The sequence below is a fragment of the Ostrea edulis genome, chromosome 7 (assembly GCF_947568905.1).
Source record: "Ostrea edulis chromosome 7, xbOstEdul1.1, whole genome shotgun sequence".
In the NCBI taxonomy this organism is placed as follows: domain Eukaryota; kingdom Metazoa; phylum Mollusca; class Bivalvia; order Ostreida; family Ostreidae; genus Ostrea; species Ostrea edulis.
This window is the reverse complement of record NC_079170.1, coordinates 51165790-51268289: the sequence shown is the minus strand read 5'-3', so window position 1 is coordinate 51268289 and position 102500 is coordinate 51165790. Positions and strand designations below refer to the sequence as shown.

At 34.6% G+C, this 102500-nt stretch overlaps 3 protein-coding genes across 4 annotated transcripts in view; 1 reads left to right on the top strand and 2 right to left on the bottom strand.

Annotated features, from left to right (window-relative positions):
- Positions 1–5663: 5663 nt before the first annotated feature.
- LOC125656439 (uncharacterized) lies at positions 5664–26869 on the bottom strand. Its single transcript, XM_056145747.1, has 13 exons — positions 26757–26869; positions 26403–26537; positions 25162–26258; positions 24742–24934; positions 24236–24558; positions 23842–24105; positions 21756–23722; positions 12581–13920; positions 12268–12431; positions 11743–11965; positions 8646–8965; positions 8140–8496; positions 5664–7933 (listed from the first exon to the last, which is right to left on the bottom strand). Exons 2-13 carry the CDS (start codon positions 26480–26482, stop codon positions 5991–5993), a joined length of 8271 nt encoding a protein of 2756 aa, XP_056001722.1. The 5' UTR covers positions 26483–26537; positions 26757–26869; the 3' UTR covers positions 5664–5990.
- A 5633-nt stretch (positions 26870–32502) lies between these two features.
- LOC125654680 (uncharacterized) lies at positions 32503–57586 on the top strand. 2 transcript variants are annotated; one of them, XM_048884698.2, is made up of 16 exons: positions 32503–33445; positions 39325–39404; positions 41067–41181; positions 41881–41955; positions 42089–42177; positions 42313–42386; positions 43752–43828; positions 46284–46438; positions 49961–50038; positions 55129–55189; positions 55339–55399; positions 55552–56004; positions 56490–56587; positions 56678–56755; positions 56868–57002; positions 57183–57586. In XM_048884698.2, the coding sequence occupies exons 1-16, from the start codon at positions 32957–32959 to the stop codon at positions 57324–57326; spliced, it is 2262 nt and encodes a 753-aa protein (XP_048740655.2). In that variant the 5' UTR covers positions 32503–32956; the 3' UTR covers positions 57327–57586. The 2 variants fall into 2 exon arrangements, with proteins under 2 accessions (XP_048740655.2, XP_048740656.1); XM_048884699.2 differs by lacking the exons at positions 32503–33445; positions 39325–39404 and adding an exon at positions 38491–39277.
- A 39405-nt stretch (positions 57587–96991) lies between these two features.
- Positions 96992–102500, bottom strand: part of LOC125654685 (centrosomal protein of 41 kDa-like) — a 21754-nt gene continuing 16245 nt past the window's right edge. Inside the window, exons 7-10 of the mRNA XM_056145746.1 lie at positions 102465–102496; positions 101895–102080; positions 98911–99044; positions 96992–97741 (exon numbers count right to left, since the gene is read on the bottom strand). Of these exons, the coding sequence (XP_056001721.1) occupies positions 98932–99044; positions 101895–102080; positions 102465–102496 (331 nt within the window). The 3' untranslated portion in view covers positions 96992–97741; positions 98911–98931. The remainder of the gene's footprint in view (positions 97742–98910; positions 99045–101894; positions 102081–102464; positions 102497–102500) is intronic.

The following is a 102500-nucleotide window of genomic DNA, read 5'->3' as shown; positions in this document are numbered from 1 at the left end:
CTCTTTGGTTGCAAATGTATATCATTTTGGCAATATTTCAGCCATTTACGACAAACAAAAACCTAGCACTCAGTGCATTGTATCATTTGCAAAAAGAAAATGTTTGTTGTGATAGTGGAGACTTTTTAAAAAACAAAAATCTTCCTTCCACAACTCTTTTCCAAACATAATTCATTATTTATTAAGTTATGAATTTATTCTCCACCAAGTTAGGAATTAATTATATGAAATGTTAACATAAGAAGTTAAGTTGCATTAAATTACATCTATATTTTTAAAATTACCGCCACATGTTCATTACCATGACTAAATACATTTGTACCGTATACGTTTTGCATGTAGTATACATTATTGCTACCACTGGCCAGCGCTTTATGCATGTCAATGTTGTCATATAGTAATTTTTGTATTAACATCCACCCAGTAAATTAAAGAATTACAATAGAACACATGTACATGTATAAAGTACAATATCTGAAAATGAAATGAAAAATGTAATTTCTGGCAGTGTAGCGATATTGTATTCCTCCCCGAGGTCATATTTTCACTTCAACATTTTAAGCTGAATTTGATCAATAATAACTATTGTGGCTTTTATTTGCATACATTTTCCATAAGTTATAGTTTCACTATACAAAACTAAATTTTTATTGCAGGATTCAGTAACGTCGACATAGATATAAATATCATGATGACGCATCATTTTTTGAATAAGACTACTCTCTGAATATTTACTTTTTTTTTATCAACATCCACAGATTACAATAAAAACGACTGTGCAGCCCAGATTTCGTGGATAATTGCATGGAAAAACTGTCCTGAGCTTTACGAAAAAGGTGGTGATGACGAACATTGATCAATTTAATAAATCCTATATATAAGAATACAATATTGAGAGCAGGACAAGCAATGATCCCTGGCAACACTAGAAGTGAGATCAGGTGCCTCGGAGAAGTAATCATCCCCATTGACCGGTCCCGTTATCTTGATCAAGTAAACGAAGTAATCAGTAGTAAAAATCAATATAAATCCACTGTAGGTAAATAGTGATGATAATAATAATGATGATGATCACGACGATAATAAAATGACAATTATCAGAAATATACTAAAACTCCTCTCGGACTCTGTTGAAACGTGACTGAGGCATTTTAAAAGCCCTAAATAACTCAAGGACAGCCTCCTTTGATATTTGAAATATCGTGTTTGAAACGAGGAAGTATGTTACGGAAAATTTAAATAGTTCCTGTTTTTTCTATATCTAAATTGTGGTTTAGTTTATGGTGCACAATTGTTTATTCTAGAGGTTTCAAAAAAACTTTCACTCCAAACTGAGGATGTTGTTTTGATAGGAAAGTCCCAAAATAAACTTGCATCATGAATGTCTAACAGTTGTTCCCTTTATAAGGAGTTATGAGATTGATAATTGTTCGTTATCTTCACCTTTCATGAAACTGTTCGCTTATTCCTAGCAAGAATGAAAATAAGAGTTTAACATCCAGTGTGAGGATGCACACATCATGAAATGGTTATTTAAAACGAGACAGGTGTTTACCACCGACAACTTATATATACAGTAAAACATGGTTACAGCGAACACGCTTATAAAGAATTCACACTTACAGTGATTTTATTCCCTGTAGTCTTAACAAGTATTATGGACTTATAGAATATAACGAATTACGTTTATAACTAGCCAAAATTGTTCTTTGTCAGAACTTTGTTATAAGTGTGTTTTACTGTATTCTTCAGTCCATACCATAGCTATATGTTTACTCACTGACTCTTAAGAAAAAAACATGGAAAAAAAATGAAAGTCTGTCTTCAACCTGTACCTAAATGTACACCGATAGTTAAACATACATTGTACATACATTTGAAATTATGTAAATTATGTCTGATTTCATGTGGAAATGTGCAAAATATTGTAAATCTTCAACAGCAAGCATTATGATAATGCACTTTAGTTATAAATTATCTAAGAAACCTTAATTAAATTAAGACGTAAGGATTTGATGAATGACCAAATGCGATCTGATGTAGGTAGAAACATAGATGTTTTGTCTAGAGGTTTAGCTAATCTATTAGTTAAGAAATAAAGATCACGTTTTCGTGTATGTTGCAGGATAACCTCCGAGGTCGAGAACTGTTAAATTGCAATACAGAAACCGAGACTTTTATATTTCAAACAACATTTCGAGATGTAAATATAAAAAAAATATCGGTCTATCCATACAATGAGAATACCCTGGACTGTTAAAGCCAGTTAACGGTCGATGTCAAGGCAATAAGTTTTATCACAATATAAACATCCCCCCAAATGCTTAAACACTTAAGTTGAACTTCACTTATTCTATTTCTATTGAAGGCGATCGTTGCATGGTTGACTATTTTGAGCTTTATTTGGATCATTGGGGAATTAGAGACGACAACTACAGTACCCGCAACGTTATTCTTGACATTCCTATCGTGCTCTATCGTGCGTGTATCCTATCGTATCGTGCGTGTATCCTATCGTATCGTGCGTGTATCCTATCCTATCGTGTATCAGGTTTTCCGTTTTCTATCGTGTTTTGCGTTTATCAGGTCTATCGTGTATCGTGTTTTGCGTGTATCAGGTTTTCCGTTTATCGTGAAAATCGTTTATCGTGTAGCTTCGGAAACTATCGGGATCGTATATAAAATCTAATGAAAAAGTACGATACTTTCCGAAACCTTTATTCGTTTTGTTAAAGAAGCTATTTTTAGGAATCGAGGAAAGACGGTATATTTGAAGGAGAACATAAAGTTGTCGATTTTAAGGCAGAAGAAGAGCTATTTGTCTGTCCAGAGAGAGAGTGAAAATTTATCACAATTTAATTCTAAGTAGTCTGGAAAGTAGGACAGTAAACCGAGCACAGTAAATCTGAAAGCTCCTTCTGAAGTTCATAAACATTTGTTTGTCTAGAAACAGTTATTTGTAATTAACACTAACAGAAAAATAGGGAGTTCCGATTTGAAAGGAAAAATCAGTAAATTACATTGTTTATCACATACATGTATATTTTAATAATGGTTCTTTTTCTTCCGATTTTTTTTTCACGTGTATGCTACTTATATAGCAACTGCTGAACTTGTGCGCGTCCTTATATCTGATTTTGTGTATCACCCGTGTTTTGACAGCTAACATTCTCAGGGACATTGTATTTCACACATTTAGAAGATTAAGTTTTAAAAGGGTGCAAGGGTGTTGCATCCCCCAAAATTCTGCTCAACTGGGCACGATTCCGCTGTCATCGTTGTTTTTTTTTTTTTTTTATATACCTTGTACATGTACACATGTACCAATACTCGTACGTGTAGATACTGGAAATTTATGTTGGTTTTGATGATTATTTGAAGTTTTTTACACACTAAGCGTTTCAAAATTGCGAATTTAAAACAAGCCGGGTTTTGTTTATGTTTTTTAAACAGTATATTTATGTTTTGTTAACAAAATATCAATTCAAATAAATATGTTCCAATTACTTATGACTATCAATTATCAACCATAGTGTAAAAATATCTAACAGGTGTAGTGCGGTTGATTTTTTTTAAAGCGGTCGTTATGAAAATAACTTGAGATGTTGAATGAGCCGTGAACTTAGAGCTTGATGCAAAATAACCCCCTCCTCGCTACACGCACAATATTACTTGGTTTTATTTCATACTCAAGGTAATATACATTAGCATAAGAGAGCTACTGAAGCATGATATCACTACATTATATTACATTTAGTTAATTCCCTGTATAATCTATATATTAAACATTAGGTGACAATATAAGTTTTAGAATCATTGGCTGATAAAATTCATATAGATATCAAATAATGAATTCAATGCCGTATATATTTTATTTTTTTTTTTTTAATTTTGGCTGTGATGGCATTAAAAACAAAAAAAAACAACAACAAAAACGTACGACCGTGGATTAAAGAAATTATATGGTACAAAACCGATCAATGTTTTAAACAAATGTTACCGCGACGGGGACAGGTAGCTGATAGTCATCCCGCGATGAGAACGCGGTTTTCCTGAGTTACCTATAGATTACCGCGTTACAATGTAGATTTTTTCCCATCGCGAGAACGCGGGAAACAAGAAATCCGCTTTGTCCGTAATGTAGGTATATAATGAACATTGAAATCCTTCAATATTATTATCAACATAATGTAAACATAATGTAATTATGTTGTAGGTATCAAAATTTCGTTCCGTCTAAACCGTTTCTAAATTTACAACATTTCTATCAGGTTTTCCGTTTATCGTGAAGATCGTTTATCGTGTTTTGCGTTTATCAGGTCTATCGTGAAGATCGTTTATCAGGTTTTGCGTTTATCAGGTTTATCGTGTATCCTATCGTATCGTGCGTGTATCCTATCCTATCGTGCGTGTATCCTATCCTATCGTGCGTGTATCGTGTTCTATCGTTTATCATGTCAAGAATAACGTTGCGGGTACTGTACCTCACACTGATGAAATTGAGATGCGCTTCAGTCAACAGTTGGTTGTAGTAAACAGGCCGAAGTCCTTTAGGTGACTGATGCCGAGAAGGGTTGTTTAAAAGGACATTTTACTAAACATTGTAGTAAACATACATAAAAGGTGAAGATAACGAACAGCGATCAATCTTACAACTCCCACAAGCAATACAAAACAGACAGTTGGGCAAACACGGACCCCCGGACACACCAGAGGTGGGACCAGGTGCTCAGGAGGAGCAAGCATCCCCCGCCGACCGGCCACACCCGCCGCGAGCCCCACATCCCGATCAGGCAAACGGAGTTATCCGCAGTCAAACTCAGTGTGCCAAGAACGGCTTAACATGTGTCATGTGATTGTACACGAGTAGGAAATCATGCGACGCACGGGGGAAAATTTAAGACGCAGTATTAAGTCTTCCCCGGAAGACATGTGTCGCCTGCTAGTTCATTCTATATGTAATATATCACGTATAATGTTGAAAAAGTAAATTATTGAAATGGTTTTTGTCACTAAACAGGAAGTTGATAAGCGACAGATTCGAAAATGTCTTACACAATACAGTTGGCCACACTGATGCTCTGTGCCAAATATCAGGGAGTTGCCCCATGTGGTTCTTGAGAAAACTGTGACAGAAATTTTTTGTGACGACGACGACGCCAGACGACGACGCAGGACGACGGATAGTGATCCCTATATGTCGCCACTGCGTAACGCAGGCGACACAAAAATACAGGTAAAATGAGCATCTGATGAAAAGGACTTTGGGGAATTTCGTATTCTGTTAGACCTGACCGATTCAAACAAGGCAGTTTTTCATCATTGCAACTGTAATTTTTGTGATAGAAATTAAGCCTATTTTTGTATTATTATTATTATTTCTGTTACAGTTCATGGCAAATAGCTGCATTAAAGTTATTCTTAATTCATGCATGTTTTTCTTTGATCATTCCTTCAATTATTAAAGGTTGGCAGTAATCCAAGGAGATCTGTGCTGTATTTTAGTTATTTTTCAAATACAGAACACCGTTGTCCTCATTTGTAGATGACACGCCCCTCAAAAATATTCAGAATCGCGATTACAGGAAAGTAATCCGCACTAAATGCACCCAAGCCGTGTCACTATATGAGTGAAAAATTCTCGAAGGAAATTAAAACAAATCAACATTTCTGAAAACTAATATTCTAACCACGAACTGCGATATCTTGACGAACTTGTAAAGCGTTTCCTGAGACAAAGATGTATTAGTAACACACGTGGTCTCTTATCATGGAACTTATACATCTTATGAGCAAATGATACGTCTGTAAAATCTTTCATGACATTTGAAAGTTCCTATGATTATCTCATGGTTTTATTGGAAATAGTTTTTGCATCAAGAGAGGCTCATGTGAACCTGAAAGGTATCTTCTGAAAAAACGCCATTAAACTGTTATTTCTTAAGTATTTGTCGTTCTTCATCAATTATATACGGTGAGTAGTGTGTGTTTTAATCTATGTCATCATTGTATTCGTTTTGACCCCAATCGTTTCTCTGAAACCCTTCGTGCTTTTTTCTGAATTCTTTTCCTTTTACTGTCTGTCCAAGTTGGATCCACATCTTCTCTACAAAAGACACCATTTTTGGCAATCTTTGAGCCAACGCCTCTATTTCAGGCATATATTGAAACATCAGGTCCTTTTGGTGTGACGACATACAACACGTGCTTAGTTTTTCGTAACAGCATGAAAGCTGCGAGTTCCAGGATGTAGTAAGTTGCAAGTTTTTCCTGCCTATTTCCATTTTCAATTTAGCATCTTCAACTTCACTTACATCGAAAATGTCCTCTTGCAATGCTTTCTTCAAAAGGGAAATGGCTACTTTAATAAACACTAACGACTCCTCATTTTTCTTCACAAAGTTGCAGGTTGTGGCAATGTCCTCCAGTAACTTAGCTTCGAAACCTTTGTTCCCCAACGTACATTGTGGAATTGGCATATCAGCGAACTCGGATTCAATTTCCTCGTCAAGAAGACTCTTCACTAGGACTGTTTCACTTGTTTTGTCCTTGTCACACAAATTCGTATTATGCAAATCATCAAACATTCTAAGCATTTTGTACCTGTTTACACATGACCAATTGACTAAAGATTTGAAGACAAACTCTTCCAAGGTGAGAACATTGGCGGTCGTATTGGTAATCTGAATCATTTGCTGATAAACCATATATGCATCAAGAACTGCATCGTGTGCCTTATGGAATTGATAACAATCGCCGTAGTACTCCGCTTTTGTCTCTAGTATGGGAATGAAAACCTTTTCAACTGTCGAAAATATATTTCGACTTACTTTATATCCCGCTATATCGGCAGTGATACGGGAGACTTCTGGTTCCAAAATCCCATATCTCTCGATACAAAATTCCAAAACTTCGATTGGAAAGTGTTTAATGGCGTCCACATGAAGTTTGAGATCACGTATGGATTCCGAAGGAACGTGATCTATCATGTTATTTTCGGAAATGAAATAATGAGGAATGTTTCCTTTCTCTAAGAAATCAGATAAGAGATTCAATAGATAAAGAAAGCAACCCCCAATGTTGTTTTCCCAGTCAATAGGGGGAACAAGTTCCATTGCACGCAAAAACACGGCCTTGAGGTGTTCCGGTGCAAGATTCGCTCTGCAGTGTTTTGTCTGGTAATCTACAATGACCTTAAAGATATTGTAACTGTTTTTCTGATTTGCAGATAATATGTTTAGGAATATTTCCTTCTCGGCTTTTGAGAAAATCATTTCCCACTCCACGATTTTTAGTTGGCTTGATGCATGTGGACGTCGTACAAAGAGCACGCCCGCTTTGTAGAATTTCTCCATTAGTTCTTCTGAAGGCCACTGAGATGGACGCAAACGAGTTTTCCAGTCGGTTTTGGAAGGAACCCATTCGTGGCTCTGAAACCCCTGATATTCAGGCCACGTATTAGAATCAGATGAATCATTTTCTTTAATGAAACAATCGTTCTCGACGTAGAAAATCTTACTACCCCATAGTACCTCACTGGCGACACTTGGACGAAGTCTGCAATAGCCAGGGTGTGTTTGGCTTTCATCTACAAACACTTCATTTTCTTCTTTATTTTCATTTCTCTCAAACTTCACAACAATGTCTTTGCGACAAAATATTTTCATTGGGATGTCCGATTTTCTTTCGGTATTTGAATAACCATTTCCTTTTTGATCCACAAGGTATGCATTGCTCTCATCACAAGAACTCCCAGCATACTCAGTGACGAAGTCATCATTTAACTGCTTTGATGTAGTGGGAGAAAACATGATAACTGGAAGCTGAATATATTTCTGAATACAAAATCGAAGAATAAATGATATATGTGGCGAGGGCACTCCACACTCTGGATCTATGTATAGTGGATCCGCCGTCAGGAGGTGGCGAGAATCTGAAATAGAAGAGTGGCTGTTAGAGTCGAATTTCAAAACCAAGAAAAGATTACTCGTCTACTTTTGACGTGCTTGGGTTACATTACTATTACATGTCCTAGTAAAATAGTATGCTTCATGAGTTTCGTTACGAAAGTTAGCTTGACATACACTTTATCAAGAATCATATTGAAAGAGATATTCTCAAATCTAGTAAGATTAAAACCTTCTGATTCTTTTTCAAACCATCCTCTGTAATTAAAGCAATTTGGAATCTCGTCTACAAGTTTCTGTACTCTCAACAGTTGATCGTGTAGCTGTTTTTCTTCCGCCTCCTCCCCTGAGCCTTCAACATCGTTATATCTGTACGGGAGACAGACTGCTGGTAAAGCGCGAAATGGGATTGTCTCTGTGTCATTTAATTCGTCCTGCAAACTTAAAATAGACATCATTTTCCTGCTCTGTGTTATCGCCTTCTCGTACTTTGCTATCTTTTTTTTCAACTCCACATTATCCAGCCTTGCCTCAATATAAGTGCTCAGAATCAGATGGTAAATCCACTTTTCACGGTACGAATGTGCCTCTAAAACATTTAAAAAGGAATAAATTTTTCGTCATAAATCGATACATAGCACATTATGAATGATAGTATACCTTTTAGGGGGCTTTATAAACAATCTTCCTAAAAAATGAAAAATATCTAGTCGAAACTTTAAAAGGCAAGATACTCACTCAGAGGCCAAGTTCTCTCCCACGTCTTTGGTCTCAGGCTGACGTAATGATATTCACCTAGATGACCAAGGAAGAACTGTGTATCATCTGATTTATCATTGACTTTCGGTACAAGTTCAGTTCGACGAATATCATCATTGGAAATATTGAAAACTACGATGGTTATCCCGACAGCATCACACAGAGCTTTCAGTATTAAGTGGTCGCCCCAGGATGAATTTCTTTCCATTCTGACCAGATACCTCTCCCATGTTTCTTTACCCGAGAGAAATTCCTTCAAATGACTTCCATCTTCATGTATTGGATTGTGTCGCAAGTATCTGAATAATATTTTCATAACTTATGTTTTAAAGTTTAATTGTTTAGAAGCTAGCAAAGAATTCCTATTTGAAAAAGACAATACTTTGTAATACTGATGTGTTTTGTTATAATAATAATACCATATTTATATAGCACCCTTTTCACACACTATGTACACTATGTATGGGATCACCATTTGGTAAACATGTGATTTTATGCAGTTTCATTATCTTTTGAAAATATTACCTCATATAAACAAATCTAAATTACATGAATATGAAAACCATTCAATCAATGTCAAATTTTCCTTTTACATAATCTAACAAGAGTACCGCAAACCGTACATAATACGCCTGTGAAATGCTTTCATAGGGTGTTTTTCTTGTGCTATAATTTGTATAACTTTGTTTCAGGTATTATCAGCCATCCTGAGACTGTGACAAACTTTCATAAGCTTAAAAATCTAGATTTCCTCAAAATGGACCAAGTTCAACAACCTGTAATTTTTTCAAAAATGGAAGAAAATCAAAATCCTTCCCCAGATGCACATCTTCAATACCCATACAAACACTCCACAAAATAAGAAGATCCTCAATTGAAAACTGTGGGAGGAGTTGGGCGGACAAATTATGTACCCTCCATAGAATATTAATTTCCAAATAGACTAAGTTCAACAACCTGTAATTTTCTCACAAATTGCACAAAATCAAAATCCATCCCACATGCACATTTTCAATATCCATACAAACACTCCACAAAATAAGAAGGTCCTTACTTGAAAATTGTGGGAGGAGTGGGGCGGACAAATTATGTACCCTCCATAGAATATTAATTTCCAAATAGACTAAGTTCAACAATCTGTAATTTTCTCACAAATTGTAGAAAATCAAAATCCATCCCAAATGCACATCTTCAATACCCATACAAACACTCCACAAAACAAGAGATGTTGGTAAAACACATATGCCCCCCATGGCGGAAAATTGAAAAGGGTTATACACACATCATTTAATTGATAGTAGTATCATAAATTCAAAATACTGAGCAGACAATATCTTCCTATGTCAAGAGTGAATTGACCATGTGACCTAAAAATCAATACGGGTCATCTACTCCTTATGCTGTACCAGTGTACCAAGTTTGGTGTCAATCAAGCAAATAATTTTCAAAATATAAGAGACAATATATTACTATGTCCAGTTCAGCAATTGACTTTTGACCTCAAAATCAATATGGGTCATCTTCTCCTGAAGATGTACCAGTGTACTAAGTTTGATGTCTGTCAAGCAAAACGCTTATTAAGATATCGAGTGGACAGTATATTATTATGTTCAGTTTGACCTTGGATCATGTGACCTCAAAATCAATAGGAGTCATCTCCTCCTGGATATACACCACTGTACTAAGTTTGATGTCTGTCACGCAAAGGGTTCTCAAGATATTGAGTGGACAGTATATTCCAGTGTCCAGGTTGACCCTTGACCTTTAAACATGTGACCTCAAAATCAATAGGGGTCATCTTCTCCTGAAGACGTACCAGTGTACCAAGTCTGATGTTTGTCAAGCAAAGGGTTCTCAAGATACTGAGCAGACAGTACTATATTCCAATGTTCAGTTTGACTCTTGACCTTTGATCATGTGACCTCAAAATAAATAGGAGTCATCTTCTTCTGAAGATATACCAGTGTACTAAGTTTGATGTCTGTCAAGCAAAGGGTTCTCAAGATATTGAGCGGACATTATATTCTTATGGCCAGTTTGACCCTTGATCATGTGACCTCAAAATCAATAGGAGTCATCTTCTCATGAAGATATACCAGTGTACTAAGTTTGATGTCTGTCAAGCAAAGGGTTCTCAAGATATTGAGCGGACATTATATTCTTATGTTCAGTTTGACTCTTGACCTTTGATCATGTGACCTCAAAATAAATAGGAGTCATCTTCTTCTGAAGATATACCAGTGTACTAAGTTTGATGTCTGTCAAGCAAAGGACTCTCAAGATATTGAGCGGACAGTATATTTTTATGTCCTGTTTTACCCTTGACCATGTGATCTCAAAATCAATAGGGGTCATCTTCTCCTGAAGTTATACCAGTGTACCAAGTTTGATGTCTGTCAAGCAAAGGGTTCTCTAGACATTGAATGGTCGGTATATTCCTATGCCCAGTTTGACCCTTGACCATGTGACTTTAAAATCAAAAGGGGTCATTTACTTCTTAGGATGTACCAGTGTGCTAAGTTTGATGTTTTTCAAGCAAAGGGTTCTCAAGATATTGAGCGGACATTACATTCCTATGTCCAGTGTAGATTGACCCTTGACCTTTGACCTTTTGACCTGAAAAACAATAGGGGTCCTCTTCTACTCATAACCAACCCACATATGAAATATCATCATCAAGTGAATAGTTCTCAAGATATTGAGCGGACAACATGTGGTCTACCGACCAACCGACCGACCGACAGGTGCAAACCAATATGCGCCTCTTCTTTGAAGGGGGGCATAATAAGAAGGCTCTCACTTGAAAACTGTGGGAGGAGTAGGGCGGCAAATTATGTATCCTCCATATAATAATTATTTCCAAATAAAGGGTCAAAACTCCTGGAAAAAAGGTCGAAATAGATCAAAATTGCAGTATGATCTAGACTAGAGTGACCCACAAAGAAACTACACAGCAAGTTTCAGCATGATATGTGAAAGGGAAATGAAATTATAAAGAGAAAACACCGAACGGACGGACGGACGGACATCGCTGTACCATAATACGTCTAAAGACGGGCGTATAAAAATGGCATACTGTACAGCACGTCGACGAAGAGATTTCGCAGTTTGTCCAAACTGGGCGTTAATTCGCATCTGGTCTTCCAGGGATCGAAACATGCAGTTCCCGTCCGCCGCTACGTCAAACAGCTCCAGGCCGTTGTCTGCGGCGAAGTCCTCTAGGGCCCGCATTTCGTCCTTGAAGTAATAGGGGGAGAAACTGTGCACTCCATAGCCATCATAGTTGTACAAATAATTCCCTGTGATACATTTGAAAATATTTTAAGGTTCAAGAAATATAATACACTGTACTTCCATGCTGTATTAGATGGAAAGTAATATAAAAAAAAACACGTTGCTATTCTGTAGAAATAGTATATAAGCTGACAAACTGGCAACAAATCAGAACAACAGTTCACCATGGTCGTTAACCACTTTCAATAGACATCTATAGATAATTACACTTGCGTTAATAAAAAAAAATGTTTCATTCTCCAAAATATTGAAACATGTCAGCTCTTCCAGAGGCTAAGAATGACAGAAGAAATACAGCGTTACGTACATCCCTGGTATCCAGTTTTCTTCGACAACGGCTTTCCATAATTTTTACCATAGTGTGCTCTATTTGTTGTAGTGTTCTCAGGAAAGTCCCATCCCTCATCATTGTCCTGTGTTCCTTTGTTACGATCTATGCTGCTAATATTGGTACTTTGCATTGGCTGCTGCCTAATTTCAATCATGAATTCATGAAAATCTTTAAACGTCTATTCTTGCATGAAATAATTACATCATTTGCTGTGCACCTTTACATGTATTATGTCATATTTTTCGAACTCTACAAATGTTGTGAGATGATCATTACAGTGATTACCAACCTTTTTCTGTCTTCTGTGCGCCTATCTGGGCTATTGACAGTGTTATGGCTGTCTTCAGCGCGCCTGTCTGGACTTTTAACAGTGCTTTGTCTGTCTTCTGCTCGCCCGTCTGGGATATTAACAGTGTTATGGCTGTCTTCTGCGCGCCTGTCTGGACTTTTAACAGTGCTTTGTCTGTCTTCTGCGCGCCCGTCTGGGATATTAACAGTGTTTTGGCTGTCTTCTGCGCGCCCGTCTGGGATATTAACAGTGTTTTGGCTGTCTTCTGCGCGCCTGTCTGGGATTTTAACCGTGCTTTGTCTGTCTTCTGCGCGCCCGTCTGGGATATTAACAGTGTTTTGGCTGTCTTCTGCGCGCCTGTCTGGGCTTTTAACATTGGTACTCGAAGGAGTTCCATTTACTGATGATTTTTGATGCGCTTCATTTGGTGGTGTTTTCGATGTTAAGTCATCGACAATTTCTTCTGGTGGTTCCCCCTTCATAGTTCCATATATCTGACGATCAAATGACGTGCCGTCAATCTCTGTCGCTTCAGAATTATTAACAGATGTTCCGTTGACTATTTGTAAAGTTTCCGAGTTCAGTTCCCTTCGGTCATTTAAATCCATTTCTTTCCCCGTTTGATTGGTCTTGTTCTGAGAATCCAATAAATTATTTGATTCTACAACAGTGCCATCTATATTTGGAACAACAGCATCTACTTTTGAACAAACACATGCGGAAGACTTTTTAGATTCCATACTGTTTTGAACACTAAATCCAAAATCGTGATTTTCATATCCGACAGGATAATGTGTATAAACTTCCGTGATATGAAGTGTGTCGTCCGTAACTTGGGTGTCTGAATTATTTCCTGGTTTTGAATAAGGAACATGAAAATTATTCTGACACTCTACATTACTCAGTGTATGTGGAAGAGGTTCCCCTTCCTTCGATAATGTACTTTTGAAACCCTTACTATCCATGTCTTCTGTCTTCCAAATCGTGGAATGTGATCTCATAATTTCACTGTCAAAACCAAGGTCGAATTCTTCTACACAGCGCGAAAAATCATTTTGAATTTCTTCATCCTCGCTAATGACGTCATCGTCATTTTGTTCGGATTTCCATATTCCAATCAATGTACAATGAGACTGGTTTCGTCTTTTTTCTATCATTTGAACTACTGAGTTTGAGGTACTTGTTTCCATACTACTGAAAGAAGCGGAATGAGAAATGTCACTCCCCAGAGAGAATTGTTCGTCATCTTCTGAGTCTAAGATTCTAGGTATCACATGATGTGCACTTTTTGGCAATCCAAATAATTCGTCATATGCCATTTTTGTATTTAAATGTGACACTTAATGATATATTTCCGTGTCCTGAAATCACAAATGGTATTCAGATTAAAGCTGATATGAAATTATAAATAAACTATAATTCTCAGTGTCCGCCTTATTCCTCTGTTAACCCGCCATATTTGTTAAACATTCCATTGTTATACGTACGTATAGGGGCGGCGCAACACGTTTCCGTAAATTGATATTACGTTTCCGCGATAAAAGTGTTACGATTCCGCACTATTTTTTTCACTATTCCGCAAAAAATAAGGCATTACGATTCCGCACATATCTTACCTGGATTACAAATACAAAGCATTCTTACGTGGATTACATGTGAAAACATAGCATTTCTATGACATATTTATTTTAAAATTCTGACAATACAACATACAGCACTGCATAGAATGCATTCATTCTTAATTCTAAGCAGTAGCACTACATAAAAGGTTCTAAACTGCATACATGTATAAATTTGGTGTCAGAACATCATTCATGTCTGTTTGGGCACCAAGTTTGTATCCGACAGCCCTTGAAAAATCAATTCGGGAAACTTCGTGCTTCAAATATTTTGCATATTCTATACATAAAGTCAAGTTTTTCTTGGTCACTTTTGCGTACTGTTGTTGGTGCTGTCAGAGACATGATTTTGATGTAAGTTTGTTGTTTGGAGGTTTTGCAACACGTCCGTGAATACAAATAAATTTGAGTGTGGGGGATAGAATTGATAATTGAGATGGGCATGAGCAGACTCTGGCCCATTTGTAGTGTGCTATTCTCCAATATCTGGAGTCACTTGTGGTGGAAACCTACAATATGTAGTCTTAGATTCTGCAGACACACAAGATATTAGAACTTATCACCACAGCTAAATTGCGGAAAAGTAATGCTTGGGTACACTAATAGCTGTATATTTTTGGGCGGAAACGCAACAGCACTTTTTTGCGGAAAGGTAAAAATAACATTTTTCAAAATTTGAGGAAAAGCAGTATGTCCTATAGGGGTTTGCATGGTATATAAGGGGTGTGTGGTTTGCTACCGACTTTAATACATTTTTGTTTTCATAGATTTATTATATTATTGTATTTAAACACATCTATGTTCATGGTCCATCGGATAGGACGTAAAGTGATGTTCTGAGTCAGGGATATCACCCCCCCCCCTCCCCACACACGCACGCACGCAAATGGTCGTCATCGTGGTATTCGATAAGAAGATTAGGCTTATCACAAGCCGCCATAACGACAACAACAAACAAACTCCAAAAATTCGAATCCGAAATATTGCCACTTCCGCTGAAAATCCTTAAGAACCATACAAAACATGTGTGGATAGATTTGACAGGTGTAATTCTCCGATAGCAAGAAAACATAAGAAATCACAATTTAAAAACATGCAGTGCTCAAAACTACAATTCAAATATCAAAAAATTGTGGGGAAATTGCTAAAGGCTTTGGATGATTTAGAAGGAAAAGCATCTACGTGTATGCAATTAATTGAAATATACATGTCAAAATTACAATATAGGTGGAGATATTGTTTATGGAATCAACAAAGGGCATACTATTTATACAATTCATATTTACATCCACTTCATGCAAAATGCAGATGCATAAATGCTGGTATAAGTATTGCATATAATTATACATATGGTGTGCAATGCAAGCGATGAAAATGCATTGAATGTGGACATTTATTCTACTCGTGGCACTGCAGCATACCGAAGATGTACTGTTATATATATTTGTCGAAAACTCTGATAAATCCATAAATACTAAACTCCATTTGTATTCCTACAGTAAACATGCAAGTTGTTACTTCATTATACAGACCACGATACACTTAGTCCGTACCAATCAACTGTCTTCAGCCAAGGAGAATAATTACCCTGCATTGTGCATTAATGTTTATTGCATCCTCAGATGATGTGCTCATGCGAGTGCAGAATGAGAAAAGAGAAAATGAGATTTGACTTTTTTGTTCTTATTGACTAATGTTAGGTTACTCATTTCTTCAATAAAGAATTTTTGAGGGAAGGGGATTCCTCTGCTCACGGATGTTGCGATGTGTAAGTAGAATATAGCATAGAATTTAAACAGTGGATTATCACCATAGATAACGTACAGTAGTTATCTCCCTTTCCTTTCTAAGAATATATCATGCTGCACGCGCAAAATGCATGAGTTTACATTTATATAAGTTGGTACTGCGATTTAAAAAATAAATCGACAGTAACTTTTTAATCTTTTAATCCATATTTTACCACTTCAAATAAAAAGAAAATATCTATTGATAAAATCTATATAAAATTGATTATCGTGATACCATTTTTAAGATGGGTATTAGTACATAAAAATTGTATGGTGTAGAATTGCATCCTATTATATATACTGCAAGTGTTCCCATATTTAAATAGTTTAAGTATTAATACATCATTTCACAAAACAAAATTCATAAACACCAAATATTATCTGAATTTAGCTCAAAATTATAAGCATTCAGAAAACTCGCGTGAATTTCAGTCCTGTCACATGCATGTGTTGTAATGTTTCTGTAAATGGTTATATACTTCTAGACTTGCATGTAATTAATCTACAATTATCTAAAACTGAAATAAATATATTGGATAATTGGGGGGGGGGGGGGGGGTTGGTGGTGGTGAGCATGTCGTGTGCATCAAATGTGAATAATATATATTCTATGCTCTTTGTTTATTCCATTCTATCAGTAGATATTTGGTACATGAATTCTTCGCTTATAACATGTTTTGTATGCAAATATGCAACAACCAAAAAAAATCCAAGCTTTTTCTTCGCATTTTGTTCTAAATCAACCAAAAACTTCAGAAGGATTGACTAATTTACAATATGTTCGTCGTGATTTTGAGCACTGAATGCTGTTTTAAACGTGATTTCATTTGTTTCTCATTCCCTATATACATGTGCATAATTATCAGAGGTCTAGCTATAGATATTACTCGGGTGTAACAATCACTTTTGGTGTATAAAACATGAACTGAGAAATGTACGAGTGCATATCTAAGAGTTGATGTTAGCTTTTGGTGTATAAAACATACACAGAGAAATGTAGAGTACATATATCTAAGAATTTATGTTACCTTTTTAAAACTAATGTATATCGTTATCTATAAGTTTGTACAGGTATGTTTGTCTTGATAAGAACACATCATACATGAACATTTATGTATAACATTACCACAATAAACTTAATTCCTAAAAAAAAAGTTTTATAATTAACAAAAAATGAATGATATATCTTTAATTTGTTAACAGAAACCGACCAGTTTCAAGATAAGACTGACATCGAATGAACTGAAATTGTGTGTTTTAACGACCCCAAAGTAACGTGCACGTGTTAAACTGCATTTGAAGTACATATGTATTCTCACTGGGAAAAAAGAAATTGCACAGACGGTCAGACACAGAATCCTGTGTGACCTTGAGTAAATATTAACAGCATAACAAGTACTTGATTTTGGTAATTGTCATTACTTTAATGATTTAATTTAGATACACAAAATTTGTGCTGATCTATCCATAAACATTTGTCTGCACATCGTCAAAGTTAAAAATGTTCAATAGTTATATACCAGGCCTGACACACACCCCTCCCCCCTTAACGATATACGACGTGGCGGCCTGCTATTGTGTGAAGGGGGGGGGGGGGTTGACGACATCGCAGTGAAACAATGTGAATGGAGATGGTATATTCCCCTTGCATCTATCATGCGTATATTTATTTCATACAAGTACTCGCATTTCTATTGAAGTGTTGCATGTGCATTAATTTCCATTCTTTTGAAATGGTCTTCTTTGTACAATGTTCAAATTGGAATCTGAATATAAGTCTGTTAATAAATGCATGATTCATTACCTCCAACAAGGAAATTTATACAGGATTACTCTTACAGCAAATCCCCATCTTGCCATGTATCATCTAAATAATAGAGAGCATATCATGCCATTTTACTATGTATCATCTAAATAATAGAGAGCATATCATGCCATTTTACTATGTATATTGAAAATCATACTTCCATTTTAAGCTGTAAACGTTCGTATTTTCCTTATACATGTAGATACATCCCAATATGTATGAATGATACTGTTATATACAAACATGTAAGCGTAGACATATTTGTTTTTTAATTTGTGTAAACAATTTTGTTATCTTTCTCCTACTTCGATGTGATAGAAAAATTGACAAAATATAACTGATTAAGTAGTAGTAATGCTTTATGATTTCATACTTACATTTTGTACATCTATTCCTGGTTGTTGTTTTTTCATTTTACTTTCGTTTTGCCATGTATTTTTCTGACGTGGGGATTTTCTGGCTATTTATAGAATAAAGCTTGCTAGAACGTGGAATAGAAAACACAGAACGGAAAACAGAACCGACTGTAAGATGTCAGCTAAGATAATCCCGAATATGCTTTATTTTCATTAAAATTAAAGTTTTAGGAATTTGTTAACAAGCGGTAAAACAATTATGCACCATAAAATTGATTAAGGTACATTAAATATCTATTTAAGAGTTTACAAAGAGCATTACAAGGTTGGCAGCGAGTGGCGACACCTATAAGTAGAGAATGGAAAGAACACAGTGTTTATACACCCCCCCCCCTTCCGTGGCAAACGTCTTTAACGCACATGTTTTTACACATAACACAGTAGGCCTGTATGTGTGTACTTACTAAAGGGAATGTGGTATGGAAACCAATTTGGGGCCCTTGAGGGCATACAAGAGCAACATTAAAATAAGTCAAAATTGATAGCAGCAACATGTCGACATAAAAAAGGGGGAGGGAGTCCTGACTACAAAAGATTATGGCAGATGAGGATTATCTTTAATAAATGCTTATAAGACATATATGTAATTGATATACGTACAAAAAAGAACCTGTATTGAACATGTACACTTGTACTACAGTATCAACATTACTACTCTTTTTCATTTATTTGGTTCTTTTACAGATTATGTATTGCACTACCTCTTATTTATAAAAACATTGATTAAAATTGCCTAGCATGATAAAGCAACATATTATTCTCATTAGACATAATCCACAGAAATATTTATTTGTTAAACTACTTTTTTTTTTTTAAATCATATATTTAGCAATATTCTCAAAAAGTCCATGTCTATCGTGTTTATGTAAGGGACATTTAAGAAATGAAGTATAGTTCCTTTCTTGATGCAGGTATCAAAGGTAAAATTGGACGAAAAACTTCATCAATGCGCGTAGCTACCAATGCGTCCAAAATATGAGGTGTACTGTCAGCATCAGTGCAAGGCAAAGATATGTTATCATTTTGTAGATTGTACCAGATGATGATTCAATTCGCCGGTTTCGAGATACGTCCGAGTTATTTCCCTTTGGAGAACTCTCGTACATAGTGAGACGCGAAACAATTTGTTTGCACTGCGTAAATCGTCAAATGTCACAATCTCTACCCAGAGTTGTTGTTCCTTGATCTCACTTGCACTGGGTAGAGATTGCACATGTCAGTCTGCGGAAACCGTAGTTTGCGATGAATGGTTTTTGCAATTCTGACACTAACTTGAAACTTAAAGAAAATTAATTGAATTTTGTTTAAAATGATAATAACAAGGGCTGTTTGTAAAACATGTATGCTCTCACCCCCAATGGTGCAAAATTGAAAAGGGTTATACACGTGCATCATTTAATTGGTAGTAATATCACCAATTCAAAATATTGAGCAGACAATATCTTCCTATGTTAGCAGTGGATTGAAAATGTGACCTCAAAATCAAAAGGTGTCATCTTCTCCTGAAGATGTACCAGTGTACCAAGTCTGATGTCTGTCAAGCAAAGAGGTTTTTACATTGAGCGGACAGTATATTCCTATGTTCAGTTTGACCCTTGACCATGTGACCTCAAAATCAATAGGGATCATCTTCTCATTAAAATGCATCAGTGTACCAAGTTTGATGTCTGTCAAGCAAAGGTTTCAATATACTTTGTTGTAATCAAGTTACCAGGTGCACTTTGCCGGTGGGAAACACTATAAGTACGTTCAACTGATAAAGCGTTAAAAAAAATCCACAGTTCCTATAAGGCTCGGGATGTTATGGACAGACGGACAGAGAATTATCCTTCGCAGTTGACACAGAGACTTTCTAAAAATGATTTTAAGGGTGAAGGGAGCTGAATGATTCATCAAATAATATAATACCTTTATGCATCATCATCAAGAATAAATCATATGTGAACTACATCAGACGTTATTGAATGCTAAGTTGAACAATTAGTGAGGTTTTTTTATTTATTTATTTCATTTCTGATTATTTATTACGCAGTCATTCTACAATTATATCTCAAACTGAAACTATCCTGTGTCTGAAAAGGGTAGGAAAATATTTCAAGATTAGAGTAAATACTTGTAATCAACTCCACTATGTATTCCCCGGTTCTTTTTCCATTTTTTTTTTCAACTTTCATTTGTATATGCTGAAAAAGTGGGATAATTTTTCTTGGCAAAAAGTCTAGGTAGTGACTGTACATAAACTTATGAGTAAAAAGCAATGTCTAAGAGAAACAACAAAGTTTTCATGTAATCGTATCCCTGAGGAAAGACGAATAATAACTGACAGAAAGTTACTAGTGATTACATTGGACTCATTTGCAGTAGAAACAATTAGTACTCTAGTTATAAAACACTTGAAATTAAGCCAGTTTAGCTCTATAGAGGTATTAATCGCTTTATAATGCTTTGTTTTCAGTGATAAAGTAGACAGCAAGCTTCGCGTATATACGTTTTCGATTTTGTCTCAAGTAATTTTAGATGAATCTTCTTACCAACTTTACACAGAAGCAGCCATGCATCTAGTTAGACCCCCCCCCCCTCCCTCTGCAGTTTGCGATGATAATACATGTATATTATGCACCAATAGGGAGTTTGAATCTGAAACTAAACTCCACTGTATTACGCATTGCAAGCACATACAAAATGAAATTTAGTCAAACATTAATGTGAATATTGGAAAATGTTACTTTAGATATACATACATGTACGTATTTCATTAGCAAATACAGTTGCTTAAAGCTGTATGATCAGGTGTTCGTTTATTTTTTTATTTTTTTTCACAGTATACATAATTACTTATTTAAGATGTAGATATAGTCGGACCCCATAAATACAAGTCTATTAGGCGTATATAAATAGTCCCAAGTGCATGGGGGAATCCCAACGTATTTAACACAGGCACTTGTTTCTGTAAATGATTTACAGAGGTCATAAGTCATTTACAGAAACAAGTGCTGTGGTATTTAACTATGACACAACTGTTTAAAAGAACGTAAAACAGGTATTTGATAGTTTTATTATGACATGGTTCTGTAGTAACAAAATACACATCTTTACACAGATAAGAACACCGATCTGGAATTCTGAACTGCACACGTCATTGTCACTTGAATATATGCATATCGCACAGTTTCACAAATACGTATGTGCAGTGATTTAATAGTGTTTATACACAGTGGACAAAATTTGTGGATTTTCGGACCATTTATAATCCAAGTGCAATTTCCTTTTAGAATTATACATGTACTCTACACCAATATGTGAACTGCCGGGTAAATACGTCTGTAGGTTTAGAGTCATTTTAGTGCTAGCGTATTTGTATATCTTTAGCAATACCTTTTTTTGTCCCGAGGAAGGGACATGTCGTCCCGAAAATTTAAAAATATTTTTTTTTAAATTGGAATATCTGCTAGAGTAGCGTACAAAAGTATTGATACTTTCTAAATACATATCATATAAGTCAGAATACTATATATGGACGGGATGAATCTAAGTGTCATCTTAATAGTAATACAATTGAAAGCCATTTTCATCAGGAATTGTGAAACTTGACGACGTAGGTTTACTTCGAAACGACCGCACTTGCGCTAAAAATTTATCCATTCCCTCTACAGAATACTGAAAGTCTTCCAAGTCTTCCATATGTTCATCAAACGGACTACCAGTTTGTAATGCAGAACATACGAATAATAAATGGTGATAACATTTAGATAGTATTCCAATCAGACTTGATGTGGTTGCTGATCGTTCCCTACCAATTTCTGTTTTGAGATGCGTGTCTTTAATTTCGCTAATATCAAACTCGCTCTGCTGTTTCAGCATATGTTTGGCAAACTTGATGGCTGTTTGAAGGAATATTTCTGCCATTTCAAATTTCGATTTTAAAAAATACGAATATGCCATTGAATCAAACCATGATAAGACTGAAAGGTCATATTTTGCAAACCTGTTAGGAATTTCGATGTATCTGATTCGTTCATCAACACCGAACGGCACAGCGTCACCAATGCGTTTGTGTTGGTGACCTATGGTCTTCTGGTAGCTGTTCATGCTATTTGTTCCGAAATTTTCGTCGTACAGTTTCGCTAGAGCTTGACGGGCAGAACTAGTTTCAACGCGCTTCATCGCGTCCTGGAAAATATTCTCAAATGTCGGTACCTCTTTCACTGGCGATCGTTTTAAATCATCATATAAGATGCATATTAACTCATATGCAATTTTATGGAATCCCCTGTCAGCGAGTTTCAATATTTTCTTTAATGATACTGGATGAAAAACATTCAGCCATGAATGATTTATATCTCGAGTTTGCGAATACTGTTGGCAATCTCTTAAGACTCCTTCTAACTGTTTTACTAGGGATTTCCAGCCATGTCTGCAATACATATTTTCTAAACATTGAACTGGCAAGACTCGGAAAGCTTCAATGTACGTTGAAATTGTTTGAATTTCTTTTTCTGAATAATAATCAATTAGATTATTTTCAGAAATGAAATAGTGTGGAATGTTTTTGTTTTTCAAACAGTCTAGTAGATACCCAAAAACAAACAGCAGACAACCCCCAACATTGTCATCCCAGGACTCTTGAGTGACGTTCTCACTGGCATAGAAGAAAACATTTTTCAAATGTTTGTGCTTCAGCGTTTTATCAAGATGACGTGTCAGATACTCCACCACAACTTTGTAGATTTTAAATACTTTCAGTTGATTGGGAGACAATGCTTTCTTCATAAGAATTTGCTCCGCATGTGAAAAGACGAATTTCCATTCAACTTCCGGGAGGGCGCTTTTTGGATGAGCTCTCTGCACTAGTAAACAACCCCCTGACATGATTTCACGAACTATGTCATCTGGCGGCCATTGACATCTTCTTTGCCTTGACTGCCATTTACGAGCGGGAAAAGGTAGCCTTGAACACTGGTAGCCACATCCTAGTTTCATATTCTCAAATCTAGGAAATGATTCTCTTACGACAGATGGTATAGGTATACTTTTCAGATACACCTCAGAATTGCTACAAAACAGTTCATTTTTCGAATACAGGTGTTTGGGAAAGCCAGGAATAAGCCGACAGTAACCAGCATGCGAGTTTGTGGTATCAGCAAACACGGGCAATCGTGATGCATTTGTATTTGTCTCACCAGAAAAAAGAACTTCTCCACTCGTGTCGCATATCAAAACAGAACAGAAATTGAATCTCTTAATTTCTTCGAAATACTGCATTTTCTTCTCCTTAGTACGATCAATCATAAAAACGTTCACTCCTTCAACCCATGATCCATACCTTTCAAAAGTGAACATCGAACCTTCTACTGTTGATTCGACGGGAATGTTTTCATAGGATTCAAACTTTGAAAATGTAAGAACTTCACAATCTAGTAAACCCTTGATGATGTAGGAAAAATGTGGAAGAGGCAGTCCAGTTAAAGAATCAACACCCATAGGATCATCAAGAAGACCATTCAGGGATTCTAAAAGAAAATGAAAATAATGCAAAAATAATTCTCATTTCAAGTGACCTGCAGTAAAGAAAGTTGAAAATGAATCCGATTAATTATAAAACATGTCATCAATAGTCCTCCATCGGTACCTTTAGTTTCGTCTACTTGAAGGGTTGATAATCCATATCGAACAAACGTTTTGCTTTGTTCTGGTTGTAAATCAACAATCTGAACTTTTTCAGATTCCATATTTGCCGTCTGTGTTGTATTTTCCCCAGGACTTTGTATCTTTAAACAAGCACCTTTCAAGTACTTGGAATTCCCCATATTCTTGATTTTCTCAAGAAAGTCGTGTCTAGTTGAGGAAGGCTTTGATGATCTCATGAAGACTTGAAATCTTCTTATCAAGGATTCTGTTATGAAATATCAATACATTTAATACATGCAATAAACTATAGTAAAATGAATATCATCTGTTGTTTTATTTTTAAAAAAGCAACAACAACAAAAAAGCCAACAACTACACTGTAACAGAATACGTACTGAAGGGCCAAAGGATTTCCCAATCCATTTGCCGTAGGCTCAAATAGTGAAATTCTCCTACATGACCAAGGTATATTGTAAGCTTCTGGCGCTTTGTAATATGATCACCTTCTGGTAGAATTTCCGTCCGTCTAATGTCGTCCTCATACACATTGAAAACAACAACTACCAAGTTGAATGCGTCAGCTATAGCTTTCAAAATCATGTGATCACCCCACTGAGAATTCTGTTCCATTCTAAAAAGGTACTCCTCCCAGGTCTCAGTTGGCAGAAAATCTTCTAATCTACTTCCATCACTCTGGCATGGGTGCTGACGTAAATACCTAGAGAGAAACAATATACAAGGCGTTGTCACAAAACTCCATGATATCCTGAATTTTGTTGATACCAAATGTTTGATATATTAAAATGGTACAGCATATATATATATATATATATATATATATATATATATATATATTACATATATAAATTGGATGTATGCCTCTAAGAAATAATATGCTTACTTTACTGCTTTCAAACGCAGAGATTGTGGCGTGTATCCCAGGTCTCCGTTTATGTTGAGCTGATCCACAACTGCTCTAAACATGCAGTTACCATCAGGAATGACGTCTTCAAGCTCGAAGTGGTTGTCAAAAGCAAACTTTCTGATAGACTGCATGAAAGTTGGCATGTTCACAAATTGGTGAATTCCTCTGCCTATAAAAGTAGTATTGTAAAGCTAATATTGAAACAAAACAGAACTATCGTGAAACTCCAGATGATTTAATGGATTCCATCGTGCATATGTATCAATTTCGTTTATTTTGAATACTAGAAAATAAACAAACATCTTTGTCACTATAATATTACTGACACCATCTACTACATTCTGATAACCGAAATATCCCAATGCAAGAAGAATTCTGAAGAAATATTGCACTTACTGTATCGCCCCGCATTTTCACCTAGCCCTTTTGTATCATGCGCTTTCTTGACCGACTCTGGTATAGTAGGTAACATATCGGTAATAGTGTAATCTCCATAGTCCGTGTATATATCATCTTCGTCGTATACCATTTCATCAATATCATCAACATAACCTGCAGATGCATTTTCGCTTTCATTTGCTCCATCCGTATCTTGCGAGCTTAAACTATTGCATGTTTTACGAGAACTATTGCTGCCTGTAGAGTCTTGCCCAACAGACTCTCCGTTAGATTCGTCTTTAGCAAGTTCTATGACTGGATCGGGATCAGTTTTCTCCTGGTTTTGTCCTTTTGACTCCAAGTTGCTGTTTAGCATGGAATCTTGGGTTTCATTCATATATTTGTCCAATGTTCTTTCTTTGCGATGATAGTCATTTGGATTTGATGAAATCTGACATTGTGTTTTAGCTGGATTCGGATTTGATGAAATCTGACTTTGTGTTCTAGCTGGATTCGGATTTGATGAAATCTGACTTAGTGTTCTAGCTGGACTTGACGGTTCTGACGGGAGGTTGTTTACAGTGTTGTTAACGGGTTCTAATATTGGTTCCTCTTTGTCACATTTGATATCTTTCTTTCTTTCATTTGTTATTGTAGCTTTTGAGTTATTTTGTTGTCCTGTTAGATATTTTAATAGCCTTTCAGTTGTATCTATACATACTGGACAGTCTTTCTTCGTACAGATACCATCTGCGTACCCGTACTCGCCGTCAACTTCAAGTTCCGCATCATCTTCCTCTTCATCTTGAAATATGTTTCGTATTTCTTCCTCTTCATCGTTTATATTTTCTTCTTGTTTGCACCATATACCATCAAGTGGCTTCTTAGAGTGTTTAGAGGTTTTTTCCATAAGCTGTGAAATTGGCTGGGTTCTCTCGCAGCTCTCCTCCTCTGTGATTTCCCTGAACTTTGCTGAATATCCATTGTCATATTCATCTTTGTCGCCTGTGTCCTCTTGTTGCTGTTGTCGTTTTCGCCGTGGATATAAACTGGAGGTAGCAAAGTTCAGTAGAACGAATAAAGGATTACTACTTCCAAAACTCCGATTTCGTGTCCTGTTAAATATAATGCTATTTTGAATTCAACCCATGTATTGATAGACGGACGTTATAATGAAACACATATAAAATCACGTCTGTGTGCTTCTTGTAAATAGTTTAGAATGCTGATTATCTTGTACATGATTTATTTAATCTTACCCTGGGTATGGTGTTTGATACGGTGGAAATGGCGACGACTGACCAGTGTCCTCATCTCTTTCCCCGCTATATCCGCTCATACTGAACCTTTGTCAGCAGGCAAATTCAACCATATAACTCATTACTTTATTGATACTGAAAACACGAATCAAACTATGATATACAATGCCAGTTCAGTTTCAATTATACTGACCTTTTATTAGTTATAGAAAAATCTAGATAAACACATATAAGGAAGTAAGTCGATTTGGAAGTAAATTGTTAAACAGACGACATTTTGAACACTTATTTTTATCACGGCTGAATTACAAATAAATAGTATTTTCATCAAGGATATAAATAATATTGCTTTACCTCTCTGGTTGTCCCTTTTAATTCTCTAAAGATGATCAAATCGAAACAAGAACTTTCCATATGTGATTGAAAATTTACAAGTCTAAAAATAGAACAGAAAATCCTTAACTCGAGTTAACGGCCTTCAAACAACATTTGTTTATCATCTACTAAAAGGCAGGAATCAGGTCGAAAAAAGTATTTTTATCCAAATATCTAATAGGAAACACTAGTAAAGACTAATAAAATGGCTTCTTTAGTAGCATGTAAAAATAAAACGTTATCGATCGCACTACACACGCTAATATACTGAGGTATCTTTTAATTTCTGTACCGAATGCCCCAGCTCGTAATTTAAAGAGAGTAATTTTCATGTTTAACGTACTAATGCCTGGCGAAATGATATATGCCCAGTTGACTGCGCTTTCATATTCATGTAATGTTTACTAAAGTTTGAATGACAATGATTATTTCAAGTTTAATCGACATATTCTATAGTCATTGAATTTTTTTCACAAATATGCCCTGTAGATTTTTCATTTGCAAATCGCAAATCTGATAGTACATGAGAATGACCACCGACAATAATGATAGGTAATAAAAATATTATGCTATATAGATAGATCTAAACATTGTGGAAACCAATATTCAGGGTTCAAATTACCGGTATATTCGAAATCTCTTGAAAAAGTTCATCATTATATTCATAAGTAATTTTAATTCATGCAGTTGAGTAAATTTGGGGAAGCTCTCAATTTTACTTTATTATTACGTTTTGTTATTTTGTCCAATATTTGAGAGGAAAATTCGATGTTCAAACAAAGCTATAAAATTATTTCAATATGGGCGTGGTTTTTTTTTTCTTCGGTTTTTTTAATTACAGTTTCAACCTTTTAGCTTAAGCTTAATACCTCTCAGTTAGATACATTGTTGCTTCCTATTTCATATGAACTCCATGATAATCCTCAAAACACTGAATAAAACCGAATTTCGCATTAAGATGTCGACTTTACGGAGTCTCATTTAGAGCATTTCTGTTACCGAGGTATTGATAAAAAGGGACATAAAAATACCTCTTTTAACGGTCTCTGGACCATTTTATGCTCCCGACGCTGTGGCAAATTCCCTTTTTATGTTTGGAGAACAATTTTGATAACAGAGAATGAATGGACAATTCATGCAATGCAATGATTCACTGCGAGTGTCCCGACATTGAGGACTAGGGTTAGATCACTTTATCAGGGGGGAAAACCAGACAAAATTATTCATTACTGTTCTGAAACTGTTGGATGTTCTGACAAGTGTTGGTCATTGTGTTCAATGATATTGGATGAGTTGTATCAGCGATATGTTGAAATAATATTTCACTTCTTGCAACCCGCAGGGAACGTTGAGATAATAGAAAATATATTATGAACTGAAACTGCTTCATATATGAGAAATTATTGATATATGAAATCTGATCAGTTTGAAGTTGGAATATATTCTGGGTGGGTGTTTTTTCCTTTTCTCTGGGGCTTGATGGTTACATGTAAAGTATCTGTGAAGCTGAATCAGGAAGATTCTAAACTTTTGGGATTTCCGTTATGTAAATCCGACAGTCAATCAAATTTACCCCGCCTCCACCTCACTTCGTGAATTTTAAATTTGATTTCATCTTTCGATTTTCAACATCTAGAGACGAATTTAATTTTAAAAGAAATATATTTCATTTATGAAAATACATGAGTGCATGAACTACAACCTTAAAATCTGATAGAATCCAATGGCTTTATATAAGGTATCATTCTTGAAAATCTTATACATTTTGAAGAAATATATATATGCATTCTCTTCTGTGTTGTTCATCGCAATTTGCTATTTTCTGCAGCAGATGACTAGATATGCAAGACATTTTGTGATTTACCTTTGCTGAGAATCGAGTGCGCGACCTTTAGCCCGTCTTGCTAGTGCCCTACTGAGATAAATGGTTACTCCAGTAGCCAGCATTAATAGGATAAATGGTTACTCCAGTAGCCAGCATTAGTAGGGTAAATGGTCACTCCAGTAGCCAGCATTAGTAGGATAAATGGTTACTCCAGTAGTCAGTATTAGTAGGATAAATGGTTACTCCAGTAGTCAGTATTAGTAGGATAAATGGTTACTCCAGTAGTCAGTATTAATAGGATAAATGGTTACTCCAGTAGCCAGCATTAGTAGGATAAATGGTTACTCCAGTAGTCAGTATTAATAGGATAGATGGTTACTCCAGTAGCCAGCATTAGTAGGATAAATGGTTACTCCAGTAGCCAGCATTAATAGGATAGATGGTTACTCCAGTAGCCAGCATTAGTAGGATAAATGGTCACTCCAGTAGTCAGTATTAATAGGATAAATTGTTACTCCAGTAGCCAGCTTTAATAGGATAGATGGTTACTCCAGTAGCCAGCATTAGTAGGATAAATGGTCACTCCAGTAGCCAGCATTAGTAGGATAAATGGTTACTCCAGTAGTCAGTATTAGTAGAATAAATGGTTACTCCAGTAGTCAGTATTAATAGGATAGATGGTTACTAAAGTAGCCAGCATTAGTAGGATAAATGGTTACTCCAGTAGCCAGCATTAATAGGATAGATGGTTACTCCAGTAGTCAGTATTAATAGGATAAATGGTTACTCCAGTAGTCAGTATTAATAGGATAAATGGTTACTCCAGTAGTCAGTATTAATAGGATAAATGGTCACTCCAGTAGTCAGTATTAATAGGATAAATGGTTACTTCAGTAGCCAGCATTAGTAGGATAAATGGTCACTCCAGTAGCCAGCATTAGTAGGATAAATGGTTACTCCAGTAGTCAGTATTAGTAGAATAAATGGTTACTCCAGTAGTCAGTATTAATAGGATAAATGGTTACTCCAGTAGTCAGTATTAATAGGATAAATGGTTACTCCAGTAGTCAGTATTAATAGGATAAATGGTCACTCCAGTAGTCAGTATTAATAGGATAAATGGTTACTTCAGTAGCCAGCATTAGTAGGATAAATGGTCAATCCAGTAGCCAGCATTAGTAGGATAAATAGTTATTCCAGTAGCAAGTATTAATAGGATAAATGGTTACTCCAGTAGTCAGTATTAATAGGATAGATGGTTACTCCAGTAGCCAGCATTAATAGGATAAATGGTTACTCCAGTAGCCAGCATTAGTAGGATAAATGGTTACTCCAGTAGTCAGTATTAATAGGATAGATGGTTACTCCAGTAGCCAGCATTAGTAGGATAAATGGTTACTCCAGTAGCCAGCATTAATAGGATAGATGGTTACTCCAGTAGCCAGCATTAGTAGGATAAATGGTCACTCCAGTAGTCAGTATTAATAGGATAAATTGTTACTCCAGTAGCCAGCTTTAATAGGATAGATGGTTACTCCAGTAGCCAGCATTAGTAGGATAAATGGTCACTCCAGTAGCCAGCATTAGTAGGATAAATGGTTACTCCAGTAGTCAGTATTAGTAGAATAAATGGTTACTCCAGTAGTCAGTATTAATAGGATAGATGGTTACTAAAGTAGCCAGCATTAGTAGGATAAATGGTTACTCCAGTAGCCAGCATTAATAGGATAGATGGTTACTCCAGTAGCTAGCATTAGTAGGATAAATGGTCACTCCAGTAGTCAGTATTAATAGGATAAATTGTTACTCCAGTAGCCAGCTTTAATAGGATAGATGGTTACTCCAGTAGCCAGCATTAGTAGGATAAATGGTCACTCCAGTAGCCAGCATTAGTAGGATAAATGGTTACTCCAGTAGTCAGTATTAGTAGGATAAATAGTTACTCCAGTAGCCAGCATTAATAGGATAAATGGTTACTCCAGTAGCCAGCATTATTAGAATAAATAGTTACTCCAGTAGCCAGCATTAGTAGAATAAATAGTTACTCCAGTAGTCAGTATTAGTAGGATAAATGGTTACTCCAGTAGTCAGTATTAATAGGATAAATGGTTACTCCAGTAGCCAGTATTAATAGGATAAATGGTCACTCCAGTAGTCAGTATTAATAGGATAAATGGTCACTCCAGTAGCCAGCATTAGTAGGATAAATGGTCACCCAGTAGCCAGCATTAGTAGGATAAATGGTTACTCCAGTAGCAAGTATTAATAGGATAAATGGTTACTCCAGTAGTCAGTATTAATAGGATAGATGGTTACTTCAGTAGCCAGCATTATTAGGATAAATGGTTACTCCAGTAGCCAGCATTAATAGGATAGATGGTTACTCCAGTAGCCAGCATTAGTAGGATAAATGGTCACTCCAGTAGTCAGTATTAATAGGATAAATTGTTACTCCAGTAGCCAGCTTTAATAGGATAGATGGTTACTCCAGTAGCCAGCATTAGTAGGATAAATGGTCACTCCAGTAGCCAGCATTAGTAGGATAAATGGTTACTCCAGTAGTCAGTATTAGTAGGATAAATAGTTACTCCAGTAGCCAGCATTAATATGATAAATGGTTACTCCAGTAGCCAGCATTAGTAGAATAAATAGTTACTCCAGTAGCCAGCATTAGTAGGATAAATAGTTACTCCAGTAGTCAGTATTAGTAGGATAAATGGTTACTCCAGTAGTCAGTATTAATAGGATAAATGGTTACTCCAGTAGCCAGTATTAATAGGATAAATGGTCACTCCAGTACTCAGTATTAATAGGATAAATGGTTACTCCAGTAGCCAGCATTAGTAGGATAAATGGTCACTCCAGTAGCCAGCATTAGTAGGATAAATGGTTACTCCAGTAGCAAGTATTAATAGGATAAATGGTTACTCCAGTAGTCAGTATTAATAGGATAGATGGTTACTCCAGTAGTCAGTATTAGTAGGATAAATGGTCACTCCAGTAGTCAGTATTAATAGGATAAATGGTTACTCCAGTAGCAAGTATTAATAGGATAAATGGTTACTCCAGTAGTCAGTATTAGTAGGTAGGTTATATATCTAATTTTTAAGCAAGGATTTCAATATATGATGGTAACTTTTACGCTTTTTGCATGTACAGAATGTGTGGATATTGACCAGCCATCGAAAGTTTTTTGACAATCCTCGTAATATATATCTTTAAAGAATAAAAAAGAAGACACATGAACAGAGAGTTAACAGAAGAACATAGCTATTCTACTGAACAAAGAAACGATCAACCGTATTCAAACACTTCAATCGGGTATCACGAAAGACTGTGTCACTCTTCCAAATGATCTTGTAATACTGTATATGAATTATGACAAAAATATTGAATGTGAATAATTATGGTACGTGTTTCATTATGAATCTCGATTCATTATTTGTTTTGGTTTGTGCCATTTTTTGTTTTTTGTTGTTGTTTTTTTTGTTGTTGAAAAAAATTGCTTTTCGTTGACTAACTTAATATCTTGACCAGATCTCTTATTCTAGTTAATTGAAAGTCACAACGGGCACATTTCAATCCTTGGAGTAACGTCATATTCTGTTATTTTATCGATATTTGCGTTTACTGTTACTGATAAGACTTAATATATGACCAGATAGGACAATGTTAGCCGTGTTTCCAAAACGGACAGATTTTGTCTGCATATAGAGGAGTCTTGAATTGAACAACAATCCCTTGCTTTAATAATGACAAGGGTTTACGGAAAATCTCCTTTAAGCCAGGCTTATTTCAATTTTTCTTATAGAAAATGTAAACTGATAGTGTCATGAATACTTCAAGCACCTGCTACTTGATTCGTAAAAAAAGGCGTAAAACTTGATGCAGACGTTAGGTTGAGAGCTGTTACAGACGACAACGACCTGGTATTCTAGGCCAAAACCCGATGCAATTTGGGCTACTTCGAAACTTCCAAGCACTGTGTTTAAACACACGATTGAAAACCCGTTGCATTTAAGTAAAGTCTCCAAGTGTTTAAACAAACGAGAGAGGATTAGCTACAAAGTTGCGGATACACAATTCTGTGATTTTTTAAAGAAATGTAATTATTGACATGAACTGAGTGGGGGAAGGATTCGGAAGGCCGTGTATATTTTCATATGGCTTCATGCTATAATTGGCAAATAGGAATAATTTCGGAAAGGCAACTTAATCAAATTTAATGGATTCAATCTATAAGTCGTGGCCTACGGGCGTTGTTTGTCTAAATGTATTAAAAGGGAAAAATCTTCACAAACCCCTTTTAACCTCATAAGGGAAACATATTAATGCAAGTTTTGATTTGATCACAATGGTGCACACAAACAAGATCGGAGATAAGGACGGGAGAACAAAATATAAAGAGGTATTGAGCAGCACAAGCCTTAATCACAATACATACCGATGTCAGGGTCAAAAGAAAGACAGGAGAAGCAAAAGTCACCCGAATGTTAAAGTAAAGAACCAGCTTCGTTACCCATCCGATGGAGATATCGGATATTTTCTACAGGCTTCCTCGGATGAGAATCTTCCTCCTGTTCCTCTCGCAAGACCAGACAGCGAAGATGCTGTAGCTAGGAGACACCGAATTCTGCGGAAGTACAGTACGTCGTATAGTATAACGAAGAGGTTCTGGAGCAAACTTGGGAACGACGACGAAGAAGACGACAGTAAGATGGAACAGTGGTCAAAGATCAAATCAAGCGTTTCTTTGGGAACCGTTATTTCTCGCGTGTTTATCGAAAACAAGGAAAAGAAGAAGCTAATCAACCCCTTTAAAGTTAGACAGGAACTTAGAAAGGTAAGCCAGAATTTCCATTTACCGAATTTTTAGTCTCTAAAAGAAATGATAGTAAATTGTACGTAATTTGTTTCATTATGTAAGTGAAAGAGATGGTCATGAACTATATATTGTAATGCGAACAACACAAAATGAAGACTTCGGGCGTATGCTATAGTAAACTCTTTAACCCATCACCCTATGTTGCAATGCGTCTTATTAATCTATATACGCGATTTTCGTATTTTACTATATCATATAAATGTATATATGTATTATTCAATACCTGAGAAGTTTGGAATTCTGATGATTGAACCATTACCTTGTCATTCAATCTGTATTCAATTATAGCTGTCACATTTTACGGGAAATAACCCCGAGGTTGAAATTTTAAAAATACGAAAACGATGCTTCATCTTGTAATTTATTTCAATGAAATTTCGATACAAAATGCAATGACATAGCAATAATTCTTTCTATCTTTTTTTGGTCAATGACGATTCGTATATATGCATTAAATTGCCCTGTAAGGCGAAACAAACTAAGGCTTTGAGCGACTGTTTCAAGCAGTACCCCTGAAAGTTTTTGCAAAATTGACCAAAAGTCAAGGAATTTTTGAAAACTTTACCTCTGTTTTGAAGGTTTGGATCGAAAATAAATATCGAATGCGTCATCAAAATTAATAATCTAACACTTTAAGTAATTGATGATGTTGATCAACCGTGCTGACGTTTATAGTTTATAATAGAATAAGTTGACACGAATTTCTTTTATTACAATGACATAGTAGGAGGTAAAACATCGGTCATTATGTCATATCATTAAATGGATTCGTGACTATTGTGTGTCGATTATATATGTCTGCAAATGTACGTCCTTCATACTCCCCGGTCATTTGAAATTTTCAGCAACCTGCGTAAAACATTTTTTTTTATTGATTCATCTCAATTTTGCTCTGAAACGAAGGAAAAGGTACTACTTGCTATGAGAAGTGCACCGAATTATCTTAAGATAATTCTAAAAATTGTTATCTTTTCACTGAATCTAGATGGAATTTTTTTTTTTGAACTTCAAAGTTATATCTAATTGGCTACAATTTCATCTGCTTAATAGAATATTTACTCCAAATCAACCAGTATATTATCTATCATGAGAGGCGACTAAATGGAGCGGTCTTTCGGATGAGACCACAAAAACCGAGGTTCCGTGTCACAGCAGGTGTGAAAGATCCTTCCCTGCTTAAAGGCCGTAAGCGCCGAACATATATGCCTAAATTTTGCAGCCCTTCATCGGCAATGGGGACGTCTCCATAATTATGAGTGAAAAATTCTCGAGAGGGACGTTCAACAATATAAAATCAATCAATCAATGAATATCCAAATTCATTTTGACGGATTTTCAGTTCTATTTCGTAAATATCAGAATGGATACATGTTTGCAATGGTAACAGTAAAACAATACATGATCTCCTGTAAATATTAAAATAGTTCTCAATATCTGCACTAACAAGCATATTTACTGACAGAATCATGGTGGAGAAATACTTATTACTAAAATAATGTAAATATGAATATTGAATTCACAAAGATATGGGACAAACTAATTTTCTGATGTACATGGTTTGTCTGTAAACTACTGATTGTTTGACTCCTCTGTTGTAGACACTTCTTTTTTCTTTAAAAGAACCAAAATCGTGATTTCCGTTTTCAAGTTTTTATAGGGTATACTTTCTCTCCATCTACCTCTCAAAAAAAAATTCACAGCACACATGGACGATAACAGATATGTATTTAAATGCGCATAGTGAAAAGGTGAAGATAACGAACAGTGATCAATCTCATAACTCCTATGAAAATACAAAACTGAGAATGGGGCAAACATGAACCCCTGAACATATCAGAGGTGGAGATCAGGTACCTAGGAGGAGTAAGCATCCCCTGTTGATTATTCATACCCGCCGTGAGTTCTATAACGTGATCAGGTAAATGAAGTAATCTGTAGTCAAAATCAGTATGTAAAGAACAGCCAAACAATTACACGTCAGATAGCATTCGACCTAATGTCGTTTGTATATGAATTGTAAATTAGATCGCTATAACGACTATATAGTTTGCGAAATCCTGACTTTAAATGAGACTGCTGAATCTCCTGTAACATCAACGCATTTGTCAGTAGTCTTCCATGATTTAAAACTGTTCATATGCAGAACATGTTCTTGCGTATCGAATCAGTTTAGAGACATAAACATGATATGCATGTGATAATGAAATATTGGAAGTTGACGATGGAGAAGCTGAAGTCATCCCGCTTGTCATAAAGTTGAGATGTTAGTTTGCTGTTAACATCTATGTTCAATAATATATCAAAATGTGAAACATTTGGCTTTTACTTCCAGTTCACTGGGACATATGAATAAACATTAGTATTGTTAATAGATAAAAACATACATATCAATATATAGAATGTACAACTATTGACATACTGTAGTATCTAGGTGTTGGATAGATTCCACCAGCAAAACAAAAAACCCGACATTTTCTGCTGATTTTATTGGTTTATTGCTTCAGATCCACTCTGACTCAACGAGATTATACATAATTAACCCAATTATGGTATTCTATTTTGTATTTTCTTTTTAATTTTCCAATCTATTTACCGTCGGTTACAGCCTGCATTGCTCTAAAACTGCCGTTAAACCTAACCAATATGCACCTTTCGAAAAACCGGGCCCTGATCAACGAACTTCTCTCAGCTAATACTTTGCAGATGCGTCTCATTACTGAACAAGAAAAACTCTGCAAAATTTTGCATCGTGTTGAAACAAATTTCAAAATTTGATGCCGTAAACTCTTTATTTCTAATTCAAACAAAGTTGTTAAAAATCACCCACAAGGTAAAATAACAGATTAAAGCATGTACATACTATTAAACCGCTAAGCCATATGAAAATAGTGATAATGAAGATGGTGATATGATTTTATGTCACTTTATTCTATATATCATTGATAATGATAACAGTACTTCTTCGCGCCTAACATAATTTGAGGTGCACACACTATGTCCTACAAATAATTGATAAATCCTTTGATCAATGGACAGGAGCGATCGATCTGTCGGATTATTCTATTTCACTGACCTGAAATGTAGCAAAATCTTCTCTGATCCTCTGCAAACAATAATCTGAAGACAATGGCCGACGAGGTCGTGTCCACAATAATTCGTTATTTGTCTAGGACTAGAATTGGGTTTAAATAAGCATTTTTAAATCCGTGTCTAGGTACGAGTAAGCGGGCATCTATCATTACTTTTATCACTGAATATTACAATGATGTAAATAATTATTTTGAGTTTAATATTTAAAAATGTTCTTCTCGGAAGAAGTTATTAATGAACGTAATTAAGCTCAGCATTGAAATATTTATGTAGTGTGTAGATGTAAACGTGAACACCATGAACCCCTAGATCGTTATCATAGTGAAAAAAATATTCTCATTAAATTTGTAAATCAGTGCATAAAAGAATATGTATTCAATATTCCTTGCATCAGAAATCTGTCACCAGGTTATCTATCATGAACTTTTACATCTTATAAAAATACCTAATGGAAATAAATCAGACATATAAAAGATCATTTATACTTAGTTCGAAATAGAAAACACATGTACATATATTGACAACTGACTTTAAACCCATTATATGCGTGAAAGTAAACCAGAGCTGGTAACTTATTGCACATAGATAGGGATAAAATTACACAAATGTGAAGAGATTGAAATATCATTAAGCAGTTCCTTCTGTATTTGCATTTTCTTGTTTGCCAAACGTGAGAAACTGTCAGTTCGGAACCAGCTATATTGACTGAATACCTTATTCTAACTTGTTGACAACGCCAGATAACACCAATTAAAGCCTGCTCGTCTTTACATTTCTCTAGTTATCGCCTAACTCTGAAATTCTAATTGACCAGCGGAGTATATTTTGTGTACGCTCACCTTTTATTGTACCAATCTATTATGTCAAGGTTTTGCTTTGATAGTATAAAAGCAATTGGTGGTTCAATTTTGAATTACATGTATCTATATGAAGAATACTCCAAGAATAGTCCATATTCACGGGTAATATAAGAAATACTAGTATACTACATGTAATGTGATGGTTAATAGAAATCTTCTCTTTGACATGGAATCCAATTAACAACTTTTCCGTCCTCTTGTAGGGGAGTAAGGGTATTATATACATGTAAACGTGTACGAGTCGTATTCAGGTATTTTTAGGACAAATTTCATTCTATTATTCCAAAAGTTTCTAAATTTGGGAAACTAATACATCATTTTATATTGTGTACTCTGTAATCAAATCAACGTAATACATGATAAACATGCTTACAGTGAGAAATATATATTTCTGACAGTTTTCCATGTTTGGAAATCTTAGTTATTCTATTTCAACCCAGGATTGATTCTGTAATCTGGATGGCAATCAAATATACATAATTAATGGTGAACGGCTAGAATTTCTATACGATTTGGTCGTTAAACTCTTATTTTCTCCTCACAGCAAGAGAAAACTATATTGATATTGATAACATTTTAATTTGTTAATATTGCAAATTTCTATAATTACTCGCAATTTTCTGTTGTACGGGGGTCATTTAAACTCTTTCATTGACGTACACGTAATGACATTTCCTTTCCTGTAATGTATAAGTGACCTACAGACAAAACAAGTGTATCCACACACACAATCAGCCAATTCATCGTCAGGAGCGAAGGCTCATTAGCTAAGAATTTAAACCCATTTTTCCAATACACATGTCAGAATATTTCATTACGAATGTATCGTCTGACAATTTCGTCGTTGTCTTGTACCGATTTTCCCTTTAATGCTTTTGTGAAGATCTCTTTTAAAATTTGAAAATAGACAAAAGTGCATGTCAGATTAGAACAATACATGACATTGATCTCTATAACATCGACACAAGCCAGTGTGGTTTGTCCAAAGTATCGTCTTCAGTAAACAAGAAAGGAGAGGGTATTTCTTTTAGTATAAGACTCGAGTAAATAAATGAGTGGTTTTATGTTTTCACCTGCTAGCGATTACAGCCGGTATGTTGTGTTTTACCGTTGTACAATGCAAAAAGGTGCTTTGATGAACGGATTATATACTGCAACACAGTTTTAAATTGTCAAATGAGAAAGGGATATTTGAACGCTTCCTTATGTTGATAAAGATACTAAACATTCTAGTGTTTAGATGTATGTATAATCGATTATTTAAAAAGTAACAAGATTGTCGTGACAAAATGGAAAATAGGAAAAGCTTTTACTTTGAGGACTTGTCAAGAAATACCAAAAGGCGACATTCATACCATGACGATTATGAAAAACTCAGACAAAACTTATATTTGGATAGCTCTGCAGAAAGAAAAGTGAAGGAAAAATATGATACTTATAAAAGGGAATTAATTGAAAAGCATAAACGAGAATTACTGACTGGAAAAAGTAAATTATCCAGAATTTCAAACGGCAATTATCTTCACCCTTTGGAGAGTGTTGCAGAAGAGCACGAAATGTCGCGAACTCAGTCATCTGCTGCAACAGTATCACGTGGAGTTTCCCCGGATAGGAAACATATACCACCAGTAACAACGACGAAACTTGCTGCATCGCAGTTTAAGCGACTGCTCTCAAGGAAATCTAAAACTGAGAAAATAGAAAAAAGACATTCGTTCCCAAAACTCTACCATAGTCACCATTACTGGGAAAGAGATTGTCGCAAAAGGGAAATCTCATTTAAGAAAATTGCTCGAACTGTATTGCTGTCCCTAAGATGGTATCGACTCCATAACTTCAGGTATGACTAATGCTGCTTTAATTTGTCAATTTAAATTATGATTTCAGAGAAGACTTTACTCATTGTTTCGATTCGCTGGCAGACTAACCATTCTCTGTGCACGCTTGGCCAAATCCCATAGTCTTAGGTAAGTAATGAAAAGGCAATGGAAGACGCACTGTGCAGACAATCGACCAAAACATGCACTGATACATGTAATTCATTTATGAATAGTGCCTACATACAATTGATCTATTCGTTAATAGCAGTCATTTTTTATTTTTCATTTTTAAAATGGAAATGACTTACAAGAATGTGTGTCTTCATCATATAAAATTACAAATTGCGCTTATATTCGAATAAATGGTGCCACTGAGAAGTTGAATTAGTTTATTAAGCAAACTCGCGATTCGAATAGGAAATATCACTCAATGCAAGCATCGTGATTGTCGTCTTAGAAGGAAAACTATTTCTAAAAACACTTGCTTTAAAAGTTTGTTGGGGTTTTTTTTGTCTCCAATTATTTTCTTTGACTTGCAATTAATAGCATGTTGTCATGGCAGCCTCCTGAAACAATGTATATATATGATATGTTAGTACGATAAAAAGTTTCGATCTGCACACCTTTAATGTACCTTAAATGGATATTTCCTTTCCCACCAAGAACAAAAAAAGTGCTCAATAAAAATCCACGTAGACAGGAAGCAGTTCTAATTTCATAGTGAACTGATGGCATTAACTTCACTATTTCGGCAGCGAGGTTTAATTTGCATTTCCTTCAGCCAATTTCCTCCAGCAAAAGTTTCATTCAATAGGCATTGATGGCTTAAATATCAAGATTTGTTAATGAATGGACTGTAAATTTGACAACCACTTATAAAAAGGTATAGTGCACTATAAATACTGATAAAAACAAACATAATATATTTTGATATGCGGGATAGAACACAAGATTGAGTGTACATCACATTGAACTTTAGAATTAGTTACTGATTACAGAACAGGTGAAATTCGATTTTTTTCAGTATCCTGCCTGAAATTTAAATACAATTGGTGTAGAGATGTGTTTAATACTTAATGTACATACATTTAAGTCAATAATACTGTACTAGTATTCTATTATTTAGAAGTCCATAGATTAAATGATAGTGTTTACGCAATAATTTTTTAAATACATGCATGATTTTTAAAGCAGAAAGTTATGAAATATTTAAGTTGGGATGTTTGCAACATTGATATACATGTATTTCATTACTGGGTGTACAAAACGCATTGGTGGGCCGTTATGTAAATTTTGACTGAGAGCGAATCCTGTTGTAGACAGATTGACAAATTAAGCCCCTTTACATTTATTCTATTACCGAATCAACATTCTGTATTGGTATTCTGCTTCTCTACACTTTTATAATGAAATCTGTCTTTGGAAAGGTATATTGATAGGTGTACTAATTCTATATGATGTATCCGGTGATACGATGAGCGAAAGAGCGATTAAAATTTCGAATTATAATGCTGAGTAGGTATGACTGTCCTCAAGGTACAGACCATTGTATGTTTCTGTTTCTAAAAAGGAGTGTTAAATTTCTAGAACTTTTCCCTTCAAATGTGTATCAAATGTCTCCAAATACCTGCAGAAGTTCACACAGAGAGAGAAAGAGAGAAAAAAGAGTTAATAGTTTTCAGGGCGTACAATCCGATAATTTTATTTAAGCTTGTGATCTTTATACTACTCCGAATTTTCAAAAGAAGTGCATGTATTATTTCAATTATTTTGTGATATAAAGCAAATGTATCGATTTAAAATTGTAAGGTTTCGTGAGGATGACGACGACATATCACCATACATCAAAGGACTTACCTTCCACGACTACGATAACCAGCCCGACCTCATGTTTGACAAGTCCCAGTTCAAGGCCAAAAAGTCGGTAGGTTAAAGTTCATGATAACGTGACAATTTTAGATCAAATGACTTTGATAAGACTATAGTTCATGGTCAATTTATAGTCTACGGCTGGTATGTTTCTAAGTAAGTTGTTACTAATTTTCAAGTTACAGTTCAGGCTAAAATAAATATGTAATAAATTCTAGTGAAAAGGTGAAGGTAACGAACAGTGATCAATCTCATTACTTCTATAAAAAATACAAAATAGATAGTTGGGCAAACACGAACCCCTGAACACACCAGAGGTGGGATCAGGTGCCTAGGAGGAGTAAGCATCCCTTGTTGACCGGTCACACACGCCCTGAGCCCTGTATCTTGATCAGGGGAACGGAGTAATCCGTAGTCAGAATCAGTAAGACCAGAACAGCCTAATAATTAATTGTCAAATTAGGGTTCAATGCCAAAACTTCTTTGATTAAGTCATCAACGATACCTTTGATGGCGAACAAATCAATTAAGTAGTTCATGTGTCTATGTCTTAACTCAAGATCATTAAAGCGAGTAAGTAGATTGTAGCTTAAGAAATAAAAGAACGAGACTGATGACACAAGTTTTAAAGGAAACAAACCGTACTGTCCTGAATTTAGGACCTCTTATAATTCAAACTATTGGTGTAAGTAGGTTCTTGTATAATTTTCTATGAGAGTTTATATTCCATGCCTGGTTAACGATTTCATTGTAGATTCGAGTACCAGAGGAGACCAAGAGAATATTATGCAAGCCACCGTCGCAACGAACTGAACAAGAACTTTACTCGGTAAAGAAAGGAATTTTATTCAACCAAAAATTTGTATATTTATTTGCCTATACTTTAATTTTTTGTAAAAACCGTAGTATCCCAAAGATAGTGCAAAATAATTTAGAAATTATAATGTGGTAGTAATTTGTAGGTACTTCTGACCCTTCGTAACATTGAGGCCTTCGCTGCTTATCCCAACAGAATGCAGAAAATGATAGTGGCCGTCGGACAGTATGAAAGGTCAGCTCATTTGTTGAATTTTGCGGAAACTTAATAACTCGTACACAAACCGTCTCACATACAAACTTGTGTACAAAGAGTCAACTAGCAAACATGTTCTATGTATAGTCTAAATGCCATTTTCTCCCACTTCAGATTTGAAGCCAAACGAATCGTCGTTAGACAAGGTCATCCGGGTTCCTCGTATTATTTCATGCTTTCTGGCGCAGGTGAGCAGATCAATATACCTCTTCATCCGAATAAAATATTTCTAAAAATAAAATATGTATATCTGATTTTTAAAAGTTGGATTTCTCTACACTAATTCAGATTTGAAATATTGGCAAGTATTTTAATCATCAAACTATCCTCGTGAGAACCCCGTAAGTTGAAAGAACTTGTATTCAAACCGTTTGTATAATATGTACTTATACAATAAAATATGTTTAAATCAATCAAATCAAGCATTCGCCTCTGTACTTGTACTGAACTGGTTTTAAACATTGTTGTTACAATTATCACTCACTGTAGGAACTTCAGAACACGGAGAAAGGTACATTATGAATGTTCATGTTCTTAACTGTGTACTTTTTTCCGTTTAGTCAATCACTGACGAAAGACAGAAACAAATTTTATTCTATAGGACTTAACAAAATTATTACAATATATATGACAACGTACAATTATTGACTTTTGATTCTGCCTACTCATGACTATATGGACATGGTCAGGTATTACTGACCAAGGCCGTAGACCAACAACAACCAATATCTGACCAGTTCCATATCGTCATGAGTGGAATCAAAAAGTAAATAACTGCTTCATCAAAGTATTACGTAAACAAATAAACATATGTGTATCGTAACACATTAAACAATCCCTTTGCTGTCAACCTTAAAACAGTAATGGATTGATTTGATTGCTTGTCTGCTTCACGTCCCGTCGAGAATACTTGACTCACGATGAGACGTTACCAGTACCACACTTATCGCTAAGGTCTGTAGCAGTGAGGGTTCTTTATCGTGCCAACGCTTTTCGTGACACGGGACCTCCGTTTTAAATGTCATATCCGAAAGACTCGTGATTCTCACTTCTAAATGCCGAGCGTTTGGCAGCGGAGCAATCACCACTTATGTTTACGTCTTAGGTTTGATGCGCTCAAGCTCACGACCTCCCGGTTACGAAATTAACGCTTTACAACTGAGCTACCGTGACCGGTTAAAAAAAACAACGTTTAAAAAAACGTCAGTAACGGTATTAAAAAGTATTCACAAATCCTTACATTATAATTGATAGCGATTTGACCATCGTTAGTTATGTTTGATAAAGCTATTAATGGCATTGAATTTGACTTACCGATACATGCTGTAAAACGTGCAATTTGATCGGTCAGCAAACCTATGTTTGTTCAATAGGGAAATCCGGAAAAAAACCTTCCAAAGTTAATTTCGAGGTGAACTCATTCAGAAAAGACCATATGGATCTATCAGGGGGCATCTAAAAATCTCATCATTTAATAACATATAAGACTGAGTTAGAATTTGATCTTTATCATTTATCACATAATAAGGACATGAAATTCTATGTATTTTTAGCTGTTGTTATGGTGATGGAAAATCCAAATTCGTATGCTCGCCCAATAAAACATTTAGAGAAGGGAATGGACTTTGGTGTAAGTATAGCATTGATGAACTTTGATTTTTTTTTCTTCAGAAAGACTCTAACTGGTAATTAAGGAGATAAATCGCAATAATTCATGAAATATTCTCTTTTACATGCTAACACATGTACATATATATGTAGTACATGTACATTGAATATGAAATATTCTTTTATGTAAACAATATATATGCATCTGCTTATGTTCTTTATTCGATACACGAGAGCATGTTCTGTGTATGATCCATTATCAGACCAATGCATACTACTGACAATAAGGGGTATCAGCAGTATACAATTGTTAACTGAAATTGAGGGCAACAGTTGATATGTCGGAACGGAGTTGATTAAATGATTTCACTTCGGTCGACGGATTAACGGTTGCCCGAAACCCTGTCAACAACTGTTTTGTTATACCCATTTAGCACAAATCTTAGATAATTATGGTATACAGTAATGTATTTCAAATATGAATAAATTGATATGAGTTTATTTATTCAGTGAATTTTAGTGAATATTTCATTACAAAATTTAACAAGACGTTCAAGTATATTAAAAAAAAGTTTATTTCTATAGAAATAGATAAATATGCAAACACAATTTATACGAATATCTTCCAATGCAGCTGAGAAGCGTACTTCAACTAAGCAACAGAAAATATAACCAGTTTTGAAACTACATATATACATTTACTGAATCTTTTCTCCTACATGTCGTATTGCTTTCATCATGCAATAAATACATATTTGTTGCAAACTAGTTCGATCCGATTTTCAAGTATCACCTGTCTGCAAACTCATTACCAAATTTGGAGTGTCATCAAGGTCAAAGGGTGCATTGGATGTTCTATTTAACGTAACAAATCGGTCAACCATATGATATTTTAGATCTTAATTCTAGTTTATATTTTTAGATAAACATAAAAATATAAATATAAACAATAAAATGTATTTCTTTGTTGTTTCATCGGGTGATGAAGGTAGCAATCATTGCAGAAAACATTTGCATAACCCGCTTACGTTTTTTCTGCAGTGCTAGCTACCTTCATCACCCGATAAAACAACAGTCTTTTACAACAGTTTATTTCAACCAGTTCGACAGTTGCCAAAACAGTCCAAATGGTAGACTCGTTTTCGTATAGATTTATATAAGAACTATTATATAGGAGTATAAAAATCTAATTTTCAAATCAATCTGTCATAAGGTATAATGCTGCCAGATGTGTTTCATACCAATTATTAGGCCGTGTTTTACACATTGGTTTTTCCTACGGATTACTCTGTTTACCTGATCAAGATATAGGGCTCACGGCGGATGTGACCGGTCAACAGGAAATGCGTATTCCTTCAAGGCACCTGATCCCACCTCTGGTGTGCTTAAGGGACCGTATTTGCCTACTCTATTTTGTATTCTTTATAGGATTTATAAGATTGGTTATTATTATTGTACTTTTATATAGCGCCTTATTTAATCAACACAATTACCCTAAAACGCTTTACATGTAAAAGAAAAAAGATTAAAACGGAGAACAATGGATACATAAAAAGGACATGGAATAATACTAAACCAAGATTACCGTAGTAACCAAGAGTAGGCAAAACTATGAAAGATTATTTAAGACATATCAAAGTTTCTAAGAATGGGGTATATTTTTTTTATTTTTGCTTTCTCGGAAATAGGTTGAGTTACAGTTCCTTCATTATTCAACCGGCAGCATGTACTCTGTATTTATTAAGACTTAAGACGTTAGTTACTCCAATGGATATCAATATCATAATCGATGTAGAACTCAATTTTAAGAATCAGTGTGAATGGTTTGATTGTGTTCACCTACAACGATTTGTCAGGCTTCAATCCAATCTTTTCTGTACCACATGATGAAGAATCCAGTTCAGAGGACGGCATTTAGGGATAAAGCAATATTTGCTATATTGCGTGAAGTCAGTTTCTTCTTTCTCCAATTAACATTGAATATTTGCTTTTGTTTTAAAATCATTTAGACAGACTACCCATATACGATATTTTCACTGTTTTGCATCGCTCTACTTGGATTCTAGATATGGTATGTACGTAAATCTAAAACTGATATTGACTATTCATCGTTGTCAAATCAAAGACTAAGAACGTTAGAATTAGATGTTTAGATTTTACATTGTATATGCAGTGCAGTACCGTTCATTAGGTACAAAGGTTTCTTTCATGTACTCGAAATGTACACTGTTGTTGTTTGAATTATACAATATAGGAGACTATTCAAACAAAGCCGACAGTGTTGTTTCAATGTCTCTGTGTGAAAAGGGTATTCTGAAATTGATTTCACAAACAATTGTTCAACACGAACACTTTCACATTTGTCAAAAAGTACCGTGCAAACCTGTGGGTGGTATTCTATTTTTTTATGTAGTACGTTACAAGTATCAACATTATAAGAGATTCTGTATTTTTATTATATCTGTCGTTTATTATAGGAAATTGCTTTGACTCTCAACATTAAACGACAAGGTACCATTATTACCAAAGAACCTTGTGAATTGATGAGCATTGGGAGACGAGATTACCAACGGATATTCATGGCTGGGGGTGTTCGTAGTATTAATGATCCCGACCAGGAGAAATTCCTCAGGTAGAAAATTGACACTTGGGATTAAATTTGGCCACATTAACTGACCTCAAGGAGATCTAAAAATACAGGGGATATTTAAATAACAGAATACCTATTGACAATGTTTCCTTTGAATATCAAGGGTATCAAAATACTTATCTTGATAAGTGGTGTTGTTTGAGTACATTTGCCTAGCGTACTGCAGTCTGAAATATATTGGGATTTATTTATATATATATATCAAATTGAATAGAAGTAATACTTCAATAAGTTTGCAATCCATTTTACCTGATTGGATGAGTTAGGAAGGAAATTAATACGGGTGAAACGTGTGTCACTTCAAATGTTCAGATTTACACACAATATCCCAATCAATGGGATGAAAGACTTTGTGTTGCTGCACCTTTACTGGATTCGAAAACTTCACAAAAATCCTTAGACACAAAAATACATAGCCAAATCCAGTAAATGTTCTACCAAGCTTCTATCTTTTTCCCTCATTAAAAGACCAACTGCTCTGAAGGAGAAACATCAGATGCATTACGTCACAACAGAAGGAGAAACATCAGATGCATTACGTCACAACAGAAGGAGAAACATCAGATGCATTACGTCACAACATCTACGAGAAGTGATGTAAATGCAATGTGGATTCTCAAACAAAGAACTTTTAGTAGATTTGAAATTACATATTTTCCCCCGAAATCAACAGCATCAAAAACTTTTTACCACTTTATAACACCATTCCTCGCAATAGAATATAGACTAGGATTTTTTACAATATAGCTGCTTCATCCCTAAAAATAGAATTCGGAAAAAATTTCATATTTTGTGATCGGTCAAACAAAGATAATCCTTTCTTTTAATTAAAGATAATTGTGATTCTACGCACTAGTACTCTGAAGTTGATATTAAATTGATGCCGGAGTTCCTATTTGACATCATCGATGTAGTGTTTAGAGATCAGGGGCCAGTTTCACAAAGCTAGCTTACGACTAAGATCTAACTTAAGACATAACTTTTTCCTAAGTTCATTCCTTATGTAAAACTTGTGTACAGTACCAATTTTGATGCACCAGATGCGCATTTCGACAAATAATGTCTCTTCAGTGATGCTCAACCGAAATGTTTAAAATCCGAGATAACAATGAAGTTTTAGAGCTATTATAGGGGAAAACAGTGTACCAAAAAAGTGGAGTCAAATTCGTCTAAGGATAAGAGCTATGCGTGAAGGAGATAATCCTTAATTATCCGTCTCACAAAGAGTGTCGTATCTTAGAATTTTTATAAGTTCTTTCGTACGACAGGTAAGTAGGTGTCTTAAGTTGAAACTAAATATGGTGGCAGCCCATATTTTGCTGTGTTGTCGTCAACTTAGACAAGAAAGACAGTTCAGAGATAGAAACAATTCTTCAGATTATATAAACAGCATGGAGATTGTTTCAAAATTTAGACAGTATGCTATATTTGTGTAGGTACTGCTTCATTCATTTTATTGCTCCGAATGTATTATAAATCTATTACTTAAACATGTCCAGTTTCAAGTTTTATTCAAAAATTCAAATTTTGAAAGGATTTGGAAAGGACTGTATTTTGTGGCGCAAGAATTTAATAAAAAATATGTTCTAAATCTGCGGGATTTTATCATTCGCGTTTCATGCAATATATTGTCAATATTTCTACCCTTAAACGTATATTACAATTTTGAAACTTATGATAATAGAGACTTTAATCTAGTTTGAATGTTGTAAATTCGGTAATATTATTGATGTATTTTTCAAAAGAGAACATTGATTTTTAAAATTTTCTATCTTGATATATACAAAATTTTAAAATCAAACGTTTGATGTATATTTGCCACTTGATTAAGTTTCATCTTAAATTCTGTGGAAAGACAGTTTGTTACTTATGTGCAGTCAATTCTTTTAGTATGTTTGAAAATACTTTATTTGAATAAATCAAAGGTGAATTCTAATAATAAACTCTATGAACCCTGATTTTTATTTCATATTAAAGTTCCCTTTCGATATAGAAATTTAAAAAAAAATGACAATCCTATAAAACTTTCACTTGACGTTTAGAAACGTCGACGGCATTTTATCTAATAAGGAAGTTCTACTTCCATGTGACGTCATAAGGTTTCGTAAAATCTTTAATGATAGAAATGTATGTTTTGAGGGAATTTTATTCACTGGGTATGATAAACAAGATGAGCACTATTATATTATTATTTTGGATCTGCCCTTGTCAAAACTCTGAAGTTAAAGAGCTACCTACTCCTTCGAAATATCTATTTAGTTTCAGTCAGTTTCAATAGCATTATTGAAGATGTTATTCAATTTTTTTTACACACAAATACTATAAATATGCCAAGTTCCTTAACTTACTTGAGTTAGTCCATTATCACCTGCATTTGGTGTTTATGTCTCCTAATGATTTGATACCAGAGAACATATTCTGGGTGTGTTCATTTTTTAAACTGAAGCAGGAGACTAACTATAAGTTGATGTTAACAATAAGTTGATCTTAAAGGAATTTCAAAAGCCTCGTTTAAAGTCAGCTTATTTTGCGAAACTTCTATGGTAATGAGAATGATTTTACACATGTATGCAAAAACAACACATCCTTACGTCGAATGCTGTCTGATGTGTTTCATAGCAAGTGTTAGACCGTTCTTTGATACCTTAAATACTGATTTTGACAGCAGAGGATGGATTTTACTCCTCCTAGGCACCTGGTTCTGGTGTTTCCTGGGGTCCGTCTTTGTTCTGCTCTCGGTTTTGTATTCTTCATAGGGTTCATGAGATTGATCACTGTTCATCATTTCCACCCCTTTCATAATTCACCACATGATAAACAACATTGTTTTAAAATTAAGAATTAGAACAATAATTTTGTAAAATACACCTCTACAATTACATAATTTATACATTTATTTTATTCAATTATTAGTGCGATGTTTTAGCAACCTGAGAAGTGCAGAATGCACCGAGCCCAAAACTCGAGGTGTATATTGTACTACAAGGTAGCTAATTCATCGTATCCAAGTCAATAGTAATTATTGTTTTATGGGACTGAATGATTCGCAATATCGGAAATGACCACTAGAACCTAAGAAATGATACCTGGTTGCTAATTTTTGTTTTCAATTAGAATGCAAGGTTTAGTCGAAAGTGATTAGAAACCCGAGTTTTGAAACAAAGAATGATAACAAACGTATCAATTCCCAGTTTATTTTTGGTTCGATGTTCTAAAATTCAAATGCTATATTCACTTTGTTGGCAAGTGGCGATGGATATCATGTTTTATGTTTTATACATGTAGTTTGTAGGATCTCCGCCAATTAAAAAACTCAGAATTATTCAATCACCTGATCCCACCTCTGGTATATCCAGGGGTCCGTGATTGCCCAATGCGCTGTTTTGTATTCCTTGTATGAGTTATGATATTGATCACTGTTCGTTATCTTCACCTTTTATAAAATGAAAATTATTTTTCTCGAAATACAGTGTACAAGGATTTTGATAGCAATATTTCTTACAGAAATTTGCCTTTCCTTCACAACTGGCCATTAAAACTGCTAGAGGACGCCGGAGACAAGACGCATTTCCTCTTCTTCAAGTATGTTATACTGATATTTATCGTTTAGCTAACATAGCATCTTACATAACTAACATAGCATCTTACATAACTAACATAGCATCTTACATAGCTAACATAGCATCTTACATAACTAACATAGCATCTTACATAGCTAACATAACATCTTACATAACTAACATAGCATCTTACATAACTAACATAGCATCTTACGTAACTAATATAACATCTTACATAACTAACATAGCATCTTACATAACTAATATAACATCTTACATAACTAACATAGCATCTTACATAACTAATATAACATCTTACATAACTAACATAGCATCTTACATAGCTAACATAGCATCTTACATAACTAACATAGCATCTTACATAACTAATATAAAATCTTACATAGCTAACATAGCATCTTACATAACTAACATAGCATCTTACATAGCTAACATAGCATCTTACATAGCTAACATAGCATCTTACATAACTAACATAGCATCTTACATAACTAACATAACATCTTACATAGCTAACATAACATCTTACATAGCTAACATAACATCTTACATAGCTAACATAGCATCTTACATAACTAACATAGCATCTTACATAGCTAACATAACATCTTACATAACTAACATAACATCTTACATAACTAACATAGCATCTTACATAGCTAACATAGCATCTTACATAGCTAACATAGCATCTTACATAACTAACACAGCATCTAACATAACTAACATATCATCTTACATAACTAACATAGCATCTTACATAACTAATATAACATCTTACATAACTAACATAGCATCTTACATAGCTAACATAGCATCTTACATAACTAACATAGCATCTTACATAGCTAACATAGCATCTTACATAACTAACATAACATCTTACATAGCTAACATAGCATCTTACATAGCTAACATAGCATCTTACATAACTAACACAGCATCTAACATAACTAACATAGCATCTTACATAACTAACATAGCATCTTACATAGCTAACACAGCATCTTACATAGCTAACACAGCATCTTACATAGCTAATATAGCATCTTACATAGCTAACATAGCATCTTACATAACTAACATAGCATCTTACATAGCTAACACAGCATCTTACATAGCTAACATAGCATCTTACATAGCTAACATAGCATCTTACATAGCTAACATAGCATCTTACAGAACTAACATAGCACCTTACATAACTAACACAGCATCTTACATAGCTAACATAGCATCTTACATAGCTAACATAACATCTTACATAGCTAACATAGCATCTTACATAGCTAACATAGCATCTTACATAACTAACACAGCATCTAACATAACTAACATAGCATCTTACATAACTAACATAGCATCTTACATAGCTAACACAGCATCTTACATAGCTAACACAGCATCTTACATAGCTAACATAGCATCTTACATAGCTAACATAGCATCTTACATAACTAACATAGCATCTTACATAGCTAACACAGCATCTTACATAGCTAACATAGCATCTTACATAGCTAACATAACATCTTACATAGCTAACATAGCATCTTACATAGCTAACATAGCATCTTACATAACTAACATAGCATCTTACATAGCTAACATAACATCTTACATAACTAACATAGCATCTTACATAACTAACATAGCATCTTACATAACTAACATAACATCTTACATAGCTAACATAGCATCTTACATAGCTAACATAGCATCTTACAGAACTAACATAGCACCTTACATAACTAACACAGCATCTTACATAACTAACACAGCATCTTACATAGCTAACATAGCATCTTACATAGCTAACATAGCATCTTACATAACTAACACAGCATCTTACAGAACTAACACAGCATCTTACATAACTAACATAGCATCTTACATAGCTAACATAACATCTTACATAGCTAACATAGCATCTTACATAGCTAACATAGCATCTTACATAACTAACATAACATTTTACATAGCTAACATAACATCTTACATAGCTAACATAGCATCTTACATAACTAATATAACATCTTACATAACTAACATAGCATCTTACATAGCTAACATAACATCTTACATAACTAACACAGCATCTTACATAGCTAACATAGCATCTTACATAACTAATATAACATCTTATATAACTAACATAGCATCTTACATAACTAACATAGCATCTTACATAGCTAACATAACATCTTACATAACTAACATAAAATCTTACATAGCTAACATAGCATCTTACAGAACTAACATAGCACCTTACATAACTAACACATCATCTTACATAACTAACACAGCATCTTACATAACTAACACAGCATCTTACATAACTAACACATCATCTTACATAACCAGCATAGCATCTTACATAACTAACATAGCATCTTACATAGCTAACATAACATCTTACATAGCCAGCATAGCATCTTACATAACTAACATAGCATCTTACATAGCTAACATAGCATCTTACATTACTAACATAGCATCTTACATAACCAGCATAACATCTTGCATATTGTAAAACTTATACGGTACCAATTTTGATGCACCAGATGCGCATTTCGACAAATAATGTCTCTTCAGTGATGCTCAACCGAAATGTTTGAAATCCGAAATAACTATGAAGTTTTGGAGCTAAATATAGCCAAAAACAGCGTGCCAAAAAAGTGAAGCCAAATTCGTCCAAGGATAAGAGCTATGCACGAGGGAGATAATCCTTAATTTTGAAATGAATCTAATATAATGTCTTACATACCATATTTTCCTTCATACTATTAAAATTCAGTTTGCAAATGGCCATTATCAAGATTCAGATTTTGTTTGAAAAAAAAAATACTTTAATTTTATGAAAAGACTGATTAGATAACAAAACAACCATTCGTATCATAATTCATTTGATGTGTATTACATGTATTTTAACCAAAAACTGCATACTCGCACATAGCTTTAGACTATCTTTCTTTAAATTGCTCGATCTCTTGAATTATGAATTTTATGTTCTGTAATTCTAAAAGATATTTAATAAGGCCCTGTGTAAGATTTTGTTATACCAGTATATTACATGCCTTATTTTATAGCAGTAACTGTAGTCTAGTTTTTACGACTTTCGCTTTGCAACTGAGCGGTTTCGGATTTGATTCTCGATGTTGGGGCTTTGTCAAACCAAACACGATTTTAAAAAATAGTTAGTGACTGTTCTTCCGTCAAACTCCCAAAAGTAGCAGTGAAAGTCACGGATATTTGGTCACACCTTATAATGTTAGGCGATTGCTTGATAAAGAAACCTCACTGCTATGGCCGTAATCACCATTCATACATTGTAATCAAAACTTTCTTGCACTTTACCTGATGATGATGACGTCTCAGTATCATTACCAAATTATCGAATGTGATGTACAACAACAAACAAATAAATAAGATATTTTCTCTTCTTCACACTTTCTTCATCGTGTTGCTATATACATGTGACATATGTTACTATAAGCCTATTACTACATTGTTGTAGTTGTAAGTGTGACATCTGTTACTATAAGCCTATTACTACATTGTTATAGTTGTAAGTGTGACATTTGTTACTATAAGCCTATTACTACATTGTTGTAGTTGTAAGTGTGACATCTGTTACTATAAGACTATTACTACATTATAGTAAGTGTAAGTGTGACATCTGTTACTATAAGCCTATTACTACATTGTTGTAGTTGTAAGTGTGACATCTGTTACTATAAGCCTATTACTACATTGTTGTAGTTGTGTGACATCTGTTACTATAAGCCTATTACTACATTGTTGTAGTTGTAAGTGTGACATCTGTTACTATAAGCCTATTACTACATTGTTGTAGTTGTAAGTGTGACATCTGTTACTATAAGCCTATTACTACATTATAGTAAGTGTAAGTGTGACATATGTTACTATAAGCCTAGTACTACATTGTTGTAGTTGTAAGTGTGACATCTGTTACTATAAGACTATTACTACATTGTTGTAGTTGTAAGTGTGACATATGTTACTATAAGTCTATTACTACATTATAGTAAGTGTAAGTGTGACATCTGTTACTATAAGCCTATTACTACATTGTTGTAAGTGTAAGTGTGACATCTGTTACTATAAGCCTATTACTACATTGTTGTAGTTGTGTGACATCTGTTACTATAAGCCTATTACTACATTGTTGTAGTTGTAAGTGTGACATCTGTTACTATAAGACTATTACTACATTGTTGTAGTTGTAAGTGTGACATCTGTTACTATAAGCCTATTACTACATTGTTGTAGTTGTAAGTGTGACATCTGTTACTATAAGCCTATTACTACATTGTTGTAGTTGTAAGTGTGACATCTGTTACTATAAGCCTATACTACATTGTTGTAGTTGTAAGTTTGACATCTGTTACTATAAGCCTATTACTACATTATAGTAAGTGTAAGTGTGACATCTGTTACTATAAGCCTATACTACATTGTTGTAAGTGTAAATGTGACATATGTTACTATAAGCCTATTACTACATTATAGTAAGTGTAAGTGTGACATATGTTACTATAAGCCTATTACTACATTGTTGTAAGTGTAAGTGTGACATCTGTTACTATAAGCCTATTACTACATTGTTGTAGTTGTAAGTGTGACATCTGTTACTATAAGCCTATTACTACATTGTTGTAGTTGTGTGACATCTGTTACTATAAGCCTATTACTACATTGTTGTAGTTGTAAGTGTGACATCTGTTACTATAAGCCTATTACTACATTGTTGTAGTTGTAAGTGTGACATCTGTTACTATAAGCCTATTACTACATTGTTGTAGTTGTAAGTGTGACATCTGTTACTATAAGCCTATTACTACATTGTTGTAGTTGTAAGTGTGACATCTGTTACTATAAGCCTATTACTACATTGTTGAAGTTGTAAGTGTGACATCTGTTACTAAGCTCCTGATCTGGTGTTTTCAGGGGTCGGTGTGTGCCCTGTTCTCAATTTTGTATTCTTTATAGGATACATGAAATTGATCACTGTTCGTTTATAAATAGTATGTAAACTGATCTTTGAAAAAGCGAACTACTTTCTTTCAGGCGGGGTGCCACAATCGTCAAAGAAACAGGTCTATCACAATGGCTGGTTATCGTAAAATCGGTAATATTTGTTATACTGAATCTAATGAGAAAATTGAAAATAATGGCAAGTCATTATTTTAAAATGGTTTTTTAATAATCAAATATAAGAAATGAAAAGAATTACAGAACAAAAACATTTTGTAATGATTCGTCATTGATTTATCTTAGGGAAGCATAAGCATTCTGAAGCGTTTAAAGAGGGTGGTGCCATATGAATGGAAGCAGAAGAGTAAGTATTTACTTTCCCGTTCAGATATTCTTTTTTCTATCAATAACTTTCTTTCCATTTGAATACATCTCTCTCTCTCTCTCTCTCTCTCTCTCTCTCTCTCTCTCTATCGATCTCAATCTCGAACGAATTTTTTTAATTTTGTTCTGCAGAAGAGATTAAATTTGTCACGGAAAAGGAAAAGCGGGATAACTACGCCAAACGTCTCGTGCTCAGACGACACATTTTGTCGGAACTCAAGATTCCCTTGAAAGGAAATACAGTTGATAATGAGGACAATCAGTTTGAGGAATATCCTGGAAAATACAAAATTTTTATCCACCCGGGAGAGGAACCACACCTTGCGGAGTTGGAGACAACCACGCCCCTTCTTGAAGGATTGCCAGATATGAAGGAACATAATTCCAAGAGAAACTCTTTTCAAAATATCCAGAAGAAATTTTTACCAAAACTTTCTGAAGCCTCCGGGGAAGAAACTGCCGGTGATAATCCATTGTTTTCTAATATGAATAAAAGGGAACATCCTGTGTTTGGTTTAGAAAGAGAAGAAACGTCTTTTGATATATTAGCCACACCGCCAAAAAAGAAAGTGCTGGAAAACAAAAGTAAGAGAATCATATTTTAGTATTATTGTACCAATTCAGTCTGTTGTCTTTTTAATCTGTCTTTTGGCGTGGGTATCATGTATTTAAGAAAGTTGATTGATTGCTTATTGTTTAAACGGGACGCTCGAGAAGTTTTCACTCATATAGAGACATCACCATTGTCGATGAAGGGCTTCAAACTTTAGGCCTATGTTCGGCGTTTATGGCTTTTGAGTATTGAGAGGTCTTTATTGTGCCACACCTGCTGTAACACGAGACCTCGGTTTTTGCGGTCTCATCCGAAGAACCGCCACATTTAGTCGGATCTATTGACTAGCAAGGGTTACCGAGGACCTATTCCAATCCATATCGCCATGCATTTATTTTAATTGATTTATTTTAAAAAGAAGGAAAATGTGGTATTTAAAAAAAATATCCATATAATCGCAAAGCTTAATACATGTATATACTGAGTAGGCAATTAATAAATTATAACCATTTTACAGCCAATCGTCGGCAAAGTGTTATGGAAAAAGAGAGAGAAATGATGGGGTTCGAAGAGAAAACCCGGACGGTTCAAGATGACATTGATAATATTACGAAGGTAAAATCAAGATTACTAATTAATGACGTGATGTACAGTTGGAATTTATATTAAACATTAACATCATTTTAATCGACTTTTTGTTGCAAGGATCCACAAGAATACACATTAGCTGATCTGAAACCTGAATTCGTTCGAGTGCAGACTCTTATCAAAGGCCAAGTTTTTGTAAGTTTACAATATGAAGTCTACTAGTAAATAGAACTTTTGCAAAAAGGAAAGCATTTACCTAAAATGATTCGACATCCAATTAATAGTTAATTGATATTTCATGTTGTAGGGTTTGTCGGACCTTATATTAGAGCAGAAGACTAGCTTTAGTATTGTTAGCAACGGTGCTGACGTCATACTCATAGACCAACAATTTTATCTAAAGCATGCACCCGAGAGGCTTCTTTCCAAAATGAGACAAGAGGTAAGTTCACCTACTATATACATTTACCATACACTGTATTATAATATTTCCATTCATCAGTGTACACGTCTATAAAATATTAATACTGGTGAACGGTAAATATGTATTATTAATGTAGGCCTAAGTTACATGTATTCTCAAAACTGATTACGAAGTATCTATGTTGATTTTTTTTTCCAGTTGTGTCCCTATCCAACAGATGAAGACCTACAGACGCGTTTACAACAGACTGTTGACTGGGATGCTTACAGAACAGATACCATGTCTAACACCCTTAAATACCTCGAGACCAGACGACATCTACGTCACTCACTAAAAGTGTAACAAAGAATAAGATAGGCATACGTTTGTGGTCCTTGCTACTCAGTAAATCAAGCTAAATGAAATGTACATTATACATACACTATTTCACGTGGCTTTCTCTGACATTATAAACATACAGTAACGCATGTCTGTCACAACTGTTTTATGGAATTGTGCGTCTACAGATGCTCTCTTTACAGTTACGCTCCTTTGAGTTGGATTGTATGGGCATGTATATTCTTCCATTTACCAAATTGGATATTAAAGATATCGACAAGGTGTGACTTGTTGTATTAAATTGTGGCTAGATACAAATATGTTATAATTTAAATTTTAACATAGTTTGCAACAACAGGGAGATAACTCGTGCTGTATAGAAATATACCGCACACTTGATGACGTTATGTACAATGAAAAAGTGCGTCACTGGTCTATATTGTTGTATCGTGGGGGAAATGTCATAATATTTTCTCGTTTCTTATCTTCTACCGAGATCAAGTGTTCAGAGGTTTATGTGTAAATCTACTTGACAAATATTTCTCATTTAAATATTAATTTTCTTTGATCCTATATAAGTCATCTTCACTTGCCAAGGGTTTACGATCCGCTCCGCTTCTCTACAAACCCTTGGCAGATTTAGTGCGATTTTCGTAGCCTCAACTTTTAGCATATGATTGGACACAGGAAAAGTCCACTGCTCAATCAGAGAACGTGTTACTTTAGATCACGTGCAAAATAAAGGAATTTAAATCCATACAACTGTCACTCGGCCGTGTATCAAATACATATCCAAACCAATGATGCCACGTGCGCAGTTCAGACTCGTATCTGCGTAAAGAAGTGTATTTTATTTACTACAGTACCGTACCATAAGTTTAATATCAAAATGTCTTGTAATTCGTTGTTTTATGTTCTATCCCAGATTTAGACAGTTGCGTCAGAGCTATTTTCCTCAATTTGGAATTCACCTTACACACGTGGGGTTATTTTTAGACGTAGATTCAATGACTACATATATTCCATGAGTTCACACATGTTTATTTTCTAAATAATATTCTCACTGATTTCTTGTTAAGTATGCAATTAAGAGATAGTTAAAATTATTAATATTTTGAATGCTTTGCATACCACATTGCGTTACTCTTTGAGCGCAGCCATTTCTAAACAACTTTTAAACAGTAGCTGAATCACGTATTTTCATTGGATAAGCATAGCTACGAAAATCGCATTAAATCTGTCAAGGGTTTGTAGAGAAGCGGAGCGGATTGTAAACCCTTGGCTAGCGAAGATGATACAAGTCTGCAATTTTTATATACATAGTATGCGCTACGGTGATTTCGATATTATGTTTTGCCCTAATGGGCATGAACATTTGGGATGCACGTAAGAAAGTTAGTTGTTTGTAAACAACGACTTGGCGAAAGTGAACGACGAGGATTGTTTGCTGATATTTCGTGTGAAACGTGTATCTCTGTGATTCTAGCCTGGAGACGTAGGATTTATTTTGTTGCTGTTGTAATCCATCATTGTTGTGAATAGTACCCTCAAATTTGACAAGGTCCAACATTTTCGGTCAAATAATAACAATGCTAAGAGTCAATTTTTATGACATTTTTCAAATTAACCTGGCTTTGCTTTACCTCTAATTACTATCTATTAATGCTATGACATCTGCTTGTGCCAAAGCGATTTATTGTATGAACTATACCAGGTCATGCGACTGATACGATAACTTAATAGTCTTCTCTAGTATGTTTTAAAATAGTTTTAACTTTCGTCTAACTAAGGAACATCGGCATAACGACACGGATTTTGTCGACATATAATTTAATATCATTTGATAAAGTTCTAATCATATTCACCTTCATCAATCAGATCGTCAGCTTGATTCATCAGACTGTCAGTTTGATTCATCAGATTATCAGCTTGATTCATCAGATCGTCAGCTTGATTCATCAGACTGTCAGCTTGATTCATCAGATCGTCAGCTTGATTCATCAGATCGTCAGCTTGATTCATCAGATCGTCAGCTTGATTCGATCATCAGACTGTCAGTTTGATTCATCAGATCGTCAGCTTGATTCATCAGATCGTCAGCTTGATTCATCAGACTGTCAGTTTGATTCATCAGATCGTCAGCTTGATTCATCAGATCGTCAGCTTGATTCATCAGACTGTCAGCTTGATTCATCAGATCGCCAGCTTGATTCATCAGACTGTCAGATTGATTCATCAGACTGTCAGCTTGATTCATCATATCGTCAGCTTGATTCATCAGATCGTCAGCTTCATTCATCAGATTGTTAGCTTGATTCGTATCCCTTGATAGTAATGTGATGCTACAGTGTTTGACCAGTGAATATAACTAGTTCATCATTTTGGGGGTGGAATTATATTTTGTTCATGAAAATGCTCAATGCACCTTTCAAAAGTTGTGCAATGGTAATACGAAATGACAAGTCGTACAAAAGAAATATCTTTTTAATATTAGCACTACATTGTGACCATGGAAACAAAGCCCGGTAGGCAGTCATTGTATTTGCTTTTATAAATGTTTATGATCCACATATTATGTTAAAATTGAAGTTTTTATGCATTTTTGTTTCCAAATATAACCAGTTTGAATTTTACTCAAGATGAAAAAAAGTTTTCAATTAAAATGTCTTTACCAAATAGTATAATCTGAAAGATAATTTTATTTTTGTAAATCTACCTTTTTGCCCCATAAGTTTGTCTTGTGTAGTTTTAGTTAAGAATTGGCTTTCGTGGAAATGGCAATCACATACAGGTCGAAAGTAATATACCAACTTCGATCAGTAATCATTTCAACAATACGGAACAAGCTTTGTATCTAAGGTACGGTTTTAACATTTTACGTAGGAAAGGCTGCCAAGAGACAGAAGGGAATGACAGATACCAAGTGCTCTGAAACCTGCGTCCCGAATTCCACCACTGACTCAAGAGTCACTACAGTTTCTTCAATGTTGTGCATCATACTGGGATTTTACATGTAATATTCTCATCAGAACCCACACACAATTAATGCGTCTGTTGGTGGTTCTGTCACAATGTTGATTTCTTCATGTCATTAAAGCTTTTCTTCATTTTAGCCAATCATAGAAAAGAAAACAAACAGATCAATAATACTCATGGTTTATATATTTTATGGTAATATGAATTGAATTACTCTTTCCATAATATCTATCAACTTATGTCAAAATCATTCGTGCCAAATTGACACAGTGCACAGAGTTCACTACTTACATGGTGAAGTTTACATGAATCTTGCCAATTTTTCTTTTTATGTTGTACCTTTCAAAAATACTATTCTGGTGCAGTGTACAATGACTTCCTTGAAGTGATTCATGGACCATTATATTTTATTAGGTTCATGAATGCAAATCTCGATACTATCATCGCTCATATGCGTTGTCGTTCTTGTTGCAATTTCGAATGAAAGGTAATAATTTAAATAAAATGAAAGAGAGATTTTTTAATTAGTTTTATTTCGATAAATGTATCTTACCAACAACTCAACTTTACAAACAAATGGAATGCCTTCAGCTACTCCATCGTTGACTTCCCACATTTATGTAGCAATATTCCATGATGTTTGTCTCAACTGATTCGATACACAAGAGTTTGTTCTGCGACTGGTCAGGTTTTAAAATCGAGGAAGGCTACTGACAAATAAGTTGATGTTACAGGAGTTTCAATTTGGCATTTCGCAATTTTTTTGTGTGGTCGTTATAACGATCTAATTTACCAAACTTGTCATTGAATAAATGCTGTCTGACATGTTTCATACTTGGCTCGCTGATTTTGGCTACTGTTTGCCTGGTCAAGATATAGCGCTCACCACGGCGGGTGTGACTGGTCGACAGGGGGTGATTACTCCTCCTCGGCTCTGATATGTCCAGGGGTCCGTGAATACCCTACTTTTAATTTTGTATTGTTATAGGAGATATGCGATTGATCACTGTTCATTATCTTCACCTTTTCATATACATATTTATATCAACTGCTTTCACGTTAAAACCTTTTTATTCTCGTTTTGTTTTTGTATATAATTGTAATAAAACAAATATTGATATGAATAGCATGTATAACGTGATAAGTATGGAAACATAATGTTAATTGCAATCCATTTATACGTCTTTAACCTCTTCATCGCAGCAAAGCACGTTCTGATCATATCGATTGCTCAGACTTTTAATAAGCACTATCCTTCGCACTAACGATATTGTTAATAGATCATCGCTGTTTTCCTTACAAGGTAACATGTTGAACCATAGAGCAATCTGGAAAATCTACTCTTCTCACTTTTTCTATTAATTTTAACGATCTATCTTTCGACCAATGGTAGGTGAGGTCATAATACTGGTATTGACCATTTCAAGTTTCCTTTCCATTTTGACAATATAATATCCATTAAAGATTAATGTGACAACTCGTTTTGCCCATAGTAAACTGAATCACTCTAAACATGGACCCAACTTTGGAAAGACTAGTGTATTGTCATATCAAAAATAAATTTTAATAACGAATATGGTGAATGAATTTTCTCATTTTTAGAAACAGATATTTCTTTCATGTTTTTCTTTTAGCTCTTATAAGTTTATTGTTATTTCGAATTTCCACAATTTCGGCCTGAGCATCACTGAAGAGACATTATTCGTCGAAATGACCATCTGGTGCATCAACATTGGTACCGTATAAGTTTTAGATTACGACCCCTGGGTCGAGGCCTCTGCTGTGGACTGTTAGTCCCCAAGGGTCTCTACAGCCCAGTAGCTCAGTACTTCGTTACTAGCTTGAACATACGGATGTATATTTAATTGCTGGGATAAATCTAGAAATTCATTTCAAAATTAAGGATTTTATCTCCCTCATGCATAACTCTGATCCTTGGACAAATTTGGCTCCAGTTTTTGGCACTCTAGTTTTCCTTTTAGCTCGTATAAGTTTATTGTTATTTCGAATTTCCAAAATTTCGGCTTGAGCATCACTGAAGAGACATTATTTGTGGAAATGCGCATCTGGTGCAACAAAATTGGTACCGTATAAGTTTTACATGTGAGAATATTTTCAAAATAATTATACAGAAGATGGATTTAAAAGAAGGTTAAAGCGATATGCGGGAAGCATGATAAATTTATTCCAATATTGCCGTGAGCAGCAAAGACTACTTACTGTAGCCTTTTTTCAAAGAGCGTGTTCCCTTTGGAATTAAGACTCCTATAATTCCAGATTATTTGAAAATTCATTTAATTCGCACAAGAATGTTATAATTTTTGTGATTAAAACTCTGGAAAATCAAAAGCCTCTTATGCAAAGGAATGCGAAAGTTACCGAGTGCTGTGATATTGATTCTACAGCCATTGTAACACTCAAGGTACATATCCTTTTCAATTGAATTCCCCATGCTTTAAATTAAAAAAAATCTCATTTGAAGGTTTTTGAACATTTGCTGATTATTTTCTAATTTGACATCAGAAAAATCAATTTAAGGGTGATAACCCATCCACCTAGATCAATAGTTGAAACATAGGTTATCTTAAAAATTGTTTGGTTATAATTTCAAAGGCTGTCATTTGGAGAGATGATTTATGAACTTTCATTTCTTTCAATCTAAATTCATATATTAATGAATCACTTTTATAAATTAAACTACATCATTTTCACCAAAATAAAACTTCCATGCGTAAGTAGAATTAAAAAATGTGTCATTTTTGATAAATAATGCAAATGGTATTGGTAATAAAATACACATGGTATAAACTTATACTCTCAACATTTTATAAGGAATTTTCATAATCATCACAGAAATTCATATTTCTATTTATGTTCTTATTCCTATAGCCAAGAAGTTGTATGCATTGTTGTTTAATGCAAGGTGAAGATAACGAACAGTGATCAATCTCATAACTCCTATACCCAATACAAAATAGAGAGTTGGGAAAACACGGACCCCCTGGATGTACAAAGGTGGGATCAGGTGCCTAGGAGGAGTAAGCATCAAATATGAAAAAGTTCACTTGAAACCCTATTCAAATGTATACCCTTATGGTCTTATTAAGTTTATAATTTAGTCTTGAACGTTGAGTGCTTAAAGATAAAAGAAGGACAGGTTTTTTTTTTAATCTTAGTAAGACTCGGTTATTTTACCGATTGGTGTAATGATATAAAGAAAAGTCAAAAGTGGAATATAAAAAGCAGACAAGGAAAGGATGAAAAATTCGTGCAAGTATTTCCTAAGTGTTTTAACCCAACTGAGTGTTGTTGGGTTTTTTTCAAACATGCTTTTTACACATTTTGGACTCTTTTCCCAAACTACCTTAAACTGTAATCAAGTTTATTTGGCTCGAAAATTCGATAACTTTTCTATGAAATTAAGGTCGATTTGATATTCGTACAAATTGAATTTCTTGTAAGGTTTTCAATTAATTCGACGATATTATTGGATCGGATCAAATATCCTTTATCATTATCGTAAATTTTCTTGTAAAATGGACTTTAGGTTCACAACAAATATCCTGTGTCTCATTACAATGCAAAATGTAATTCCAGCGCACTACGCTAATCCAGAGATCAAAGGGAAGGATCGTCTGCAAGGATACATGCTACAAGCAATGAAGTCAATGCATGGACATTTCTTAGTGTCATTTTGATGCAGAGAACGTTAAAAATCTACGCAACAGCTATTTATTCATAAATTATGATATATTTTTTTACCTTCAGTATTGTGGAATTCTGTTTGTTTCGTTCATTGAAAGATGACTTTTCTTCCTTATTGGTTTTCATATTTGCAATTTGAATAGGTTTTTAAAATATTGATTTATGTCTTAATACAAACATCCATGAGTGTTATGAGATTATCATTTATGAATATATTAGAAAAGTTTATTCGTAGCACTTTTTCTTAATTTGCATATTCTGTTTCCACGCTACAACTAAGGAAATATTGAATACATTTCTTAAAAATGTTCACGTAAAGGATAGAATATCAATTTGTGGGTTTCCATTTCCTCCAGTGTGTATATGCAGTCCACAGCACGAGTCTGTTAAATGGTGATCATGCCAGGATCATAAAACGTCTCTATAAGTTGATTAGTAAATGTAAAAGTGGAAATAGACACTGTAATAATATAAAATCACTAAGCATTTTAGTTTGGACGGTAAAACTAATATACGATTTTAGCATTGTCTATATATTTTGGATTTTGAAGTCTTTTATTAAATGTTTCATCATCCTGTTGCAATTTTCTCTTTTCCTTATAGATTCTACATATACATGTATCTATGTTGCTTTTACGAATACGTTTTATGTCGGTAGTGTCGGATAACCCTCCAAGGTTTACTTGCATTCATCCTGGCAAATTACCATTTAATTTTGAAAGAAACCGGTAGAGTACGCTGTTAATTTCATAAGGCTCAAGGGTAACATTGGACTCTCTCAGGTGACGTTTGAAAAGCTAGAACAAAGAAATGACGTCACAAGGGTGTTTGTTTTTCGCGGTGAAATAATTTACTTTGGTAGAGGTCTAGTGTAAAAGATATTCGTCTCTACGTCAATTTTCCCGAGTAATTCTTTAATTTATTCTGAAATACCTGCATCATGTATTTTTAGCCGTGGATGAGAATCATTGAATAAAACAAATCAAATTACTCCTTCACTATGGTTTATGATTTCATTATTTTAAATAAGTATCGATATATCAGTATACATTCCATTCTAATGTATGACACTATAATCTTATGTACCCATGTACATAATTCCTGGCAAGTCCGGATAGAAACATAATATTATTTGTTTGGCCATCGTGAAATATCAAGGAACTTCGGAAGCAATTTTCAGTTGAATAATTTTAAAGCTAAAATGGATCCCCATCATAGAGCGTCACCTTTGCTGGCTTTTTTTTAAAACTATAAATGGCGGGTTCTCCAACATTCATCTTTGTATGATTTGGGCAGATATGTGTCTTTACATGTAAATTCTTACGCTTACAAATGTTGTGTAATCAGGAACCCTACGCTGTTTCAAAGTATTCTATTTCTCAACAATAGTGCTGACTTTTCCACTTGACAAACAAACCTACAGATTTATTAAAAGAAACATGTTACACTAAAAGATATGAAAGTAAGGAATGAATTTCTAGTTTTGTTCTGTATAATCATCGCATCATCCCATTCTTTCTCTGACTTTGTATTCACCATAATAAAGCAATCTGAACATCTCTTCCTAGACTGTTGTCTTCATTTTGTGGCATTTTTTTTCATTTCTTAGTATCTAATGTGTAACTTACAACACATATACCTAGACTTTGAAACTTTTGAGCACATTTGCAAAATTAATATTGTGCTATCTGATTTTTAAATGTTTTTTATTTCTTAACATTTAGAGTCACTAAATCATTATTACTTAAATCGTTTAATTTCTTTTCTCCAGAAATATAACGAAACATGCAGCTTCCTCTGGGGCTTCGCCAAACTTAGATTCATCGAACTTAATCAAGATTACTGTTTAGACAATTGCTAGAATTTTATTGCCTTTGTAATTAAGTTCTAATTCTACAAATTAATTGCAAAAATCACTTCATTTCTCTTTACATTGACGCTAACAATCCATGCTTAATTCCCCATGATGTGAAAGGCCAAAATATCAACTAATTTTCGCACAAGGCAATGATCGGGATTCTTAGTGCTCCAGCACAGTTAATGACCTGTCGACTCCCCACACGCTAATGAATATCGCCACATGACATTGACCAGTCTTTCAAATAAACTCTTTTTTGGAAAGGAAAGCAGCAATCTAATATAGTTTTCTATAAAATCAGTAAGCGTGAAAAATTCTCGCACTCAATAAACTGTGTTGTCATAACGACCATACGATTCCATCCGGCAAAACACGATAATCTCGTTTAGCAATAGAAATAGGGAATTAATTCGTAGTATTCGGAGACCCCAGCCGTTATGAAAATGTTTCATTGGAAGAGACAAAATTCATTTTATGCATGACTCCTTTGCCTTTGCCATTCATTAAGGTAGAAACAATGGTTTTGCTATCACAGGGTCGTTTATTCATATGCAAGAATATGGTAGAAAATAAAATCAAATTGTTTTCAAAATAAACGTGTTTTCATATAATTCTTAATTGAGTTTCAATAATATACCAGACTTGATATACGTCTGTATATCCACTGTGCATGTATTCACTGGCATGCTATGCTTATCATGATTTGTACTTACATTAGGCTTTGCATTGAGTGCTTTCGCTGATATGCCTTTCCGGATTTCTTGCATTGGTTCATGACGTGATATTGCCGTAAACAAGTCTCCTTCAATCTTTGATTGTTGCTCGATAGCCACATTGTTTAGAAATGGCTTTCTGAGCAACAATCAAAAGGTGAGGAGACATATTATAAACTTGTAGATTTATCATTTGTTGCTGTTCTCTCTATGGCATTCAGATCTTCCATCGTTTCTGCAATTGACTAAAGATACTTCTAGTTAACAAACTATTAAATATACAGTTTGAGCATTAGAACATTGAATGTCCAAAAAGATATATGGAAGACTTGATTTTCTCGTTTATGTTTCCCAGTGAAATTCTACCTATCAATAAATTCCCTGCAACAGCTTGCAGTCCACACCGTCTTCTGGAACATGTAGACAATATGCTCCATAAAAGTGACAGAAAATCCCGTCTACCTTCTTAAGCATATTCAAGATGTGATCCACAGCACCTGGATAAATAAAACCATACGACGCACAACTGTTCATTTTATTGCTTTCTTTTGTATAAAGGGAAAAAATCCAATGACTTCCGCAATTATAAAATTATAGCAAAAGAAGATTAAGTATATTTTGTCGTACGTTACAGCGGAAGTTCAAAATATAAAGGGCGCTATCTTACAATGATAAAGAAAACAAATGTTGAATGAAAACGATTTTCCTGGTTGATCTCCCTCCAACATTTCCGTATGCTTTCATGCTAACCGGACATTTTTGGAATATATTTGACGTTCATCCTATATCTTCGCTTACCGTTTGTTTAAAAGATGCCGTCTTCCAAGAAAAATCGCTAATCTCATTAGCATCATCTCCCACACCATCCTTTCAGAGATCTTAAGCCAATGTATAGTAATACGATTACTAACACGATCCTTAGCAGACCTGTATGGCTAGGGTTTTGAAGCAGGTGCGTGCGGTACAGAACTTGAGCTGACATCTGCATTTCCATTCCAACCTCCTCTGGAGCTCTCCACTTAACCTGTGGTCCAGCCAATGGTTTCAGTCCTCCCTCCCCGCCTAGTTGACATCGCCACCACATGTCGCAACTAGATTTTGTATATCAATAATAAGATTTATTTCTCTGGCCCTCCTTTTCTTTATCCTCCCGCTGCCTCTTTCCATATGAATAAAATATGGATCGATTACGTCTTTTCAGTAGGAGAATTCATTTTCTTTAATCCACCATACTTTCTTGCTTCGACTGTTACAATATCCTTTAAAATCGTTGTCCTTTTGTGAACTTCAGCTACCTGTAGTGGCCATTGAATCTAGTTACTCCGGGGTCAATTCCCATATTGATTAAGATATAAACCTCATGATACATAAAAAAATCAATCTCTTTCATCTACAAATAAATATATATCCGTATTCTGTATGCAGCACTATTTGATATTACATTGATTTCATACATGTACTGGTATACAAATTAAACCAACTTCCAAGGGAGGGGATTACATGAAAATATTGGTTTCATTTCTTGATCATAATAACTTTTAAAAACGTTTTGGATATCCATTATCATCGTAAAGTTCCTAATAATCTTTAATATTCTAATAGGTTGTTACAATCAAACCGTAAATGTTTTAGTAGAATTACAAAGCAGTGGCAGAAGAAAAGAACGATAAGATTTCTTTATTAATCTTCATGAATGCGTGTGATGGTGTCCCAGGTAAGAACATTTAAGGTGAACATTATTTTTTTAACTACATGAAAATAAATTTCACACCAAAATGAAGCATGGTGTTTTCATTTAGAAATGTGTAGTCCTCTTGTGGTGTTTCGGTTTATAGATAAAGATTACACATTTACATAAAAAAAAATTCCCGGTGCAAAGTCCTGTGAAGACCCCGGTGATTCTATTTAGCATTTGTCCGACGGAGATTAGTTCGATCAAGCACGGCTCAGTGCATTTGTTCATCTGTTCCAAACACAGAAAAGACGTGGCCAGCTTCATCTCTCTCAACCCAACGTTTCCAATTATTTTTGTCGTTTATTCCGGCATACGTTTGCTTCATTGGGGAATTATTTCGTATGGCCATTGTTGTTCTATAATCGACATGCTGTCGAGATCCTCGGCTTCCCGGATTTGTACTCGTGTTCAGTAATATTCTGTCCCTAAATCACGGGGTCAACGTAAAAATAACTTCTGTGTATTGAATATCAGAGCAAGAAGTGAATAACATCATCAGAAATACAATGTCGCGCAAATATTGTCCAGATTATACATTATTGATGATAAACACTCCGTATGCTATTTAATAATAATTAGATATTAATATATAAATGTCATATGTTAGTGTGCTATAGCAAACATTTTCTATATACGTGTACTCGCAATGTTCGTTACGAGTGACTGCAAATAATTACATGTATTCATTCTTTATGTTGATTTCTATAGATTTTCTTTAGATGAAACGTGAAAATCGCCGGTATATGAATAACAGGAACATTATAAAGAAATGAAAAAAATAGATTATAATGAATGAGATACTATTAATACTGCCAGTGCAGGTCACATACTTAAAAGAATTTCTTTATAAACACATAGTAGGCTATATATACATGTATATTCAACATCGCCTTTTCCAACACATTCTAGTGATAAAAATGTCTAGCTTAATACTGTACATAATGAACGGGGATATAAATGGACACTTCAACAGTAGCGTTCGCTTTAAAATACCTGTGAATACAAGGCTTATAATATTACATTTACGTTTTAAAATTTAAAAATACATAATCGTTATGATCATTAACAGTAAAAAAAAAATTTTTTTTTTAAAAGATGCAGTCTGTGATATTTAATAATTTTGTACATAAGATAGCGCATGACATACACTTACTTAAAAGTATAACATTATCGACATGTCTGTAATATTTAATTTACAGTGACTACCGTGTACATTGAAGTCGGATATAACGACATTTCACAATATAATGAATACAGAAATTTGAATTTGTTTCATTTTGTTCATAAATTATCTGATTTTCTATATAATGAAAAGGGAATGTACTCTAATATAACCTGTGAATACGGAAAATATTACAACTTTCCAAAAATACTTCAATTTAAACATTTTATTATCTGCAAGAAATTATCCAAATGGACGGTGTTCTCAAATGCCTTGCATGTAAACTGTTCCGATTCTACCTAGAATTTCCCATTTATTTCATAGATTATATAACGAGAACTTTCTTGGAAATCCGTGTGGATTCCATAAAGCAAGATAAGGTAATTTTGTATCATTGTATGAAACAGTTGTCACGTGACTCCATAAATTTTTTATCATTGCATGAAACACAGTGGTCACGTGACTGTTGTATTTTGTTCCTATCATGAACACATGGACACTCGATGATGAAATACAGTATTCATAATGTACTGTAACACAACGTGTACAAAATGTTGTTGTAAATTCGACAGCACGTAAACAAAATTGATAGGCTTCTTGTGTCATCTGTGAAGCACCGCTACATCCAAGGATTACTTCATCTGCCGTCTGTCTGTCTGTCACACTCTACAACTTTGTAGACGTGAGGGATCAGACTTCAATATTACTTCTTTGTTTCAAAGGTTCATTGATAAATGTTGTCTGCACTGGCGACACACGTGTACCCTGGACACTTAGGCTTTGAGATCGGTTTTTTGTAATCTGGCACTGTGCTCCAATCAAAAGGACTACATAGTCTACTATATTGAAATTCACAAGAATCATGTAATTTTCAAACTTAACAACCAGATAATAACAAACACGCCGAGAACTTCATTTCTATTACTATATCTAAACGTTTAAAACAATTAAAACATTGATCAATAAAGGGAAAAAAGATCAAAAGAATATCAATGACATATTTTTTACACCTCTAGAAAAAAAATTGTTGCCAAGCTAGGAGGTAAACACATGTATTGCTTTTCCATCTGTTGCCTTCGCCACGGGATGAAAAGCCACTCGTTACCTCTGGCGCCTTTGCGGTGATACGTCATTATGGATTCTACCAAAAGCTCTAATCACATTCCCTTTTCTCCCAATCATTACCTAAACTAATGATTCAGAAGAAGCAAACGCAAAGTCACATTTAGGTTAACTCGGAGGAGAGTTCTTCGCGGGTATATAATAGAACATCTTATAATCTATATGCATACACTGTATATTCGGTCATCAGAAGACACATGTGGTCCATTTTGAAGAAATATTCAAAACTTCAAAATTGTGAGGATTTTACTTATTAAATTGTGCATATCATTTGAGTAGATTGATTAACATACATCCATTTTAAAATCTAAACTTAGACAAATCAATAAACATTTATCCATATATAAAGTGCTGACTTGCATTAGACATTTAATAAACTTCGTCAGACAGGCTTGCTATACATGGTTATATCATTACGACTGATCTAAACGTCTCTGTTATTTACAACCATCCAAGTTGCTCTTAACGATATAGATGTTTATCTGTATTTATATGACTTTCAATGATTTGTTGACTATATCACTTAGAATTTAGCGAGTAGAATATTTAAATTCTCATTTCCCTTTTTTCGATTTAAATATTTATTCTAAAAAAAAGAAAAGAAAAGTATCAATGCACACATTATCAATGCACAATTGTACAAAATAGCTTAATGTTAACTTAGTAAGATACGAGAACGATTCAGTCACATGGAGACTGAATCAAACAAACTGAAGTTTCTAAAAGTTGTTTTAAAAATATTCTACACCAAACAAGTTGATTCAAGCTCGGCAACAGCATAACCATACACGAGAACATGTAGCAAATAGAGAAACGTATTAATTTGGACGACCAGAGCGTACATAAAAAATCTTGATTAATCTTACCTTCGATTCCCACAAATGGCTGCATAAAAGAAGAGGGAATGTTTCCTTGTGAATGACCACAGCCTCGGCAGAGAAAAGGGAGAAAGGGTTTTGTCCTCAAACGAACTTCACAAGAAACGTGTGGCAATGCATACTATACGGTCTCAGTTGGTTACGATGGGGGGATCGATCCTCAGCAGATATTGAACTAGCGTTGATCCGTAAAGCAGTGTCTGAAAATACAATTAACTCTAACTAAGTGAGCAGGGAGAAAAGCAATGTCCGGGCTTCCCTTACCGAATGCATTATTTCTATTTATTTGCAAAATATAATCAAATACCGCGTCTTATAAGACTGTCTTTTTTTATGTTTTGTACCAGAAAACCAAATACAAAGATTTTATAAAGGTATAAATAATTACCTACAGTTATTGAAATGATAGGCATGACTTAGTTTAAGGATGTTTTATGTACAGTAAATTACATCGAGAATTTTAGTATCGTACGCCAGAATGGTGAATGGAGGAAAATACAAAACAAATCTACCAGCATTAATACATACTGTAATAAAATTGTCAAGATTACTGACAGTGATTATGAAATACGGTTTACTGTGAATCCAATGACAAGTAACAATTCACACAAATGATTAATCAATCATTTCTCATGTTACAAGTTACATGTACTAATTAGGAAGTAAATAATGATGAATTTCAAATTCACTAACACTTTTTATAGCACACCATAACAGAAATGATAATTGAATAAAAACAAAACCTAACCAAACACACAGCTAAACAATATGATGCTCAAACTGTATATAGGGCTTTTGGAAACAACTTCTGCAAAATCATAGTGGAAAAAATAACTTTGAATAATATCCAAAAAAATTATTTTCAACAGTGCATAATAAAGCGCTGTCGTTAGAAGTCTTATTTATTCAATGTCAAATACTTATCTATAATTATTTATTCCATGTAGGGAAATGTCCTGGAATCATGTTTCACAAATTACTTATCTGTGAGAGCATTCAATGATCGAATAACGACGATAAAGCAAGACGTTGTCATACGGGTCTTTTCATCCTGTCTACCTTAATTCTCATCCCGCCATCAGATTTCTTCCATGAGTATACCTGTATCACTTGTAGCCTATCAACATTACTAACTGTGGTCAGATTTCAAAAACATTCATTCATGCGTTCTGCACATACCCACAAGAACTCATATCCTCCTAGGTCAATGCAATATTGAGTAGCCATTGATTGTGCAGGGAAGGTTATTTTATATATTTCTGGGCAAGATACCTACAACAATATTGGATGTCATTTCCTCTCAACCTACCTAAGTGTTTTCCAAATGCTTTTACATTTTAGTGAATTGATAACGTCAACCTGTACACCGATCTTGCTCCTTAAAGCCGAACATCAACAGTGCTTTAACAGCCACGTCTGTTAATTAGCGTTCATGTCGACACGTCATGAAGTTGCAAATATCCGAGGCACACTAATATGTATTCCATTTAGTTAAAACATGAAATTCAGAATAAGGAGGTTTCGTCACGAAAAGAGTTACACATTTAACTTTTCATCAAAGAATCCGAGGAATTGCAGAACAATGTATAGATCGAGGCAGACATTTCAAAATATTAATCATTCTACAACTTCAGGCCTACATGTAGAATTGTGGCTACCTTTCATTTAATGTCCGTATTACATAACTAGTTATTTCATCTCCTTTTAAATCAAGAATTTACGTAAACATCGAAAGGTGATCATTTTCTTTCAAGATTCTTATATAAATGTTAAATCAACAAGCATAGGTGTGTTAAATACATTTTAAGTTTAATAACCTATCTTTAGCGATAGAGATAGACTGCAACAGAAGTTGTTCACCGCAAAACCTCAAGATGTCTACACATGACATACACTTTTTCCTTGCGGAAAGCGAATCAATACTATTTATTATATACCGCTAAGAATCATACAGGGAAATCAGCAGCCAGCGGTACAATAAGCGTGCCAGTACATATCAACGTCAATGTTTGGAATACATTCGATGATTGTACATAGGACGCACATTTATCCCACTATTTAAAACATATATAAACAAAATCACACGTGTATGCAAAACCTAAATGCATGTTTACAATTTTAGGTAAACCATATTAATCAAAAAAATATTTGATTTGATTTGATTTGAACATATTTTATTGTATATACTATATACAAAAGGATTAGAAACAAGTTCTTGCAACTTACGAGTTCTTCTCCTTATATAAAAAATATTTGATCAGAGAAGACAAAGTTGCAGTTATATTTCATTAACTATATGGAGCCCACTATACATATGAATACATGTCATGTGAACACTTTTACTTAATCGTTTCGATTTCATCTACACGTATTTATACTTATTCTTCTCGATTAAAATCTATCTAAAATTTTTACGTAATCTTCTCAAATCTGTCTATCTATACTTCGTTATGGAATTTCTTAATTTTGCATTCAATATAAGATTTACGAGATTGTTTACTGTTTACTATCCTCAATTTTTGATACTTTTAAATTTTTAAATTTCACCCTTCTTATTCAGATTCAACAAAGCGTGTGTAAAAATGCATTTTTAAGTTAGAAATATTGACGCCACGTGAGTACGCCCAAAAGAAATCAAAGAATACTGTACGGGGAAAATCTCTGGAATTATCTTCTCGAAATGGTGAGATAAGCAATATGTCTTTTTAAGATTTATGCCATATTTAACAAATAAAAACTCATCAAATATTATTTTATCTTTCAGATATCAACAGGATTACGTCTTGCTAAAGAACAAAGACTTCATGGTTGACAGCAGAAGAATGGAAGAATCGGCTCCTTTTGAAGTTGTGCGTTGCATTAACATCTACCTACCAGCCATATCGTGATAACGTCACGTGTCTAGAATGCTTAGTAACGTCGGAAAAGGAAATATTAAGGATAAAGTAAATCATAAAAAAAAAAATAGCCATCACAACAATTGCGAATATTTCTTTAGTTTCATCATTTGTAAACTACAAAGAAATCGTTTAAAGACTACTTTTTTTAAAGTGATAATTTATTTCTGTACAAATCTAACATATATATTCAATCATTACAATATAGGCCTATCATTTATCATATAATGAGCCAGCAAACTGTAAAAATTATTACATAATCGATCACTGTAATATATAATTTATTGACAATGTTATGATTTGAAAGAGGGTGACAGAGATATTCCGTATCTATCCATAGAAGCTAGACGTACTTAATACCTATCTAGTTTATCAAAGTTTACAATGACTACTTAATACCTATCTAGTTTATTATAGTTTACAATGACTACTTAATACCTATCTAGTTTATCATAGTTTACAATGACTACTTAATACCTATCTAGTTTATCATAGTTTACAATGACTACTTAATACCTATCTAGTTTATCATAGTTTACAATGACTACTTAATACCTATCTAGTTTATTATAGTTTACAATGACTACTTAATACCTATCTAGTTTATCATAGTTTACAATGACTACTTAATACCTATCTAGTTTATTATAGTTTACAATGACTACTTAATACCTATCTAGTTTATCATAGTTTACAATGACTACTTAATACCTATCTAGTTTATTATAGTTTACAATGACTACTTAATACCTATCTAGTTTATTATAGTTTACAATGACTACTTAATTTACAATGACTACTTAATACCTATCTAGTTTATTATAGTTTACAATGACTACTTAATACCTATCTAGTTATTTATTATAGTTTACAATGACTACTTAATACCTATCTAGTTATTTATGTATAGTTTACAATGACTACTTAATACCTATCTAGTTATTTATTATAGTTTACAATGACTACTTAATACCTATCTAGTTTATTATAGTTTACAATGACTACTTAATACTTATCTAGTTATTTATTATAGTTTACAATGACTACTTAATACCTATCTAGTTTATTATAGTTTACAATGACTACTTAATACCTATCTAGTTTATCATAGTTTACAATGACTTCTTAATACCTATCTAGTTTATCATAGTTTACAATGACTACTTAATACCTATCTAGTTTATCATAGTTTACAATGACTACTTAATACCTATCTAGTTTATCATAGTTTACAATGACTACTTAATACCTATCTAGTTTATTATAGTTTACAATGACTACTTAATACCTATCTAGTTTATTATAGTTTACAATGACTACTTAATACCTATCTAGTTTATTATAGTTTACAATGACTACTTAATACCTATCTAGTTTATTATAGTTTACAATGACTTCTTAATACCTATCTAGTTTATTATAGTTCACAATGACTACTTAATACCTATCTAGTTTATTATAGTTTACAATGACTACTTAATACCTATCTAGTTATTTATGTATAGTTTACAATGACTACTTAATACCTATCTAGTTTATTATAGTTTACAATGACTACTTAATACCTATCTAGTTTATTATAGTTTACAATGACTACTTAATACCTATCTAGTTTATTATAGTTTACAATGACTACTTAATACCTATCTAGTTTATTATAGTTTACAATGACTTCTTAATACCTATCTAGCTTATTATATTATTATTTACATTGACCATTAAAATATAATTAAAAGTAAGTACTATCTATTTAATTAAGTATAATATACAATTACAATATACATGTAACTAAAAGTACGTCATGCATATCCAGTCAGGTATTTTTGTCTGGATACAAGAAATTGAATATAAAATCTTTCGTGTAAGTATTTATCATATAAATGTAACATACTTCTCTGAAAAGTAAAAAAAAAAAAGTAAACACAATAGTCGTACAAACACTTATATTCATGTGTTAATTTATAACTACTTTCTCTACATATAGGCTGAGATACATTTCTATTACTGATTTTAATTTAAAATGTGCTTCTTCGTTGTTTTCTCTTGGGATTCCAACAATTTTATGATCTATATTTCAATTCTGATTAGAAACACATCTTGATCGCTCGACTGCAAAATGCATGCTGCTCTTAAATAAATGATCAAAAAGAATTTAGAAATTTTAAACCTGAAACATTGATTACTCAACAATTATAACACGCTTTTTGATTTTTATTTAGCACTTAAAATCTTTTAAAAACACGCGTTTGCTATATTCTTGACTTATAAGCTTACATAATATATAACCAACGGGTCACAAAGCCTACGCATTTATAAATAAGTTGTCAAATTGAAGATCTTTGGAGAATTTATTATCATTTTGTCTTTTTAGAAAAGTTCCTTTACGTTCAACCCTAGCCCCCTCCCTGACCCATTTGATTAATTGATTGTTTAAATTTGATTGTATATAGTTTAACGTCCCTCTCGAGAATATTTCACTCATATGGAGATATCACCACTGTCGGTGTAGGACTGCAAAATTTAGGCCTTTGCTCGGTGCTTAACGACCTTCGAGCCGGGAGGGATCTTTATCGTGCCACACCTGCTGTGACACGCGGGGCCTCGGTTTTTGCGGTTTAATCCGAAGGACAGCCCCATTTAGTCGCCTCTTACGATAAGCAAGGGGCACTGAGTACCTATTCTAACCTGGATCCCCACGGGACCAAGACCCATTTGAACATATACCATGTATTGCAATTTGGCCACATCAACTTTGTTATTTAATTGTAAACTATATTATGTATATGTAACAATATCTGGTCTTATTGCTCTTTGGGCAATTTTTGGGGCACCATTTTGGCATTAAAAGGCATGATCTGAACAAATATGATTTAGATGTACACAGTAACAGAACATGCTAAATGTCTCTTACAACCCCGAGTTTTACAGTAGTATGATAGATACTGTTTTATCATCATCACAATCCGACCTCCGAGGTATCAACTTCAATTGACACTGATGGTATAAAAAAAAATCAAAATTCGTATCTGTGTTGTTCTTACAAATATCTCCAATTATGTAGTTTTATGACAAGCTCCCTACTATTATTGTAATCCTGTCCTGGTCCTTTGGTTATGATAAACCCCTACTATTATTGTAACCCTGCCCTGGTCCTTTGGTTATGATAAACCCCCTACTATTATTGTAATCCTGTCCTGGTCCTTTGGTTATGATAAACCCCTACTATTATTGTAACCCTGCCCTGGTCCTTTGGTTATGATAAACCCCCTACTATTATTGTAACCCTGCCCTGGTCCTTTGGTTATGATAAACCCCCTACTATTATTGTAACCCTGCCCTGGTCCTTTGGTTATGATAAACCCCCTACTATTATTGTAACCCTGCCCTGGTCCTTTGGTTATGATAAACCCCTACTATTATTGTAACCCTGCCCTGGTCCTTTGGTTATGATAAACCCCCTACTATTATTGTAACCCTGCCCTGGTCCTTTGGTTATGATAAACCCCCTACTATTATTGTAACCCTGCCCTGGTCCTTTGGTTATGATAAACCCCCTACTATTATTGTAACCCTGCCCTGGTCCTTTGGTTATGATAAACCCCCTACTATTATTGTAACCCTGCCCTGGTCCTTTGGTTATGATAAACCCCTACTATTACTGTAACACTGCCCTGGTCCTTTGGTTATGATAAACCCCCTACTATTACTGTAACACTGCCCTGGTCCTTTGGTTATGATAAACCCCTACTATTACTGTAACACTGCCCTGGTCCTTTGGTTATGATAAACCCCTACTATTACTGTAACACTGCCCTGGTCCTTTGGTTATGATAAACCCCCTACTATTACTGTAACACTGCCCTGGTCCTTTGGTTATGATAAACCCCTACTATTACTGTAACACTGCCCTGGTCCTTTGGTTATGATAAACCCCTACTATTACTGTAACACTGCCCTGGTCCTTTGGTTATGATAAACCCCTACTATTACTGTAACACTGCCCTGGTCCTTTGGTTATGATAAACCCCTACTATTACTGTAACACTGCCCTGGTCCTTTGGTTATGATAAACCCCCTACTATTATTGTAACCCTGCCCTTACCCTTTAGTCATGATGCGGAGGCTTGGACATGTATGCTTCGTGTAGAATGGCTGAAATCTATTCATCTTTTTTTCCAGAAAAGACGTTAAAAATGTGGAGAATTTAGCTAAGATGATGCCCAAACTTCAGAAAAGTTCATAACCTGTCTGAGTTAATTGAAGGAGAAAGCCTATTTACATTTTGTCATTAATACGTGGAAGTTCTTTAAAGTAAAACACAAGTATATTTAGTGGGTATTGATTGTGAAAAATGTTTAAGTTCGTTAGACTGGAATAGTTGATATTCATCAGCAAAGGAAATCAATAAATACAATGAAGGTGTCATAAAATTGAAAGTCTAAACCAATAAAATTCTGCCTTGTAAAAGGCATTGATGCGAGGAGAAAAATGGGGAATTAATATGATTCAGTGCCCCGGCCATCAATGCTGCTAATTCGACATACATACCCGACCGTCACCTGATAGAAATCAAAAGGATCAAACACTCTATACATTAAAAATATTCACCAGGGACCGTGCTCGGTTAGGTACTGTGAGAAACGAATACAAGGAATGATTTTCTTTTAATTTATTCATTAAAAGCGGGAGACGCGTTATTCAAGACGAACAGGACCAATGAAAATAATTCTATTTAGTTATGAACTTTTTTTTTTATATTAATGTCTTCTTTGAAAAAAATGTATATGCACTCGCAGCTGTAAAATGTTTAGGTTTGTAGTTAATTTCTAATTAGGTAATGTTTTGCTTAAACTGTTTGTAGTTAAAGGGACTGATTCATGATTTTCCTGCAAATTTTATTTTTCACATTAAATGATAAAAATCTACAGTCTAATATGTTTAGAAGGTTTCACAAAAAATGAAGGTTATTCTTCATCACAGAAGGTCATTATAGAGAGTTAATTATTTGTTTTGAAAACAAAGATTGAGGTGTGTTATTGTTTACGAAGTTTTCAAAATAAATGAATATTGGCCAAGTTTATTATATATATCACATCTCAAGTATACTTTAGGTAAAATGTGTCATTTAAAAGTTAAATTTTGTGATTGTACAAAATGAAGATGCTTTAAATAAAAAATTTAATGTTTCACCAGTTTGTTTGTTTACATCAAAAGACTCGAGTCTTTGTTTACATAACACAGAATCAAAGACAAAATATTGCTCTTATTCTTGCATTCAGACGGTCCAAATTTTGGTTGTCAATATTAAATAAGCTATATTGTTAATTTTTAACATTAAAATTGAAAAACATTTCTTTCGAAAAACGTGAACCAGTCCCTTTAAACTGTATTCCAATACTTCATATATATATATATTTTAATTAAATAGCTGGGAATATTGAAAACAATTCAATATTCTATCCCTCTTTACAGAGAGTACAATATACAAATGAATACTATTTATAATACAAATAACAGAATATCATAAAAACAATGATTGTTCTATATACATATGCTGTAGAAATAGCACATAATATGTAATTACATGTTGTGATAGTATGCATCAATGTTCAATGGGGAAAGTAGAAAAAGAATATATAAATAAATGGAAGGCGGGTTGCGCCGAAAATTTGAGATTTAATTAACCAGAGCCGTGGTGGCCTTTTTCAGTGCACACACACACACACACATATATATATATATATATATATATATATATATATATATATATATATATATATATATATAGAGATTAAGCACTAAACTGAGAAAGGACCCAAACAATTAGATTGTAAAATTTTCGGCACGACGCGTCCTTTCCTTAGGACACACGTAAAGATTTACATCCGATGGCTAAAGATAAACAAATACAATAAACAAAAACAAAAAACAATCATATTCGCGCATTGTGGACCAGCCATTAGATGTGATAACTTTTTCGTTTGTCCCGAGGAAGGTCGTCCCGAAAATTTAATTCTTTGTGTGGTTGGTCTGTTTAGTGTTTTGTATTTTAATTCTTGTATTTGACCTTGTATCCATGTTGTGGATCCGAAACTGATAGGTATTGTGTGTTGCTGAAACTCAGTGGTATATATGTGTGCATATCACCTCTGAAAAAAAGTATATGCTTTAACTGAATAATTTGCACAAATAAGGATGCGCTGTTTTTCGTGCACTTTAGCTCCCCCCCCCCATATGGGGGTTGATGGAGGTATACGAAGTAAGTACTACGGGAACAGATCCTCCTCGTCCAGGGCACAGGAATCTGAGGTCAAAAGTGATAATATCGTCTCAGAACTAGTCTCAGGGGAAAATTAAGGACATCTACAAGTGATATGTTTAAACATGACTATATTTTCAAGATTTACGCATGTATTTGTTGGCGAAACTTTGATAATTTGTGTCTGTTGAGATAACAAAGATCTTGCTAATCCCTTTCCGTTGTGAAGATGAATAAATTTGGAAAAGTCTGAGTCTTTTGACGTCCGATAGGTCCATTCCCGGTGTTCATGCAGGGAAGTGGAATTTTTCACAATACTTTTCGAAGTAATTTTGCTTGGATCCAAATAAAAGAAAAAGTATGCATTCAAAGAGTATTTATCCAGGAATGAAACTAAGTCTTTCACGAATCCAAGAGATGATTTTTGAATATGAATGGTTCTTGGTGTAAGCCTTAGATCGACGCTACATGAAGAGTCTTGCATATCAATTTGACATAAGGTATGCTCTTGTGGTCCTTTTGAAGCCAATTTTCAAAGAAATATCTTGCATATCCCAATGTAAACTTTGACCCGCTTCTGTGCGCCCCAACCCCCACTACCCCCCGAAATTCATGGTATGAAATGTATACTAATTAAAGATTTTCTAACATGATTTTGACAGACTTTTTGTTGAAATAAACGTTTTAAAAAGAATTTCCATATGTATACTCATATGTAAACACATATATATCATATATTTACCCATGTAAAATTTCAAACCCATCTGGTACGAACAAGCTTAAATGTACACCATATGAAGATACCTGTATATTAATTTGGCATATTGTAACTTTGTGTTTCTTCAGAAGATTTGAAAAGAAAATCTTAAATATTTATATGTAAACGTTTTCTAACCCCATAAAGACCCAATTTTGAATCGTGGCGTGAAGGAATTTGATTTTTAAAGAATACTTCCACACAATTGTAAGTAACGTACTATTCTGGTCCCATTGAAGGCCCCGGGGTTCACAGCGTGAACACGATTAACCTTATGAGGATGCTTGCATATTACCTACAATTTGACACATTGTGCCCTTGCGGTTCCTTAGAAGATTTTTGGAGAATTTTCTATACACTCCTATGTAAAACTTGAAACTCCTTTTGTGGTCTCATCTTGGTCCCTGGGGCCACAACATGGGGATAGCTGTATATAACAAACTGGACATTTGTGGTTCTTGGCCAAGGTGATGATTTTAATGCAATTTTCAATTTTATTATTTCTATGCAAAATTTTAAAGTCTGTTTGTGGTCCCCTTCTGACCCCTCCAGCCATTGTGTGAACAAGCTTAAATCTAAAGTACATAAATATACCTGCATATCGATTTGGCGTATTGTACCCTTCTGGTTCATGAGAAGACATTAAACTGTTTAAGAGTAGTTCTATACATTTCTATATAAAGCCTTGTTGTGTTCCTACCAAGACCCCGGGTGTTATGCCGTGTATCAAGATGATTGTATATGAAGTTCATATATTATAATATTCTGGTTCTTGAGAAGATTTCTAAATAATTTTACTATCTTTCAGTATCTCTATGTAAAGCTTGAAACCATATTTGCCTCACTCTAAATGCTCGGGCCATGGTGTGACTTGAGTCTATACTACACAAGGATGCTTGTACATGATATATTTTAACCATGTGTTTCTTCAGAAAAGAAAATATTACATGTATATGATACCGTGGGGATTCGGGTTAGAATAGGTCCTCGGTACCTCTTGCTTGTCGTAGGAGGCGATTAAATGGGGCGGTCCTTTGGATGACACCGGTAAAAAACCATGGCTCCGTGTCACAGCAGGTGTGCCACGATAAAGATCCCTCCATGCTCAAAGGCCATTAAAGCGCCAAGCATAGGCTTAAATTTTGCAGCCCTTCACCAGTAATGGTGACGTCTCCATATGAGTGAAAAGATTAATCAATAAACAATCAATCTTCAGAAAATATCAAAGGTAATTTTGTAAATACATGTACATGTATTTCCATGTAAAATTTCAAAAACTCCCATAGTGACCTAGTTAGGACTAGCGATCATGGTCATCACAATCTTGAAATTTCATTATTTGTGGGAGTTTTTGAGCGAGTTATGGTATTTCTGGTGCAGTGGTTCTCAAGAGGATTCTTTCCACACACTAATATAATTCTACTATTTCTTAATTATTTCCCTAGTAAGAGGGAAAGATGGGGTGGTCTTTTGTTTGAACAACCCTTTGCCTAAGGATGATTTGTGCCAAGTTAGGTTGAACTGATCCTGTGGTTCGTTAGGGGGGGGATGAAAATGTAAAATGTTTGCAGATAAACGACGGACAAATTTCTAATAAAGGACAGAGGTCTAAACATCATATGAATTCATATATTTCCACAATCCACCTCGTGATAAATCTAGAGTGATGCATATCATAAAGGATCACGGGATAGATCTAAAGTGATGAATATCATAGAGGATCACGGGATAGATCTAGAGGTGGTGAATATCATAGAGGATCACGGGATAGATATAGAGGTGGTGAATATCATAGAGGATCACAGGATAGATCTAGAGGTGGTGAATATCATAGAGGATCACGGGATACATGTAGATTTAGAGGTGGTGAATATCATAGAGGATCACGGGATACATGTAGATTTAGAGGTGGTGAATATCATAGAGGATCACGGGATACATGTAGATCTAGAGGTGGTGAATATCATAGAGGATCACGGGATACATGTAGATCTAGAGGTGGTGAATATCATAAAGGATCACGGGATACATATAGATCTAGAAGTGGTGAATATCAAAGAGGATCACGGGATAGATCTAGAGGTGGTGAATATCATAGAGGATCACGGGATAGATCTAGAGGTGATGAATATCATAGAGGATCACGGGATAGATCTAGAGGTGATGAATATCATAGAGGATCACGGGATAGATCTAGAGGTGGTGAATATCATAGAGGATCACGGGATAGATCTAGAGGTGGTGAATATCATAGAGGATCACGGGATAGATATAGAGGTGGTGAATATCATAGAGGATCACAGGATAGATCTAGAGGTGGTGAATATCATAGAGGATCACGGGATACATGTAGATCTAGAGGTGGTGAATATCATAAAGGATCACGGGATACATGTAGATCTAGAAGTGGTGAATATCATAGAGGATCACGGGATAGATCTAGAGGTGATGAATATCATAGAGGATCACGGGATAGATCTAGAGGTGGTGAATATTATAGAGGATCACGGGATACATGTAGATCTAGAGATGATGAATATCATGAAGGATCACGGGATAAATCTAGAGATGATGAATATCATAGAGGATCACGGGATAGATCTAGAGGTGGTGAATATCATAGAGGATCACGGGAAGGGATATAGAGATGATGAATATAATCATGAAACAAAACATAAGGATGTTCAAAGTGAGATAGATGACAGACAGTATTGGGTTCAATGTGAAAAAACACCCACAACTTTTTAATAATGACAACGCAAATGTTTGTTTACAGTGTGGGCGGTGGATGCAAGATGCTTCAAATAAAAATACAGAAACCTATCATTATCATGTTAAGACATGTATACATTCATATGTTACAATTCATTCTTATACGATAAATTCCAGTATTACGAGGGGCTATACACTACGTGCAGTGACAGTGGTCTGTATAGTTTGAATTGTAGAGGAAAATATAAAACATTGTTTAATTTTTCAATAACCATTTGTGAATTCATCATATACATGTACACAAACCAATCAATTGGTATTTCTCTCAACACAAATCATGTTTATACCTGTTTATGTAAACGCAGTTTGCCAATTAATTGTCATCATGGTGTATGATGATCAAATCTATTTTATCCTGATTGTAAAATTCTATAAACCGACCCCATACCCTGGAGTACCATGAAATACTAAATAAGCATCAAGTCTTGCTTTATAGGGATGGGACTTTTTAAATAATACTCGATAATCGTTAACGTTCATACACAACACCCTTCCATGACGTCTTGCTTTGTCCTGCACCCACCACCTGATAACGAATGGAGGCACGTTTTATCATTAATGTGTTGCGTCAAAGGTATATATATTAAATAGTGTGACTTAGTTAACAAAAAATCTAAAGCAGTAATTTAACAATTGCAGAGTTAATAATGCAAGTCATTTGTTTCAGTACCTATTAATCATTATAAAGTAGTTTGAGAATTTCTTCATCAATTGAATATTTAGTGCATTACAAATGCACGTGAAAACATTAGAAATTTTCAAAGTCTAACGTCAATAACTTTGGTGAAAATAAGTCAATCCAATCAACATGAGACTAGATCTTGATCTGTTAGTCACCACAATAAAGAAACAACCCAAAACTAAACTCATAATCTACAGCCACAGCATACAAAAGTCTGGAAAACTGAACTCATATAATCCACAGAACTCATAATCTACTGAACTCATAATCTACAGAACTCATAATCTTCATAACTCATAATCTACAGAACTCATAATCTACTGAACTCATAATCTACAGATCTCATAATCTACAGAACTCATAATCTACAGAACTCATAATCTACTGATACCGCACACAAAAGTCCGGAAAACTGTGAATAAGTAGACATTTTCAAAGTCTAAGGGCAGTAACTTTAATGAAAATAGATCAATGTCATGATACTCGAACTTAATCTGTAAGTCATCAATATAAAAAAAAACCCACAAAAATTAGCTTATTATCTACAAGTACGGAAAAAGTATAGAAAACTGTGACGGAATGATGAATGGAAAGGCGTAACACTTTATGCCTTGACCATCTCATGGCGGGGGGCACTAACACTTTACAATAATTCAAGATCCTAAACATTCATTCTTTCTTGAATAGTTAAACAGATCACCCCAGACTGTGAATCAGCACATTATATATGCAATCATTTTCACAAAATGCAACCTTGCTCTGAAGGATTTTAAACATTTAATTTTCTTTGAAATCCTGCGTAAATTTTCCCATACCTGTTGTTATCTTGCTTTTGCCCGGGGGTCAAGATTCGAAATGTACATTATATATCTAGAAAAATATAATTCGTCATTTCTGGTTATGCAACTGGCATTCCTTATAATTATGTTCCTTTCGAAGAAACATAAATCCCGCTTGCCCAAGAATTAAAACACGTCCTTTGAAATTGTCCTGGCTGTTCTTGAGAATTTGAAGAAAAAAAAGAAAAAATCTTCAAAGGTCGACAGACGGAAGACATACCTCAATATCGGAAAACGAGATCATTATACTGCAATTCATATTGCTACATGTATATTCACTTATAGAATTCTAATAAAAATTATTATAGAATATGACATACCTTTAAGAAATTACACCTCATCACCCAATCCACCTGCGCGCCACGACTCTTAAGTGTAAAATTCAAACATTCACCTCGTCCTTGATTGCTAAATTCTGATAAACTTCGCTTTCAACAAGAAGGTCACGTTTACAATCGCATTCATTTTGCTGAATTTTTTTTATAGTCGATGAAATAATCGAAGATGCTATCATAATGATAAATGTTCATCCCATTACGTAAGGTCCACAATTTGTCTGATATGACAAACACAACAGTCGCTATTAACTCTCTTTGTTAACCCAAACTCTCATTAACATCTCACGAGTTTTTGTGCCTTCATCCTTGGTCGTGAAGTCTGGCTTTTGTGTGTCATTCTCGAATTATGTTTTTTGAAGAGTCGCTGTATATTTGTATATGCTGGACCTGATAAACCGGTGCGTGGCGTACCGATGAACTTGTGTGGGTGTTTGTAAGATTGACACACCTACATAGAGTAACCATGACTTACATAACAAATACAAAAGCAACGTAACCCAAGTCGCTCACTCTTAGGAATTTCATTGACGATTTTCCTAAATTAATTCGTGAACCACGCCTTTCACAAGTGAAAATTAACCATCATTTGAATACTTGGTATTTGTCGACAAGATGGCCTCCTCATATTTTTTAGCATCAGTGCCAAAACGTACCTGTCTCAATGTTTATATAAACTCTTGACCATAAGTGTAGGAAAAGTTTGTTTTTAAATGTTGTCAAAAAGATAAGACAAGTTCATAACTTGAATGACAAATGCATTCACAACAAAAACTCAAAGTGTTGGCCAAAATTTCAAACGTATTCTCTTCTTATCGATATTGTTCATTTGCACGTGGATACTGAACACCATCATAGAGTTCAAATACTACACCGGGGAAGCTATTCAAAGTTAGGAGGGTGTTGTATATAGAAGTTAAACTTTGGACTTTTTATCATAATTTTTTTCACTTACCTGTTAGGAATTTCTAAACTTTAATTAAACTCCGCGTTCAACGAAGTATAAGTGGAACTATTGTAAAGCACAATCCATTCTCTTTATAGGTCATGACCCACACTGGCAAAAAAATCTGTTTTTACTAAATCGATCATATGAAAGCATTCTCCGAAATTCAATGGCTAGAACTGTTTAATCAACAAAAACCGTTGCACAAATCAAACAAATTTCATTATTACACTAGCGGTCGATCGGATCACAATTATTTACTTATAAGACTGGTCGTTAAAATATGGGTAATTTAAAATGAAATTTTGGAGAAACGCTAGCACCTTTACAAAAGCGAGTCTCTCGATATCGTGAACGAACTAAAAATGATGGATAGAAAATGAAAAATGTTCTTTATGTCAATAAAAGATTTAAGTAGGCCAATAAAGCGCTTTCTCACCGGCGACTTGAATGCGTAGGTGGGACATCGCGGTCTCCACGTGCACTTTTAAAAAATAAGGAGGGAAAATTCTTCCTTAAATGTCTGCAACGTGTTCAGACAGCGTTCTCAGACGGACACGTGGTCCAAAGGCTTTCTCAGACGGACACGTGGTCCAAAGGCTATGCTCAATGACATATTAACATCCTAAACTTAATATTAGTGTAGGAGACTGATATAAAGTGGTATCAATATTTGGGTATAGTTTCTTTTACTTATAAATATTCTAAAGTAAAACATGCCAATTGTATATAGATCAATATTCTATGTTCCTACGTATTTAACAACGTCTAAAACGCACAACATAGTGCAATTAGAAAGGTTGGAAGATTCTTTCTGCAACAAAGCAGATATAATATATATAGAACATGAACCTCATGTACAATGCTATTAGTGAATATTCTCTCTCTCTCTCTCTCTCTCTCTCTCTCTCTACTTACTCTCTCTATATATATATACTTACATTACTCCCTCCATCTTTTAAGCACGTGATCTGTCTGCAATGTATCCTGGGTAATTACCGCCAAATTCCTGCAACGGCATAAAAGTGAAGCAAGCAGGGAACTAGCATTTCAAAAAGGTCTACATGTTTTACAAAAGAAATCACTTTCACGGAGGACCTTTCATGATATTCATAGATCGAAATCTTGAACCAAATAAAGACATCACTCAAGTGAGAAGTGAGGACACTGAACACATATTTTGTATAATCTCAACTTTGTGACGTCATAGATTCATTTATCATTTATTAAATGGTACAATAGATTTAAATGATCGAGGTCTGTGTGCGTTAAATGGTGCAGCCGACTTAGCAACCCTGCAGTTCGACTAGAATTTGATCGTGGTCAACGCACTTTCATGAACGAACTTCGTGCGTTAGCGGATTTGGGTTATTTAAAAAAAAAATTAATTTTTTTATCGCGTAAGCCCAGACACCCACATCTATAAACTTGTTAAGCTTAGAATAAGAGAAGCACTTTGTCCTCTCCTAGAGAATTTCGTAAACGTTTTAAAACACTTCAAGCAGTTAAGACACAATACCAATTTTTCATGTAGAAAGCAAGGTCCTTACTCTTTGTATGAAAAGTATTCTAATGTATGAACTGATTTATATTACGAACGATTTCAATAAATTTTGAGGACCTAATTTATGTCATTGATGCCCACTTTTCGTTTAGGATAATTGAAACAATATACTATACAAGGGCGGATCCAGAGGGGGGGCAGGGGGTCCGGACCCCCTTTTTCGGACCAAAAAGTTTAAGATTTATTCAATTTTAACGAGTCTTTGAGTCCCAATGGATACTTACATCACTCAAATTTATCAACACCAGTATATCATTTAATTCTACGACAAATAAGACCACTGATATATATTCCCGATATATTCTTAAATAGTATATGTAACATATAAGTTTGTTTAAGAAGTAGACAATTTGAAAGTGAAAGAGAAGTGTCAGGAAATGCTCAAAATGCAGGATTTTGCACCATTTATCCCAGAATGTCTGGGGACCTAGACCTCCGGCATATTGGGAGTAACCTTTAGATTAACTTCTTTTTCTCTTTTTTTTTTTCATTGCGAAATAAGGTTTGAGTATGGAGATTAGAATGACTAGAACTTTGGAAACAAGTAGTAAATGAAACTAAGCATTTTCATGTAATAAAAATGCCTCACCATCTCCTTAAGATAGGATGTACACCAGCATAGAGTAAATGGGAGTAAGGGTGGAGGTTGTGAAAAGTACGTAAAATATCAAGTGCTAGACCCCCCAGTGGCGGATTTAAGGGCGGCGCAGCTGGCGCGCGCCCCCTTTAAAATTTCCAAATTTAAGGTAAATCGTGGTGTCTTGTTCAGAAAACTGTACTAAACGATAAAAGAAGCAATAATTTCTTCCACTCCCGGAAAAATAAATGGCAAAATCTTTTGATTTCTTCAATTACTTTATTGGAGAACTTAATTTTTTTCCAAAACCCCTTAAAATTTGTGTCATTTTATAATTTCACCTTATTAAAAATGATAGAAAATAGTACAAATGACTAAATAGGAGACATATTTCAAGTCCTATAAAATTCAGACCCCCTGCTTCATAAAGTCCCCCCCCCCCCGTAACTACAATTCCTGGATCCGCCCCTGACAAATTTCTGGATCCGCTATGCTATATGAAATTAATCATATATATATATATATATATATATATATATATATATATATATATATATATGACTCGTGTAGATTTGATAACCATAAACTAATGTGTTTCCAATATGCTTAGGTCCTCAGTGCATGACTTGGATGACGTCATGTATAGAGAAGAACTTGTTTCTGGTCCTCTTGACTGTATCCATTAAACATGTTCAATTCACTATAAACTTTCTGTTCAAATATTTAATGGAAAATAAACAGAAACCCACTAAATTGAAAGGAAATCTAGATTAATTGCTGCACGTGCTTATATAAGAAGAATACGGGAGGGAAAGCTAAGCACAGTGGCCTATAGAAAAGATTGGTCTATCTTTGAGACCTAGAAAAGTCATGTTCACTGTTCAATATATTTCATTAGTTATAGTAAGATGTGTACCTTTTCATAAGTGTGCAAGGTAATAAATTGAACGTGCGCATGCGTGACATTAAGATTTCTTGGATTTCCAAAGTAACCGATGACACACGACACACAGCTTTTCTTTACTTGGTATTTAGCTTCAAATTACCAATATAACTATATAAAGTCATTACAATATGCTTTATATGTTGTAGAGTTTTTGTTTCAAAGTAAGCAATTTTTAATTAGATAACATAGTTAAAAGTTAAGCTGCTTTCTAGAGCGAGGTCTAATACATGTACTTTAGAAATTACGTTTTCCGCCAAATTTTTATATCGATTGTATTTTCAAACCAGCGCACCAATGTTATATTTTCGCCACATAATTCATGATATGTATGTATACGAAAATTTATGCTTGTAGTTATGGCAATAAAACCATACCATTACCTCTAAATCAACCATTGACCTACTTAATTTTGAAGTAGCGTAAAGGCGGTCAATTAGCTTCTGCGGTTATTTTGTGATAGCAAATATGAATAACATGAAACGGCAGGGAAAATATATCTAAATGACTTTTAAAAGTCTCTACCTACTTCGTGAAAGATCTGGTTTGATAAATTGAGGGACGAAAACATTAGGAAAAGTCCAATACATGTACCTGACGTCTTTTTAGCTCACCTGAAGAGAGGGCTTACGTATGAGATTTTCTGATCAATTGTTGTCCGGTATATATCTGTCTGGATTTAAAGAATCCCATTTCATCTTTCTTTCAAGAACCACTGAAGAAAATTCATCTAATCTTGACATAAAGCATTGTTTGGTGAAACATTGAAGTCTGTCCAAATGAATAGCTGTGTGACTTCTACGGTAGATAGTTATGAAATATTGAAAGCTGTGTGGTGTTAATAAAACCATCTCATGAAACACTGAATCAAGTAAACCAGAAAAGCCAGAGAAGTTGTCAAGGAAATGTCCTAGTAGTCCATTGTGTAGTTGTCAGGAAAAGACCTAATATAGTCCATTGTATAGTTGTCAGGAAAAGACCTAGTCCATTGTGTAGTTGTCAGGAAAAGACTTACGGGTAGTCTATCATGTAGTTGTCAGGGGGAAACCTAGTCCATCGTATAATTATCAGGGCGAAACCGAGTCCATTGTATAATTGTCATGGAAAGACCTGGTCCATTGTGTAGTTATCAGGAAAAGACCTTATCTATCGTGTAGTTGTCAGAGGAAAACCTAGTCTATTTTAAAGTTGTCATGGAAAGACCTAGTCCATTGTGTAGTTGTCAAGGAGAGAACTGGTCCATTGTGTAGTTGTCAGGGAAAGACCTAGTCCATTTTAAAGTTGTCAGGGAAAGACCTAGTCCATTTTAAAGTTGTCAGGGAAAGACCTAGTCCATTGTGTAGTTGTCAGGGAAAGACCTAGTCCATTGTGTAGTTGTCAGGGAAAGACCTAGTCCATTGTGTAGTTATCAGGGAAAGACCTAGTCCATTTTAAAGTTGTCAGGGAAAGACCTAGTCCATTGTGTAGTTGTCAGGGAAAGACCTAGTCCATTGTGTAGTTGTCGGGGAAAGACCTAGTCCATTGTGTAGTTGTCAGGGAAAGACCTAGTCCATTTTAAAGTTGTCAGGGAAAGACCTAGTCCATTGTGTAGTTGTCAGGGAAAGACCTAGTCCATTGTGTAGTTGTCAGGGAAAGACCTAGTCCATGTGTAGTTGTCAGGGAAAGACCTAGTCCATTGTGTAGTTGTCAGGGAAACCTAGTCCATTTAGATATAGATATTTATTCATTGGCAACTTTAAAAGTTGAAAGTACAATAACTACATTTTGTAAGTTAAAAATACACATAAGAATATTAGCAAAATATAAACGTGATAAGAATGTACATGAAAAGACAAAGAATAATTTTAAAAGCATTTATATACAATAAAAATATTTGGAGAAAATATAAATAAACGGACGTACATAAGGTAAAACAAAACAAACAAATTAATGAGTCTGAAATAAGGATTAAAAGTCTGCTGACTAGCTTTCAGACTACACTGTATGTTTATGTATGCCTTTGGTTTAGTATACACCAGGGTATAAAACTGTTCTTGTAACGGTTTGTTTTAAATTTTGGTAAATAATATTTTGAGGAGTTTCTTAGATTATATACTATTAGGTTTTCGCGAATGTCAGGAAGGAGGCAATGGAGTCGGTGGGATGGGTCTTCCATATCCTTGAAAAGTTTTAAACATATATGTTTGCGTCTATCTGATAGGTTTTCAAGTCGGGTATATTCCAAAGCTTTTTGGTAGGAGTCTAATGGTCGTATGATCTTGAGAGCACGCTTTTGGATGGATTCGATTTGATCTGATAGAGTGGATGTGAGGCCTGTGAACCACACCGGGCATGCATATTCACCAATCGGTCTTATAAGGAACTTATAAACTCGAAGAAGATCACTCTCGCTTAATCCAGAGTATTTTAATTGGCGTAGGTAGAATAAACGCTTTGAGGCCTTTTCTGTTATGTATTTCACATGTGGTCCCCATTTCAGATTTTCACTTATTACAACTCCAAGTAGTTTACTCACTGACACACGCTCTATTTCTGTACCATTCGTGTTTAGTTTATCAATATCTGGTTCTCTTCCGAATGAAATAATCATATCTTTTGTTTTGTAGGTATTTATACCAAGCTGGTTTTCAGAAGACCACTCCAAGATAGATTTAACAGTAGATGTCATCTTTGAGTTAGCATCTTTTTGTAGGATTTCGATGAAGGTTGTATCATCAACGAACTTAACATTGGGAACTTCAGTTTGGAGATCTGCTACCATGTGGATAAAAAGTTCTGGCCCACTTAAAGTTCCCTGTGGAACACCACCATTAATTTTTACCCAGTCTGATTTGTTGTTCTCGATCTTGACTCTCTACATTCGGTTTGTAAGGAACCTTTGGAACCATTGTAATATCATAGGATTGGTATCACTATTATTTAGCTTTTCCATACGTTTTTCGTGGTATATGTGGTCGAATGCTTTACTGAAGTCAATTAGCAAAAGTCTGGCAAAATGTTTGCTGTCATCCAGAGCCTTATAAATTGGTTGAAGTATTTTTAGGAGAGTGTGAGTTGTTGAACTGCCCTTTATTGCACCAAATTGGTTAGGATCCACATTCGGACAGGACTCTCTCAGATGTTGAACTGGGTGCTTTTCCAAAAGTTTAGCCAAAATAGGTGTCAGTGAGATTGGCCTCAAGTGTTTCATTGGATTACATACGGGAGTTATTTTTGGTACTGGGACAACATCAGCCTTTTCCCAACATGATGGTACAGTGCCCTCCCTTAGTGAGCTGTTGAAGATGGCGCATATTGGTTTAGCCATGATATATGATAGCTCTTTCAAGATCCAGTTTGGGATATTATCAGGGCCTATGGCTTTCTTGCTGTTTGTGTTTTTGAGCTGTTTTTCAATAGTTTCTATCGATATTATCAAGTCATTAGGCAGGGGATCTACACAAGACAGTTAGATTTCTGACAGTGGTTCAAGATCATTGGATACTGAGACAAAGGCCATGTTAATTTCATCGGACAGTAGCTGAATGTCACCATTGAAATTGTTTGTTGCAAGGTTTTGTAACCCATCACCCTTTTTATTTAGGCCTAAAAAGACTTTAACAGATTTCCACCATTGCTTATTGTCAAAATCGCACATCTCATTAACAGACTTTTGGTAGAATTTAGATCGAAGCATTTTTGATTCTCTGTTTACTTGATTTCGTAGTTTATGGTATAACTCAATTTTATAGTTATCAAGAAAAGACCTAGTCCATTTTATAGTTGTCATGGAAAGACTTAGACCATTGTGTAGTTGTCAGGGAAAGTTCTAGTCCATTGTGTAGTTGTCAGGGAAAGTTCTAGTCCATTGTGTAGTTGTCAGGGGAAAACTGAGTCCATTGTATAGTTGTCAGGGAAAGTTCTAGTCCATTGTGTAGTTGTCAGGGGGGAAACTGAGTCCATTGTATAGTTGTCAGGGAAAGTTCTAGTCCATTGTGTAGTTGTCAGGGGGAAACCAAGTCCATTGTACAATTGTCATGGAAAGACCTAGTCCATTGTGTAGTTGTCATGATAGGCCTAGTCCATTGTGTAGTTGCCAGGGAAACCTAGTCCATATTGTTGTTGATTTTCTTGTTTGTAGTAATCTGCCTTTGTTGATGTTTTGCTTTGAAAATTTGTATTCTGACATCAGATTCTTCCTAGTGACCTATATGTATTATTTAAGGACTCACTGCTTAGTTTGTTGGGTATGCGAAGTGATTAATTACAATGGAAAACGTGATGATTTTGAAGTACAAGATAGTATAACACATATGTATCCTATGTTTATCAACATTCACACACGCGCATTGTTTACAACTGCCGTGCATTTAAGAGGAAATTGTTATCATTACAATTTGTAAAAATATCAAAGGCAAAACATTGGAAATGTTAAAATCGGCTTATGAAAAATACTGCCTGATACACATGTATATATTCAAAGTCACGTGATATTATATGTAAATTTCCATTGTGCCCGCCCATTGAAATCATAAGTTGCAGAGTTGCATGCAAGAGAGAAATTTAGATGCTGATGTAGTATATGGGGGAAACTAACACATTGGAGCTTCAAAGGGTTATCATAGAGAAGACAACAGGAAATGTAAATAATAAAATAGTCAGTGATTAATTACATTGAGCGAAGATTTCTTATGATATCAAGATTACGAGAAAAAATTGAGTTTGAGATACATGCATATGCGATGTCGATGACACGGTTGGAAGGGGACGATGACAGCGATACGATAATGCAGGACTACTGTTCATTAGGGTATCGCCATGCGTATATGACGTACCGTCGTTACCGCGCACCTTTGATCGTGATCACACTGCAGTCTACGTCACGATGACAGAATCTGATAGTAATCAGAATCCCACATTGCACATCCCCAAAATAATCTCTATATTTTCGTACAATTTCAGATACCAAAAATATAATCTAAAAGTTGGGCCAACTGAATCCATTCCACACAAACTTTGCCATGGGTAAACATCCTCTGTTAAAAAATCTGCAAGCGTTGTATAGTAAGTGTTTTATCAATTAAAACAGTTTTATCATTATACACGTATGCGCAGTCTCAGATCTTGTAGAATACTTTTGTATTGTTGCTGTTCTTTACCAGCCAAAGATGTGCTATAAAAAATCGTTTCCCAGTCCAATTGTAAAACTCAAACACATTTATTGGACGCGTTCGGCAAAAGGGGGTGTACAGAAATTTGAAACTGTAATATTAGGCTCTAAAACCCACCCGACCAACACTAATAGAGTAAATATTTGAAGAAGTTAGGGTACATGTACCTTTCTTTGCACGACGTTGTTTAAACATGCTGTACACATAACGCGGAAGCGGGAGACGGAAAGTGTATATTTGTTACGGCTTCGTGTCTCAGTACATCATTTGCAGAACCAATTACCTTTATAAAATCATCGCACTGGGTCTTCAAAGTACTGGAATGTCTAATCACAAAAGTCCTTGATCCATTTCAAATCGTTGCTGCGAACTCGGAAGTTCCCGACATGCTATCTCTTCGTTCTGTTGTTCTATCGTTGCTAGGCTTGTGTCTGCTTTACTTTGTAATTTATTTCATTTTTTATCAATCTTGCAATAAAAGCAGAGATATATTGGAATATTTTCTGATTTTTGCTCTGCATACACGCATTTTGACTCTCCTTGGTCTCGTAATTACAAAGAATGACGAAGTTGGTTGTCTTATTTGATATTGGGGAAAAAATCTGACCCCGATTTCTCAGGGCGGTAATTTTAACTCGTAAAAGCTCGAGATTAATGCAACTTTTTCATTCACCATTCTTCAACCCATTACATTCTGTTTCAATGCTCTGTCAAAAAAAATTAAAAATATGTACACCTCACATTATCAAGAACACGAGTATTTCAATTGTCTAGCAAAGTCTTTTTCTTTTCCCTAAACGATGCTCGTAAGTCATCGTTCACCTTAACGTTGCATTTTCTTGGATTGCATAAGAATGTATGATGGATACTTATTGGTCATGCACTGGTATAGAAACCGGTCGCTACCACCTAATGGCTTTTAAACTTTGTCCATTTCAACATGACTAACGTACTAGAACTTTTATTCATGGTTCTTGTCCACTCCGATACTGGTCAACCTAATGGTTAGAGCGCTCACTTCGCAACGACCGGTCGAGGCCATCTGGTACCGCTTGCAGGGCGGCGACCCTGGGTTCGATTCTCGATCCCCGCGCCGTCTCCAACCCAAAACTAGTATTCCTTAATAGTCTTAAAGACCCCTCTTAAGCCCCTGGAACCCTGGTTTGAATTTTCACGTAGCTTTTCCTAGACCACCAGATTTTGAGATGGAAGACGATTATATTGGATGGGATGTCAATTCCCTTTATCCAAGGATGCGTTGTGTGAAGAGTTTGGTTGAAATTGGCACAGTGGTTCTCGAGGAGAAGCAGACGAACACGTGGACAGATTACGCAAGGCATACAGACAAGAAACAAAACGGTCACTAGAGTCATTAGCTCATGTGACCTACGGCAACAAAGAAAACAAAACACGAAATAATATTGGATTGGACACCTAATTAGAATATGTTCACCGAGTTTAATGAAAAGAACAACTAACTTCTCAACTTGATAACCAAACCTAGAGTTAAGAAACAAGATGATACTAAAGTTGACCGAAAGGCGCATGTTGTCTATCAACAAACATCCATAATTAAATTACATTGCGATTTTCTTTTATTAAATCATACTGATATAAAATCAGGTTGTACCTGTAGATTATACGAGTATATTGTAATAAAATGTGATTATGTTTGAATCAATAAATCTTTCGAATCATTCTTGAAAATGTACTCAGTCACACCTACCACGTATGTATGCATGTACTGGCTTCATATCACAAATCAACCAGACGTCTCTGATGCAACGTTTGAATATTTTAAAATATACACAACACCAAGTTTTGTAAGCATGGACTTCTCTTTTATTCATAAAAATAAATAATGCCATTCTGACATTCAATTCTTTCACAATATCTTCAGTCAGTAAGAAGACATCTATCTCTCACAACGAAAAGTCCTAGGAAATTTTGATGTGTATGGACGGATTTCTGAGAAATAGTGCATAAAATGTGCTAATCTACCAATACAATGGATTTATACATTTTGTAACATAAGCTTTTGCCTACAAAACAAATCATGGACAGTCAGACAAATCTTATACATACAAATTAAGTGTCTATCCCAATAATTCAAGTATGGAACCAAGGAGGTGGGGTGTTCAGTTGTAAAATACTGAATGTTATACCGACATAGTAGATCGTATCCTCCCTGGAAAAAGATCTGGATCCATACCTGAATTTTGATGAATACACAATTTTGTTGACAAAAAAATATACCACCAAAAATTACTATGATTGCATTAAGATGTTTGCTCCAGGTGATTGTATTACTATTGCACCAATCATACGGTATATATATACAGGTTTCACGGAGGCTCAGCGTGCAACTTACAGGACAAAACTAATAGAATATCAGGTCACTCATCAGACAGAACACATTTGAACTCCTTGACTTCATTTTTGTAAAAAGTTTATCATAACATAATTGTGATAGTCTGGTTTTGATCAATGATCAAAGAAGGACAACTTTCTTTCAGACGGTCTCAGCTTTGAAATGGAGTTGTCTAACTTCCTCTCGAATGAAATTTACCTACAAAGAAAAAAAATCACGATTTACGCATACATTGCATATGAATTTATTCTCTCATTTTTTCCTCATCAAGTACTGTGGGGGATTTTTAGGAAAAGATTCTAATAAAGGCTAGATATTTTATTTTTACAACATTTGTATGTTTTGAGATAATGAGGGGAAAAAAGCAGTGTACGGTGGATTTCTCTCTAAAGAATAGCGATACAAAGGATTCAAGATGTTGTGGAAAGAACAAGCTGGCTTTAGAAGAGGAGGAAGTACAACTGAACAACTATTTACACTCCATAACAACATAAAACATTTGTACCCAGTGGACCTCAGCATGGTTAGTAAATCATGTTAATTTTGAAAAAGTATTTGATTGAAAACAGAGAGTCTTTGGTCTAACATGACGAGCTGATCAGAATGATGAAACTTTTATATCAATCCTTCTAATGTGCAGGGCTAGAAGACAGTGAAGAATTTGACATGTTCCAGGTAACAACAGGGGTGTAGCAGGGTTGCACAATGTCTGGATTCTTATTTTTTATGTTGATAGACTTCCATCATGAAAGAACTACAGAAAGAGAAACAACAGGAATACGTTGGAACTTTGCCAATGTCCTTGCTTTACCATATCCTCGAAATCGAGACATCCTAACAAAAAACACAAAGACTATATGAAAATGTTAGTCAAGTTGGCTTCCGGACAAGACATAGAGGATGTAAAATGGTTATTTACCTTGGAGGAATGGTAACACCAAAGGGAGGCTGTGACAAGGACATTACCAACCGACCGAGAAAAGCACAAGCTTAATTTAGAAGGCTCAGAAAAATCTGCAGCTTATCAAAATTTTCCCTTCAAACGCAAGTGAAGTTATTCAACTTGTTCTACTAAGAGAACACCAGGGTATGTACCCCCACTCTGCCATGACATCCTGGGAGGAGGAAAATAGGTCAGCTAAAAATAACATGGAGAAGACTACCAAGCAAGAACAGCCATGGCTGGGATGGAGTAGCTGGGTGTGGGTAGCAGACAGGTGGAGGCAGTGTATTGGGGGCCATATGTGGCAGTGGGAACGAAAAGGATAGGCGAGGTAAAATTATGACATAAAACCATATTTTATGCTTCTCCCAAAATAATCCTAAGATTTCTCCAACACATTAAGGATTCTATTTATGAGACTGACCTTTAAATATTGTTGAGGTAACTAGCACGGCTTAAAGGGTGGACGTCCAGAGACGGACCCTGAGGCATTACTAAATCGTGACGTACTGGTCTGACCCATCCGACTGGACACTGTGCTGGCATTGGATAGTCGACCTGTAAATATTGTCCATATCAATGTGAATTTCATAAAAAGATATGAGGAAATTGAATACTAAAAGGATAATTATAATGCTGCAAGATTATGGGAATTCAATTTCAACTTTCTTGTTTTAAAACTAAAAGTATTTTGCAGAAACATTTTATCTCCGTCACAACACATGGCAATTTGTTTGAAAAATTTAAAAGTTGTTTCCATGTTAAATTAAAAAGTATATGTAATTAATATTTAGTTTTAATTCAAAAATACATAGGTTGACCAATATATCATTTAGATTGGTTTCTGCTTAATTTCAGTACATTAAAATCTTACAAAACAAAAATCTTTGAAATTTACATTTCATTCTAAACTTTCAATGAAATTCTCCTTTCAAATAAATATCATGCACTAAAGCTTTTGGAAATTTTCAACATTTATTGAAACTTTAAAAATATTGCATATTTTTCATCATCCAAAATCAAAATTCTTAAATTTACTACATCCCAACTGCATGCATGCAAACATGTGTTTCTTTATCCAAAGTTCACTAATCATTTGTCAACATGTTCATTAATCATGCTCTGCCAGTGAAACATGCACACTAAGGAAATTTACATATCACTAGTGATCTTTCTCAGGAAATTTACTTGTCACTAGTGATCTTTCTAAGGAAATTTACATATCACTAGTGATCTTTCTCAGGAAATTTACATATCACTAGTGATCTTTCTCAGGAAATTTACATATCACTAGTGATCTTTCTCAGGAAATTTACATATCACTAGTGATCTTTCTCAGGAAATTTACATATCACTAGTGATCTTTCTCAGGAAATTTACATATCACTAGTGATCTTTCTCAGGAAATTTACATATCACTAGTGATCTTTCTCAGGAAATTTACACATTACTAGTGATCTTTCTCAGGAAATTTACACATTACTAGTGATCTTTCTCAGGAAATTTACACATTACTAGTGATCTTTCTGGAATTAATCTGTTTGAGTTAATAGCTGTCTATAAATGTGCATGATTGATGAAAAGGAAAGATGATTTTCAGAGATCATCCAGGATTCAATTTAAATTTTTTTTAATTCCTGTTAATACTTGAGAAACCTGCTCTGAAATAGAAATGTTAAGACAAACCCTTCCCTAGTGTTAGATATATTGTATGTGTACATGCAATTAATTCTATTTAGAATATTAGCCACTATTTTCTATGTTGGTTCTTTTTTTTTTATATTTATTTTTATTTTTTCAAAGTTAGTTTGTTCTGTCCTCATCCCAGTTCACTATTATCGCAATTCACCTTTGAATTAGAACGCTTTACCCGATATAGTATTGCGTTGTGTGACGACACAATTGAATGAGACGATTGAACAATTTGAATGACATGTTTGATGTAATACAACAAGAGTTTTCATTGACCGATTACAGCTCGCCCACTTTCTCGAGCGGAGTCAGTGCAGCTGGAGAAATGTACATAGCTCTCTGAAAAGATCCATCCCTTATAAAAACCTTCGATTTACGGGTCACAAAAAGCTGCGGACGATTGAGGCCTGAAATCGGTGTATTCTTGTGTTGCTGTCTCATAAACTCAATATAAAAAAATCTTAACATATTTTCCTACTATATACTTGTGTCCAAATATACCTTCAAATTTTCATTAAAGCCACACACGGCCCGAAAACTCGCAGCTTCAAATGATTTCGTTTGTTGACGTAGCCATGTTAGGTAGCCGGTCAATTCGAACTCTTGCTATTGGTATCTATTCATAAAATCGGTTGTATGTTATGTATTCGCTCTTCATTTATTATCAACACGAATAATTAATAGAAATTAAAACATTTTTTGTACCAGTTTTTGTAAAGGTAAAATAAGCTCTTGATTAACGAAAATGCTACATAAGCCCATTAGATGGAGACCGGCCGTGCCGGCCGCTCATGACTAATGAAAGCCGCATTGCCGTGAGTTTAGCTATTTGAATAATTATCATTTAATGGGACTGGGGTGGTATATTATCTAAACTATTTAGCTAAAATATTTGTGGGGTATTAGTACACATCTAGACGCTATTGTGCTAGTATGGAAATGAACCGGGATTCGAATTGACTGGCTACCTAACATGGCTACGTCTACGAACGAAATCATCAAAAGCTGTGATCGAGTTTTGGGGCTTTAATAAATATTTGAAGGTATGTTTGGACACAAGTATAGTAGGAAAATATGTTAGGAATTTTTTTTATATTAAAGTTATGAGACAACAACACAAGAATACAACTTTTTCTCTTTCTTCCTTTGAATTTTTTTTCCATCTAGCATCTGGCCGTCATGTTTTCAAGTGCTGACTACTCCCGTATAAGGGAATTTGGGCGGACTTATACATATGGACCAATGAGAGTGTCTGTTGCATTTCGCAATTGTATTACAAACAGATTCAATTGTGTCGTCACACAACGCAATACTATATCAGCCAAAGCGTTCTAATTCAAAGGTGAATTGCGATAAATACAATACATGCTGTATTAACTTAACATAGTTTTTATACTTACCTCTGCCTAGATATTGAGAAATCAGAACAATATGTTACATACTACACTTGAAGTATATATATCTTTAAAAATCTTTTAAAATGCATTTTGTAGTACATGTACACATTTTCCACATTAATGTGTTTTTAAATTTGAAAGTTATCTAAACACAATCATAAATACTGAATTTTTTTCTTCCTGATTTTGCTGAGAACCCCATGCTATGGAGTCCACTGAAAGCCCACACTGTTAGTCAAGGGCAGATAACTACTGACAATAATCAAGAGCTGATAATGAATGATGATAATCAAGAGCAGATAACTTAACAAGGACATACTTCCAACACTCCTGTCTGAAAGCTCCCTGTCAAGCTGGCTGTGAAGTTTCTCAAGATCGAAGGTATTGAATGACTTCTGGGAGGCCTTTTCCTTGGTTTTAGGAGGTTTACTGCTGTCTGTGATGTTCTGGTTTGGTGTTCCTGTCAGCAGGCCCTCAGGGAAAAATCGGTACGCTATCCTCATTCCTGAAGTATATACAATCTTAAAAGTGAGTTTCTTTCAAAGCTTAATTTGGACTCGTATGCATGTACATGTATCATACAATGACAATATATTAATATCATATTGCAAAAGTGATATCAAACATTTTTATTTACATTTGTACAACAATCAGAGATTGTGCTTGAATAAATCAACATCTGAATAGGGGATTCTCCATTCATTTCATTAAAACTTGAAAATAAATTTAATACTTCTATTCAAAATGATTGATCCTTACAAAAAAAAAGTTCAAAATTGTTTAAAAACTTTGTCAGTTTTGAAATAAAGGCCAAACAGGTTCCCATTTTGTCATTTTGTTCCCTTCCATCAATGCTGGCAGTTACAACCTGAATCCATGAACAACTGACCTCCTGATAATAAGAAAAGGTTGTCATAGCCCCTCT

Excerpts from the sequence above, each read along its gene's own strand:
- LOC125656439 (XM_056145747.1), bottom strand. The coding sequence starts at position 26,482 with ATGAGCGGATATAGCGGGGAAAGAGATGAGGACACTGGTCAGTCGTCG. Across the intron at positions 8,497-8,645 it reads GGAGAGAACTTGGCCTCTGA|AGGCACATTCGTACCGTGAA; the intron begins GTGAGTATCTTG and ends TAAATGTTTTAG. Across the intron at positions 7,934-8,139 it reads GTTTGAAAAAGAATCAGAAG|ATTCTCGCCACCTCCTGACG; the intron begins GTTTTAATCTTA and ends CTTCTATTTCAG.
- LOC125654680 (XM_048884698.2), top strand. The coding sequence starts at position 32,957 with ATGGTGCACACAAACAAGATCGGAGATAAGGACGGGAGAACAAAATAT. Across the intron at positions 33,446-39,324 it reads TTAGACAGGAACTTAGAAAG|AGAAGACTTTACTCATTGTT; the intron begins GTAAGCCAGAAT and ends TTATGATTTCAG. Across the intron at positions 41,956-42,088 it reads CTGAACAAGAACTTTACTCG|GTACTTCTGACCCTTCGTAA; the intron begins GTAAAGAAAGGA and ends AGTAATTTGTAG.